The 124,132-nt window shown below is 44.1% G+C and overlaps 2 protein-coding genes across 2 annotated transcripts; both read right to left on the bottom strand.

Annotated features, from left to right (window-relative positions):
• Positions 1-31,744: 31,744 nt before the first annotated feature.
• LOC144505334 (cation channel sperm-associated protein 3-like) lies at positions 31,745-50,504 on the bottom strand. Its single transcript, XM_078231455.1, has 8 exons — positions 50,425-50,504; positions 50,191-50,341; positions 45,898-46,128; positions 45,536-45,718; positions 43,247-43,387; positions 43,045-43,164; positions 38,175-38,332; positions 31,745-31,859 (listed from the first exon to the last, which is right to left on the bottom strand). The coding sequence occupies exons 1-8, from the start codon at positions 50,502-50,504 to the stop codon at positions 31,745-31,747; spliced, it is 1,179 nt and encodes a 392-aa protein (XP_078087581.1).
• A 7,760-nt stretch (positions 50,505-58,264) lies between these two features.
• Positions 58,265-118,851, bottom strand: LOC144505085 (pterin-4-alpha-carbinolamine dehydratase 2). The gene is made up of 4 exons (XM_078230875.1): positions 118,519-118,851; positions 105,078-105,209; positions 64,248-64,328; positions 58,265-60,903 (listed from the first exon to the last, which is right to left on the bottom strand). Exons 1-4 carry the CDS (start codon positions 118,627-118,629, stop codon positions 60,805-60,807), a joined length of 423 nt encoding a protein of 140 aa, XP_078087001.1. The 5' UTR covers positions 118,630-118,851; the 3' UTR covers positions 58,265-60,804.
• Between the last annotated feature and the right edge of the window lie 5,281 nt (positions 118,852-124,132).

Genomic DNA, 124,132 nt, shown 5'->3' with positions numbered 1-124,132 from the left:
CACAACCTCAAGTGTTGATGCAAAGACGGGGTTATTTGTACATTATTTAAAACCTTGACGCTGTGTAGGACTTGTATTACACTGTTTTACGGTGCATTGTCTAATGCCGAGGCAGGTCTACAGGCTACAATGTTCCTAATCCACAACCCAGTTCGGGAGAACGGGAAGGTGCTCTCCGTTATTTGCTACGACTTTCTGCAGAGCGCCTGTGAATCCCTGAACAAGGAACATGGGAAGCAGGTAAAGTAACATGGGGATTATTACCAGTAGGTTCAAACCTGAAAGTGACCACAGTTTAAATAAAAAAGGTGGTGGCGGGGAGGGGGATGGGAACAGTGTGACATAAAACCCGAGCGCCCCGCGGCCAGACACCTGATTCTTTTTTCTGAAGAGATTGAATTTCAGTTTGTAGGATTAAAAGGAAAGCGTTTAAGAAATGAAGGCTGTGGGCGGGGGTGCAGGGGGGCGGGGGGGGGGGGGGGAAGTGGCGTGGACGGTTGGTGGTGGGAGACTCCAAAGCAGCTGCGAAGGATTACTGACAGTCGGCGCCAGTTCGAATAGTTCTGTTAAAATTGTGTTCGAGCGATGCTGGTCTTCAGAAGAGGAAACTAAAAGGACCTTTACCTCAACTTGCACATCGGGGGTGAGTTGAACCTCTTTACATTGCACCTCCCCCCCCCCCCCCGGCCCCCATTCATATATATATATGTGCAGTTGATCACGCTGAGGTTTACAGTAAACTGTCTTGTGCATTTGCACGCGCCCTTTATATAAAAGTTGCCCACTTATTCTCCGATTGTTCGAAAGCAATCCTTCCATTTATTTTCACGTCGTCACATTGCAAAGCGGCAGGATCCGCGTTTACAGTTTCCTGTCGCTTTCGTGGACTTTTTAACCAGAATATGACTTCCTTGTAAAGTCAGTTTGGTGTAGAGAATCATTAAATCTCGATTGCAGAGGGTAAATAAGGGAGGGGTGGGGGGAGATGTTTTAAAGGGTTAAATGGCCCGCAGTGAAGGCTGCCGCGTCCAGAGTTATCTCCGTTCAATGAGGTTTGAAGGAAGGTTATTGAGGGCGGAAGAGAAAGCTTTGTAAATATCGAATAAGCATCCTGCGTTTCTGGCAGTTCAGCAGAATTCTTCGAACTGTTAACAAAACGACAGGTTGACCCAAGGACAGAGCAGGCAGCCTCTCAAAGCGCGCCCGGATCACTTTTATGTTGACAGGATCGAGTGGTTCCTCCAAGTGCCCTGTAAATTATGAATTTCCAAAGTTTGATCTTTTTTGATTGAGAGTGTGATTGTGAAAGTCAGCCTTGGTAGTTTCAGGAAGTTCTTGTGGCGGAATTCCAAACAAAGGCCCCTGCCTTTTATTTATTTACTTTGCTCCTTTTGGAGAGTCACTTAGAAACAGATTTATTTCACTGCTGTTCTTAAGTATACGCTTTGAACAAAGTATTCAGGTGAGGTGTACCTTTTTTTTAAAAGGAGACTAGCTCCAGTGCCAATTAACTGTTTTGCATTGAGTTCGTAATAGTGAATAAATCCTACCCATTAAATGATATAATGTCGATTCAAGGCCTGTTACATTTACAGGCCTCTTGGGAGATTGTATTGACTTTTTGGCCCAGAAGATGGCAAAATGGGAAATTAAATGGTATTCTTTCATTCAGCAAAATTGCTGCTTCTCACCTTTACTGCTGTCCACGGAACATTTTTTTTCCTGAAGTAATTGTGACTAATATTCAAATGATGCATTAGTATAGACGGGAAAAGATGCATGTTAGAGAATCTGAACAAAAGTGTGGATAACCTGTACAAACCTTCGCCCCTCTCGTATTTCCAACCATAACATCTTGCCTGTTCTATTAGGTTAGATTCAAGGTCCTCAGTGAACCAATTGCTGGGAATTATTTGGAAATTATTTATTGAAAATAATTTGCAGATCCTTGTGCTGGAGAGATCTGTCTTCCGCCGGGTTCCAGGTTTTGGCTGCAAGCCTGGGGCAGGATGGGCCTGTCAGATTTTGTTATGTTGTCAAAAAGAGGGCGCACCTTCTGCATTGCACTGAGGCACCCTGAACCGTGACCGGGAGCACAGGAGAAAAAAGCAAAGTTCAGGAGGGTGTGGGGGGCGGGGGGGGGAGGTCGAAGGGGTGAATTAAAGAGTACAAGTGAATTTAAAACGATCGAAATCGAAGTAGCCTCTGGGGAATATCTGTTTGTTTTCAAATTAAGGATCCTCATTTCCTTCTCTTTCGCAAACCTGTAAATATGTTCCATTTCTGACTCACCCGTGCTTAAATATCCCAGATACACTGTTGGAAATAGTCTGCCTAATCAGCTGGAGTTTGTTTTGGAAGAAAGTTTATTTATAGTAGCGAGACCCGCAGCTGGGACATTTACTGGATATTTCCAACCTTTCCAGCGAGTTCTCTTCCAATCCGTTAACTGGCAGGAGCGGAGTTTAATTTTGCTTTTGCTTCACGGGGTTGGACCGCATTGCACAAAGCTTCCCGATTAAAGATTTAATCGGATTAACCGATAAACTGGCATATTAAGGGGCGGGGGGGGGGGGGGGGGCGGAGGAATGAATTAAGACCTGGGAGCTGCCGCCGGCTCTCCCACGCTGGTTGGTATTCTGGAGAAACCCCGCCTGAAAAGGTCCGAAGAATATGATTTTTTTACAGTCACCAATAAATTCAGATGAACTTCGACATCATTCGCTTGTCTGAAAATGGTATTCCGAATTGTTTAACTCAGAGCACTCCATTCATTGTATCTGGCTGCGCTGTAATATTACCAATAAAGGATTTGATTCATTGCTAATGTCTGCGCACATTTTATACATATTTCCTCAGGTGTGCTGAAATATTTGCTTAAACGTTTATCTTTTTCTCCCCCAATGTCGTCTGCTTTAGCTATCGTGACCAAAGTCACTGCGGAAGGATTTCCATCGCAGCCGCCCACTAGTCAGATATTTTTATTCGGATTATTACGGCGCAAAATGTTGTAAAATACGCGATCAATGAGATAACATTTCACACCCTGATTTTTTTATATTAATTGTGTATATAATCACTTATTGTGCTGTCGAGATGAGTTGCACCCTCTGTATTGAATGCACCTGCAAAAATCGGTCGTATTTATTTTATTTATTAAACCTGCTGCAAAAAAACCCTTCCAGAACATCTTGTGTCTAACTAAAGTGCATTAAATGAGTGACTACACGTTTCGTTTGCTACATTTCACTTCAATTATTTCTTACATTGCCCTTTTTCGAAATTCGGGGAGGCCCCTCTCTTCATCAAAGCAAATTGTTTCGAAGCTAACACATCTATTGCAGTTGTTTTAAAGAACTCGGCGTGGATCCTATGCCCCAATACCTGAGCTTTTGTGTTATTTCGTGTTTGTATTATTGCAGCATCTCGAGATTACTGACAAAAACCAGCCACGCCTCTCATTATTTGCAAATACACTCTGTCCGTTATGTTAATTTGAACTGCTCAGTACCCAAATTCACGAATCCCAATTGAAAACATTTCTACTATCGATATAAATACTGGATAAAAGACTCACATGTATTTTTTTTTGCAAGCGGCTTTCGTTATGTGAAGCCGTGACCGCTGCATCATTACACTCCTTCGAAAAACCCAAACACCACAATTTGATTTGATTTATTATTGTCACATGTATTGGTATACAGAGAAAAGTATTGTTTCTTGTGCGCTATACAGGCAAAGCATACCGTTCATAGAGAAGGAAAGGAAAGGGTGCAGAATGTGGTGTTATCGTCACAGCTAGGATGTAGAGAAAGATCAATTTAATATAAGGTATGTCCATTCAAAAGGCATGGTGTGGAGATGCCGACGTTGGACTGGGGTGAACACAGTAAGAAGTCTCACAACACCAGGTTAAAGTCCAACAGGTTTATTTGGTAGCAAATACCATAAGCTTTCGGAGCACTGCTCCTTCGTCATTTCGTCATTGACGAAGGAGCAGTGCTCCGAAAGCTTATGGTATTTGCTACCAAATAGACCTGTTGGACTTTAACCTGGTGTTGTGAGACTTTTTACTGTATTCAAAAGGTAGCAGGGAAGGAGCTGTTCTTGAGTCTGTTGGTACTGGATCTCAGACTTTGGTGCCGTGCAGTTAACACAGCGAGATGTCCCAGGGCGCTTCAACAGAACATAATCAGGCAACATAACTAGAAAGAACCACAACCGATAGGTGATACCGGAGAAACAGAGACCAAAAGACTTCATTTTGCCAAAAGAATACCCTCGCTGAAGCCAGATCATGAAGTGTTTGTCCTTCACGAGGTCGATTGCAGTTACTCATTGCTCGCACTTGCATTTAGAATTACTATTTAATTTGAAAAGACGAGTCTATCACAGCCATACCTTCGCCCGCCAAAAAAAAAACAACAGGAACCTACTGTTTGTTCGCTGGTTAACATTATTATTTGTTGCATTGAAATATTTACGATCCTCCGCAAGAACTCCGCAAGTGAGCACCATACAAGTAATGACAAAATTGCACTTGTGCCTCCGTAATTTATACACGATTGGTGCATAATGAGTGGTCTTTGGTTAATTATTTTGTATTAATGAATGCATCTTTGAAAATCGCTGCAGTGGTATTTAAAAAGAATGGAATAATAACGGCTGGGTCATAAAAGGGGAAAAATAATTATCGCTGATACAGCTACACAATTAACTGAGACGCAGGAAGAAGGATAATGCAGCAATAAAGATGAAAGCCAACGATGCTGCGATTGATTGAACTAAATCAATTACCGGTGTATCTGGAGCACAAGCTGTAAACACATCAGAACGAGTGCTCATTCTATTGCACATATATATTGTTTGATACATACACTGACCATTGACAGAGTGTTAACGGAACATATGCGCACGTAACTAAATGCAAAAATGCTCTGGCATTTTCAAACATAATGTTCTATATATCCTCCCCTTCCCCAAATAGCCGGAGCCCCATCCTCGCTAAAACGTCCGTCTAAGATAATTCAGAACCAACCACGACCCACTTTTAAGAAAAAAGTATGGACTTTCTGCAGAGTAATAAATTGAATTATGGAAATGGGAAATAATTTGGGATGTTGCATTCTCAAGTCTACCGTTATTATGCACGCACTTCCCGGACACATGGGCAGGAGAACGGCTGGATAACCCGGGAGTCTGCTCCCGGTCTGAATCCCAAGTGCTCTGAAGGCAGCTGGTGTGAGATCATGTTTTGTGGATAGTCTCTGGCGCTCGAAGGACGTGGAATGATTTCAGCCAATGTCCCCGCACGCTCTCTGATGCATCTTCTGGGAGCTTCTTATATTTAGCATGGAATCTGTTTCGCTCTTTGTTAGACTGCAACTGGTTTGAGTTCATGATGTGATCGGTGTAAGATTCCATTCCTCCAGGGACACCAGACTATATTGGCGCCCACATTCTGGTCAGTGTCCATGCACCTTCTCGTCATATATATAGATATATATATTATAAAACAGTGCGCATTTCGCGTCCCCATGCTGTTGAGAGAACAATGGTCCATGGACTGAGATATGAGATTTTTTAATCTCAATGCCAAGTGTAACTCGCGGTATAACGGTCGGAGATAAAAGGCTGAGGAGACTACCTGAAATATAATAACGGTGCACATTATAAAAGTTAAATCAAGGGAATAAAATCCACAGTTAGTAAATTTGTACGCAATTCCATTCTGTATATAACGAGAATATATTAAAAGTTTACACACCGCAATCGTCAGCTTATCTTTTTAAAAAATATATCTTCATGCGTCTTCAAAGGTTTTGTGGCGACCTCACAGAGAGTGTGTGAGGATGAATTGTCTGTAATACTCCGACAGTGCTAGTGCATGAACCATGGCTGCTAACCCCCAGGATGACAGCACACATATCAGGGTGCCACCGTTTTGGTGCTGAAAGTGTTTATTGATAGTCTTCTTTTGGAAGGCTAACATCCGCGTCCTTAACTTTTCAACGACAAAGAAGATAGATGGGTGGACGCCACGTGCAAGGGCTGAAGGATGTCAGGCCCGCCGGATTTTGAAAACGCATGAACTCATTTTCTTTGGCTTCTCGGAATTCTAGTTATGGTGAACCGACAGCTGCTTGGGATGGGAAAGGAGGAGGAGAAAGTGGATCCGATCACAAGGCTATTCAGTGGCTTATGGCAGAATATTAAAAATATCTACGGGAGAGGATTAAAGAGGGAACAAGTGTTGCACAGTGACGCGTAAAATAATACGCTCGGGAGAGAATGAAATCGTGCTCCTGCGTGCACAATGCTCTTGTTATTTACTTTATTCACAACCGCGATCTGAACTTCTCCCTTCCAATTCTCCAGTATTATCCCCCCCCCCCCCCCCGCCGCTTCAAGTGTGTTGTACGTGTTTCTATTTCAATTCTGTGAAGCATTAGGCTTTTAATTCTCCAGAAGCTGCTTGAACATGGTCACCACACTGCAAAATAGAATGTGGAACACATTGATTTGATTTATTATTGTCATATGTATTTGTATACAGTGAAACGTATTGTTTCTTGCCCTTAATCACGCAAAGCATATCGTTCACAGAGAAGGAAAGGAGAGGGTGCAGAATGTAGTGTTACAGTCACAGCTAGGGTGTAGAGAAAGATCAGCTTCCGAGAATTGTCGGCACGAGTCAAATGTTTTTTGAAAATCGCATTGATTTTCCATCCTTCTTTTTATGTCGTTTGTCTTTATAATTATGACAATCGTCTCCATGGTTACATTGATTTGAGGTGTTATGATTCTAATCCATTCCATTACATCCATCTCTGATGAACTGATTCCTTACCATTGGAGGTCTGATGGTTTCATATGTGCAAGACAAAACAAAAAATAACTTGCTTGCACTCAAGAAATTCAATAAACCATGACTGGATCCACAAAGCAAAGGGATACAAGCAGATACGGTGCCGAGGATATGAAGCTTTACCTGGTACCTGTACTGATTGGCAGGCCTTGCTGCTCACAATGTACTCTGTGTGGTCTGCCTCATGTCTGTGCCTTGGAGCAAAGCTTACTCGGGGAGGTTAGCAAAGTGAAATGGAAGATTCAAAAGATACATGGAACGTAAATGTTCTGGTTGAGTAAATCCCCCCCGGGGATGGCTTCGGGATATTGACTATTTATCGATCTGACTAACGTACACTCGAAGGTATGAAATTCAAAGAGATGGATTTAACCTTAAAAATACACCTCTCGCCCGACGATTGTACATAAAAATCTCAACAAGCGGTTTTGCTTTATCTTAATGAGGTCAGGTAATCCACCTTTTACTTACAGATCACAGCACAACATTGCAGTACTGAATTTTAATGTAACTGTGGCCAGTGTTGCAAACGCCTTAACCACAATCTGCTGCGAGCATATTAGATAAATACAGACATTGCACAACGTTGTCTCTATGCACAACTGCCTGTTGTCAGTTTACTTTCCCTTACCTCTGGCTGATGACTCGTGCAGAATACCATTCCACACACGCTAGTACTCCCTTCAGTGCCACCCCAATTGGCCATTCCTAATGCGCGAAGTCGAACAGGGAAGGTCGCGGAATTTTTCAACCATTCAGTTGGGATATTTCTACAGCCAAATCCGAAGTTTTTTTTCTTAGGGTACAAATAAATCAATTTCCAGCAGTTCTTGCTGGATACAGTGCAGGACGACGGGCCGTAAGTAATTTAGATTTCCGAACTTATTGCCCTGTCAGGGTAAGCAAAGAAAGGGCACTCTTTTTTTTATTGATTTATGGGATGTGGGCATTGCTGGCAGGCCCACATTTGTTCTCTATTTCTAATTACCCTGGAGAAAGTGGGGGAGTGAGCTGTCTTTTGGAATAGAACTGAATGCCATTTCAGAGGACAGTTAAGGGTCAACCACATTGCTGTGGGTATGGAGTCCCATATAGATGAGACAGAGAAAGGATGGTAGATATTCTGGCATGTAGGACATGAGAAAACCCATCAGTGAACTACAACCACCCAGTAGTTTCGAGGTCGCCATTCCTGACACTCGCTTTTTATTCCAGATTTATTGAATTGTAACATTTAAATTACCCAGCCGCTGTGGTGTGATTTGAATTCACTTTCTTCAGATCATTCATCAAGCTCCCTGGATTACTAATCTAGGAACATAGTAACATAACCTCTATGATGATATGTCCCTAGGGCAGGCAGATTTGCCAATTGTTATAAGCTTGTTTCCAAACAGCTGAGACAACTACATGCCGAAATAAATCATAGAAACCTTACAGTGCAGGAGGAGGCCATTCAGCCCATTGAACCTGCACCAACAACAATCCCCCCCGGGCCCTATCCCCGCAACCCCAGGTATTTAATCCCTCTGCCACTAAGGGGCAACTTAGCATGGCCAATCCATCTAACCCGCACATCTTTGGAGTGTGGGAGGAAACTGGAGCACCCGCAGGAAACCCATGCAGACACGGGGAAAATGTGCAAACCACACAGACAGTCACCTGAGGCTGGAATCAAACCCAGGTCTCTGGCGCCGTGAGGCAGCAGTGCTAACCACTGTGCCACCGTGCCACCTGTAATACAGAGAAATAAAGTTGTTTGAGTAGAATCTTAGTTCATCCATCTCTCTTTACCCTTTTTTTGTTTATGATAATTAACTCAAAAATCTTACCTTATTTTCAAATTATTCAATACAGATCATCTTCACATCCAATTTTCCCTCTTCCTTCTCACTCCATTAAAATGTCAGCTGCTTCAATATAAAATAACCTGGTTTTGGAGCCATTCTGAAAAATCTGTCTGACTAATCCAGTTTCATATCAAATGAGCACATACCTTCCCCAAACTACTATCAAAAGATTTATCTGGTCATTTAATTATGCAGTTATCCCACTATCCAAAGGCTTATTAAGACTTCAGTCCAAATCCAGAGCAGACTGTCCAATGAAAATTTTCCCTCGTTTGGGGAGCTGCAATGATCCTAACTGATATAAATTTGGAGTAGTTTAAACCCAGCTTCTAGTGGAAGTTGCATTGCTTTTGATGCCAGCTGCAGTTCATGAGTTGCACTCTTGCTCTGAGTCAGAATGTAGCAGGTTCAAGCCCCAAGCCATAGAGATGAGCACACAATCCAGGCTGACACTTCAAGGCTGCATTGTGGGAATGCTTCACTTTCAGAGGTGCTGTCTTTCAGGTGAGATATTGGCTGGAATTCACCGACCTCGCCCTTGGCTGGGATTCTCTGGTCCATTACTGTGAATAGAGATTTGGCTCAGCGCCAAATTATCTATTCTCATTGGCAGCATGCAAGACCTAAGAATTATGGCCATTATAACCAAGCCCTTTTTTCCCCGGTCTGCCCTCTCAGATGGACACAGAAGATCTCCTAGCATTGTCTGAAAAAGAACAAGGAGTCTATCACTAAGGCCACCTATTCACATTCCTGACTATATACAGAGTCATAGAATCCTTGTAGCTTAGGAGAAGGCCATTTGGCCCATCAGGTCTGTGCCAGCACCCTATAACAGCAATGGAGATAGTTCCACTCTCCTGTCCTTTCTTGACAGGTGTTTATCTAAGTCTCTTTTGAAAGCCACAATTGAATCTGTCTTCACCATGCTCTCCGACAATAGGCTCCAGATCATAGAATCATAGAATCATACAATGCAGAAGAGGCCCTCTAGACCATCAAGTCTGCATCGACACATGAGAAACACCTGACCTCCCACCTAATCCTATTTACTAGCACTTGGCCCATAGCCTTGAATGTTTTGATGTGCCAAGTGTTCATCCAGGTACTTTTTAAAGGATGTAGGAAGAGTGAGGAGGCCCTAAAGAGTGAGTACAAAGAGCTTGGAAGGAAGTTAAAAAGCAGGACCCCAAGAGTAGTAATCTCAGGATTGCTACTTGTACCAACGTGCCAGTGAGGGTAGGAGTAGGATGCTTGGGCGGATGAACACGTGGCTGAGGAACTGGTGTAGGGGGCAGGGTTTCCAATTCTTGGATCATTGGGACCTCTTCTGGGGCAGGTGGGACCTGTACAAGAGAGACGGGTTACACCTAAACTACAAGGGGACCAATATACTTGCAGGGAGATTTGCGACTGTTGTTGGGGAGCGTTCAAACTAGATTTGCAGGGGGCTGGGAGAAATCCGGGAAATTATAGGCCACTAAGTTTGACGTCGGTGGTGGGCAAGTTATTGGAAGGTGTGATAAGGGATAGGATCTACAAATATTTGGATAGACAGGGACTTATTAGGGAGAGTCAACATGGCTTTGTGCGTGGTAGGTCATGTTTGACCAATCTATTAGAGTTTTTCGAGGAGGTTACCAGGAAAGTGGATGAAGGGAAGGTGGTGGATGTTGTCTACCTGGATTTCAGCAAAGCCTTTGACAAGGTCCCTCATGGGAGGTTAGTTAGGAAGGTTCAGTCACTGGGTATACATGGGGAGGTAGTAAATTGGATTAGACACTGGCTCAATGGAAGAAGCCAGAGAGTGGTTGTGGAGGATTGCTTCTCTGAGTGGAGGCCTGTGACTAGTGGTGTGCCGCAGGGATCGGTGTTGGGTCCATTGTTGTTTGTCATCTATATCAATGATCTGGATGATAATGTGGTAAATTGGATCAGCAAATTTGCTGATGATACAAAGATTGAAGGTGTAGTGGACAGTGAGGAAGGTTTTCAAAGCTTGCAGAGGGATTTGGACCAACTAGAGAAATGGGCTGAAAAATGGCAAATGGAATTTAATGATCTGGAGATGCCGGCGTTGGACTGGGGTAAACACAGTAAGAAGTCTCACAACACCAGGTTAAAGTCCAACAGGTTTATTTGGTAGCAAATACCATAAACCTTTGGAGCACTGCTCCTTCGTCAGATGGAGTGGAAATGTGCTCTCAAACAGGGCACAGACACAGAAATCAAGTTACAGAATACTAATTAGAATGCGAATCTCTACAGCCAGCCAGGTCTTAAAGATACAGACAATGTGGGAGGAGGGAGCATTCAACACAGGTTAAAGAGATGTGTATTGTCTCCAGACAGAACAGCTAGTGAGATTCTGCAAGACCAGGGGGAAAGTTGTGGGGGTTACTGATAATGTGACATAAACCCAACATCCCGGTTTAGGCCGTCCTCATGTGTGCGGAACTTGGCTATCAGTTTCTGCTCAGCGACTCTGCGCTGTCGTGTGTCGTGAAGGCCGCCTTGGAGAACGCATACCTGAAGATCCAAGGCTGAATGCCCGTGACTGCTGAAGTGCTCCCCCACAGGAAGAGAACAGTCTTGCCTGGTGATTGTCAAGCGGTGTTCATTCATCCGTTTTCGTAGCGTCTGGTTTTGGGGAAACCATGCAGACGCTACGACAACGGATGAATGAACACCGCTTGACAATCACCTAAAAGAATTCCCTAAAAGTGACGTCACAGGTGGATAGGGTCGTAAAGAGTGCCTTTGGTACATTGGCCTTCATAAATTGGAGTATCGAGTATAAAAGTTGGAGTGTTATGGTAATATATAAGGCATTGGTGAGGCCGAATTTAGAGTGTTGTGTACAGTTTTGGTCACCTAGTTACAGGAAGGATGTAAATAAGGTTGAAAGAGTGCAGAGAAGGTTCACAAGGATGTTGCCGGGACTTGAGAAGCTGAGTTACAGAGAGAGATTGAATAGGTTGGGACTTTATTCCCTAGAGCATAGAAGAATGAGGGGAGATTTGATAGAGGTGTATAAAATTTTGATGGGTATAGATAGAGTGAATGCAAGCAGGCTTTTTCCACTGAGGCGAGGGGAGAAAAAAAACCAGAGGGCATCGGTTAAGGGTGAAAGGAGAAAAGTTTAAAGGGAATATTAGGAGGGGCTTCTTCATGCAGAGAGTGGCAGGAGTGTGGAATGAGCTGCCGGATAAAGTGGTAAATGTTTAGCATTTATGCATTTCGCATTTTAGCATTTTAGCATTTAAGAAAAACTTGGACGGGTTCATGGATGAGAGGGGTGTGGAGGGATATGGTCCAAGTGCAGGTCAGTGGGACTAGGCAAAAAATGGTTCGGCGCAGACAAGAAGGGCCAAAAGGCCTGTTTCTGAGCTGTAATTTTCTATTGTTCTATGGTTCTATGTGAGGCAACTCACCTCTACCACCCTCTCAACCAATGCATTCAAGACTATCACCCGCCCTCTGGGTAAAAAGGCTTTTCTCACATCCCCCCTAAACCTCCTGCCCCTCATCTTGATCCTGAGTTCTGAACAACTTGCTGGGCTTTTTCTTCCGTCACCTTTGGTTCTTTTGTGAATCAGCTTAAGTCTCGCCCCGCGCCCCCAGCCAATGGGAACAATTTCAATCCATAAATTCTGTCACGATCTGTCATCATTTTGATTACCTCAATTCTCTTCTCTAAGGAGAACAACCAAAAATTCTCAATCTGTTCTTGTCACCGAAGATTCTGGAACCGTGCTTGTAAATTGTTTCTGCACCGTTAGTAAAGCCTTCACATCCTTTGTTTAAAATGCAGTGCATCAAATTGGCATTTATCTACTAGTTGCAAGGTCACAGCAATGACACAGAATTATTTATATCAGCACTGAGTATGGATGTAGCTAAACAATGATAAATCAATACAATTAGGTATAATAATCTAAGCTGAAACTAATTTGACAGTTAGCTCCTAGTTTGCACAGCTTCATTGTTATCTTCTTGTGGGTTACCACTGACCAAAAATTGAACTGGACGAGCTGTATAAATACTGTGGCTACAAGTGAAGGTCAGAGGCTGGGAATTCTGCAGAGTAACTCACCTCCAGAGTCCCCAAAGCCTGTCCACCATGTACAAGACTCAAGTCAGGAGTGTAATGGAATACTTGCCTGGATCGGTGCAGCTCCAACAACACTCAAGAAGCCGGATACCACACAGCTAATTTTATTGACACCCGTAATCCACCTTAACGATTCACTCCCTCCACCTCCGATCTACATTGGCAGTAGTGGGTACCAACTACAAGATGCACTGCAGCAACTCAAGACTCCTTCCACAGCACCTTCCAAACTCACAACTTCTACCACCTCAGACAAGGGCAGCAGATGCATGGGAAAATCACTGCCTGCAAGTTCCCCTCCAATCTGCACACAATCCTGCCTTGGCACTATATTGTGGTTCCTCAATGCCACTGGGTCAAACTCCTGGAACTCCCTCCCTAACAGCAGTGCTTGTACTTACACCACATGGGCTCTAGCATTTTAAGAAGGCAGCCCACCACCACCTTCTCAAGGTAATTGAAGTGGGCAATGTATACTGCCCTCCATGTTCTATGAAAGAATTTTAAAAATACACAAACATTTTCTTAACTTGGTACTAATTGGAGCCCAGTAAGAAGTCTCACAACACCAGGTTAAAGTCCAACAGGTTTATTTGGTAGCAAATACCATAAGCTTTCGGAGCACTGCTCCTTCATCAGATGGAGTGGAAATGTGCTCTCAAACAGGGCACAGACACAAAATCAAGTTGCAGAATACTGATTAGAATGCGAATCCCTAAAGCCAGCCAGGTCTTAAAGGTACAGACAATGTGGGTGGAGGGAGCATTAAACACAGGTTAAAGAGATGTGTATTGTCTCCAGACAGAACAGCTAGTGAGATTCTGCAAGCACAGGAGGCAAGCTGTGGGGGTTACTGATAATGTGACATAAATCCAACACCCCGGTTTAGGCCGTCCTCATGTGTGCGGAACTTGGCTATCAGTTTCTGCTCAGCGACTCTGCGCTGTCGTGTGTCGTGAAGGCCGCCTTGGAGACCGCTTACCTGAAGATCCAAGGCTGAATGCCCGTGACTGCTGAAGTGCTCCCCCACAGGAAGAGAACAGTCTTGCCTGGTGATTGTTGAGCGGTGTTCATTCATCCATTGTCGGAGCGTCTGCATGGTTTCCCCAATGTACCATGCCTCGGGACATCCTTTCCTGCAGCGTATCAGGTTGACAATGTTGGCCGAGTTGCAAGAGTATGTACCGTGTACCTGGTAGATGGTGTTCTCACGTGAGATGACAGCATCTGTGTCGATGATCCGGCACGTCTTGCAGAGGTTGCTGTGGCAGGGTTGTGTGGTGTCATGGTCACTGTTATCCTGAAGGCTGGATAGTTTGCTGCAGACAATGATCTGTTTGAGGTTGCGTGGTTGTTTGAAGGCAAGAAGTGGGGGTGTGGGGATGGCCTTGGCGAGATGTTCGTCTTCATCAATGACATGTTGAAGGCTCCGGAGGAGATGCCGTAGCTTCTCCGCTCCGGGGAAGTACTGGACGACGAAGGGTATTCTGTACACCGTGTCCCGTGTTTGTCTTCTGAGGAGGTCGGTGCGGTTTTTCGCTGTGGCGCGTCGGAACTGTTGATCGATGAGTCGAGTGTCATGTCCTGTTCTTATGAGGGCATCTTTCAGTGTCTGGAGGTGTCTGTTGCGATCCTCCTCATCCGAGCAGATCCTGTGTATTCGAAGGGCTTGTCCGTAGGGGATGGCTTCTTTAACGATGGACCTTCAACAGATGCTATACACTAGATACATCGATGATATTTTCTTCCTTTGGAGTCATGGTGAGCAATCACTGAAACAACTATATGATGACATCAACAAGTTCCATCCCACCATCAGACTCACCATGGACTACTCTCCAGAATCGGTTGCATTCTTGGACACACGCATCTCCAGTAAGGACGGTCACCTCAGCACCTCACTGTACCGCAAGCCCACGGATAACCTCACGATGCTCCACTTCTCTAGCTTCCACCCTAAACACGTTAAAGAAGCCATCCCCTACGGACAAGCCCTCCGTATACACAGGATCTGCTCGGATGAGGAGGATCGCAACAGACACCTCCAGACGCTGAAAGATGCCCTCATAAGAACAGGATATGGCGCTCGACTCATCGATCAACAGTTCTGACGCGCCACAGCGAAAAACCGCACCGGCCTCCTCAGAAGACAAACATGGGACACGGTGGACAGAGTACCCTTCGTTGTCCAGTACTTCCTTGGAGCGGAGAAGCTACGGCATCTCCTCTGGAGCCTTCAACATGTCATTGATGAAGACGAACATCTCGCCAAGGCCATCCCCACACCCCCACTTCTTGCCTTCAAACAACCACGCAACCTCAAACAGATCATTGTCTGCAGCAAACTACCCAGCCTTCAGGAGAACAGTGACCACGACACCACACAACCCTGCCACAGCAACCTCTGCAAGACGTGCCGGATCATCGACACGGATGCCGTCATGTCACGTGAGAACACCATCTACCAGGTACACGGTACCTACTCTTGCAACTCGGCCAACATTGTCTACCTGATACGCTGCAGGAAAGGATGTCCCGAGGCATGGTACATTGGGGAAACCATGCAGACGCTACGACAACGGATGAATGAACACCGCTCAACAATCACCAGGCAAGACTGTTCTCTTCCTGTGGGGGAGCACTTCAGCAGTCACGGGCATTCAGCCTTGGATTTTCAGGTAAGCGTTCTCCAAGGTGGCCTTCATGACACACGACAGCGCAGAGTCGCTGAGCAGAAACTGATAGCCAAGTTCCGCACACATGAGGACGGCCTAAACCAGGATGTTGGATTTATGTCACATTATCAGTAACCCCCACAGCTTGCCTCATGAGCTTGCAGAATCTCACTAGCTGTTCTGTCTGGAGACAATACACATCTCTTTAACCTGTGTTTAATGCTCCCTCCACCCATATTGTCTGTACCTTTAAGACCTGGCTGGCTTTAGGGATTCACATTCTAATCAGTATTCTGTAACTTGATTTTGTGTCTGTGCCCTGTTTGAGAGCACATTTCCACTCCATCTGACGAAGGAGCAGCGCTCTGAAAGCTTATGGTATTTGCTACCAAATAAACCTGTTGGACTTTAACCTGGTGTTGTGAGACTTCTTACTGCGTTCACCCCAGTCCAACGCCGGCATCTCCACATCATGACTGCCATCGACACCGCAAACCGCCGGCTCCAAGTGGAGAGGATCTCCAAGAAGATCGCGCATATCGACATAGACATCCAGTTTCTACAAACATGCAAGAAAGCAGACAAGATACCGAAAGGACTACGGATCACGAACCCCTCAGGTCAACCTATAACACAGACTACGCTGAGAGACTTTGCCGTCGCACCTCTCTCACACTCCTCAAACACCTCATACACCAGCTCTACAGCAAACTCCGCAGCCTGGAAAACAAGATCGAATCCATATTCTCAACTTGCGCTCAGGACGCAGACCAGCTGCGAAACTCTACCGAGCAGACAAGACAAAGGAACTACACCATCTACATGCACACCAAGAACAGGAAACTTGAGAAACTCGGCATCACCACCAGCAGCAACCAAGCCTCCCCCGGTACCACAGTAGAAAACAGTACCACTGCAGGAAAGTCCATTGTCAACTTATCGGACTACACACTTCAGCCAGATGAAATCGAAGTTCTCAGCCGAGGGCTCAACTTTTGCCCCACTACCAAAATAGACCCCATCAGCGGACACAGAGGAATTCATCAGGCGAATGAGGCTGCAGGAGTTCTTCCACAAACCCCAAGAGGCCAACAGCGAACACAATGAGACAGCCAATGAGCCAGAACAGCAGACAGAGAGATCCGCAGTGCAACCAAAGAGGAAAGAGTCGAATTGGACTCCTCAGGAAGGCCGTTGCCCTCAACTTGACATGTATGCCCAAGCCATCAGGAGGTGCGTCAACACCAAATTCATCAGCCGCACTCACAAGACAGCACCGAACATCACCCAATCACAACGCAATGCCATCCATGCTCTCAAGACCAACCGCAACATTGTCATCAAACCAGCAGACAAAGGAGGGGCCATCGTCATACTGAACAGAACGGATTACTGCAAAGATGTGTACCGACAACTGAACAACGAGGAACACTACAGACAGTTACCCACAGATCCGACCAAAGAACACACCTGTCAACTCAACACTCTGATCAAAACCTTTGATCCGGACCTTCAAAACACCCTCTGTGCTCTCATCCCACGTACTCCACGTATTGGAGATCTCTACTGCCTCCCAAAGATACACAAGGCAAACACACCCGGCCGTCCCATCGTTTCAGGCAATGGAACCCTGTGCGAGAACCTCCCCGGCTATGTCGAGGGCATCTTGAAACCCATTGTACAAAGAACCCCCAGCTTTTGTCGCGACACTACAGACTTCCTACAGAAACTCGGCGCACATGGAGCAGTTGAACCAGGAGCACTCCTCGTCATAATGGATGTCTCAGCACTCTACACCAGCATCCCCCACGATGATGGCATTGCTGCAACGGCCTCAGTACTCAATGCCATCAACTGCCAGTTTCCAGATGCAATTTTACAACTCATCCGCTTCATCCTGGACCACAATGTCTTCACCTTCAACAACCAGTTCTTCATCCAGACACACGGAACAGCCATGGGGACCAAATTCACACCGACAGAGTACCCTTCGTCGTCCAGTACTTCCCTGGAGCGGAGAAGCTACGGCATCTCCTCCGAAGCCTTCAACATGTCATTGATGAAGACGAACATCTCGCCAAGGCCATCCCCACACCCCCACTTCTTGCCTTCAAACAACCACGCAACCTCAAACAGACCATTGTCTGCAGCAAACTACCCAGCCTTCAGATTAACAGTGACCACAATACCACACAACCCTGCCACAGCAACCTCTGCAAGACGTGCCGGATCATCGACACAGATGCCGTCATCTCACGTGAGAACACCATCTACCAGGTACACGGTACCTACTCTTGCAACTCGGCCAACATTGTCTACCTGATAAGCTGCAGGAAAGGATGTCCCGAGGCATGGTACATTAGGGAAACCATGCAGACGCTCTGACAACGGATGAATGAACACCGCTCAACAATCACCAGGCGAGACTGTTCTCTTCCTGTGGGGGAGCACTTCAGCAGTCACGGGCATTCAGCCTTGGATTTTCAGGTAAGCGTTCTCCAAGGCGGCCTTCACGACACACGACAGCGCAGAGTCGCTGAGCAGAAACTGATAGCCAAGTTCCGCACACATGAGGACGGCCTAAACCGGGGTGTTGGATTTATGTCACATTATCAGTAACCCCCACAGCTTGCCTCCTGTGCTTGCAGAATCTCACTAGCTGTTCTGTCTGGAGACAATACACATCTCTTTAACCTGTGTTTAATGCTCCCTCCACCCACATTGTCTGTACCTTTAAGACCTGGCTGGCTTTAGGGATTCGCATTCTAATCAGTATTCTGCAACTTGATTTTGTGTCTGTGCCCTGTTTGAGAGCACATTTCCACTCCATCTGACGAAGGAGCAGTGCTCCGAAAGCTTATGGTATTTGCTACCAAATAAAACTGTTGGACTTTAACCTGGTGTTGTGAGACTTCTTACTGTGTTCACCCCAGTCCAACGCCGGCATGTCCACATCATGACTAATTGGAGCAACAGGGCTTAGAAAGGCTGTCCATGGGATTTCACAATGTCAAAGCAGGCACTTTGACATTTTATGAACAAAGAAGTAGGATCTGAGTAATTGCCATATTGAAACAGCAATCGAATCTGGTAATGCAACACTGCATCTTTTCAGATCATCCATTCTAAAGCACAACAGTACTTGGTCAATACATTTGGCTGGTGCTTAGGAGGTCACTATTGTTTTGAAAAATATATATTTTTTAAAACGGTTCAACTTTATGAAAATGCAAACTTCGCATATTAACTTCAGCCACACTACCACTGGCTTGGTTTTTGGTTACAAGTGTGAGCAATGACCTCATTAGAACTGAAAACAAAAAAGCAAAATCAAAACTTAAGTCGTCTACTGAAATAGCTTTACAGTTTTACACATGCAGATTAACAAAATGCTTAGTTGTTTATGAAGGTGTACAATTGTGTTACAGCTTCAGATATTATCCAGAATAAATTTATAATGTGCACAAATTAGTCGCATACTTGTGTCTTTTTTCAATAATACAAAATATCTTTGTAACGACTGTATTGTGTGTGTGTTTTTCTTTCGGTCTCTGTTCTTCCCCAACAATGTTCTGTCTGTCCCTTTATTTTATTTCGCTTTACTCTTCACTTCCTCTTTTGTTGTATTTTTCATTTTTTTCTTTCTGACCTATCTAGCTATTGAATGCTGGTTGATTATGGACCTCAAGTGCTTTTTTGGAATAGCACAGAATGCATCAACACAGAGATCTTGGGTTCTGAAGCCAACCTCCATTTTGCACTCTCGTATTGTTTCCTTCACAGCATTACATTGCTCTCTCTTTCAGTCTTTGACTTTTTACCATCTTTAACACGGGCAGCACGATGGCACAGGAGAGCACAACGGCACAGTGGTTAGCACTGCTGCCTCACAGCACCAGGAACTCAGGTTTAATTCTGGCCCCAGATCACCAACTGTGTGGAGTTTGCACATTCTACCCATGTCTGCGTGGGTTTCCTCCGGATGCTCCAGTTTCCTCCCATAGTCCAAAGATGTAAAGGTTAGGTTGATTGTCCGTGGTAAATTGCCCCTTAGTGTCAGAGGGATTGGCAGCATAAATAAGTGGGTTACAGGGATAGGGCCTGGGTGGGACTGTTGTCGGTGCAGGCTTGATAGGCCAAATGGCCTCCTTCTGCACTGTAGGGATTCCATGTTGAAGTATAAGAGATTTATCTTGAAGTGGCGAGTGCAGAATGGGTGAGGATTGCTTTGCTATGCGTGAAAGCCTCTTATGATGTTGATCAGTGGGAAAATGAGATTCTGTATCAAACAAATATTCAGCTGCAAATAAACCACCAAACAGCAGACACCAGGGGAACAGATGAATGAGTGAATCAGCTGCACTTTCGCGGTCTGTCAAACTCTTTAAATAGGTGTTTCTCAATATTTTAGTGAGTTTTGTCTTCTTAATGTGATTGCAGTAGCAATGAAACCTTCAGTAAAATGTGTTCATTGGTTCATTGCCCTGTAATTGATTGATACAAAGTGACAGAAAGTCACAAACATGATAAATTTGCTTCTTATTTGGCAGAAATTCAATATTAATGTGTATTTTCCCTTGCCAATTTTCTCCCCTCCCCTCCTTGAAGGCTATTACTTTTATTCAGGTGTAAGTCTTGACAGTGACTGGAGGCAAGCTATTTACCCACTGCTGAGCCCAACCTTATTTTTGCTCAAAGTCCAGACATGTGCACTTGAAGCAGGCATTATTGGATTGCAATCAGAAGAGGAAACCAGAGTCAATTTTCTCCTCTTTACCTCAGCAGTGCTGAGGCCAGTTGTGCTGCAACTTCTTCCCCAGTTGAGAGCAAACAATTGAGTACGGATTCCACTGTGAAACCTCCTGCTCCTTGTGACACTAGATTCAATCTTTGAACCATCAGGGAGATTTTAAAATTGAGGATTTTAAATGTCCGAGATTGCATATTTGAAAAGTGTGTTGCCTCATTACAATAATTGCTCGCTTTTGCAGAGTTCCTTTCCCTCCCCAATCACTCCCTTTGCAGAGTTCCTTTCCCTCTCTTTCCAGATTGTTCCCTTTGCAGAATTCCCTTCCCTCCCTAAATGCTCCCTTTGCAGAGTTCCTCCCATCCCTCCCCCCCCCCCCCCCAACTGCAGAGCTCCCCCAGCTCCACCTGCCATCTCCCCACCCACCTTCGGCCCCATCCCCCTCAGGCCTTGCCCCCTCAGGCCCCAACCTACTGCCAGGGTGCCCAGTGGGCAGTGTCAGGGTGCACAATGGGCAGTGCCAGGCTGACACTGCTCTATGGGCACTGCCCAGCCCTGCCCCAACCACCCGGGGGCTGCAATGGCCTCCCGTCCCACCAGTGATGCTATCACATCTGGTCCCCGTTGGTGGGGACCATACATGATTCACCCCGGTGAGGACCTCGATCGGTGAGCAGGTAAGGTCAAGTGAGCCCAGATAATAGCATCCGGGATTCACTAATGACATTTAACTAATGTCATTAATATCAAAATCAGCTTTGCACCCTTTCTGGGTATGACCAGTGTGGCAAACCAGTAAGATCACACTTGGAGAAATAATTTCCAATGGCTGAAAGGTTGATAGAGGGAATAAATTTAAGGTGATTGGCATAAGAACCAGAGGTGACATGTGGTTAAATTTTGATTTAAATTTTGAAATGCACTGCCTCAGAGGGTGGTAAATAGAAGCTTTTGAAAGGGAATCAGAAAAGTATTTGAAAGAAAAAAAGGTTGCAAGAACATGGGGCAAGAGTTGGCTTTCAGCTGAGGAAGGGTCATCCTGACTCAAAATGTTGGCTCTGTTCTCTCCTCACAGATGCTGTCAGATTTGCTGAGAATTTCCAGCATTTTCTGTTTTTGTTTTGGACTTCAGCATCTGCAGTATTTTGCCTTTGGCTTTGGGACTAATTGAATTGCTCTTTGAAAGAGCCAGCACATTTAATGGACGGAATTACCCTCTTCTGTGCAATTCTATTCCAATATTCTTTGATTAAATGGTCTCGGACTTCAAACAAAGTTACATTTTCTCCTTTAGAAAGCAACTGGGAAGATTACTATTACAGAGAAATCTTCAATGTTGTTGGTGTGTAATAGCTACGATTGGCTACAACACTGACTGAGCACATCATGCAGAGGATAGAGATGTCTCCTCAAAGTCTTTAGGGGTGCTTTTTGAAGGGATTCTTCCAGGTTCGGTGAACTGTTCTGGTACACAATTTTACCGACCTCCTTCTGACGGTTCTTACATGCAGAAAGATGTCTCAAAATGCTCTCAAACAAAGGACACGAAGCAGAATAGGGAAATGGAGAATTGAAGATCTTTGGCTGAAGAGACCAAACGTCCATTCAAAGGGAAAGGTTTTGAAGAGATCTTTAAAATCAGGGGGCAAAAGATGCAGAGGAAACTGGGCAGGGAGTTTTTGGGTGCTAAAAAAAGTGGCCATCTAACATGGAGCAATGGGCAAGGAGGAGAGTGTTAGAGGAAAAGATGGAATGTAAAACAGGATGAGGACTGAAAGGAAGGTGGGACGATCCACTTAATAGTGGCTTTTGTGAACTCTGAGGTCAATTCATAGGGAAACATCATGCAATCAGGGTTTGAGCTGTGCCAATTTTGGATGAGTTTGAACTTATGGATGGTTATGGTGGGTGCAGGCAAAACATTGAAGAAGCCAAGCTTGAAGGGAAGGAAGGCATGAATTAATGGGTGAGGAAAGTGAAGAGGGAAGAAGACAGAGAATTTTGCACAAGTGGACAAAAGCAGACCGAGTTACGAAGCACTACTGAGGGATGAAACTGAGTGCAGAGTTAAGCTGTAAAGCTCTACAGTTCTGGCTTGATATGACAGTCAAGGAGATTGTGGCATTTTCTATACAAAGCTATCCTGCATCATGCCATCATTTCATTTATTTATTTATTGGTGTCACAAGTGGATTTATATTAACACCGCAATAAAGTTACTGTGAAAATACCCTAGATGCCACACTCCAGCACCTGTTCGGGTACACTGAGGGAGAATTTAGCATGGCATAGCACCTAACCAGCATGTCATTTTGACCGTGGGAAAACCAGAGTGCTTGGAGCAAACCCACGCAGACACAGGGAGAACGTACAGTCTCCACGCAGACAGTGACCTAAGCCGGGAATCAAACCCAGGTGCCTGGTGATGTGATGCAACAGTGCTAACCACTGTGCCGCATTACACATGGAAAGTGCAATAGCCTCCTCTTATCTGCGCATTCTACTGCAATAAGTCTCACCTTTCTGCTATAATGCAACAAACCTCCCTTTTCTATGTGCAATGCCCCGACAAAAAGTCCCACTAATCTATGGCTAATCTGTCACAACCTTTCTTGTTATATACTGTCTTGCCACAATACCTAGCCATGCCTGTGCCAGCTTGTCATACATGTGTCATTGGGCGTATAGTAAAAGACAGAAACAAAGAGCATCCATGTGACAGTTTCCAAACTAAAGTATTGTGCAAATACTCACACCTACCAAAACTCCAAATGCAGCAAGAATAGATGTACAAACACACATTCACAGAGATAAAATCCACCTTGCACTTACAATTGGGCTGGCTGGTTGCCGGGGTCTTTGAAATCAACTGCCAAATTTTGCCTACAGTTAAAATCTACACAGCCTCCATAAAAGATATATTATTTATACTAATGAGCTTCTCTTTTTAATTTAACATGTAAAGCATAACAGATGCAGCAACCAATCGTTATGGGCCTGTTCCTCTGGAATAACAAAAACATTGTTGAGATTTCCTGTACTTTTGCCTTTACTGCCAGTCTGTGGACACCATTTTAAAAATGTTATATTGAAATGGGAAAATAAAATTACTGCCTGTTGTTGATGTTGCTCTACTTGTTGCTGACGTTGTATTGCACGTTGGTGATGTTTCACCGCTTGTTGTTGATGTTACATCACTTGTTGGTGATGTTGTTGATGTTGTACAACTTGTTGTAATGATACTGTGTGTCTTGTAAGGGGTATTTTTAAAAGTCAGCTCTGTTTCATACGGTTTCAATTTGTCTGGGCAGCAAGGAGTTCAAATGTTAAGGATGTAGGATAATGATTGATTTTAGCTAGGGATGTGTTTGTTTAAACAGAGTTAATGCATTTTTGTTTACTTAGGTTTCCTTTGGGGTTTCAAAATAGGATTTTGATTATGTTGAAGGACAGAGGTATGCGATTAATCGGAGGAGCTATGCTTGCAGGAAAGATAATGGCTGGAATTTTACCACCTCACCCACCTCAGAATTGGGGCGGGTGAGGCTCTCAGAACAGAATTCTCCGTTGGCCTCGGGCGGGATTTTATGTGCCTCACCCGAGTTAGGTCCTCTTAAATATCTCTTAAAAGAGTAAGTATAAGACAACTCTTGGCCGAGTTGTCTTATATATTCTTCTATTCAACAGCCTTGCAGACAATTTCATGTCAGCCTTGAGAGATGCAGGTCGGAGTGACAATAAGGTCAGGTTTGGATCTTCCTTTGTCTCTCAGCATTTCATGAGGGTTCTCTTGACAATCTGGAAATGTCTTTCTATAAATTCACGTGCCATTGGGTAATATGGTGATGATGTTGAACCTGTACTGCTCAGTGAGTTCTTGAAATGCTCTGCAGATTAATTGATTTCCATTATCATATGTCATTCAGGAATCCCCTGCTCAATGAGCAGAAATCATACTGCTGAGATTATCATGTATCTCTCAAATCTTTCAGCTTTCAGTTAAAAGAGAACTTTGATTAATCACCCGCAACAATGAGATACAATACTTGGAAGTGTGAATGGTACTGAACATGTGTAATGAACATTGTCACTTCTGACCTTATATTGGAGGGATGGTTATTGATGAACCAATTGAACATGGTTGGGGTTAGGACCTGAGGAGCTCCTGCAACTGGTGCCAAGATGGTTTGCCAGGACAGTATTTGACCAACCAACTAGAGAATGGTTATTTTAGATCTCGTGCAATGAAAAAGGACTAATTAATAATCTAATTGTAAATGAATCCTTAGGGAAGAGTGACCATTATATAATAGAATTTTACATGAAGTTTGAAAGTGACCAGTCCAAATTAACTTGTCTGATCAATTCCAGCACATGCTCCATCCAAAATACACCTCCATTTTAAGAGATGGAAGCTGGCTATTAGTGGCACATCTAGTTTGAATGTGTCTGAGCCTTTCATTGATTTGCACCCCTGAGGCATGCAATCATATAAGTGAGTATGCAGTATACAGTTTGTGCGCTTTCTGCTTTAGAATAAAGATATATGTGACAATCACATGCTGCAATCCCCATGTTCTTTTCGGATCTTATCCAATCTTTTCCCCTCTAAAATACAATCTGAGCAAGAAAAAGCAAAGACAAATTTGCATACTATAATAGCAGTGGGTCTTTGGAGGGGCAGGTCTTTTACCTACCTCTTGACTGTGTGCCTCACCAGGACCTACTTCCTGGGATCAGGACTAAATTATTCTGGATACAAATCAGGGCATTTAAAGCACTCATTGACTACCTAAGTCATTGCAAGGCATTACCACATCACTGTCCTGGCCCTAACAGGTCTAGATTTAAATGGAACCATGCTGGTGTCCCAAAGCAACAAGGCAATTGGTGTCTGAATGTTTAGAGACCTATACTATTAATTTAATAGGGAATACTACAGTTGTGGTCTTAAAATGTCTAATTCCTACCAGTTTCCAATATTGATTAGTTTGCAAGTGGTTCATTAAGACAATGGTCTAGTAATGGGAAGATGTAAAGAGACTAAAATAAGGAAAGGTACGAATTAGATGGTGGAAAGCGAGCAGAATGAGAACGCAACAATGGGAATGGTGAGAGAAGGGGATGAATGAAGTCGGGGATGGGGGTGCAGGTGGGGAAGGAAGGTGTGAGAGGGAGGGACTGCAGGAAACAGCAGGTATGATTGGGCAGAACTAGAGAAGTTAGTTGTGGATATGAACCTGAATACGGAAAGTATTAGATTGAAAAAGTGTACACAAAAGCAGTGAAGCTGCATCACGGATGTAGGGCCACATATCCTAGAAGCTGCCATAAGCCAATCATTCCACAGTCCCTGGCTTTGTTACCAAGATATGTGGATCATGGGCCACCAGTAATATTCTCGGAACTCTAGCCAACCACACTAGAGTGAAATCCCAGAACTATAACTTAAAAGGCACTTCTGCACCAAGAGCTGCATTGAATGTATTGTTTGACTGCTCTTCGATTCCACTTTCTGGATTAATCCTAGGGCTGCTGCTGCTAGGGTTCTAATATTCTTCTAGTACTTTGTATTCTGCACAACCTTTTTGTCAGGAGAAGAAATGCAGAATAGAACTAGAGCAGGAGGAGGGTCAGGGATTGACTAAAGTAAACAAAGACAATAAAGGTTCAACCTCATTGTTCTAATATATAGTTCCAGGAAATTTCTGCTCATCCATTGCTAAATGTCAGACAAACAGTGGATAGGTTGAGAGAGACAATCTTCAACAATTCATGGAGAACAAATTCTTCAAAGATTTGAGAGATCCCAGGTCACGCATTCCTGTGTAAAGTTCCTTGTAACATATCATATCAAAATGATAAGGTGCGAATGCCTATCGATGTTGGGAACTCTTGCATTTTACCCAGAACATTAACAAAAAATGAAGAAAAGTCAAGATGATTATCCACTTGGGCAGAGGAGAGAATCAGAAGGGCAGAAAATACTTACTCATCTTATACTGGCCAGATATGTAGTAGCAGGGCATAAACCTTATAGAGTGCCATGCAGTCTGGGCTGCACTACCTGGTAAAGACAGACATGAATTGAGGAAGTGAGGTCAGCTGAAGGGGATTCTGGGAGGTTGAGTCTTAGTATAAAAGGCAGTTACCTGGGGGGTTCGGTCTCTTTGTTTAACTGGAGTCAGACTGGGGGAGAGAGTCTTAGCAGGAGTGCTGAGAGTAAGCTAAGAAGTGATTTAATTATTCATTTATTCATTTAAGGGTATTCCTAGTATATTTCGCGGGCTTTTTTCAGGGTTTTGAATTGAGGAAGTGAGGTCAGCTGAAGGGGATTCTGGGAGGTTGAGTCTTAGTATAAAAGGCAGTTACTTGGGGGGTTCGCCGGGAGTATAAAAAGCCGTCTGCACTATACAGCGGGCAGCGTCGGGAGTGGGCAGTGGAGTGAGTGGGTAGCAGAGTGTGCACTATAAGGGCTTTGGCTCACAGGGCTTGAGTGAGTGGGTAGCAGAGTGTGCACTATAAGGGCTTTGGCTCACAGGGCTTGAGTGAGTGGGTAGCAGAGTGTGCACTATAAGGGCTTTGGCTCACAGGGCTTAGGCTGAAAGGGCGAGGCAAGGCTAGTTATTTTTTACCCAACCCTATAAAGGATAAGGGCAGGTATGAGTGATCGGCCAGTTCAGTGCTTCCGATGTGGGATGTGGGAGTTCCTGCAAACACCTAGCTTCCCAGAGGTTCACATATGTGCCAGGTGCGTGGAACTGCAGCTCTTGAGGGACCGTGTTAGGGAACTGGAGCTGCAGATCGCTGACCTTAGCCTAGTCAGGGAAAATGGGAGAAAAATTGACAGCAGTTATAGGCAACTAGTTACACCTGGGCATCGGGAGAATGACACGTGGGTCACAGTTAGGAGGAGTAAAGGGCAGAAGGGTAAAGTACAAGGGAGGACTCCAGTGGTGGTCTCTCAAAATAGGAAGGGCTTGGTGACAGGTGTGAGAGGGGAGGGGAGTGGACAGTTAGAAGAGGGGTCACCTGTGGTTGCCCCACTCCAAAACAGGTACATTGTTTTAGATAGTGTGGAGGAGTGTGCCTCTCCAGGGGTAAGACACAGTGACCAGGTCACTGGCACACAGTCAGGCTCTGTGGCCCGGAAAGGGAAGAGAGGGGTTAGGAGAGCGATAGTGGTGGGGGATGCATCAGTTAGAGGCACAGACAGGTGATTTTGTGGGGGCGAACGGGACTCCAGGATGGTAGTCTGCCTACCTGGTGCTGGGGTCACGGATGTCTCCGAGCGGATAGGGGGCATATTAAAAGGGGAAGATAAAGAAACGGATGTCATTATACACATTGGTGGAAATGACGTAGATAGGAAGAGCAGGGGGGTCCTAAGAGAGCAATTTAGGGAGTTGGGAAATAGGTTAAAAAGTAGGGTCACTAGGGTGGCCATCTCTGGGCTGCTCCCAATGCCTCGTGCCAGTGAGGCTAAGAATAGGGAGTTGGTTCAAATGAATGCCTGGCTAAAGGACTGGTCCAGGAGGGAGGGCTTTATTTTCATAGACCAATGGGAGGTTTTCAGGAGAGGATGGCACCTGTACAAGAGGGAGGGGTCACAACTAAGTTGGAAGGGCACAAATATCCTGGCTGGGAGCTTTGCTAGTACAGTTCGGGGGGGTTTAAACTAGTATGGCAGGGGGGTGGGGATCAAACTATTAGGTCTATAAGTGTGGTGGCTGGGGACGAGCTTGGGGCTGGGACAAGGCTGGCAAAGAAGAAGAGCACTCTGGGGGAGGACGACCTCACTGAGCCTGGGGGTCTGGAGTGCTTATACTTCAATGCAAAGAGCGTAGCAGGTAAAACAGACGAACTTGGGGCCTTAATGCGCACGAGGAATTTGGATGTGGTTGCGGTGACAGAGACTTGGTTGAAAGAGGGGCAGGACTGGCAGCTGAATATTCCAGGGTACAAGTGTTTTAGGCGAAACAGAGGAGGGGCCAAAAGAGGTGGGGGAGTAGCGGTATTGGTTGGAGAGCATATTACAGCGGTGCAGAGGGAGGACAATTCGGAGGAGTCGTGTAGCGAGTCACTCTGGGTGGAGCTTAGAAACAGGAAAGGCGCAGTCACTATGTTGGGGGTGTACTACAGGCCCCCCAACAGCCCAAGGGAAGTGGAAGAATGGATATGTCAGGAGATACTGGATAGGTGCAGGAAATATAGGGTTGTTGTAGTGGGAGACTTCAATTTCCCTTGTATAGACTGGAAATCGCTGAGGGCAGGGACTCTGGATGGGGAGGAATTTGTAAAATGTGTACAGGAGGGTTCGTTGGAACAATATGTGGACAGCCCAACTAGAGAGGGGGCTATACTGGACCTGGTACTGGGGAATGAGCCCGGTCAGGTCTTCAAAGTTTTGGTTGGGGAACATGTGGCAAATAGTGACCACAATTCTGTTAGCTTTAGGATAGTGATGGAAAAGGATGAGTGGTGTCCCAAGGGTAAGGTGTTGGATTGGGGGAAGGCTAACTTTATTGGGATCAGGCAGAAATTGGCAGCTCTTGATTGGGAGAGGTTGTTTGAGGGTAAATCCACATCTGGTATGTGGCAGTCTTTTAAGGAACGGTTGTTAGGGCTACAGGACAAGCATGTGCCTGTAAAAAAGAAGGATAGGAAGGGTAGGATTAGAGAACCGTGGATAACCAGGGAAATTGAGGGACTGGTCAAAAGGAAAAGAGAGGCGTATGTTAGGTCCAAGCAGCTAAAAACGGAGGGAGCTCTGGAGGAGTACAATGAAAGTAGGAAAATACTCAAACGGGGAATTAGAAGAGCAAAAAGGGGTCACGAAATGTTCTTGGCAGACAGGATTAAGGAGAATCCCAAGGCATTTTATTCATACGTTAGGAACAAAAGGGTTGTTAGGGAAAAAATTGGACCTCTCAGGGACAAAAGTGGGGACTTATGCTTGGAGCCCAAAGAAGTAGGGGAGATCCTAAATGAATACTTTGCGTCGGTATTCACAAAGGAGAGGGATGTGTTGACTGGGAGTGTCTCGGAGGGGAGTGTTGAACCGTTGGAGAAAATCCCCATTACAAAGGAGGAAGTGTTAGGTTTGTTAGAGAATATAAAGACTGACAAATCCCCAGGGCCTGATGGAATCTATCCAAGGCTGCTCAGGGAGACGAGAGGTGAAATCGTTGGGCCTCTGACGCAAATCTTTGTCTCGTCACTGGACGCAGGTGAGGTCCCAGAGGATTGGAGGATAGCCAATGTGGTCCCGTTATTTAAGAAGGGTAGGAAGGATAACCCGGGTAATTATAGGCCAGTGAGCTTGACGTCCGTGGTGGGGAAGTTGTTGGAGAAGGTTCTTAGAGATAGGATGTATGCGCATTTAGAAAGGAATAAACTCATTAACGATAGTCAGCATGGTTTTGTGAGAGGGAGGTCATGCCTCACTAACCTGGTGGTGTTTTTTGAAGAAGTGACCAAAATGGTTGACGAAGGAAGGGCCATGGATGTTGTCTATATGGACTTTAGTAAAGCGTTTGACAAAGTCCCTCATGGTAGGCTAGTGAAAAAGGTTGGATCCCATGGGATAAAGGGGGAGGTGGCTAGATGGGTGGAGAACTGGCTTGGTCATAGAAGACAGAGGGTGGTAGTGGAAGGGTCTTTTTCCGGCTGGAGGCCTGTGACTAGTGGTGTACCGCAGGGCTCTGTATTGGGACCTCTGCTGTTTGTGATTTATATAAATGGTCTGGAAGAAGGAGTAACTGGGGTGATCAGTAAGTTTGCGGACGACACAAAACTGGCAGGACTTGCAGATAGTGAGGAACATTGTCAGAGGCTACAGAAGGATATAGATAGGCTGGAAATTTGGGCAAGGAAATGGCAGATGGAGTTCAATCCTGATAAATGCGAAGTGATGCATTTTGGTGGGAATAATGTAGGGAGGAGCTACACGATAAATGGAAGAACCATAAAGGGTGTAGAGACGCAGAGGGACCTGGGTGTGCAAGTCCACAGATCTTTGAAGGTGACGTCACAGGTGGAGAAGGTGGTGAAGAAGGCATATGGCATGCTTGCCTTTATAGGACGGGGCATAGAGTATAAGAGTTGGGGTCTGATGTTGCAGATGTATAGAACGTTGGTTCGGCCGCATTTGGAATACTGCGTCCAGTTCTGGTCGCCACACTACCAGAAGGACGTGGAGGCTTTGGAGAGAGTACAGAGGAGGTTTACCAGGATGTTGCCTGGTATGGAGGGGCTTGGTTATGAGGAGAGATTGGGGAAACTGGGGTTGTTCTCCTTGGAAAGACGGAGGATGAGGGGAGACTTAATAGAGGTGTATAAAATTATGAAAGGCATAGATAGGGTGAACGGTGGGAAGCTTTTCCCTGGGTCGGTGGTGATGTTCACGAGGGGTCATAGGTTCAAGGTGAAGGGGGGGAGGTTTAACACAGATATCAGAAGGACATATTTCACACAGAGGGTCGTGGGGGCCTGGAATGTGTTGCCGGGCAAGGTGGTGGAGGTGGACACACTGGGAACGTTTAAGACTTATCTAGACAGCTATATGAACGGAGTGGGAATGGAGGGATACAAAAGAGTGGTCTAGTCTGGACCAGGGAGCGGCGCGGGCTAATTGTTCCTTGTTTCTCGTTTCAAGGCTTCATTCTATGATCATCTTGCTGGTGCCAGTACAGAGCGAGACTGCGGATAGTTGGGAACCTGTCTCGGGGGCAGGGAATTCATATGGTGTTCATGGAAGTGGAAATGACTAGGGTTGGGAAGCATTTCCCGATCAGGGCCATTGTGATCTCCTGGACTCGTTTCGATCGCCTCAGGGGGTCGGAGAGGAATTTCCCAGATTTTTTTTCCCCATATTGGCCCTGGGGTTTTTCACTCTGGGTTTTCGCCTCTCCCTGGAGATCACATGGTCTGGAATGGGGGGGTGGGGGTGAGTTAATAGGTTGTAATGAACAAAGCATCGTAGCTGTGAGGGACAGCTCGGTGGATAGGATATTTGTATGTAGATAGGCTGGAAAATTGGGCGGGGATCCTGGATTCAGGATTCAATCCTGGACCGGGGAGCGGCGGGGGCTTGGAGGGCCGAAGGGCCTGTTCCTGTGCTGTATTGTTCTTTGTTCTTGTTCTTTATGGGATTGGCGAAGGCAAGAAAATCTATAAATGCAACAAAATGCTGTAACTGCAATCATTTGTTGCACCAGTTAGGAATGCTCCAGAATTTGTTGCAAAGTATAATTTTGCTGCCAAAATAATCTAGACGAGCTGTATCATGTAGAAGGCTGAAAAGGAAGTAAATGAAGACAGAGCACAGCACTAACTAAAGGTAATTCCCAAAATATCCATCAATAGGCACTTAGAGAAACTTTCAAAGAATTGTCATGTTTGTCCTTTCATCAGCATTGTCTCTTGATTAATTAAACACTGCAAAATGAATAAAATAATACTTTAAAAATGTATAATTTTTCCATTTATTTATTTAGCTTTGGCACTCCCATCTTGGTCCTTCTTCTCAGCGCGCTCTTGGTGACGATCAACTTCCAACAGGTTACCCAGAACGTATGATGTTTCAAAGTAAAGTTGTTGTAACCTAGAATGTAGAGAGCAAAAAGAAAATATACTCAATCTTTGAAAGTCAATTCTGATTTTTTGTTTTACCCTTCAAAAAGGGCACACTATCCTTTTCGCCCAATGTTGTCCCATTAAAGACCCTCTGGTGTCACTTGTGTGTAATGCTCCTCTCTAAAAGCATCTTAGTGAGGATGTATATTCCGATGGTCTGTTACCCATGAGGGGAGATCTTTGCTTCTGGCTTAGTCTAGCTCAGATCAGGAATTCAACAAAGTTATTGCCATCTGTAGTTTCTTTACCCTTTGAATATCTTTAAAATAAATGTCCCACATCTCTCTATATTATAGAACCCCTACAGTGCAGAAAGAGGCCATTTGGCCCATCGAATCTGCAACAACTGTCCCAAAGAGCATCTCACACGGGTCCTCCCCTTAGTCTATCTCCCCAATCCTGTGCATTTACCATGGCTAATCTACATATCTTTGAGTTTGTGATCCATGTACGAATATGCTTCCTCCTCATCAATTAAGTGTTTAAATATTTATTTTCTGCTTTCCCAATTAATTCTTTTATACTTGCATTTCACATAGAAATTAGCAAATGAAATCAGACCATTCATCCCAACCAGTCCATGTTGTTTTCTATCATTTATCTGAGTTGTATTCATAATCCATGCATCCACCCTGATTGCATAACTTCTTTTTCTTCAACTATCTAATACATAGTTAAATGTTAACATGGTCTCTCTTTTAATCATTTTAACTCTTAGTCATTTGGTAATACACAGCTCAAGTCTCATTGAAAAAACTCACATATCAAAGCTTTTTGTCTTGCAATGATTCGCACAATTCACAAGAATACAAAATGTAAAGGAAACAATCCTTAACAAATCCTCACAGCTCACTGCATCCGTATATGTGCTGCCCAAGACACGGAAAAGTGGTGTCCCTTTATAGAAACATAGAAACATAGAAAACTACAGCACAAAAACAGGCCCTTCGGCCCCACAAGTTGTGCCGAACATATCCCTACCTTTTAGGCCTACCTATAAACCTCCATCCTATTAAGTCCCATGTACTCATCCAGGAGTCTCTTAAAAGACCCTATTGAGTTTGCCTCCACCACTACTGGCGGCAGCCGATTCCACTCGCCCACCACCCTCTGTGCGAAAAACTTCTCCCTAACATTTCCCCTGTACCTACACCCCAGCACCTTAAACCTGTGTCCTCTCGTAGCAGCCATTTCCACCCTGGGAAAAAGCCTCTGAGAGTCCACCCGATCTATGCCTCTCAACATCTTATATATCTCTATTAGGTCTCCTCTCATCCTACGTCTCTCCAAGGAGAAAAGACCGAGCTCCCTCAGCCTATCCTCATAAGACATGCCACACAATCCAGGCAACATCCTTGTAAATCTCCTCTGCACCCTTTCAATCTTTTCCACATCCTTCCTGGAATGAGGCGACCAGAACTGAGCACAGTACTCCAAGTGGGGTCTGACGAGGGTCTTATATAGCTGCATCATTATCCCCGGACTCCTAAACTCAATCCCTCGATTGATAAAGGCCAGCACACCATACGCCTTCTTAACCACCTCTTCCACCTGCGGGGCCGATTTTAGAGTCCTGTGGAACCGGACCCCAAGGTCCTTCTGAACCTCTACTGTACTAAGAGTCTTTCCCTTTATATTGTACTTCTTCATCCCATTCGACCTGCCAAAATGGACCACTACACATTTATCTGGGTTGAAGTCCATCTGCCACTTCTCTGCCCAGTCTTGCATCCTATCTATGTCCCTCTGTAACTTCTGACATCCCTCCAGACTATTCACAACCCCACCAACCTTCGTGTCGTCGGCAAACTTACCAACCCATCCCTCCACTTCCTCATCCAGGTCATTTATGAAAATGATAAACAGCAAGGGTCCCAGAACAGATCCTTGGGGCACACCGCTGGTGACCGACCTCCAATTAGAAAAAGACCCATCTATACACACTCTCTGCCTCCTTTGGGCAAGCCAGTTCTGGGTCCACAGGGCAGCAGCCCCTTGGATCCCATGCCCTACCACTTTTTCTAGAAGCCTTGCATGGGGGACCTTATCGAACGCCTTGCTAAAATCCATATAAACCACATCTACCGCTTTCCCTTCGTCAATGTGTTTAGTCACATTTTCGAAGAACTCCACCAGGCCCGTAAGGCACGATCTTCCTTTGACAAAGCCATGCTGAGTATTCTTGAGCATACTAAACCTCTCTAACTGCTCATAAATCTTGTCCCTCAGGATCATCAGCTTACCAACCACTGAGGTTAGACTCACCGGTCAGTAATTTCCTGGGCTATCCCTATTCCCCTTCTTGAAAATAGGAACCACATCCGCAATCCTCCAATCCTCCGGTACCTCTCCCGTCTCCATCGACGACGCAAAGATCATCGCCAGAGGCTCTGCAATCTCTTCCCTCGCCTCCCACAGTAACCTGGGGTACATCCCATCCGGACCCGGCGACTTATCTATCTTGATGCCATTCAAAGATTCCAGCACAACCTCTTTGTTAAAATCCACATACTCAATCTTTTCAGTCCACCGCAAGCCCAAAGTACATCCACCCATGTCCTTCTCCTCTGTGAAAACCGAGGCAAAATACTCATTAAGCACCTCTGCCATTTCTACTGGTTCCGTACTGATTTTCCCGCCTTCACCTTTTATAGGCCCTATTCCTTCACGTCTCATCCTTTTACTCTTCACATATTTATAGAACGCCTTAGGGTTTTCCTTAATTCTACTTGCCAAGGCCTTCTCGTGACCCCTTCTGGCTCTCCTAATTTCCTTCTTTAGTCCCTTCCTACAAGCCGTATACTCATCTAGATCCCTATCTTCGCCAAGCTCTCTGAACCTTTTGTACGCTTTCCTTTTCTTCTCGACTAGGCCCCGCATAGCTTTCATGCACCACGGTTCCTTTAACCTACCAACTCCTCCCTGTCTGCTCGGAACATTGTCTTGTAGAACCCTAGACAGACATTCCTTGAAAAACTGCCACCTCTCTTCAGTAGATTTCCCCGAGAATACCTCCTTCCAATTTACTCCTCTAATTTGCTGCCTTATGTCTTCATATTTCCCCTTACTCCATATAAACGCTTTCCTAGCTTGCCTGATCCTCTCTTTTTCCAATGCAAGCATAAAGGAGATAGAGTTATGATCGCTATCCCCAAGATGCTCTTCCACTGAGAGATCGGACACCTGTCCAAGCTCATTGGTCAGTATCAGATCACGTACAGCCTCTCCTCTTGTAGGCTTGTCCACATGCTGTGTCAGGAAACCCTCCTGAACACACCTAACGAACTCCTCCCCATCCAATCCCCTTACCCTAGGGATATTCCAATCTATGTCCGATCTTATCTGTTACCGGTTCTGCACAACATGAATTGGTCAAATGATTGGGTGAGTCGTTACAACCACATTCTTTTCCCCACATACATGGTGAAGGATTCCTTCACATTTGCGCTGGTCATACGGGAATACATATTGATAGCAATTCTGTGCCCATACGCTTATTTGACGCTGCTGTCCTATTCACCAATGTTCCACCCAAGGAAGACATAGATACTTGTGTTGCAGCACTATGTCAGGGTGATTGAAACTCGCTGCCATTGTGTGAATCAGTATTCATGGTACTTATTAATTCAGCAAGTTGAGCTCCCTCTTCCTTTGTGCGTTCCACCCCCCCCACTCCATCCCCCCCACCCTCCCCCCCCACCCCCCCACCCCCCACCCCACCCTCCCCCCCCACCCCCCACCCCCCCACCCCCCACCCCCCCACCCCCACCCTCCCCCCCCACCCTCCCTCCCCCCCACCCCCCCTCCCCCCCCACCCCCCCCACCCCCCCCCACCCCCCCCCACCCCCCCCACCCCCCCCACCCCCCCCCACCCCCCCCACCCCCCCCACCCTCCCCCCCCCCACCCCCCCACCCTCCCCCCCCCCCCACCCTCCCCCCCCCCACCCTCCTCCCCCCCCACCCTCCCCCCCCCACCCTCCCCCCCCCACCCCCCCCACCCCCCCCACACCCCCCCCACACCCCCCCCACACCCCCCCCACACCCCCCCCACACCCCCCACACCCCCCCCACACCCCCCCCACACCCCCCCCACCCCCCCCCCACCCCCCCCCCACCCCCCCCCCCCCCCCCCCCCCACCCCCCCCCCCACCCCCCCCCCACCCCCCCCCACACCCCCCCCACACCCCCCCCCCACCCCCCCCCACACCCCCCCCCACCCCCCCCACACCCCCCCCCACCCCCCCCACCCCCCCCCAACTCTTCCCATTGTAAGGAATGGCAATCTTAACAGAATATTGTGGAAATAACTCTCTTTCTTTCTCTCTTATTAAGAAAGATTCCATAGCAATCTGCCAGACTGACACAGACCCAGACAGAGGACAACAGAAGCCCGTTATCTTTGCCAAAGACATGATTCTATCATTGTCCCTGGTACCACACATTCCTGATAAGGTGAGATTACATATCTGAACAAATTTCCTGATTAGGTTTAACAAGATATCCTTTCAAAAAATAAGGCTCAAGCTGACTTCATGGGCTGGGGAATGGAAATAGATGGGATTAACCTTGGGTACGTGTTCTTGGTAATTGAGTGAATGTTTGGCACGGGATGCCCAATAGCCTTCTAGAATAAGCTGTATAAATGGCACATTGGATGAAAAGAGAGCTTTCTAATGTGGCTTCAGGCTAATATCCTGATTAGCATGAGAGAATCAAGAGCAGAAGAGACTGCTACACAAATCGGCCTCATTCCATTTTATCTGATCCAGGACTGTAAACCATTCTCACTTGTTACAGGTTGTATGTTCTTTCTGTCTATTTAGATCATGTATCTTATCCAAACTACTATTTCTTACTAAACTGCTTCAAAACCACCTATGACCTCAACTCCCTGTTTGGAGCAACCTGTGACTCCTGGGTGAAATCTTTACACCCACTCTCTCTCTCATGTGACTATACCATGCTTGTCTGAATGTGAATTAGTGCTAAATTAGAAAGAGTTTAGTGTTATAGAATGAAGATGTGGATTGAGTCCACCTCAACCCATCTGATCCCTACAGCTTTCACAAGGGGCTGAATTTGAGTCTAAACGCCAGAGATGAAAGGCCACTGTCAGATTGACTGTTATGATGTGGAGATGCCAGCGTTGGACTGGGGTGAACACAGTAAGAGTTTTAACAACACCAGGTTAAAGTCCAACAGGTTTATTTGGTAGCAAATACCATTAGCTTTCAGAGTGCTGCTCCTTCGTCAGATGGAGTGGAAATGTGCTCTCAAACAGGGCACAAAGACACAAAATCAAGTGACAGAATACTGATTAGAATGCGAATCCCTACACTTGCGGGCTATCCTGTCTGGAGACAATACACATCTCTTTAACCTGTGCTTAATGCTCCCTCCACCCACATTGTCCATATCTTTAAGATCTGGTTGGTTGTAGGGATTCGCACTCTAATCAGTATTCTGTAACTTGATTTTGTGTCTCTGTGCCCTGTTTGGGAGCACATTTCCACTCCATCTGACGAAGGAGCAGCACTCCGAAAGCTAATGGTATTTGCTACCAAATAAACCTGTTGGACTTTAACCTGGTGTTGTTAAAACTCTTACTAGATTGACTGTTCCCCAGATATTTTCATTTCAATTGGTGAGCATATTCACAACACTCTGTCATGATCAGATCAGTACCTAAATATTGCATCAAATTGCATTTCACGCAATGTAGCAACTACTGTTGAGAACTCTTACTACCGACTCCATTGCAAAGAAGCAACAGAAATAGTCACCACATCAATATTCACAGTCTCCAGCTGATACTATTTCATTATTGCCTTTTTCCCTTTGCCTTTCTTCTTTCCATAATCCACTTCTTTCGCAAATTTCCAGTTCCTTTCAAACATTTAATTTACTCACTAGAAAGCATTCATTCAATTCCCCACTGAATTTATTCATACCCTCGTCAGCAGTTCAGTGGAGCAATGAGCAAAATGTGTCAACAACAGCATGCATCTCCAAAGCATCATTAACATAATATAGTATCCAAAGGCACCCCAGAGACAGAGAAAACAAATGTGTCAAGCGACCAGTTGCAGGTGATTCTCTTGTACCTCAAGTGTAGTCTGGGCAAAACCCCAAGGATAGGCCACTGGGCATCATGGATTGAGAACATGAATGCCACATGAACCTGCATCCTCTTTCATACACTGAGAATATGACCCTCCACAATTTTATATAATGTGTGGTGGGTAAGCCTGTATTTTCTTATATGGAATCTCTTCTTACTCACTTGTATAAAGTATTGTCCTGTTCATCGAGACTCGTGAGGTAAATGTCTATGAATGACAGACTTGAACATAAATCATCCAACAAAACGTAATCATCATGTCGCAGGGTCTGTTTGAACTTCTCTACCATTTCACTGAAGCTTGCAAATTGGCTGGTTTTCTGGAATGTAGGGCAAAAGAAAAACAGTGAATCCATTATTTTTCGCTGTTTTGAGTAATTTCTTTCTCTTTTTTTCCCGGAGCTCCACAGCCAGGATTTACTGCAAGTGAGTGAGATATTAACCGCTGTCACTCTTGATCAAACTACAAGGGCATGTGTTATGGTTCAGGTCAGAAATTCCAAAGTGTTTTATGGAGCCCGCCTGGATCATATGTTTTGCATCTTGAATTTGGCCAGGATAAGCATGAAAGGTTTCACTTCAGGTGTGATTCAAATGACCAACTAGGGAGCTTTTATCAAACAAATTTTATTTAAGAATATAATTAACATGTATAGGAAGAATTTTAGCAATAACCTTTATCAATTACAAACAACACAAAACAACCACGATAATGTATAACCCTTAATGAATATAGGAGCTGTCCCAATCAAATCAAACCCCTGCCATAGACAAAACTCTTTAAACAAGTTCGACACAGCATAGACTAATGTTCACGTGATATTGGAATTGAGTCCTTTGGATGAAGTCTGCAGATCTTCTGTTTGAAGTCAGAATAGCTTCCCAAAACACCAGGGACTCTAGGCAAGCCACCAACAGCAGACTCCACCCTTCAGAAAGGCAAGACCTCATTTTCAGGTGAATTTCCAAAACCAGGGAGAGAGAGAGAGAGAAAGGCTTCTTTTCAGCTTGCTGTCCCTTCTAAAACTAAAACCTGCAGCTCCAAACTGAAAATGAAAGCACTCCTATTGCCTTATCTGCCAATCAGTTTTTCTCCTAACAGTGCAGAGTCATAAACATCCCAGTAAAAATAAACAAACCCCCATTTGAGCAGCAATAAAAGGATATCTATAGACAAGCCAGCAACAAATGACATCAGCTGAGGCTATGAGCTAAGAAAACGCTGAAGCCATGAGAACTGCAGAGATCATGATTCTAAACAAAAACCTTTCTTAAAGGTACAGTAACATCACGGATGTGCAAGTGAAAGTCAGAGTGACTTACCTGACAATGTTCCCTTTTGTTCTTTAGGGAAGTCTTCAGTTTTCATTTAGGAGAATCCATTGACATTAACTACTTGACTTTATAGAAGGGTCAAATAGTCTTGGCTCCTCTGCCTGGTGCTGGGTCTGCCCAAGACAGGAATGCCTAAATTTCCAGACCCAGCCTAGTAATATGGCCTAAAATCCACTGTTTAAGTTAGAATCAATGTTTCGAGTCAGGACGATCCCTCGCCAGAGCTGAAGACAAGGAAAATCAGACAAGATTTATACTGTGAGGGTGAGAGGGGTCGAGGTGTAATTGATAGGAATGGCATAGACAAAAAAGACTAAGGGAATATAGGTGATGATAAAGGTTGGGAATAGTTCTAAGAGCATCCATTAGGAGATTGGAATGTGTGAATGGCAGAACAAAGTTGCATAGTCAATACTTTAAAAAACTCAACACAAAACAAGTTAAGATGTCTGCTGCAAATCACATGCATTTTGGCACTTGGACTGCAGACAGTATCAAACTTCCAGCAAATACCAAATTAATTATGGACATAGGTGAGGATGTCTCATTGCCATTTGTGGAATTCACACATCTCACCATTTAAGGATGGGCCAAATTCTCCAGACTATGGATTTTCCAGACTACTTGTCTCCATGCTTCATACTGTACAAAAGTGAAGACCAAAACTCAACGGCCACTATCAATTGTATCATTGTATCATGATGGCCTCTTGCATTCAAACTAGAATGGTTGACCCTCAGAAGTATTAGCCTGGCAGTCATATTATCAAAACTGGTGTCAGGGACTACATTTTTATTACTTCAGGACCCAGCAGATCCTTCAGAATTATCAGTCGGTAACCAGTCCGAGAACCACAGTATGAAATTAGCAAGTCATCAAGCAGCCAAAGTTCTTAACCTGGTCTAGTTTCAAATTTCACCTGAGAACCAACCTCCTAGATATTCAACTGCAAGAAATCTCACAAGCTGCTGAGACCCCATTACAAGACAACTCATTTCAACTTTAAAATCATCAAATCAATTCAAGAATCCACAGGCCTGCTACACGGGTGACTGGAAATCATAAATTAGAGAATGAATTAACTGTAATGTATAAAAGTTCATGATCTTTAATAGTATCCAATGTGTGTGTGTGTGTGTGTGCATGCGTGCGTGCGTGCATGCACGTGCGTGTGCGTGTGTGTATGTGTGGTGTGTGGTATGTGTGTAAGTGTGACTTTGTGTTAATTCAGGATAAATGAGCGAAAATAAATACCCTATTTCACTTAAAGCTCAGGAAAGCTTGCTGCTGAATTACTTAATTGGCATACACGCTCCAAAGGTGAAAAACAGCACACCCATTCCATACAAAACATCCTGATTACTGGCAGCAACAGAGCAGGTACGTTTTGTCGGTGACAGTCCCCACATAACTTGTGGCTTGAGTGAAGGTCGCTGTACAGGTGCAATCAAGTTTCATAGGCATGACCTTTTGCAGGTGCAACCCCTACTCTATCCTCCTAAAGGCGGCTCTGGAATTAACAGCGCAACAAAAATTGGCGAAGTATAAGGATCACCATCCCTATTTCCCTGCTCTTTTTACTAATAGAATGGGTGTTCCTGAGGGCCATGAATGCTATAATGTTTTTAGGGTCACAAACATCAAGTTGTTGTATAGAAAGGAAGAGAAGCAAATAGTAAGATAAAAGGAACAAAGGAACAGATGACAAAGTTTATTTATTAGCCATTTACAAGCCATGTTAGGAGAGTTAGGAATGGTCCCTATGTCCCACAAAGGGCACCCAGCAGAGAGTGCCACCCATGCTTGCTTCCTTTATTCTTTCATGGAATGTGAGCATCACTGGCAATGCCAGCATTTGTCGCCCAGCCATGTCCATAGAACTAAGTGGCTCGCTAGGCCATTACAGAGGGCAGTTAAGAGCCAGCCTCAGTGCTGTGGGTCTGGAGTCAAATGCAGGTCAAACTTGGTAAGGTTGGCAACTTTCCTTCCCTAAAAGATATTACTGAACCAGATTTTTTTTTTAAAACAACAAACAATAGTTTCATGGTCACAGATACTGAGACTACCTTTATATTCCAGTTTTATTAATTGATGTTAAATTCCACCCACTACCATGGTGGGATTTGAAACCTTGTTCTCAGAGGATTACACAGTAAGAAGTTTAACAACACCAGGTTAAAGTCCAACGGGTTTATTTGGTAGCAAAAGCCACACAAGCTTTCGGAGCTGCAAGCCCCTTCTTCAGGTGAGTGGAAATTCTGTTCACAAACAGAGCATATAAAGACACAAACTCAATTTACATGAATAATGGTTGGAATACGAATACTTACAACTAATCAAGTCTTTAAGAAACAAAACAACATGAGGTCATAGACACCTCAGAGGATTAGCCAGGATCTCAGGATTACTAGACCAGTGACCTAACCACTATGCCACCATCTCCCCCTCTCATCAATTGGCGCCACACCACTGCACCTCACCAAAGCCTCATCGACTTACCTGAACTCATAGTCCCAATTGTTAGTCAGGTTCAATCCTGGTAGGGGCAATTGCTGCTGGTGGTGTTGCTGGGACACACATATTGCTGGCCCTCTGACTGGCTGGCATCCCTTGGAGGTGGGACACTGTGCTTCAGGGGTTCAGGAGTGTGGAAAGCACACTTTCAGACCACTATTTGCCTGAACCACGTAAAGTTGCAGCATTGCTTCCCAGGCCAGCAAGGGTTTTCCAGCCACTGGGCAGGGCCAACAACTCCCTGTTAAATCCCTGTCATTGTGTTGTCAAGTTCATGGTGACAGTGGCACCATTTACAGCACCAACCCAAATGGAGCAGTTCTATTTATTAGGATGGAAATGGGGTTAACGATCATCCAAGGTTCCCAATATTTTTCACGACTGGAAAAATATCCTTTTCAGAAGTCATTTGTGAAAATGAGTAAATACAGGGAGCTCAAGTTTGGTTATACTAGCATTAAGTAAAGGACAAGCACATCTGATCATCTGTGAAACCTGCCCAATATTTCCAAATATTAGAAATGTTACAAAATATTGATTCATTGAGAAAATACATCAGATGGGTTACTGAGCAATTTAAACCCAAGTGGCCCAAGCTGATGCTGGTTCTAGTTTTAGTCCTAGCTCACTAATCTCAGCCAGAATGGTAGCAGGAGTGAAAGCACGATAATAGGCCTCCATGCCCTCAGGTGAGGAAAAAGTCAAACATAATGCAGGGTTCCCGCTCTTCAGTGCTTACGAATGACACAAACAGCAAAGGTTGTGTAGATATATGCGAGGGTAGGATTAACTAACATTCTGCACGCACGTTAAACAAAATAGTCATTTGTCTGTGGAACGGCATCACCATATTCACCATTCACCAAAGGAGAAAAGAAGGAACTTAAGAGCAGAAAATTGGCATTATATAAAATAACAAACAAGCAAACCTCAAATACCCAGTGCAACCACCATACTTATCCTCCTCATGTGGCCAAAGTCGAATTTCCTACAATACATAGCATTGTGATAACATAATCTTCCATTACTTTCTTACATGAATGTTAAACCATATAGGCAGAATTCATTTCAAACATTCATTCCAAAAAATATTCGGAAGTAATGAATCCAGATTTGGGAATTGGCAGTCACACCTGTCTTATAAGATCGAGCGTCTCAGGTTGAATCTGAATGAATTCAATACCTGTTTCTCCATTAGGTCTGTGATGTGGGATTGCTGTCTCTGTAATATAGCTTGTTTCTTTTGGATCAACATGGTTTCTCGTTCAGCTTGGACCCCTTTATTAAATTCTTTGGTCGTTTCCTAGAAATAACATTATAATTTATTTTAGTGGTTTTATCGAACATATACTTTGCGGCATATGATAAAAGGTGTGTCAACATACCCGTATATTTATAATGACAACTCCAATGAAGAGGTTGAAGAAGAGAAAGCATCCCAGCAAAATGAAACCAATTATGAAAATGCGGCTTGATGTGAAGCCAAGTCTGCCTGTTTCAGCCTGAAGATCTGTCCAGCCGTCCAGCTGTAAGATAGCAGGAGTCATTCAAACCATCCTCTATCAATGAAATAACTTTTCAACAAAATTATCATTTTCTCCACACACAAAATCTTTATCTTTTGCAAACTAAACCATCTTGCTTTGTGATCCAAGCTACCTAAAATCCTAGGTTTGAACAGAGAAAGGAAAGACTTGGTTAGCGCACACGGATTCAAAGTAACACACAACAGGTTTTATTTAAGAGCTGTTCTTTGCTCTGCACACAACACAAAACTGAAAGCAAAACAGCAGCTGGCGCACACACCCTAATGACATCACTATCAAGTCATGTGATTAGCTCTTAAAGCAACCTGCAACCATTTTAAATACATAACAGAGAGTATCAAACAAATAAGAAATGGCAGAATGACCTTCACGGACCTGTGCAAAGTAACACAAACTGGCAATCTGAAAATGAAACCCTCTAAAGTAAAGTTGAGGCTATATGATGGGATGATACTTATACTGAGAGGCCAGATTAGTCTGAGGGCAAATGCAATGGCAAGAAGGAAGATCTAGATTTCCAGATTATAGATGGGACACAATGGACCCTCATGTCAGCTGAAGCCAGTCTAATACATGGACGAGTAATCCTAAATATGCCAACAAAGGTTGACAATGTGGCACAGCACACAAGTGACGGCAGAACAGATCCTAGAGGTGTACAAAGATGTGTTCGTCAACCTGGAGAATATCATCTAGAAGTAGATGAGAGTGAGCAGCCAATTCAGCATCTGCTGAGAAGAGTTCCAGCTGCCCTCAGGTCAAGCCTAAAGGTCAAAATAGAAGAGCTGGAAAAGAGAGGAGAAATTTAAAAGTAACAACTCTGACAGACTGGATTATCAGTATGATAGCGGTTAAACAACCTAGAAAGTATGCTTAGTCCCAAGAGATCTAAATAAAACACAAAAGGAATCTCACTACCCATCAAATGAATTTTTCTGCAACATGCCAAGACAAAGATCTTTACTACTCTCAAAGATGGTTACTGGCAAGTAAAGCTGGATAAAAGCAATAACTTTCTAACTACATGCTGGATGCCGTTCAGCAGATACAGATGGTTGTGCGTGCCTTTTATTTTTTCCACAGCTCCAGAAGGGTATCGACACAAACTATAGAATTTCTAGTCTATGGATGCAGAGACATGATTTAATATGATTGTTGAAGACAGCACACCAGATGAATCCAAGGCTGAACAAAATCAAAATTGCAACTGAAAATGCCTGAAATCAGGTACATGGGTGACGTACGTGAGTACAAGTCTTCACCTGGATCCTGACAAGGTGACAACTGTATTAGCGATGCAATGATCAATGGACATGAAAGCAGATTTGTTGGATTTTGTTCTTGTTTCGGATTTTCAGCAGGCGCGCTATTTTGATTCTGCATATCTATTTAACTGATGTTGGTTTGAGTGATAATGTTCATCATGACTTCAGAAAGATTTTGCTCCTCTTCCAACATGCAGGGAATCTTTTACATCCGCCAGGGAGAGAGCAGATGCTGCCTCGGTTTAATGTGTCATCCAAACAACAGTACCTCCAACAGTGCGGCTCTCCCTTACTCAACCGAGATTATGAGCGGGACTTTCCAGCTGCCCTTGCGCCAGAAAATCCCACCCGAGGTCAACGGACCTTTGCATGGTCAGCACCGCCACCCCCCCTTCCCCCCTACCCACCACAATTCCCGTGACAGGCGGGGTGGAAAAATTCCACCCTACGTGTTCACAATCTGGAGTAGGACTTAAACCCACAATCCTCTAGCTCGCAAGACATCAGTGATACCTCAGTGATACCAACTGAGCAAGGCTAACATCTTAAATTCAAAGTCATAAAATACACCTTCGATCCTAAAGAATAAAGCTGACTTTTGTAAATTTTTAATTATTAGCTTTGAGAGAAGTAATCAGTATTCTGTTTCTTTGATCATATATAGAGTGATGGTAATTGCTGAAAAAAAAAGACATGTTGTTGAAGCTTTTCGTCTCGCATTCATCAGGGCAGGTGCCCAAGAATTGGTAATCTTGAGAGCTATTCTGATGAGTGCAAGATGAAAAGTTTTGACAGTGTGTCTCTTTTTTTCAACACTACTCAAGTTATATACTAGCGAAAGAGTAATGAAGTTGATGCTTACCGTTACTAAACTGAAGAGTGTGAAGAACGCAGATCTGAGGTTGCCCCAGTTTTTGAAATCACCTGCATCTTGCCTTCCATAGAAATAATATCCGATCAGGGCAAAGACAGTCATCAGCAAGAAGAGGAGGAACAGGACAAATAAAACATTCTTCAGCGTACTCACCAAGGCAGCAGACAGGACCTTTGGATCAGAAAAAAAAGAGAAACCATTCCAAAAGGACATGGGAATAATTTTAAGGAATAAGCATGTCATTAATTATGATTTACATCAAAATAATGCCACATTTTATCTTTCATTTATCGGCTCAAACAATCCAAATGCTAATTCATGTTCTTCACAATACGCCCAACAGAATTTACCTGCAAGCCACGTATGAACGAAATGGTCCTGAGTGTTCTGAGGGGCCGGACTATCTGAAACCAGTCCATAGAGCGCTTGTATTTCGGAGGGAAGAAGCGGTGAATAAAGGATAGGCTGAGCACGATGAAATCAAACACATTGAAACCAATCTTCCAATATTTGATTGGGTCAACATAAATTTTTGCTAAGAACTCCACTGTGTAAACTGCCAGGAAAAATTGTTCAGCCACCTATCCAAATGAAAAAGAAATTAGATGATATCTGGCCATTCTCACACCCAAAGTTTATTTATTGGTCACAAGTAAGGCTTACATTAACATTGCAATGAAGCTACTGTGGAATTCCCCCGGTCGCCACAGTCCGGCGCCTGTTCGGGTCAATGCACCTAACCAACATGTCTTTCAAAATGTGGGAGTAAACTGGAGCACCTGGAGGAAACCCACACAGACACGGGGAGAACATGCAAACTCCACACAGACAGTGAACCAAGGCAAGAATTGAACCCGGGTCCCTGGCGCTGTGAAGCAACAATGCTACCCTGTCCCACCCACCCTGCCCCTCCATCCCCACTACCGCCCAGTGCCACCACATAACATTTCTTAATTCAGTGTATAAATTTCCCTTCTTTTATTACGTGAATCAATTATCATGAAACCCTTCCCTGTCGTGCTTAAGTATATAGGATGAGAATAACACTTCTTGCCATTTCTTAGGGATTCAAAAGAAAAGTAGCTTAATGTTGAAATGTGCTAATTCTGAATATGGGCCAAGCAAAATCAAAACGGCCAGACTGGTGATATTTTAAAAATGTCAATTTCTACAGTAACGCTATATTTAATATGCTCAAATACAGAAAAGAAATATATAAGTTGATCAGTCAAAAAAAATTAGATAGGATAGGATTACATTGGATGTACTGCACAGAAACAGGTCATTTGGCACAATTAGTCCATGCTGGTGTGTGTGCTCCATTCAAGCCTCCTCTCATCTTTCCTCATCTAAAGTGACCATCATAATCTTTTATCCTCATGTATTTGGGGCCCACCAGTAGGGAGACAGAAGAGAAGGTTGAGGACAGCACACAAGTTAAAGAGGGCACATTAAATAGTGTCAGTAATCCTAGTACGAAACAAGTCAGGCAAAAGCAGGGCAGAGAGCAAGGGAAGTCCAGATTAAACTGGATTTATTTCAATGCAAGAGGCCTGAAGGGCAAGGCAGATGAACTCAGGGCATGGATGGGCACATGGGACTGGGATATTATAGCTATTACTAAGTAATAGCTAAGGGACGGACAGGATTGGCAGCTCAATGCTCCAGGATGCAGAAGCTATAGGAAAGATAGAACAGGAGATAAGAGAGGAGGGGAAGTTGCACTTTTGATTAAGGAAAACATCACAGCAGTACTGAGAGGGGATATATCTGAGGATTCGGCGACTGAGTCTATAGGGTAGAACTGAGAAATAAGAAGGGGGAAATCACTTTGATAGGGTTGCACTACAGTCCCCCAAATAGTCAGCGGCAAATATGTAAGGAGATTACAGATAGTTCCAAGAAAAATAGGGTGGTAATAGTAGGGAACTTTAACTTTCCCAACACTGACAAGGACAGTCATAGTATTAGGGGCTTGGATGGAGAGAAATTTGTTGAGTGTATTAAGGAGGAATTTTTCATTCAGTATGTGGATGGCCCAACTGGAGAGAAGGCAAAGCTTGACCTCCCCTTAGGAAATAAGGAAGGGCAGGTGACAGAAGTGTTAGTGAGGGATCACGTTGGGACCAGTGACCATAATTCCATTAGTTTTAAGATAGCTATGGAGAAAAATATGTCTGGCCCAAAACTTAAAATTCTAAGTTGGGGCAAGGACAATTTTGATGGTATTAGACAGGAACTTTCAAAAGTTGATTGTCGGCGGGCAAGCTTGTAAGTGGGAGGCTTTCAAAAGTGTGTTAACCAGGGTTCAGGGTAAGCACATTCCTCTTAGAGTGAAGGTCGAGGCTGGTAGAAGTAGGGAATCCTGGGTGACTCAGGATATTGAGGCCCTGGTCAAAAAGAAGAAGGAGGCATAGGCAGCTGAGATCAAGTGGATTCCTTGAAGAGAATAGACGGTGTTGGAGTAGAGTTAAGAGAGAAATCAGGAGGGCAAAAAGGTGACATGAGATTGCTTTGGCAGATAAGGCAAAGGAGAATCCAAAGAGCTTCTATAAATACAGAAAGGGCAAAGGAGTAACTGGGAAGAGAGTAGGGCCCTTAAGGATCAAAACGATCATCTATGTGTGGATCCACAAGAGATGAGCGAGCTCCTAAATAAACAGTATTTACTGTTGAGAAAGGCATGGATATTAGGGAACTTGGGGAAATAAATAGTGATGATTTGAGGAGTGTATATATTACAGTGAAGGAGGTGCTGGGAGTCTTAAAGCGCATCAAGGTAGATAAATCCCCAGGACCTGATTAAGTGTATCCCAGGATGTTGTGGGAGGCCAGGGAGGAAATTGCAGGTCCTCCAGCAAAGATATTTGAATCATCGATAGCCACAGGTGAGGTGCCTAAAGATTGGAGGGTGGCAAATGTTGTGTCTTTGTTTCAGAAGAGTTGTAGGGAAATGCCTGGCAACAACAGTCTGGTGAGCCTAACATCTGTAGTGGGTAATTGTTAGAAGGTATTCTGAGAGACAGGATCTACAGGCATTTAGAGAGGCAAGGATTGATTCAGGACAGTCAGCATGGCTTTGTGAGTGGAAAATCATGTCTCATGAATTTGATTGAGGTTTTTGAAGGGGTAACCAAGAAGGTAGATGAGGGCAGAGCAGTTGATGTTGTCTACGTGGACTTTAGCAAGGCCTTTGACAAGGTACCGCATGGTAGGTTGTTGCACAAGGTTAAATCTCATGGGATCCAGGGTGCAGTAGCCAACTGGATGCAAAATTGGATTGATGATAGAAGACAGAGGGTAGTTGTAGAGGGTTGTTTTTCAAACTGGAAGCCTGTGACCAGTAGTGTGCCTCAGGGATCGGTGCTGATATTTATTATTTATATTAATGATTTGGATGAGAATATAGGAGGCATCGTTAGTAAGTTTGCAGATGACATCAAGATTGGTGGCACAGTGGATAGTGAAGAAGTTTACCTAGGATTGCAACAGGATCTTGATCAATTGAGCCATTGGGCTGATGAATGGCAGATGGAGTTTAAGTTAGATAAATGTGAGGTGATGCATTTTGGTAGATCAAACCAGGGCAGGACTTACTCAGTTAATGGTAAGGCACTGGGGAGAGTCATAGAACAAAGAGGTCTAGGGAAGAAAATGGAAGAAAGATTTTTCAGAAATTTGAAATAGAAAATTGACTTCAGGTAAATTGAATGAATGAATTTGCAATATAAAAGAATTGAAATCAAGGCCCAATCAAAACAGTAAAAAAAATGTAATTTTCAAGAAAGTGATATACCCTCAGATATCACAGAAGACAAATCTTATGCTTTCCTCTTCTGTGTTCCCTTCATGTTTTCATGAGTTTCCACTTGCTTTTTTTTGTATCTATTCACTTAACAAGTGAAGGGCCACTAGTGGAGGTGTATGTGGCATAACCTATCACCCTGCGCTTCCAGTGCTATGACTTGTTTTGACATACCGTGGTTATATATTCAGGTCTATTTGAGGCTGTTGGGCAGTCTATGTGTTTGCTAGGTTGTCAGTGGTACTGATGTGAATTCTAATCCTGTCGGGAGGACTGAGACGAAGGCGGTCATCTAAAGCTTTTTTTAAAGTTTTAAAGTTTCTTTAAAGTGTCACAAGTAGGCTAACATTAACACTGCAATGAAGTTACTGTGAAAATTCCCTAGTGGCCACACTGGGCTCCTGTTTGGGTATACTGAAGGAGAATTTAGCATGGCCAATGAACCTAACCAGCACGTCTCTTTCGGACTGTGGGAGGAAACTGGAGCACCCAGAGGAAACCCATGCAGACATGGGGAGAATGTGCAAACTCCATACAGTCAGTGACCCAGGGCTGGAATTGAACCTGGATCCTTGGCGCTGTGAGGCAGCAGTGCTAACCACTGTGCCACCGTGTTGCCCATTTGCACTCGAGGAAAGGGCCTATGGTAGTCCAATTATCAGCATAGAACTTCAACACGCCTGCTTGTGATTGACACAGAGTGGTTTTAGCAACTTGCTTAGAAGTTGGTGTTGCAAACCATAGGATTTGTGTGGCACACACGCTCAAATCAACAGATAAAGAAAAATACTATTAAGTCCAACAGTGTAAATATATTGTTATAAAGTGCTTCTCTCACATCAAAGAATACGTATAATTTGATCGCCAGTTTGTAGTCTGTCTCAAGCGCCATGAAAAGGGAATTTGCCAAAATCGTAGTGAAGATGCATCCTTTGAAAAGCCAGCTCTTCGTTAGCCTTTTAACATAGTTATAAAACACAGCATCTCTCCTAGCAAAAGAAATTCAGACAAAGTTTAAGTATCGCTTCCTTCCACACAGCTAGTAAAAGATCTAAGCCTTGGATTCACTTACCGCCTTTTTCGAAAGTCAAAGATTGCTTGATCAGTACCAACTTTCTTCATAAAGGTGTGGGTTTGCCTCACTCCAGCCATGACCAAGATATTATTTTGTTACTGCTCAAGAAAAACACTATTACTTTTAATTCATTCCTGCCCTATACTGTCAGAAATTTATTTGATTCAGAAATGTTTTCTACAGTCTATGATTTGTAAATTAATCAGCAACAAAAAGTCACACAGCATGAGGAGAACAAATTGATTACATGCAACTTTTTTTATAAACAGTTCTGGAATGGAATAATTGCACAGCAACAGATCAAACGTCACAACAAAGTGATTGTGATGTACTGGCATTCCAAAATATAACCAACACAGAGAAGGATGAGAAAAAAACTATCACATAACAAGCTATGGAACATTAAATTTCCTCCATCCAATATTTTTTCTCAATTTTGTCTCTTCCTTTCTTGAATATGATAATTGATGCCAAAATGACTGTATAGGCTCAAGCACTGTACTTGCCATGGTGTCCTTTGATTTGATTTATTATTGTCACATGTATCGGGGTACAATGAAAAGTATAGCACTATACAGAAAAACATACCACTTAGAGTACATAGGGGAGAAGGAAAGGAGAGGGTGCAGAATGTAGTGTTAAGGGTGGCACGGTAGCACAGTGGTGGGTGGCACGGTAGCACAGTGGTTAGCACTGCTGCTTCACAGCTCCAGGGTCCCGGGTTCGATTCCCGGCTCAGGTCACTGTCTGTGTGGAGTTTGCACATTCTCCTCGTGTCTGCGTGGGTTTCCTCCGGGTGCTCCGGTTTCCTCCCACAGTCCAAAGATGTGTGGGTTAGGTTGATTGGCCAGGCTAAAATTGCCCCTTAGTGTCCTGGGATGCGTAGATTAGAGGGATTAGCAGGTAAATATGGAGGGATATGGGGGTAGGGCCTGGGTGGGATTGTGGTCGGTGCAGACTCGATGGGCCGAATGGCCTCTTTCTGTACTGTAGGGTTTCTATGATTTCTTTCTATGATTTCTAAAGTGAATATCTAGTGTTATAGTGTCTAGTCTTCAGGATGAATTTTACCATTCCACCCGCCACTGGAATTGTTGCGGCCAGGACACGAACCATGCGAAGGTCCGGTGATCTCCGGCAGGATTTTCCAACCTTGGGGTGAGCACGGCCAGAAAAGATCCGCCCTTCATATCTGAACTAATGCACTGACTGATGACAGCCTATTTTACTATAGGCTTCACAGCCATGGCCATTCCTGCTTACATCTGGCATTGCATTTTATCCATTTCCCATTGAATAGTTGATTTCTTTCTCTTCCCGAACTCAATAATACTGAATTCCCAACACTGCCTGAGCAGTGAGATCAATTAACACAGCAGAAACATAGGAATGAATATGGATCTTTACTGGCCTATATAACTCAGTAACATATCAGAGCAAGCATTCACTCTCTGAGCCATCAGAGGGCCATTCAAAGATACAATGATTTACCTTGCAACTGAGTGGCTTCCAAAAACGTAGCCTATAATTGAATACCAATTTTCAACTGAAGAAACATCTACAGTACAGTACCCCGACATGTGCGCCCACTTTAAAAAAGGAATGAAGGGAGAATTTTAAAATCTTAAGGGCGGCACAGTGGCTAGCACTGCTGCCTCACAGCATCAGTGACCCAGGTTCAATTCCCAGCTTGGGTCACAGTCTGCGTGGAGTTTGCACATTCTCCCCATGTCTGTGTGGGTTTCCTCTGGGTGCTCCGGTTTCCACCCACAGTCCTAAAATGTGCGGGTTAGGTGGAATGGCTATGCTAAACTCTCCCTTAGTGTCAGGGGGACTAGCTAAGGTAAATGCATGGAGTTATGGGGATAGGGCCTGAGTGGGATTGTGGTCGGTGCAGACTCGATGGGCTGAATGATTTCCTTCTGCAGTGTAGAATTCTATGATTCTCTGAAATGGGGTCAATTTTCATCTAAGGCAAATCAAATGAATTGTGGGTGGATCATCCCTCCACCACTGACGCTCAGTAGCAGCAGTCTGTACAATCTACAAGATGCAGTGCAGCAATTCACCAAAGAGCCTTAGACAGCACCTTCCAAATCCACGACCACTTCCATCCAGAAGGACAAGGGCAGCAGATACTTGGGAACACCATCACCTGCAAGTTCCGCTCCAAGCCACTCACCATCCTGACTTGGAAATATCTCGCCATTCCTTAGCAATCGCTGGGTCAAAATCCTGGAATTCCCTCCCTAACGGCATTGTGGGTCAACCCCACAGCACGTGGACTGCAGCGATTCAAGAAGGCAGCTCACCACCACCTTCTCAAGGGCAACGAGGAATGGGCAATAAATGCTGGCCAGCCAGCAACACCCATGTCCTATTAATGAATTTAAAAATTGGCATTATGTTGCATTCCTTCAATGAAATTGGATGGAAATAATTATAAACAGCAGGCAATTTATTGTGTCTGAGGGAGAATAAAAAGAAAACACACATAGAAAAGAAATACATTTAATGAGGTTCATTTTTGTTATTGCCACTTTATTTGCATGATCACTATTTCTTGCATCATATTCCTGTGCTCTGAACAAAGCCTGGTAACTGGATCTAATAATATGACACATTGTAAAGGAGGAAAATTGCTCTGGAAGGAAACCATCGGACCTCAGTATTCAACAAGTGTCACTTCCACAATTCCACCAATGAACTGAAAATTTCTGCTCGACAACTTCACGCCACATTTACATGGGGGAAGTTCACGTGCTACCTGCTGGCTCACACGCGCTGATATGTCCCGGTTTTATCAACTACAATGGAAATTCAAAAAGCTCACGACATGGGTCGGATCAAGGAAAACCCCAAGGCTTTTTACTCTTATGTGAGGAATAAAAGAATGACCAGGGTGAGGTTAGGGCCGGTCAAGGACAGTAGTGGGAACTTGTGTATGGAGTCAGTAGAGATAGGCGAGGTGATGAATGAATACTTTTCTTCAGTGTTCACCAAGGAGAGGGGCCATGTTTTTAAGGAAGAGAAGGTGTTACAGGCTAATAGGCTGGAGGAAGTAGATGTTCAGAGGGAGGATGTCCTGGCAGTTTTGAATAAACTGAAGGTCGATAAGTCCCCTGGGCCTGATGAAATATATCCTAGGATTCTTTGGGAGACAAGGGATGAGATTGCAGAGCCTTTGGCTTTGATCTTTGGGTCCTCACTGTCCACGGGGATGGTGCCAGAGGACTGGAGAGTGGCGAATGTTGTTCCTCTGTTTAAGAAAGGGAATAGAAATGACCCTGGTAATTATAGACCGGTTAGTCTTACTTCGGTGGTTGGTAAATTGATGGAAAAGGTCCTTAGGGATGGGATTTACGACCATTTAGAAAGATGCGGATTAATCCGGGATAGTCAGCATGGATTCGTGAAGGGCAAGTTGTGCCTCACAAATTTGATTGAATTTTTTGAGGAGGTAACTAAGTGTGTTGATGAAGGTAGGGCAGTTGATGTCATATACATGGATTTTAGTAAGGCATTTGATAAAGTCCCCCATGGTCGGCTTATGATGAAAGTAAGGAGGTGTGGGATAGAGGGAAAGTTGGCCGATTGGATAGGTAACTGGCTATCTGATCGAAGACAGAGGATGGTGGTGGATGGAAAATTTTCGGACTGGAGGCAGGTTGCTAGCGGAGTGCCACAGGGATCAGTGCTTGGTCCTCTGCTCTTTGTGATTTTTATTAATGACAGAGATTGGTGGAGTAGTGGATGAGGTGGAGGGCTGTTGTAGGCTGCAAAGAGGCATAGATAGGATGCAAAGCTGGGCTGAAAAATGGCAAATGGAGTTTAACCTTGATAAATGTGAGGTGATTCATTTTGGTAGGACTAATTTAAATGTGGATTACAGGGTCAAAGGTAGGGTTCTGAAGACTGTGGAGAAACAGAGAGATCTTGGGGTCCATATCCACAGATCTCTAAAGGTTGCCACTCAAGTGGATAGAGCTGTGAAGAAGGCCTATAGTGTGTTAGCTTTTATTAACAGGGGGTTGGAGTTTAAGAGCCGTGGGGTTATGTTGGTGAGACCACATTTGGAATATTGTGTGCAGTTCTGGTCACCTCACTATAAGAAGGATGTGGAAGCGCTGGAAAGAGTGCAGAGGAGATTTACCAGGATGCTGCCTGGTTTGGAGGGTAGGTCTTATGAGGAAAGATTGAGGGAGCTAGGGCTGTTCTCTCTGGAGCGGAGGAGGCTGAGGGGAGACTTAATAGAGGTTTATAAAATGATGAAGGGGATAGATAGAGTGAACGTTCAAAGGCTATTTCCTCGGGTGGATGGAGCTATTACAAGGGGGCATAACTATAGGGTTCGTGGTGGGAGATATAGGAAGGATATCAGAGGTAGGTTCTTTACGCAGAGAGTGGTTGGGGTGTGGAATGGACTGCCTGCAGTGATAGTGGAGTCAGACACTTTAGGAACATTTAAGCGGTTATTGGATAGGCACATGGAGCACACCAGGATGATAGGGAGTGGGATAGCTTGATCTTGGTTTCAGATAAAGCTCGGCACAACATCGTGGGCCGAAGGGCCTGTTCTGTGCTGTACTGTTCTATGTACAATTTTCCCATGCTGGCTGCTGCGGGAATCAGAGAGAGCAGGGCGGTGGGGCGGACCATGCAAAGGGCCATTGGCCTCGGGCGGGATTTCCCGGTTTTGGAGCGAGCGCAGCCGGAAAATCCCATCCAGTGTTACTGAAACCGCCAGAGCCCGTTTAAACACAGCATGAAAATACTTAAAAGCCAAGATTTACAGTTCATGTAAGAATAACGAGTCCGAGAAAAAAGGTTCCTGCAGTGTGGGACAGTAGGTGCCTGTGGAGAGGTGCCTGTGGAGAAAGCAGACAAGATACCGAAAGGACTACAGATCACGAACTTAAACTTCTTACTGTGTTTACCCCAGTCCAACGCCGGCATCTCCACATCATGAGAGGCAGTAGGGCAGGGTTAATAAATATTTTTCAGTTTCGATTAATATTGAAGACCTTTCTCTGAATATATGGAGTAAAAGTCCGTGAGCAGTCTGGTGCATTTACAATTTGCGGACATTTAACTATTCCACATTTTCCTATCTCAAAATACAAAAATTAATTAAATTGAAAATTATTATGCTTTTGGCAAGTATTATATAATTTGCATAATGCACTAGATTATTTCAGTCTACACACCCACAACAGGAAAAACAAGACTGCCATATTTCAAGGCTGCTTTACTTGTGCAGGCAGTTAAGTCATATTGTTTTAGATACTCCGAAAACCTAAAAATATCAGAGCAAACTACATAGAGCGTATCATACCAGTCTTGGGTTAACTCGGTGGACAAAGTAGAAAGCTAAACTCCAGGTGCATCATTCCCCTCTAACAACATTCAGTAACAATCTCTCCCTTCTTATGCTTTGCATGTTTTTAGAGAGCTGACATGTTCCTTTCGTTGTAGTTGCGTCAAACTCTACCTTGACATTTCTTCCTTCTTCTCATTTTTTTATGATACAATTCTCCTAATAGCTAACTTGTTCAACAGTTGTGTTCTCTCTTTGGGTTTGTCCATTGTTAAGTCCTCCTCAGCACCCTCTAGAATAAGGGGCCGCAGTACCAGGCGATGATTTCTTGAGGCACTTGTTTGTGAACCCTTGGAATTCTCTATCCCAGGAGGTTTGTTGATGTTCAATCATTGAATCTATTCAAGATTGAGATGGAGTAATGTATGGTGTCTAAGCAAAAGCAAGGGGATATAGGGAGCAGCTAGAAATGGAGTTAAGACAGAAGATCCAAACATGAATGCTTTGAATGGCAGAGTAGTCTTCTCATGATGATCTCATGTGATCTAATCCCAATTTATTTTATATGATTTTAGCTTTCCAGCATTTCCTCTTTACTTTCACCATATTGCGTGTAGCAGAGAGCATTAGCAGAAAACAGCTCCAGCTGCAGTAATATAAATATGTAATTGTTCAAAACATTTGGGGGACAACTGGGAACGAACACAGAAAATGCAAACAGGAATGTTCTAAAATGAGAGCTAAAACTGCGAAACATAAACAATTGATTTTAACTTTTTAAAGTGTTTTAATCAATTTTATTTTCCCAGTGACTAATCTCAGATCGTTAAACATGGAAACGCACTAAGAGTTTAAATTTCAAAATGTTATTACAGCAATCTGGTTAGTCTACCAAAGTCACATTCCACTGACATTTGCTGAAACATTTCTCATTGGGCACAATACACTTTGCAAGAGCACATTCCTTAAACCACTACCAGTTCAAAGAAGGGTGTTTTACTCGAGATGATTTAGTCCCAGACCACAGCAATGCCTGTTTATTGTGGTATCAATAACTCCTGCATTGCAGTTCCAGTGTTAACACGCAAACTGCACTTAGAAGTCCGGATGAACAAGCACCACCCAATGCACAGCAGCTACTATGTCAATATCACAATGCAGTAGAATACATAATGGTGGCAGAAATTCCTGCCATTCAACAACAAAATGAAAAATAATTACCAGTCCTTTTGAGGATCTCATTAGTAATGAACACTTTCTTTTGCATCAACTAAACAGAAAAGAAATCACAGCAAACGCAAAGAAATACAAATTGAAAATCCAAAACTAAATGAGAAAATGATATTTGAAAACAATAATAGAAGTGGATTCAGATCAATCCATTGGACAGTCATTTATGAATCTGGAGCCTCATAGATTAATCATAGAATCCCTACAGTACAGTGGCACAGTGGTTAGCACTGCTGCCTCACAGCGCCAGGGACCCGGGTTCAATTCCGGCCTCGGGTGAGTGTGTGTGGGGAATTTGCATGTTCTCCCCGTGTCTACGTGGGTTTCCTCCGGGTTCTCAGGTCTCCTCCCACAGTCGAAAGATGTGCAGGGTTAGGTGGATTGACCACACTAAAGTGCCACTTAGCGGCCCAGGATGTGTAGGTTAGATGGATTAGCCATGATAAATGTGTGTGGCCAAACAGGGATAGGACAGGGAAGAGGGGCTGGGTAAAAAGAATACTGGGTCAGACAGTCAGTGCAGACTTGATGGGCCGATGGCCTCTTCAGCACTGTAGGGATTCCATAAAGAATGAGGCAATTTAGCCCATTGAGACTGCACCGACAATAATCCTACCCAGGCCCTATCCCCATAACCTCACATATTTACCCTGCTAAAAACCCTGACACTAAGGAGCAATTTAGCATGGCCAAATCTACCTAACCCACACATCCTTGGACTGTGTGAGGAAACCAGAGCACACAGAGGAAACCCACGCAGACACAGGGAGAACGTGCAGACTCCACACAGACAGTCACCCAAGGCAGGAATTGAGCCTGGGGCCCTGGCCCTGTGAGGCAGCAATGATAACAACTGTGCCACCGTGCCACCCATCTGATTCATGACATCATCTGAACTCCTCAATTTGGTGTTCGCCTGTAACCACTGGAGGGTATTTGACAATTTTTATATATAAACCACTAGCTTGCAGCCACAGCCAGCCATTCATTATTCTCCCTTTATCAACTTGCTCCTGCTTCTACTTTGACTTTCCTTGTTTGTACTTTTTTTTCGCCACGAAGTCACCAACATTTCGGGAAGCAAAATGAAAATATCTGCTGAAGTTTTCATTTTCTACAGCAGCAGTTGTCAAACATTTGCATTCATGGACCACTTGGGCGGATAAAGATCCCACGGACCACCCACTGGTTCTACCCCCTCCACTTTCACTTACCACCTCCAAAAACGCAGAATTAATGGGAACATGTGGATACTATAAAGATTTTGCTATTAAAATATCAGAAATTTATGTGCATTCATTTTATTAAATATCACAAGTAAACTCATCCATGCCAGAAACAAGTGTAGACATTTTCATATTAAAAATTTTAATATAAAAGTTTAATTTGAAACATTTTAATATGTGCATCGCAAGTGATATTTTCTCTTACATCCATATGAATCAAACAAAATCCACAACAACATGAATCTTGCATATAAAATTACATTGTTGTTGCTTGCGTTCATGACAATTCGTGCCATGCAGGCAGGAACCGATCTGGTTGTGTGACATCATGTGGCAGTGACATGTTGTTTTGTATGGCCTTGGCAGTGGCGTTGCACATCAGTGACTAGCATTTTGGACTAGCCCACAGCCCACATTTTTGAGAACCACCGTTTTACAGTGTTTTGGACATGTTTTGATTAACATAGAAACATAGAAAAACTACAGCACAATACAGGCCCTTCAGCCCACAAAGTTGTGCCGAACATGTCCCTACCTTAACGATTACTAGGCTTACCCTCTATCTTACTAAGTTACATGTACTTATCTAAAAGTCTCTTAAAAGACTCTATCGAAACCGCCTCCACCACCGTTGCTGGCAGCCCATTCCACACACCCACCACCCTCTGAGTGAAAAACTTACCCCTGACATCTCCTCTGTACCTACTCCCCAGCACCTTAAACCTGTGTCCTCTTGTGGCAACCATTTCAGCCCTAGGAAAAAGCCTCTGACTGTCCACTCTCAACATCTTATACACCTCTATCAGGTCACCCCTCATCCTTTGTATTAACATAATGTGTCTTCTGGTTAAAACAAAGTAAAGACAATTTAAACACTAATATATCCACCAATGCTTTCTTCAGTTTAAGCATTTGGCAATATTTGAAAATGGTTAATGGTAAATCACATAACTCCTCCCTACAACAACGTGGCTACAATTGGGAGTTTTTGAAAATTCATTTGTGGAAGATGGGTGTTACTGGCTGGCCAGCATTTATTGCCCATTCCTAGTTGCCTCTGAACTGAGTGGCTTGCTAGGTAATTTCAGAAGGCAGTTGAGAATCAACCACGTTGCTGTGGCTCTGGAGTCACATGTAGGCCAGACCAGACAAGGACGCTAGGTTTCCCTCCCTAAAGGACATTAATGAAACAGATGGTTTTTTTCCTGACAATCGACGATGGTTTCATGGTGATCAATAGATTCTTAATTCCAGATTTTTTTTAAATTGAATTAAAATTCCATCATCTACTGTGGCGGGATTCGTATCCAGGTCCCCAAAACATTAGCTGAGTTTCTGGATTAATGGTCCAGTGATAATACCACTAGGCCATTGCCTCCCCAAATTGAATGAAATGATGTGGTAACTTACTTTCCACTCCCTGCTCTGCTTTACCCCTAAGTTGTCCTAATTCACCACAATCAACAGTAATGAATTTACGATTCATCTTCCACAGCATTTTACTTATAGAATCAAGAGTTGACTTCAGGTGACACAGAACATTGAGCCAATTGGGCGAGAGCACACAGATGTAATTCACTTCCCATTTAGAACGCATACACTTAGTTTTTATTTTAGGTAATACGTTGCTTTTATATAATTTATAAATAATCAGAAAAATTGATCATTTAGAAAGCATAAAAGCTTCTCTGTGGTACAAACTAAAGATACAATGCAAAACAGAAGTGCCAAAAAACACCCAGCACAAGAGTGAATAACAAAGTGTAGACAACTTCCATTATATTATCAACACAGAAACTTTATAATATAAAAATGCATGGCAAAACTGTGAGGAAAGGAAGTAAGGTATTATATCCAGAGACCCAATTTTAACTGCGCAAGAGGGGATCTTTTAAGGAGAGTTAAAATCTCTTCCAAGGTGTTTAATATATATTATATTTAGTTAGGGAAGTTCATCTTACAGTAGTAGATATTCCATTGTCTTTGTTAGTCCTGGCAACCAAACCCAACAAATGCAACATAATGTTAAATGAACCATGCACCAGCTCTCAGGAACAAGGACAGGTCTGATAGCGCTGCATTGCTAGATTCAAATTTCGTTACCTGTGATGTCACAGTGGTCAGGAAATTGGGGAGAGCTGAGGTCAAAAATAACTTCCTGCTGCATCTCTGATCTTAATCTTTGAGGGAATATTTCTTTAAATTTAGGATTGCCTATTGTATTATTACTTCCACACAGCGCCAGGGACCTATGTTCGATTCCCGGCTTGGGTCACTGTCTGTGCAGAGTCTGCACATTCTCCCCGTGTCTGCGTGGATTTCCTCCGGGTGCTCTGGTTTCCTCCCACAGTCCGAAAGACATGTTGGTTAGGTGCATTGGCCATGCTAAATTCTCCCTGAATGTACCCGAACAGGCGCCTATGGGATTTTCACAGTAACTTCATTGCAGTGTTAATATAAGCCTACTTGTGACACTAAGAAAATAAGCTTAAATTTCTAATCTGAATGCCTCTCACCTGCATAAAGTGTTCAGCATGACTTCAGAACACATCACATTTCATTCTGAACCTTTTTTCTTTCATTTACTAACTTACTAAGTAATAACTAATTTACTGAAGAAGCCGCCTGTTCGATGAACTTTGCCAGTTTGACATCTTTCTTGGAGAGACCACCGCAGTCATGTGTCGAAAGAGTTATCTGCACCTGGGGAGGCATGAAACATATGGTGTTAATATGTTGGGCAGATTCACCATTCCACCTTCATTTTACAGTGGGCGGAGAGAGTCTCAGAATCTCTCTTCTGTTTGTCTATTACTTTCACTGGAGCTATTGCTTTGTACAGTCTTGTGTGTGGCATCTGCGGTTTTCAAAAGACCGGCAAAATAAAACAGTATAGATGATGAAAAGTTGCTGACGGTTTTTATTTCAAGCAGAGACAGGAAGATTCTCAAGGAAAAGACCAGAGAAATTTCTAGAGTAAAGAAACAAGCTCAGCATAAAAAAAATCTAATTTTCCCTTTATTTTTCTTCTATGTTGGGAGAGTCAGTAACCAGTACCTTGCGAGTGAATGCCACCCCCTACAATCCAATAATTCCCAAGAAACAATTCAACTGATCTGAAGCAGGACAGAGAGGAAGTGGGGTGGGGACTGTGAAAGGAAGAAAACACTGACAACATGAGTAGTTCGACACAGCAAACGCACGCTTTCTTTTGGAGGAATATATTGTTTTCCTGTCAATTTTATTACAGACATGAGCAGGTAATTTCAGTCCAAGGTAGAGGGCATCTTTTTTTTTACAACCAGAGGTTCAAGTGTGCAATCAATCAGTGTTTATAATAAAAAAAAGGTGAATTTAGTTTATTCCAAATGTTACAATTTGTGATTATGGGCCAATGATTTGGCCCAATTTGTATCCAAGAAGTACCTGATAGCCAAAGCTAAATTTGTGGCTTCAAGTTCTAATCCAAAACTTAAAATCATAGAATCCCTACAGGCAGATGAGGCAATTCGGTCATGCTTCTTTCCTTTTCCCCAAGCCAAACCTCCTCCTGAACTTCCCCATTGTTCAGCTCTGAACCAATGTCTTTGTCTAGTTTCTCTTGTCTCCTTAGGTACTATCAGAGCTCATTTTGTGCGCGAGAACCCCCAACTGCTGCTCCACTTGCCTTGCTACCGACCACCCAATCGCCTTTTTCTGACCCACATTTAAGCTGGCATTGTGAAAGATGCTTTTAAAAGTTTTATGAACACACAGATATAACAACTTTATTTTTTCCAGCCTAAAATTTGGTTTTGAGATTGTTTCTTGTATTGTATTGCATGCCCATTGAATAGCCAGCAAAAATTCTGCTTTAAAGCTGCTACTAATGTCAGTCTCGAGCTTTAGATTCAGAGGCATACATAGATCAGGTGCTCCTGATCTCAATGGCAGACAGCTTTCTCACGATCCTGTCCCCCCAAAAGCCTGGCTAAGATCAGGAACTAGTCATGTGCGAACAAAATAATTGGTGCAAGCTCACATCCGACCACAGCATATGTGGCTAGACGCACAGATGAAAATCAAAATGATCTTCACTTTCACTGCTAGTTAAATGGGATGTATTTTCTTTTGACTTATCCTGTAATTCCAAATGTCAGGACATAGCCACTCCGTTACTAATGGTTCTACAGTTCATGGGCGGCACGGTAGCACAGTGGTTAGCACTGCTGCTTCACAGCTCCAGGGTCCCGGGTTCGATTCCCGGCTCGGGTCACTGTCTGTGTGGAGTTTGCACATTCTCCTCGTGTCTGCATGGGTTTTCTCCGGGTGCTCCGGTTTCCTCCCACAGTCCAAAGATGTGCGGGTTAGGTTGATTGGCCAGGTTAAAAATTGCCCCTTAGAGTCCTGGGATGCGTAGGTTAGAGGGATTAGCGGGTAAATGTGTGGGGGTAGGGCCTGGGTGGGATTGTGGTCGGTGCAGGCTCGATGGGCCGAATGGCCTCCTTCTGCACTGTAGGGTTTCTATGATTTCTATGATTTCTATGATGATGTTTCACACTTCACATTGCTTGCAAGAGGCCTAAAAAGCATACATGTTGTTCTGAACTCTTCCTCTCGTGAGATATGACATCCCATTTCCGTGACCTGCAAGCAGCATTGCTTCCAATTTATGTGTGACAAGTGTCACGAGGGACAAGTTTTACACAAGTATTTGTCCCAAAATATAACAGAGGACAAAGTCCAGGCTGACATTTCAGGGTAATATCGAGGGAATGCTGCACTGCTGGAGACGCAGTCATTTAGGGGAGATGCTAAACCAAAGCCTCTCGTACCCCTTCAAGCAGACGTAAAAGATCCATGGTGTTAGTTTGGAGTAGTAAAGGGGAGCGGCGCAGAGGAGCAGTGCAGGCGAGCGGTGCAGAGGAGCTCTTCTCAGTTTCCTGGTCAACATTTATCTCTCTGCTAACACCATCACACTGACAATTGGGAATATGTGTAAATTGGCTGTGTGCTTTCTTATAGACTACACCTTCAAAAGCACTTCAGGACGTTCTGTAGCCATGAAAGGAGCTATACTTTTGCTTTATGTCTTTTATTTCTCTCATCTTTTGCCATTATCACTCCTATCATTTCTACACCGAATCTTTTCAAAGCTTACTCTCTTTCTTTATCTGCGCACGTTCCCCACTTTCCTTGCTCTGTTCCTCTTTTATGCTTTTCACCTCAATCTACCGGTGCGGAGGAAGGACTATGTCTGGAACATTCAGATTTTTTTTCTTTCATGTGAGCTTTTGCCAAACTTTTGAGTGTTGAGGATTTCATGTTTTTGCTTTCAGATTTCCACCTCATGCAAAATGTATTTAGTTATTTATTTATATTAAATCTACTCTGGAGGTTAACAGGACTGATCTCAAAATAAAATACAGGAAACAATAGTCAGAAGACAATCTGCATAAACTAGAAAGGGACTGCCCAGAAGTATCAAGTATAAAAGCATAACAAAATGAGTTGGCTTGGTGAGGACAACCTGGTGTGTGGGGGGGGGGCTTGTTTGGCGGCGGGGAAGATGGGTAGCACAATGTAAAAAGCATTTCAACGATAGCACTTACTCTGATCTCCGTTTAAATTGGTGAATGTCTGGATGGACTAAAAGCAGCATTAACTGCACACATAATGTTGTTAGCTACAGTGCTACTAATGGCCAAGGCCCTTTGATCCTCCTGTGCAGATCTCTATAACAAACATCAAAGGAAAGATTCAGAGCCAACCAGCGGTAGCACATTAGCCAAGATAGCACTGCTTCTGAGAGCACAGCAATGCATTCGAGAGCATACTAGTAAAGGCTGGTAGCATCTTATAAGTTTTATACCCAGCTATGTGCCTTTTGCAAATAAAAAAAAGACCGCATTGCTTTGGAGTGTGGGAGATGTATGGTGTGCCTGTACACACATTGCTAGTGATGCAAAACTGGATTCAAAAGGGTTACATGTTGCTGCAGACTGAATGATTTATACATATAAAACGTGCTACCTTTATGCTGTGAAACTCACCAGCATTCACATTACCTTGTGGTACACATTGAACCATTCAGGGTGATGATTTAGTTTCTCTGCCTGTAAAGCCACACGTGTCATAAACCCAAAGGCCTGGAAAAGATTTTATTTAAACAAAACATTAACAACTTCAAACGACTATCGACAAAGGGCAGGTTGAATATATAACTCAGGTTTTGATAACCTTCTGGTGACTAACAGGGCACTTTTGTTTACCTTCCAAAATAAACTGCCAGTTGTTACGATGGACCAGATTTCCTATCTCAATAATGGCAAACGCCATGATACTCACTGCTGGTGAGTATCTGTTTCTGTATCTGTGAGTATCTGTTCATTTCTGTTCAGGATGTGTCATAATGTATAATGTGGTGTGGGGTTTTTGGCTGTGTTAAGAAGTTCCTGGGAAATACTTTTTCTGTAGTTTAGTGCATTAGTTGTGTACTAAGCAATGTTTAGTCAATGTTGATTTTAGTTTGTTACAGTAAATGTCTTAAAATGTGTCATATGATTCATTCTGCTGGTTACTATTCCTTTTCCAAAGCAATTTGTCTGTCTCTACGTGGGGTCATAACATTGGGCTGGGGTTCATCAATGATGGAAGACTTTAATATTTCTCCAGCCCCTTGACATTCAGTGGTGTTACCATCACTGAATCCCCCATTGTCAACATCCTTGGGGTTACCAATGACCAGAAACTCAACTGGACTCACCACATAAACACAGTGGCTCCAAAAGCAGGTCAGAGGCTAGAAAAACTGCCATGAGTAACTCACCTCCTGACTCCCCAGAGCCTATTCACCATCTACAAGGCGCAAGTCAGGAGTGTGACCCCACTTGCCTGTATGGGTGCAGCTCCAACATCACTCAAGAAGCTTGACACCATCCAGAACAAAGCAGCCCGCTTGATTGGCACGACATCTAAAAACATCCACTCTCTCCACCACCGACACTCAGTAACAGCAGTGTGTAATACCTACAAGATATCCTGCAGCAATTCACCAAAGATCCTTAGGCAACACTTTCCAACCCCACGACCACTTCCATCTAGAAGGACAAGGGCAGCAGATACATGGGAACACCAACAGCTGCAGGTTCACCTCTAAGCCACTCACCATCCTGACTTGGAAATATATCGTCGTTCCTTCGCAGTTGCTGGGTCAAAATCCTGGAATTCCCTCCCTAACAGCATTGTGGGTCAACCCACAGCACATGGACTGCAGCGATTCAAGGCGGCAGCTCACCACCACCTTCTCATGGGCAACTAGGGATGGGCAATAAATGCTGGCCAGCCAGTGACGCCCATGTCCCACGAATGAATAAAAAAGAACTAGGCGCTAATAATGCACTAAACTAGAGAAAGTTCTCATTAAAGCTAACAAAACAGGCAACCACAAAACTAGTGCCATTTAAGATTGTTGGGTCATGAATGTGGAGTACTTCATTAATTATGTTTTTTGCTTCAAGTACAAGATTTAAAACTTTTCCAGGCCTTGTTTGTTCCTATTTTGGAGGATTCAATGATTTTGATGCTGAGAGTTTCTCAAACTAATAGTTCGCAGTTCAGTTAAGTGAGTGGGCAAAAATCAGACTGATCCACATTTCGTTGTCAGTGATGCAGCAATGGTATTTGCCGCTGACCATGGGGAAAGTTGCCAATGAAAATCTAGCCAACTCTGCAGTGTGGGATTTCCCCTATTTCAATGTGAGTTTCAATCTGCCAGCATCTCAAAGAATCTCCAGGCTTCCAGCAACAGTGATGTTATCAAACTGCAAGCAGCCAAAAACACTGAAGCATTCTGAGGCAGCACATCAGAAAGTAAAATGCAACAATTAAAACAACATTAGAGTGAAAGTGAGTGTGAAATGAGTGAATGGGCCATAAATAAAGAATTAAAGCAAAGCCAAAATTTCAAAACTAAACTTTAAAAGTGAGGATTTTCTTTTCTAAGTCATCATGTAAACATTTGATGTGTTTCTGCCAGTGTGTTTCTGGCAGTAATTATGTACTTAGTATAATCATAGAACATAGAATCTTACAACACAGAAGGCGGCCATGCGGCCCATCGAGAATGCACTGACCACAATCCCACCCAGGCCCTATCCCCATAACCCCATGCATTTACCCTAGCCAGTCCCCCTGACACTAAGGGGCAATTTAGCATGGCCAATCCACCTAACCCACACATTTTGGAATGTGGAAGGAAACCGGAGCACCTGGAGGAAACCCATGCAGACACGGGGAGAATGTGCAAACTCCACACAGACAGTGACCCAAGCCGGGAGCGAACCGGGGTCCCTGGCGCTGTGAGGCAGCAGCAATGCTAACCACTGTGCCTCCCAAGTACTTGGCCAATAATCCAGATTCACCTTATTCAACAAATTATAACTTGTTCAAACTTTCTGTTTCCCTCACAGCTAGATTAAGAGCATAAAATAGCAGGTTCTCATCAATATAGTGATTTCTAGTGGATTGTAATCTACAAGGACTTCAACAGCACACCCTATGGAGAAGTGCATATCTGACAGCAACCAATGCTCCCTCTAAATTTGGCTTTCTGTCCACGGACGACTTGTTGCATTGTGCAGTCCCTTTAAGATTGACACACAACCGTGCATGCACACGGAACATTGCTATGTGCAGTCTGTTTGTTCCCAGCGTGGCAGATTGCCGACTGCTACATGCCACGCACCTTGTAGCTTAGGAGGGAAACTAACAGAGGAACGGTTGAGGACTCTGGGTCTGTACTCATTGGAGTTTAGAAGGATGAGGGGGGATCTTATTGAAACGTGCAGGACACTGCGAGGCTTGGATAGAGTGGACATGGAGAAGATGTTTCCACTAGTAGGAAAAACTAGAACCAGAGGGCACAACCTCAGGCTGAAGGGACGATCCTTTAGAACAGGGATGAGGTGGAATTTCTTCAGCCAGAGAGTGGTGAATCTGTGGAACTCTTTGCCACAGAAGGCTGTGGAGACCAGGTCATTGAGTGTCTTTAAGAAAGAGGATAGGTTCTTGATTAATAAGAGGGTCGGGGGTTATGGGGAAAAGGCAGGAGAATGGGGATGAGAAAAATATCAGCCATGATTGAGTGGTGGAGCAGACTCGATGGGCCGAGTGGCCTAATTCTGCTCCCATGTCTTATGGTCTAACAGTAACTTCGGGATTTCCATATTCAGCCGCTTATGTACAGTCTCAAGAGCTGGCTGCCGGGTTCAGCAATCACAGATAGTTTCAACATCATTACTACTGCAAAGTCCGGGCCAATTTTCCCTGGCCACTTCATGAGAGTAAGTCCACTAAATATGCAATTCCAGCCCAAGGGGCTGTTTAGCGGCATTAAAATATTTGAGACGAAATCCCAGGATATTGACCAGTTCTGGTATGCTGACATCTGATAAATCCAGGAAAACTAATGACTATTTGCTACTAAAAGAATCAGTTGGTTGTTCACAGTTTCTATAATTTGTCAACAGCATGTAAACATAACTGGAATAGAGTTTCTGCTCAGTTGTTCTGTTTTTAATTAGTGCATTTGCCCAAAGATTGGTGTACCCCATGCAAAGTATCATGGAATTTTAAATGCAAATCTACCTTCCATGATCTCCTGTGCTAGTTTAAACGGCACCATGCTACAAGCTGGCCGCGTCTGCAAACCTGGCCCCAGGTCAGGTTAATCACCAGGGTAGGTTTCTGCCAATTGTCTGATGTGTTTTTAAAATTAGTCCCCTTCTTTTAGGCATGAGGACTTCAATAAGCAAATACGTTTGAGCAGTAGGTTGAGAAAAAAAACATATTTCTCAAAATACTCTGGACTTGCTAGGCAAGGCTTCCATCAATTTAGTGCTCACTCCCTCCAACACTGACACAGTGGGCCCTATTTTACCATTGCCTCGCGCCCGTTTTTGGGCGCGAAAATGTGGTAAAGTCGGGTGTGAGGCCATTATCGCAATCCGTGTCCGCGCAGATTAGCACTTTACCGAAACCCGGAAATGGCGGCGATTCGATTCGCGCCCAAAATGGGCGCAACGACGATTTAAATGCATTTGCATGCATTTAAATTGAATTAATGATCTGCCCGCCCAACTTTATCAGCATTTCCCCCTTTACCGCCGCGTTCGCCGATCCGGAACCGCGCAGCAACGAACCTGCTAAATAAAAGTCTGAGTCGGGTGCTCCAGCTTCTGAAGAGCGCGTTCAGTGTTTCCAACGGCTCTCTGACTCAGATCAGTGGTGGTGGGGGGGGGGGGGGGGGTCAGATCATTCTCTGGTTGGAGGGGGGAGAAGGGGAGTGAGGTCAGGTTGTTGTCTGGTCGGGGGGGGGGGGGGGGAGGAGGTGGGTCAGATGTATCTCTGGTGGGGGGGGTGCAATCATTGTCTGGTGGTGGGGGGAGGGCTGATCGTTGTCTGGTGGTGGGGGGGGGGGGGGTCAGATGTTCCTCTGGAGGGGAGAGGGAGTGAGGCCAGACCATTCTCTGGGGGGGGGGGGTGAGCTAGATCGTTGTCTGGGGGGTGGGGGGGAAGTGAGCCAGATCGTTGTCTTCGGGGGGGGGGGGAAGGAGGGAGGTGGGTAAGATGTATCTCGTGGGGGGGGGCAGGTGGATCTCTGGTGGGGGGGGCAGATGGATCTCTGGTGGGGGGGGGCAGGTGGATCCCTGGTGGGGGGGGGGGCAGATGGATCTCTGGTGGGGAGGGCAGATGGATCTCTGGTGGGGGGGTAGATGGATCTCTGGTGGGGGGCAGATGGATCTCTGGTGGGGGGGGCAGGGGCAGGGGAGTCCACTGCCACTCTGCGGGTGATCGGTGGGGGGAGGGGGAAGAGCGGCAGGGGTGGCGATCGGTCTGGGTAGTGGGGGGTGGATAAGGACGACAGTGATGTGCGTGTGTCCCCATTATCCACCCACTATCCACACTCATCACTGTCCCCCTTCTCCACCCCCCCCCCACTACCCACACACATCACGGTCCTCTTTATCCATCCCCCCACTACCCAGACCGATCACCACCCCTGCCCCCCTCCCCCGATCACCCGTAGAGTGGCAGCGGACCCCCCTGTCCCCCCACCAGAGATCCATCTGCCCCCCCCCCCCACCAGAGATCCATCTGCGCTCCCCACCCCCCCGAGATATACCATCACTCCTGCTTGTCGCTCCTGGGCCGCTTTCTCCGGCCCGGGAGCGATCTGACACAGGCGCACTGTTTCCAATTTTTTTCTAACTGCGCATGCGCAGTTCAGAGCTCCGATCGTTTCAGCCGCGCTAAGCCCCGCCCACAGTGCAAATGGGACTGGAGATGGCTGAGAGCGTATGGGGGCGCCTGAAAGCAGATTTCTAAATCGGATCTGCATTACGCCCAGATTCAGCACTTCAAACGAAAATGGTAAAATCAGGCCCTGTGTGGACTGACAATGTTAGAAATGCAGGTCCCTTTAAGAGTAAACCAGGTGTTGCTTCAGAGTGAGTTGAGAGCAGGTGATGTTCATTGAAGTCTGTACTTTTCCTCACTTGGGGAGATCTCCGGATAGGGAGAGGATCCAGGAGGGAAGAGGAGGATCCAGGAGGGAAGAGCAGAAACCAGTGTTTGGACTAAACTCTAGTATCACAATCAAAGAGTTATGAATCATCAAAATGTCTTCTGCCGCCTAATTCAGTAAATGGCTATTCATCAGTATAGCATGCGCTACCTACAAGATGCATTGCAGCAGCTCACCAATGTTCCTTCGATAGTACCTTCCAAACCCAAAACTCTACCACCTAGCAGAATGAGTGCAGCAGACACATGGGAACGCCACAACCTGCAAGTTCCTCTCCAAGCCACACACCATCCTGACTTGGAGCCAAAACGTCATTCCTTCAATGTCGCTGGGTCACAATCCTGGAACTCCCTTCTTAACAGTAGTGTGGATGTTGCTGCACCACGTGGACTGCAGCGGTTCATAAAGGTGGCTCAATATCATCTTCTCAAGGGCAATTAGGGATGGACAAAAAATGTTGGGCTTGCCAATGGCTGCAACATCCCATAAAGTAATTTTGGAAAATTAGCCACCTGTGCGCTGAAATCAATGATTAAAACCAAAGCAGAAAATCAACATTAATCTTCCCTTTTTGTCTACAAAATAGGGAGTTTAATTAATTCTGTCCTGGCAATTAAATTGAACCATCAGGTTAACTAGAAGAATAACTTGCTCAGAGCACCAACAAGAAATTTGGTAAATATTTTGACGACTTCATAGAATGATACACAACAGGAAAAGGCCGTTTAGCCCTGTAGATTTCACCTATTCAAGCACCTTCCAGGCAGTGCATTCGAGACCATAACACAATTCCGTGCACAATCTACAGCTTCCTCATGCTGCCTCTGTTTTTTTATCAATTCCCATAAATCAGTGTGCTGTGGTTACCAATGAATCGGCCACTGGAAACAGTTTCTCCTTATTTATTCAATCAAAACCATTGATGATTATAAATACCTCTCACCAAATTTCCTCTTCATCTTCACAGCGTTTCTCTGTGTAACTCATTTTCTATGTCCAGCAACATTCTAGCACATCTCATCCGCACCCTCTCCAAGGCTTGGGCATCCTTTCTAAAGAACTGACCCCAATATGGGCGGCACGGTGGCACAGTGGTTAGCACGGCTGCTTCACAGCTCCAGGGACCTGGGTTCGATTCCCGGCTTGGGTCACTGTCTGTGTGGAGTTTGCACATTCTCCTCGTGTCTGCGTGGGTTTTCTCCGGGTGCTCCAGTTTCCTCCCACTGTCCAAAAGATGTGCAGGTTAGGTTGATTGGCCATGCTAAAATTGCCCCTTAGTGTCCTGAGATGTATAGGTTAGAGGGATTAGTGGGTAAATATGTAGGGATATGGGGGTAGGGCCTGGGTGGGATTGTGGTCGGTGCAGACTCGATGGGCCGAATGGCCTTTTTCTGCACTGTAGGGTTTCTATGGTTATTCCAGCTGGGCCTAACCCGTGTTTATAAAAGGTTCAGTGGAAATTCTTTATTTTTGGACTCATTTTATTTTAAAGTCAAGGACCCTGGAGGTTCTGTGGCAGGCGGGAGGGTGAGGACGACTCACTATGCGCCATTGTGATAATGCCCTGGTGCAAACTAGTCTGACTCCCACCTGAGCTCCGCGTGCAACGTTGGCACCTGGGCCCACGTCTGGGTGGTGGGTAAGGGAACCCATGTAGGGCCCTGGGGCGGGTGAGGTGAGGGGCGGGGGGAATCTCTCGTGGGTTCTGGAGATGCCATGGCAGATGCTGTAAGCTGCTGCCAATGCATGCCACCCGCTGTAGCCAGTGAGTTATTTGAGCACCTTCATTTTATCAGCAGCAGTGTGTTGAGGTGCCTCCCCCACTGACAACGTACAGTGTCCCTCCGGCGATCACTGGAGTAAGTACATCCCTGTTATAGGCTAATTAGAGACAAGCTAGTCACAGGTGTGGGGTGAAATATCATTTATTGTTGCGAATAATAGTGCTTTCAAAATGTGTGAGAATATAAAAACATGTGAACGTGAGACTTTAAAGTGCCTAAATATTCTAACTAGTGTTGCCCTTCACCCGTGTCCTTTTAGTAGCACTACAACTTCTTAACCTTATGTGGCCATCCACTAAGTCTCAGTGTCTTCCCAAGATGTACATCGGAGGTGGAGGGGGTCAGCTTCCTCATCCCGTTGTGTGTGATGCGCTTGGCAAGCGTCTTCTGGAGGGCCTGGACCTTGAGGGCCCTGTCCAGCTTCTAGGTGTCTGGGATGTATCCTCGACACCCTCTTCATCCTGCAGCCCCTGAGATGCCCGGTGTCAGGGAGGGGGGAGTCAGAAGGTGTAGCCACAGCCGCAGTCTCCTGGGTGGAAGACCCTGACATGGGCTTGAGCCCTCCCTCCTGTGGGCCCCTGGGTCAGTCCATGGGATGGCAGTGCTTCTGCAGTGAGCTCCAGAAGCTCCAGCATCACCTGACCCTGCCAGTCCTGGAGGACCACTTGCATTCTTGCCATGGTGCTCAAGCCCTCTGCTTTGGCCCTCGAGTCAGGGGCCACCTGTCAGTGGCAGCAGCAAGTGCCCTCTGAGATTGAGCCATGCCTTTGCAGCCCCTCAGCCATTACCCTCTGTGACTGGGTCACATTCTCAAGGGCTGCTGCCGTAGTCCGCTGTGTCTCGGCACTGTCCCGCTGGGTCTCCTGCAAGCTCTCGAGCCTCTCAGCCATGACCCTCTGTGAGTGGGCCACGTTCTCAAAGGCTGCAGCCATAGCCCGCTGTGTCTCAGCATTGTCCCGCTGGGTCTCTGACAAGCTGTCAAGCCTTCACCCGTGGGCTGCAGAATCTCTGCAGATAAGCCTGTTGAGGCCCTCAGCTGTGGCCTGCTGTGACTCGGCCATCGCTTGGAGCCTGCCACTCATGGTGAGGATCTCCTGCCCCAGGCTTTCCACCCACGGATGCCACCCTTGCAGCTTTGGCCTGGGAACCATGCAAGACAGGCAATAGCTGGTCCGCCTGAAAGCTTTGGGACTGCTCCCAACAGCCTCGCAGTCGGTCCAGTGTGGCTGTCAGCCCCTCCTGCATTCCCTGGGTCTGTTGCTGCATCTCCAGCAGCTGAGGGAGAAATGATCGCAGAGGCCCAGCATGTAGCCTGGGGCCAGCTGAGTCCTCGCCTCCAGCAGGCCCTTGTGTGCCAGAGGCCTCGGACGCTCCATCCTCCACCCGACGTAAATCAGCAGATGTGTCATGTGTACCAGAGAATGACCCAGATCCTCGCCATTAACTGGACCCACTGATGTGAGAGTCTCTGGGATGTTGCAAGGTGGAAGCTGACACAAAACTGGTGCCGGCCTTGGTAGTCCCTTCATCTGCTTCCTCCGAGGAGTCTTCTGAGCTGTCAGGGGCAGGATGGGTGGGAGCAGCAGTGGAAGCCACGATGCCAGATGGCCCAGTGTCAGGGTCCCTTCCTGCAACACAGGACACAAGGTTAAGTGCAAGGGAGGGAGAGGAATCTGGACTGCATGCAACTTAAGATTTTTCCAACAAGTAGAGGATCGGCAGATGTTCACTTCTATGCTCCAGCCCGACCATGCTGTCGCTAATGGTCTGCATACCCTCCTCTCCCGCAAGCTCCAATGCCCGTTCTTCAAATGGGGTGAGGACCCAGATCTCGGGCACACCTGTCTTCACCCCCTCCTGGCGGTTATGGGTATTCTTCTTCTGTGGAGACAGAGGGAGCCATATCAAATTTGATAGCACGAGTCCTGCAGGATTTCAGGGGGTGACCCTCAGAGGACAGGGGTTGTGATACTCTTGGGTGGAAAAAGGAAGGTGCTTGGGGGTCAAGGGCTGAAACATGCATGGTGCTGGGGTCACTTAGGGGGAAGATGCTAGATGAGGTAAAACACTCACCCTTGCTGTCCGGATTAGGTCATTCAGTTTCTTGTGGCACTGCTTCCCGGTTCTCCTGGCCAGTGCCCTGGCACTAACGCATGTTGGCACCACCTCCCAGGCTGCATTTCCATTCTTCCTCTGGGACGGCGTCCTGCTGGGGGGGAAGAGGGTGTCCCGCCTTGCCTCCACTGACCTTCGTAAGAAGTCTCATAACACCAGGTTAAAGTCCAACAGATTTATTTGGTAGCAAACGCCACTAGCTTTCAGAGCACTGCCCCTTCATCAGGTAAGTGGGAGTTCTGTTCACAAACAGGGCATATAAAGACACAAACTCAATTTACTACCTGTAAAGACTCGCATTCCAACCGTTATTTTGTAAATTGACTTTGTGGCTTTATATGCCCTGTTTGTGACAGAACCCCCACTTACCTGATGAAGGGGCAGCGCTCCGAAAGCTAGTGGCTTGTGCTCCCAAATAAACCTGTTGGACTTTAACCTGGTGTTGTGAGACTTCTTACTGTGTTTACCCCAGTCCAACGCCGGCATCTCCACATCCAGTAACCTTGCCAGATCTCCAACCAAAAATCGGGGAGCTGTCTTCCTGGAGGCCATTCCTTCCTGCACTGCTTGCCTATCTGTCCATCCTTGAAGTTTTTATGGAGCTGTCCCTTGTTAGGGCAGATCAGCTGCAGGCAGTTGGGGTGAATCATGTGCCCGTTACAGCATTCCAGCGAGTTGAATGCAGTTTGCCTTGTTACCATGGAGGGGAAGTCAAGTCAGCACTTACAGATGTGCTAATGGGAGGAGGGGGGGGAGGGGCACTTGTGCCTCTGTGATGATCGGGGGGCAGGGAAGAGAGAGGGTCATGTCAGTTAGCCATTGGAGCCAGGGGGCGGGGAGGGGGATGATGGGGGGAGGCTATATCTGGGTTCTGTCAGCAGAGCAGTTTTTTCCCCTTGGTTTTCCTGCGCATGTGTAGTTTGTGGCTCCGATCCGAGCTGCTGGTTGTCTGGCAAATTAGGCCCCGCCCACTACCTCTAGCAACTAGAAATGGTCTAGCCCATATTTTCAAAGACTAAGTGCATAAAACTCGCCCGAAAAACTGCTCAGCAACTCTCCCGCTTTCACACTAGCTGGACACTTAGAAAAAATCTCGTAAAATTCTGCCCCATCTCTCCGAACAGCTATATTCAAGTCAAAATTAGCTCAACAAAATTAGTTAGTTTTGGTTCCCTACGACAATTCCCCCATTAAATACCATACTCATAACAGCGTTTAAAGAGTAAAATAAACAAGACACTGAGGAAAAGCAAGCAAAATAAAATGGCCAATTCAACAAAATTGAAACTGTGGTTAAAGGGTATTTACAGCCATTTTAATTTTATTCTCAGACCACCTGCATGGCTTCAAATGATTAGAATTATATTATTTTGACCACCACAGTTTAGATTGAAGATGGGTTTGAAAGTCAGGCATATATCAGGGGTTGGATTCTCCGATCTCGTTCGTTCCCAACCCACTGCAAGCGAAAATGGAGAATTTGGCGCTCAGCCAAAGCTCCATTCACTGCAGTGGCACCGGAGAATCCCGGCCATGGACAAGATCGGAAGTTTCCGGCGTACGTGTCAACAATGTAAGAAAACGTATCTGTGATTTTTCTACTAATGCACTTCTGGACATCAAAAAATAGGCAACACTCCCAAGTTCCTTTCTCACAAAACAAATGACACATTTCTAAAAAAGAAAACAATCAAAAATAATGAATGCATTTTGTTTTAAAAATTAAGATTAGTTAAGCCAGGTTCTCCGACCAAAACTTTGGTCACAAGTTTAGGTTTTAGGGAGCATCTTACAAGGATAGAAGAGAGGGAAATACACACAGAGTGGCTTAAGGAGGGAATTCTAGAGCTTAGGGTCATGTCATTTGACGCTACAGCTGCCAATAGTGGAGTGATTAAAACCGAGGATGCTTAAGAGGCCAGAGAACTGTAAAGTTAAAAGAGATGACAGAGATAGGGAGGGAGAAGGCTACTGAGGGTTTTGAAAACAAGAATTACAAAATTGAGGCACTGCTTAACTGAGAGCCAGTGTAGGTCAGTGAGTACAGGGGTGAAGGGTATTACAACTAAATTTTAATATTGATTGTACTCATGTTTTAGATTACTACACCAGTGATTTTTACTTATAGAACTACAGCGTTTAATTATTACACACCACCATTAAGGACTTATTCAGTCACTTCCATGTAACTGGAGTTATCAAGATTGAAAAAGATGTATCTAGGCCAGAAAAAGTACCTCCAACCAAATAATCTCTCTTAGTTATTTTAATAACAGAAACACTATCTAGTAATAGAAGCTTTTCTGTCTTTATCCCGTCCCCTCAAATGTGGCTGCTGACTGGCTTTCCAGTGATTGCGCTGTAATTACTGACTACAGAACTTTCTGGCAATTACATTTGGATATGCAAGTATACTTTCAGGAAGCTTCAAATGTCCATGGATTCGATTACAATGTTATAGCACAAACTATTCTTTGTTTCCAAAATAGAGAATTTTTTCTTTATAGGATATTTGGATCAAATTTCTATTCACCGTCAATGGACAGAAAATCAAGTTCATTACTTATTTCTATTCGTGCTAAATAAGCCATTCTGAGGTGGCGGAAATGGTTACATCACAACCTGCTTTAATCGCCATTTGAATTACCAACCATTTGTTTTCCCATATTTCACTATTATGGTTATTACAAATTTAAGGACTCTCTTAGGTATTCTCTCAGGTACAATAGCGCCAATCTCTCACTTTCCCAAATTGTCTGAGCATCTTGCTTCCAATATCTAACAACACAATAGCTTCACTTAGCAGTGCAACATTAGGGCCCTCTTGTGATGTGAACTGACTTATAGCTTTTACATGTTACCTTGCACACATAATATTTGGACCTGTATATCTGCTTCACAAGTTTCTATTTTAAGTGAATTTACCTGCATTATTTCCATTTCCTTCTAAAATTAGTGCACGTGGCTAAAATGGTGTCAACAATTAGCATTGGTCAAGATTGCTCTAAAGTCTGAACAATTTCTAACTGCATGACTGAACCTCCTGCATTTTAGCTTCTAGTTCTGGTCCAAAAGCTGTGCGCTAGATCTTTGTTCAACAGTTAACAGCACCCTGTCACCACCCACAAAGCAACACTTGCTACCTTCTTTTCCATTAATTCTGGCACCAGGAATCAAGAGAATCTCTGACACCTCAATATGCAGAGAATTGCCAGCATGCCTGTCAATCAGGCCATCTCGCCACTCTTACAGTCATATATCATCTGCAAACATCTTGCCATACTCACATGAATAGAATTACCCTCATGACCGTTTACATGCTTTTGGCCATCCTCTCAACACAATTATAAATTATTTTACAATTTCATATCCCTAGTCACCCACGGTAATGAGCTTGGGAGGAGATGAGGCGCTTATGGCATCACTTCAAAAAAGACAAGAGTTGTGCTAGTCCTCGATTGGTTTGTCTGGCTTCAGTACACATTCTTCAATACCTGCAACCTGTGGCCTTTGTTTAAAACCTGAGCAAATTTACTCTGTTTATGTGTCCTACATCACACTTCAACAGATTTCACTAGCTATAGAACACTGTGGAACGTTGTGAGATTGTCAAAGACACTATATAAATACAAATGTTTTTAACTCAACCCCAAAATACTTTCCATGAAAAACAAACAGTTCAAAAGTCTTTGCAATTTTGACTTTTTTTGTTTAAAATGTTTTCATAAGCAGTAGTACCAACATAAATTAGCTAGTAAGCATCATGGCAACTGTAGGACACATTTCAAATTAGCGCTCTCTAAAGCTATGGGATTCCAGTAATGAAAAATGAGATTCACAGTACAAATGTAAAATATATTCACATGTTTTCATGCTAAAAGAAAGTGAAAATCCTTCCTTCATGCTACGCAATGCATTTGATTTCTGTTGCAAATGTTGGGTGAGCTGCATAGTGTGAGAATGGGTAGTTTTTGTTGGCTTTCTAGGTTAGCTAATAACTATACTGTCCTTGTACACAGTTACACTGAATTGGTGCTTGGTGCTGTATAAACGTACCATCGGTATTCTGCACCAAAATCCATCATATGGTGTGGGGCATTTTTGTTATAGCATACGGCAAGTAGAAGCTGATGTATTGATAAGGAAAGTACGATGAGCACAGCTGCAAAATAGTCATCCCTAAACCATGGGTACGGAATGGTGCAATTCAGTAGATTTGATGTATCTTTTCTCTTAAATCTTCAGCTGTCAGTTCTCGAACCCAGCCAAATCTTGTCCGAAACAACATATCATGGTGCTTAGTACCAGTGCCTGGGAAGCGAGGACAAGGTTGGAGAGGAATGCATGACCACAGATCGTCTGCCCCACACTATAAACAAGGCAGAGTAAGACAGTGAGGTTGCCTTCCTACAGTTCCACATATTTTAAACCAGTTACAGATATTTTCCTATGAGCTTGGGAGGAGATGAGGTGTTTGTGGCAAACCAATGTAGGACCAACTCCTCCCAAGATATTTTAAGCCAGTTACAGATATTTTCCTGCCAAATAACCGAAAAGTACTCAACAGATTCACAGAGTAATGTCACAATCAATGGGTCGGACTGTCATTTGGTATTCACAATCATGGATGTTGCTGACGCACAAAGAAAAGCAAACTCAGGCATTCTTTATAGTATTAACCTGAGCAAGCAGCAAACCATTAGCCCAAAAAAGAAAGTGTGCTTGACACTCACATTTCAAAAATTAGCGAATGGTAAAAGGAAAAATATTTATAAATCTCCAATGTTTGATAGGCAGAGCTGCCTGAAGGTCATATGTGGCATATTCCCTCAAAATGTTCCAAACACTCATTTATTAAAAGGGAAAGGATACGGGAGAATATGTATCTTCCCACCCACCCAGTCCCCATGTCATGATCAAGCTTCCTGTCCTTTTAAAGTCTGAACTGAATTTCCAAGTCCAGGAGCAAACGATCACGCTAACTATGCATCACCCAGCCTCGCTAATTTTGGATTTACTTCATTTCTGCCCAATGTTTCAATCCGCGAGATGAACAGCCTTTCACAAAAATAACTCCCACCAAGAAAATGAGCACCAGCAATTTAGAGACTAATTTCCCAAAGCAATTCGCATGGCAGTCTTAATTAATTCATGTTTAATATGTCTCAAGAAGGTACCTTTTGGCCAATGGATCCCTAGATGAATTCCTACACTAATCAGGTAAATTAGAAGTCTATTATTTAAGTGGTGTCTTATTATCCTTTAAATATTTGCAGTGTACCTACATACTAACCTCATTGAGTGTAGCTGGCAATAAAGAGTAAAGAACATTCAGATATAGTCCTGTACTTGCGTTTCATACTTAATGATGTTTGACATTTTTCACATCTTGTCATGTGATCTATCATTAAGTGTAATTACTTTGCATGGTATCTGTCTTGAGACCCAATTAAAATAATTGTAGGATTCCGGCAACTAGACCTTCCTTAATTTGGCCACAGCCTGTACTTCTTCAACTTTGATTAAATAAAAATTTAAGAAGCTATAAATTATTATTAAATGCTCAGTCACGGTGCATCAGTACTCATCTGAGGTACACCAAAGGATCACATTTCTAACCATAAAGAGCTAAAATTTGGCTACCGGTCACTTGAAGATTTGTGATCAAAACACCAGCCACGCAGCAAGACTGCTGATGTGGCCTTTTACATATAATTGAATCTTCAGGATATAATTGAAGTAATTTGGGCAAGTTAATCAGACACAATAACTCAATGTTACAGAAAGAGAGTTGTAATCAAAAAATTGGAACAGGGTGGGGGAGAATTACTGCAAGCCAGATGTATGTTACCTCAGCTCGGTATGACATTATCTGGAGCTTTTTATGATGGAGACACATAAGCTATGATGACATTTGCATGGCACACCCCAAAACATGTCAAGATATTGGTGTCAAATCTATGGTTATTCGCCGAATGTACAAAGCCTCAGCTGTGCTGGCAGTGTGACACCAGGGAGATACCAGAGGAGGTGGGTGAGACAGAGAGATTGGAAGGAGTGTTGCTCCAGGTCATTTTTTCCTAAAATGTCCACTGACAACCAGTTCCAGAAAAGCACTGAGCAAAAGCCAGTTTCTTTCTACTGCCTGGAATTTATAGGAGAAAGGAATGGGAGCAAAATTGCAAAGCAAAAATAGTAATTTGGTGTACAACAAACAACAGTTATATCATCACAAACAACGCCAGTTAAAAAGAAATCTGACTGACTGGCTACAACTGACGTAACCAAGTAAACATTTCCAGGTTTCTGCAGTTAGCACATGAGAAAACAAAAGGGCGGAAACATCGGCTGAGATTTTGTACCCCTGTCCGCCTGGGGAGCAAACAGCAACCCCACAAGAGGCCAAAAGATATTCTCGTTGGTGAGATTTCTCTGTTCCCCCCCTCCCCCACCATTGACGTAACAAGCTCCAGCCCAGGAAGGCCATTTAAATATATTTCTATCTCATTAGCAAGTTTCCCTGCTGTATCATCCCACAACTTTGGCATTTTCCCCCTTGCCAACTCTAATGATGACCATGAGACCACTGGAAGTAGGACCATTTCCTGATGTTGCGGATCCTCCTGCTGTCCACCCAGACTATTTTCACCATGGGATGGTGGAAAAAGGGTGGGGTGGCCGCTGCTTGTGGTGACAAAGTCCCGTCTTCACATTGAGGATACCCTCCATCCCATTGTGTGGCACTATCACTGTGCTAAATAGGATAGACTTCGAACAGACTGACTCTACCATTACCACCAAGCTAATCAACCCTCGCTCAATGACAAGTGCAGGAGGGCATACTAGGAACAGCACTGGCATATCTAAAAATGAGGTGTCAACGTGGTGAAGCTACAATATAGGACTACTTGCCAAACAGTTTAAGCAGCAAGTGAGAGACAGAGCTAAACGATTCCTCAAACAATGAATCTAAGCTCTGCAGTCCTGCCACATCCAGCCGTGAATGGTGGCGGACAATTAAACAACTCATTCAAGCAGGAGGTTCCACAAACACCCCCCATTCTCAATACTGGAGGAGCCCAGCACACCTGTGCAGAAGACAAGGCTGAAACATTTGCTACAAGTTTCAATCATAAGTGGCCTCCCCAAGAGGTCGACAGCATCACAGATATCAATCTTCAGCCAATTCAATTCACTCCACGTGATATCAAGAAATAGGTGAAGGTAGTGCACACTATAAAGGGAATGGGCTCTGACAATATTCCAGCAACAGCACTGAAGATTTGTGCTCCAGAATAGGAAAGAAGGACGTTGATGAAGCAGCTGAAGCCTAGGACACTGCCCTCACGGGAAGAGTTCCTCTGGGTACTGTCCTAGGTGTGGAGATGCCGGCGTTGGACTGGGGTGAACACAGTAAGAAGTTTAACAACACCAGGTTAAAGTCCAACAGGTTTATTTGGTAGCAAAAGCCACACAAGCTTTCGAAGCTCTAAGCCCCTTCTTCAGGCGAGTGGGAATTCTGTTCACAAACAGAGTTTATAAAGACACAGACTCAATTTACATGAATAATGGTTGGAATGCGAATACTTACAACTAATCAAGTCTTTAAGAAACAAAACAATGGGAGTGGAGAGAGCATCAAGACAGGCTAAAAAGATGTGTATTGTCTCCAGACAAGACAGCCAGTGAAACCCTGCAGGTCCACGCAACTGTGGGCGTTACAAATAGTGTGACATGAACCCAATATCCCGGTTGAGGCCGTCCGCGTGTGTGCGGAACTTGGCTATCAGTTTCTGCTCAGCGACTCTGCGCTGTCGTGTGTCGCGAAGGCCGCCTTGGAGAACGCTTACCCGAATATCAGAGGCCGAATGCCCGTGACCGCTGAAGTGCTCCCCAACAGGAAGAGAACAGTCTTGCCTGGTGATTGTCGAGCGGTGTTCATTCATCCGTTGTCGTAGCGTCTGCATAGTTTCCCCAATGTACCATGCCTCGGGACATCCTTTCTTGCAGCGTATCAGGTAGACAACGTTGGCCGAGTTGCAAGAGTATGTACCGTGTACCTGGTGGATGGTGTTCTCACGTGAGATGATGGCATCTGTGTTGATGATCCGGCACGTCTTGCAGAGGTTGCTGTGGCAGGGTTGTGTGGTGTCTTGGTCACTGTTCTCCTGAAGGCTGGGTAGTTTGCTGCGGACAATGGTCTGTTTGAGGTTGTGCGGTTGTTTGAAGGCAAGAAGTGGGGGTGTGGGGATGGCCTTGGCGAGATGTTCGTCTTCATCAATGACATGTTGAAGGCTCTGGAGGAGATGCCGTAGCTTCTCCGCTCCGGGGAAGTACTGGACAACGAAGGGTACTCTGTCCACTGTGTCAGTGGACCGCACCGACCTCCTCAGAAGACAAACACGGGACACAGTGGACAGAGTACCCTTCGTTGTCCAGTACTTCCCCGGAGCGGAGAAGCTACGGCATCTCCTCCGGAGCCTTCAACATGTCATTGATGAAGACGAACATCTCGCCAAGGCCATCCCCACACCCCCACTTCTTGCCTTCAAACAACCGCACAACCTCAAACAGACCATTGTCCGCAGCAAACTACCCAGCCTTCAGGAGAACAGTGACCAAGACACCACACAACCCTGCCACAGCAACCTCTGCAAGACGTGCCGGATCATCAACACAGATGCCATCATCTCACGTGAGAACACCATCCACCAGGTACACGGTACATACTCTTGCAACTCGGCCAACGTTGTCTACCTGATACGCTGCAAGAAAGGATGTCCCGAGGCATGGTACATTGGGGAAACCATGCAGACGCTCCGACAATGGATGAATGAACACCGCTCGACAATCACCAGGCAAGACTGTTCTCTTCCTGTTGGGGAGCACTTCAGCGGTCACGGGCATTCGGCCTCTGATATTCGGGTAAGCGTTCTCCAAGGCGGCCTTCGCGGCACACGACAGCGCAGAGTCGCTGAGCAGAAACTGATAGCCAAGTTCCGCACACACGCGGATGGCCTCAACCGGGATATTGGGTTCATGTCACACTATTTGTAACGCCCACAGTTTCACTGGCTGTCTTGTCTGGAGACAATACACATCTTTTTAGCCTGTCTTGATGCTCTCTCCACTCCCATTGTTTTGTTTCTTAAAGACTTGATTAGTTGTAAGTATTCGCATTCCAACCATTATTCATGTAAATTGAGTCTGTGTCTTTATAAACTCTGTTTGTGAACAGAATTCCCACTCACCTGAAGAAGGGGCTTAGAGCTTCGAAAGCTTGTGTGGCTTTTGCTACCAAATAAACCTGTTGGACTTTAACCTGGTGTTGTTAAACTTCTTACTGTCCTAGGCCCAACCATCTTCAGCTGTTTCATCAATGACCTTCCTTCCATCATAAGGTCAGTCGTGGGGCTGAGACTGCACAATGTTCAGCACCATTCACATCTCCCCAGATACTGAAGCAGTCCATGTCAAATGCAGCAAGACTTAGACAATGACCAGGTTTGGGCTGATAAGTAGCAAGTAACATTCATGCCACACAAGTGCCAGACAATGACCATCTCCAACAAGAGAGGATCTAACCATCACCCTTGATAGTCAATGGCATAACCATTGCTGAATCCCTCACTATCAACATTACCATTGACCAGAAACTGAAGTGAACTAGCCATATAAACATTTTGGTTACAAGAACAGGTCTGAGGCTAGGAAGTAACTCACCCCCTGACTCCCCAAAGCCTGTCCACCATCTACAGGAGTTTGACTAAATACTCTCCGATTGCCTGGATGAGTGCAGCTTGAACAACACTCACAAGCTTGACACCATCCAAGACAAAGCAGCCGGCATGATTGGCACTCCTTCCACAAACATTCACTCCCTCCACCACCAACAAACAGTAGCAGCCATGTACCATCTACAGGATACACTACCAAAACTCACAAAGACTCCTTAGGCATCTTCCAAAGCCACAATTCCTACCATCTAGAAGAAAGTCAGAGATACATGGGAACACCATCACCTGGAAGTTCCCTTCCAAACCCCTCACCATTCTGACTTGGAAATATATCGCCATTCCTTCACTGTCACTGGGTCAAAAGAGAAGGTTAAGATAAACTCTCAGTCCCCTTGACAACTGTGTCAACAACTTCTGTTGAGTTGAGTCCATTGATGGAGCTTGGAGCTCAGCCAAGCATTCATACTAGGACTCCAGTGCACAGGTCCCTAAACAAAGCCTCCAGAGCAGAATACATTAATATTTTGAAGTCATCAGTCATTCAATTCAAAGGTTAAATCACCGGGCACCATTAACGCAGTCAAATCTGAATATTAATACTGTTCAATACAGAAGAGTACGTTACCCATTGGATAAAGTACTCTGAAAGCATCAGATCACTTACCACTTCCACAATCCTGGTCAATGTAATAGTCACTTCCTTTTTATGACCAAAATTTGATTATTAATCATTGTATTAAAAACATATTTAACTTATCATACAGTGTTACATTATGATATGTGAGGTTGTCAACACCTTTTGAGCTTTCCTGTTAGAAAATTCAGAACTACATAGAGTAGAATCCCAGTGGAGCAGAGTCGCATTCCATGTCCTTTGTGCTGCCACTTTCCAGTCAGTGGAATGTGGGTTAATCCTCTGCCCCCTCCAGATGTGTGACTTCGAGGGGAGCTTGCTGGTAGAGATGTTTCCATGCATCTGCTGCCCTTGTCCTTCCAAGTGATAAAAGTCATGGGTTTGGAAGTTATTGTTGAAGGAGCCTTGGTGAGTTGCTGCAGTGCTTCTGGATGATACACACCTTAGCCAGTGTGTGTCAGTAGTGAAGGGAGCAAACATTTAAGGTGTTGGATTGGTTGCTAATCAGATGGTGTCAAGCTTGTGTTGTTGGAGCTGCACTCATCCGCTCAGTACAGAGAATTTCATCTCACTCCTGACTTGTGCCATGTAGATGGTGGACAGACTTTGAGGAGTCAGGGGGTGAGTTCCTCACCAGGGGATTCCCAGCATTCGACCAGCTCTTGCAGCCACAGTATTTGTTTGGCTTTATTTTCATGCTGGGGGTTTCAGTGATGGTAATGCTGTCGAATGTCACGGGGAGATAGTTAGATTCTCTCTTTTTGGAGATGATTCTAGCATAGCACTTGTATGGCACAAATGTTACTTGCCATTTATCAATCGAAGCCTGAGTGTTGTCCAAGTCATACTGCATGCAGGCTTCGACTGCTTCAATAACTCAGGGGCAAAGAATGGTACTATTCACTTCTTGCCGGTGGTCCCCCTAAATTGACACCCATTAGGCTTGGTAAGTTTTCAGATGATTGAGAAGCCCAATTCTGGCCCCATAAGTTCTTCCACAACGAGGGCATGTTATTGCATGGGGAAGTGGATTTCGCAGCCTCAGGTTGGCCTCCCTTTCCTTCCTTCGCCATTCTGCCTCACTGTCAAGTCACTGAGCCTCAAAGCAGCTTGTGCCTTGATGTGGACTGGGTGCAGCCATGCCAAGCGGTTCACAGCCTTCTCCTCCCAGTCAGTGGTATTAATGCCTCTTTGCTGCAGGGAGGCCTTGAGCGCATCTTTATACTTTGGCCGTCCTTACAGCGTTGAACAATGGAGAGCTGGGAGAAGAGAACCTGCTGAGGGAGGCAGTTTCCAGGCATCTGGATGCAATGGCCCATCCTTCGGAGTTGGTTCTGCAGGAGCAGGGCTACCCATTTCTGACGTCTTCGAAGGAAGATGTTTGATGAAACAGCCGAAAATGGTTGAGCCAAGGACACCAGAAGAATGCCTGCATTGATATCCTTAAAGGGCTGCTAGGGCGCACAGTGGTTAGCACTGCTGCCTCACAGCACCAGGGATCCAGGTTCAATTCCAGCCCTGGCTGACTGTCTATGTGGAGTTTGCACATTCTCCCCGTGTCTGTGTGGGTTTTCTCCAAATGCTCCGGTTTCCTCCCACAATCCAAAGATATGCAGGTTAGGTAGATTTGCCATATTAAATTGCCCTTTAGTGTTCAAAGATGTGAAGGTTAGGGGATTAGTGGGGTCAATTCGTGGTGTTCCAGGGATAGAGCAAGGGTGGTGGGCCTGGATAAGAGCTCTGTTGAAGCGTCACTGCATACTTGATGAGCCAAATGGCCTCCTTCTGCACTGCAGCGATTCTATGATTCTTTGAGAATGGAGAAATGGTTTCCTAGAATAGTCATGGTGTCTTTAAGACCTGATTAGCTGTAGAGATTCACATTCTAATCAGTATTCTGTAACTTGATTTTGCGTCTCTGTGCCCTGTTTGACAGCAGATATCCACTCCATCTGACGAAGGAGCAGCGCTCCGAAAGCTAATGGCATTTGCTACCAAATAAACCTGTTGGACTTTAACCTGGTGTTGTTAAAACTCTTACTGTGCCTAGAATAGTGCCAGGAAAGAGGGGCTTCAGTTACATACAGCAATGGGAGAGCTGGGGTTGTTGTCCTTATGGATGCCTGAGAGGAGATTTGATACAAGTGTTCAATATCAGGAGGGCTCTAGACTCAGAAGGTAGACAGAATCTGCTTCAGTTGGCAGAGGGTTGAGAACCCGAGGATACAGGGTTAAGGAGCTGACAAAATAACAAAGGTGACATGAGTCATAGAGATATAGAGCATGGAAACAGACTCTTTGGCCCAACCCGCCCATGCCGATCAGGTTTCCTAAATTGAACTAGTCCCACTTTCCTGTGTTTGGCCCATATCCCTCTTACCCTTTCCAAATAACGTACCTGTCTAATTGTATTTTAGAAGTTGTAATTCTACCTGCCTCAACCACTTCCCACGGCAGCTCATTCCATATATTCACCACCCTCTGTATGAAACATTTGTCCCTCAAATCCCTTTTAAATCTTTCCCTTCTCACCTTAAACTTATGTCCTCTAGAAATGGACTCCCAACCTTGGGGATAAGACTTTGGCTATTCACCTTATCTTTGCCCCTCATGATTTTATAAACCTCTATAAGGTCACCCCTCATCCTCCTGTGCTGCAGGAGGAAAGTCTCAGCCTATGGAGGGCATTAGCTATGAGGAGAGGTTGGAGAAACTTGGTTTGTTCTCACTGGAACGACAGAGGTTGAGGGGCGACCTGATAGAAGTCTACAAGATTATGAGAGGCATGGACAGAGTGGATAGTCCAAAGATGTGCGGGCTAGGTTGATTGGCCATTCTAAATTGCCCCTTAGTGTCCCGAGATGCATAGATTAGAGGGATTACTGGGTAAATATGTAGGGATATGGGGATAGGGCCTGGGTGGGATTGTGGTTGGTGCAGATTCGATGGGCCGAATGGCCTCTTTCTGCACTGTAGGATTCTATGATTCTATAGTCAGAAGCTTTTTCCCAGGGTAGAAGAGTCAATTATTAGGGGGCACAGGTTTAAGGTGCGAGGGGCAAGGTTTAAAGGAGATGTACGAGGCAGAGATTTTACACAGAGGGTGGTGGGTGCCTGGAACTCGCTGCCAGGGGAGGTAATGGAAGCGGATACGGTAGTGGCTTTTAAAGGGCATCTTGACAAATACATGAATAAGATGGGAATGGAGGGATATGGTCCCCGGAAGAGGAGGAGGTTTTAGTTAAGTCGGGCAGCATGGTCGGTGCAGGCTTGGAGGGCTGAAGGGCCTGTTTCTGTGCTGTAGTTTTCTTTGTTCTTTATCCAGCCTCTCCTTATAATTCAAACCTTCTAGACCAGAAGGAAAATGATTTTCACAGAGTGAGTGGTTATGATAAGCACTGCTTGAAAGACTAGCAGATTAAATTCAATCGGAGCTTTCCAAAGAAATTAGATAAGTATTCAAATAGAAAATAAAATGTAAGATTATGGAGAAGGAGCAAGGGAGTGAGATTAGCTGAGTTACTCTTGCAACAGCTGGCATGGGCTCAATGGACCAAATGGCCTCATTCTGTGCTGTAACCATTCTATAATTTGATTAATGGGAATCCTAGCTAGAGTTACTGACATTTCCATTTTGTGGAGAAAAAGTCAGAAATAACCTAATACAGAAATTGGAGGAAAGTTTGTTTATGGGTTTGTACCTCAGAAAAAAAATGTTATGGTAAACTCTGTGGAGATTTATAATTTATAATAAAATATACTGTTAAAATGTTATTCACCACCCATAAAACAATTCAATAACAAAAGAGGTCATTAGTTTTACAAACTGCTTTAACAGATAAAACAACATTTGATATCATTCCATGTCAAGAACAGCTGTAACTTAATTCAACACAGTACGATACCAAGGAGTCCATGTGGAAAATGCATCATAAAGTGCATATGGTGCAAACGGACAAGTGATGTTGTCTCAAGTTACCCCTGGAATGCATTTAATAATCTATTACCATAGTTGGAAATAGGTTTCAGCTAAACCATTCCTTATTGTATTGGTAAAATAACAAATTTCTCTCTGACTTGAGAAGGCATTTAAATTTAATGAAATGCTAGTTTCAAAGTTTTTTTTAAAAAAACAATCAAGTCAGTCAAATATCTTAAAATAAAAACATGCAGGGTCCAATTGTAATCTGTCTTTATGAAACCATTGGGTACGGCACGACATGTCTGCATCGTACTTTCATTTTTGCCACTTCCAGTTAACACAACACCTGGCAGTAATCGCAGGCTGAAATACAGCAACATATCAGCATCATGTGCTCCATTTTAAACCAAATGAATCAGCAAGCTACATCTAATGGTGGAAACTACTGCAAACTCAATCAAGCTAAATTAACTTGTAGAAATTGAGACAATGTTTAGATTTTTTTTTTAAAAAGACATGTTTGGATATTGACTACTTTTTTAAAAATAGGTTCAGTCAGTTTGATTAAAACCAGCTGGACTAGTTCCAATCTAAAGCAGCCTGTCTGTGCAGGTTTAATCTACTTCCCACCATATTCTTACACATGATCTCACTTTTTAAATGGCTTCTTCCAAGCGTGTCCCAGTCACTGTTCTATCTTTCATTCCCAGCATACCTGAGTTTTACTATCTTGGCCTGATTTCAATATTGCCAACTCTAGCCCTATTCCATCCCCTGGCTTCCGTCCCAGTAATTCACAGTCTGTGAATAAGGTTCACCCATACAGATGGCGCTGTAATGTCAGAAGGGCTGCTTCAGCTGCAAGAGCAGGCCACTGTGACACTATAACCGACTTTAGTTTGCCAAGCTGGAGAAATCAAAGGGTATAAAAGAATAGGAGGGTCGGTTCTAGCTCTTGATTGCATAGCGGGCTCTTGAAAGAAAAAAATGCACGCACGAACAGCAAAGCACAGATTAAGCTCAACTCTGCCGTCAGATCTGAGCAAAAATATTCAACCCCTAATCAGCACCTTCATAAAGAAATAACTTGGGAAATGTACTGAATAGATTAGAGCATCTACAGTGCAGTACCCCAACATGTGTGTCCACTTTCAAAGAGGAGGAATGAAGGGAGGATTTTAAAATCATGTGAAATAAGGGCGGCACGGTGGCACAGTGGGTTAGCACTACTGCCTCACAGCGCCAGGGACCTGGGTTCGATTCCCAGCTTGGATCACTGTCTGTGCTGAATCTGCACGTTCTCTCTGTGTCTATGTGGGTTTCCTCCGGGTGCTCCAGTTTTCTCCCACAGTCTGAAAGACATGCTGGTTAGGTGCATTGGTTATGCTAAATTCTCCCTCAATGTACCCGAACAGGCGCCGGAGTGTGGCAACCAGGGGATTTTCACACTAACGTCATTGCAGTTAAAGTATTGCATTAAAGTAAGCCTACTTGTGACACTAATAAATAAACTTAAACTAATTTAGAAATGGCTGAGATTTGGCAAAATCAATGCTAAAATGTCATTTCACAATTGAAAACTTTAAAGACAGATCTTTAAGATTGGAGTTTGTATCACAGGCCAAATAATGCAGTTGAAGATACATTATACTACAGTCCAAAAGGTCATCTCACCCAGTGCCCAGAATGGTGCTTACAAAAGTGTCTGCTACAGGCCCCAACTCTAAAATGATCATATGTTAAAATTTATTCCACTTTCAAAGAAAAAAAAAACCGTCCTGTGGACATTCGCTAAGAAGTAGCCCTATGCTGGGCCGTCAGGTACACAATATAAATTGAGGGAGAACAGTTCATCAAAACTAAAGACTGCAAGTTAGAGGACATTATTGTAAAAATGCAAGAGAACAAAAGGTGAGAAGAGAAAGGAGAGAGAGAGTGCCGGGTAACCTATTCCCTCTCTGTGATTGGTGCAAGTAACCAGCAAGTTGTTTAACAGAAAACAGCTGATATAAGAAGAAACTCTATAAAATGTGTAGTTGAGACACGTAAATAACAACAAATGTGTACGAACAACGGTGGGTGAAGTAATATTTTGGATATGCACGGAAGAAGAAAAAAGATGGGAAAGAAAGGCAAAAAGGAAATACCCACAAGCGGATATGAAATTCAAAAGCAGAAAATGCAAATGAAACACTGTAGATCCACCAGTCAGAAGAACAGATCTACATCACATGCTACAGACTCCATCAGTGCTATGATTTGATAAAGGATCTCCAGCCCACATGTACCCTCCCCTCGCTGTACAATGTGCTGGAGCATGGAGTAACAGGACACAGTTTTTGTACCCAAAATTCCCTATCATGGTCGCAACAGGCAATTACCTACCATATATTCATTTTTTTTGTTGATTACTCTGCTTTGCTAGTGCAGGGTAAAGCACCAATAATGAAATTGTCAATCGTAGCAGTTCAAACAAGCTTTGACTTTAAGAACATAAGAAATAGGAGTAGGCCATCTAGCCCCTCGAGCCTGCCCCGCCATTCAACAAGATCGTGGCTGATCTGAAGCGAATCAGTTCCACTTACCCGCCTGCTCCCCATATCCCTTATTTAGGAAGGGGTATTGATCATAAACAAAGACAACTAACCCAAAACTTCAAAGGAGTGTGACTTTGCTTTTACCTAATTAAAATCGACAAGAAAAGTTGCAGTCCAGCAAAAAAAGTAAAGAACTCTTGGCTGCATGTCATAATTGGCCTTGCAAGCTTCTACAAGAACCAGCCAAGAACTGTCTCAACAGACACTGAGACATCATTGCACTCGCCCACGCAATGCACTTAAAATATCTGTGCAGGGAGAGTGGCAAAATGAAAGGTTAAAATGGGATTGGGACTTCAAAAAGAAGCCTGACTGTACACAAGAGTCTGCTGAAATTCAGAACACAGCTTGGAATAGTTCATCAGTAAGGTGATAAGTCTTTTTTTTAAGTCAAACCTTTTTAAAAGTCAAACCTTTTTAAGTAGAACTGAGAATCTGGAAAAACATCGAGTCCTACCTGTAAAGGCTTATCATATTTTTATTATTAGGCTGTATAATTTAATCATTGATTAAAATTAGTGAATTTATTTAGCTTACCACAAGGGGTCAAATACCATACATGTGGGTTACACCTGCAACCAATCATCACCCAGTCTTTGATAATTAGCAAAAGATTCACTTGCCAAGACCAAATTTGTCTAAAATGAGAGCCTCATGATTTGGTTTCCCTTCGCAATGTAGCCATGCTGATCCTTTTGGGCCATGAATGAGACACAAAATGAAAATCTTGTTAAGGTTGACAGAGTAATATTCCTTTTTCATTTACAATTCTGAGGTCAGGAATTCAAAAGGCACTAATAGTCTCTGGCAACTCATTTAGGCAGTTATTCAACTGAAGATGGATGGCAGATAATTCACTGATGTCCACAGAGATTAGACTGAATAACAATCAGGGTAAAACTCTGGATTAGGGAAAATCAAAGTCAACTGCAGTACCTCTCTGCGATCTCAACACAGATCAAGGACCAAACCTGGCCCTTTCAGCTCTGCATTGTTCAGCACCACACCACACTGGCATTCATTCCTTGCTCATTAAAGTAGATCCCTCTATTGATGGCTTTACCAGCCTGATCATTCCTGTGGTGTTCTGTTGGAAGAACAGATTAGAAGATGGAGCAGATAGGAAGCACCTATTTTCATTAACAGGCAGATTTAATGCAACTGGTAGAAGGATTAGAGGGAAGTTGAGGAGAAATGTTTTCATCCAGAGTATGGTTGGGGGGGGGGGGGGGGCGTTCCTGGAAATCACTATCTGATAGGGTACGAGAGGCAGAAATTCTCACTGCATTTCAAACACACTTGGATATGCACTTGAAGAATATGCACTCCAGGGCTACAGATCAAGAACTGAGTATTGGGATTGGGGTGGTTAGCTCTTTTTCAGCCAGCGCAGCCAACAGGCCAATCGCTTCCTCTTATTTTTTAAACATTCAACGTTTCTAACCTATTTAGCCAACCTCCTTATCGTTCTCCGCATTGGACATTTTCAAAGAGCTGTTTTGATCCTGAAAAATAACACATTTTGTAATTTTCCCACCACCACACACACTACCTTCATCTGGGGAGGAAGTGGGAACTCGACCACATCCCTCTCAACCTTCCCCATTCATTTCAGTCTTAAATCAATAAGCATGCTGAAGCAGCGTGTGCACACACAGTGCATTGCCTGTGATTCTCCAACAAATGCTGTTTATGGGATCTTGTCAATTGTGGCTGGAACGCACTGCCAGTGGAGGTGGTGGAAGCAGGCACTAACGTTCATCTTGATAGACACATGAAGGGGAGGCGATCAGAGGGATAGAAACCACCTATCGACGTAGGCTTGGTGGGCCAAACGGCCTGTTCCTGTGCTATATTGTTCCTTGTATACATTGTTTATCCACATAACAGTCACAACTGTTCAAAAGTAATTCACTGGTTGTGAACCATATAAGGATAATGAGGCAACCTATAAATGCATGTTCTTTCTTGCCACATGTGCAGGTGGAGACAAAACCAAGTTTTTCTGTTCTTTACACAGTACAAGATATCCAATGCATTCCACAGGTGTACGGCTTTGGCTTTTATTCACTGGCACCATGAACATATAGTAAGGGTTCTACTTCAGCGGATAAAATTATATTTATGGTATTCACAGCAGTTTCCTGCGAGCCTCAGATATTTATTTCCGATCACAAAAACCTGAAACAATTTGCCATGGGGAATAAAAATCCAAGAACACTAATCCTTTTGAAATTCCCATGCTTGCAAATGTCTGACTCCCCTCCAACTGATGGCTTAACCAGTGATAGTGATGTGATGTTCAATTGAAAGAACTAACAGGGCAAAAGCTTTTATCCGATCAAACTATCAGACGTGGCTCAGTTGGTAGCACTCGCGCCTCAGAGTCACAAGGGTCTGGGCCCAAGCACAAAATTCAAGGCTGACATTCCAGTCCGCTGACTATAGAGATCAGAAGTTTAACCGAGGGAGGCCCCATCTGTCTGCTTGGGTGGATGTAAATGATTTAAAGAAGAGCAAGGGAGTTGTGGCCAGTGTCCTGGCCAATATTTAGCCCTCAATGAACATCATAAAAGAAAAACAGATTATCTGGATATTATCACATTGCTGTTTATGGGAGTTTGCCGTGCACAAATTGGCTGCCACATTTCCTACATTACGACAGCGAATACGCTTCAAAAGTACTTCATTATCTGTAAAGACATCCAGTTATCATGAAAAGTATTGTACGAGTACAAGTTTTTTTTTTGCAAGCCACGTACAGCAGGCATTGTGACACTGAAAAAAAACTCCCCAAGAGATAATACAGGCTTACTGCTATTGGGAACTGACTGCGAGAAAATAAAGAAGCTCCAGCATATCCTGAACCAATTCAAAAATTGAAGAGGGGAGTGTGAAGTGGGACCTGGGTGTCCTTGTGCACCAGTCACTAAATGTAAGCATGCAGGTACAGCAGGCAGTAAAGAAGGCAAATGGTATGTTGGCCTTCATTGCGAGAGGTTTCGAATACAGGAGCAGGGATGTGTTGTTGTAATTATACAGGGCCTTGGTGAGGCCACACCTAGAATATTGTGTCCATTTTGGTCTCCTTTTCTGAGGAAGGATGTTCTTGTTCTCGAGGGAGTGCAGCGAAGGTTTACCAGGCTGATTCCAGGGATGGCGGGACTGATGTATGAGGAGAGATTGACTAGGTTAGGATTGTTTTCGCTGGAGTTCAGACGAATGAGGGGGGAATCTCATAAAGACTTTTAAAATTCTAACAGGACTAGACAGGGTAGATGCAGAGAGGATTCTCGATGGTGGGGGAGTCCAGAACCAAGGAGGATTCGGGGTCGGCCATTTAGGACAGAGATAAGGAGACATTTCTTCACCCAAAGTGGTGAGCCTGTGGAATTCATAACCACACGAAGTAGTTGATGCAAAAACATTGAATGTATTCAAGAGGCGGCTAGACATAGTGCTTGGGGCGAATGGGATCAAAGCTTCAGGGGAGAAAGCAGGATTAAGCTATTGAGTTGGGTGATCAGCCATGTTCGTGATGAATGGCGGAGCAGGCTCGAAGGACCAAATGGCCTCCTCCTGCTCCTATCTTCTAAGTTTCTAAAAAATGCAGCAGATTTTAGTGAATGCCTGATGGTAGGGTCCAAGATAGAAAACCAGGCATACCTACACAAAGACGAACAGTAGACTGTTGAAGTAATGTTATATTACTCATTCGTGAAAGCATGTTAGCCCATTGAAATTTTGAGTGGCAGAGTAGGCGTTGATGCAATTTGCAGACCTATATATCTTTTAAAAATATATCATCACACAATAACATTTCAAATTTTATGACTTTTACTGTAGTAACTAAACTAAAAACAATGACTAAACACTTTCTGTAGGCAACTTAAATTCTACACTACAGATAAATCTCCCTTTTAAAATTACTAAAAATCTCCCTCCAGGGTTATACTTTAATGGCACAGTGGTTAGCACTGCTGTCTCAGACTCGATGGGCCAAATGGCCTCTTCTGCGCTGCAGGGATTCTATGATTTACTCTGTCTATTAAGTGGACAATTCATTCTCCAGGAACCCATCCAAAGTTATTCTTAGCTCCTGATGATTTGCTTCCTTTTCCCTTTCCAGCTGGATAATTTCTAATCCCCGAACTGACTTTGACAGTGAGGGTTACCTTGCCAATTCCTCCCCTTCCCCAAACCTAGGTGAATTTTTCAGCCCCATTTAAATCCTCGCGAACTTGGTCTCTTCAATCAGAGTGCAAGTTCCCACCCTCATTCTATGTGATGAACAACAGAGGCTGGGCTGCCTCTATTCTCTGCTCTCTCCCTCTCAGATTCTTGCAGACTTACCTATTCCTTTCAGGCTCCATGATATATCTCACATAACCCTATAAAACATTACTACAAAAGCTTGCCATGGACTCTTTCCTGCTCAAATCCCAAGTCCATGGCAAGGGAAATCATGTGCGTCTAGCATCCAGAAAGAAATGTTAATTAGCTATCCTTTAGTCCCTAGGCTCCATCTACGTTGAAATTAAATAGACAGTTTAAAGTATGACCGTTGAGAAAACTTGACATTCCTAAAACCTGTCTCGGAGATTTAGAGGCCAAGGGCGAATTTTTCCATTCTGCCTGCCGCGGGAATCGGAGCGGGCGAGGGGCGGATCATGGAAAGGTCCGTTGACCTCGGGCGGGATTTTCTGGTTTCGGGACGAGCGAGGCCTAGAAATCCTGACCTAACGGTCTACCCTCACTCAGCACAGATATTCCTGACATTGTCCAGAGGTGTGAACATCTTGCATCTTCCATCCAGTAAAACAACCTGCCCTCCACCCCCCTTTAATCGGGCAGGATTCAGAGTAAGTCCCTCAATTAAAGAGGAAGCACAACCACCCTCTATACTTTGTATGTGTAACAGCACAAAAATCAGGATCTTTTAAGTCAGAGCGTTATTACAATTAGGGGTCCCAGGTAGCCATAAAATTTCACTGGATCCAAGAAATGGAGGAGAGGGGTAGTAAAAGCGGTATAAAATTTACAAATCCTGTCAACTCTTTTATGAGGAACAAAGAGACAGTCAGAGAGAAAGCGGAAGTGTGCGAGAGCAGTTGATGGAATTAGTGTACTGGAACGTGTACATTGGTGCCAATTCAATTCACCTGAATCAGCGAATCAATTTCAGCAAATTTAAAACCTCATTCAAAATGGAAAGATTATGGCACAGAAGGAGGCCATTTGAACCATATCTTTGGCAGCTGCGAAAGCTATTCACACTGATCTCATTTTCCAGTTCTTGGTCGATAGCCCAGGGCCAGGGAGAGAAATCACGGGCCTGATGCTTCTCCTGTTTCAGAGCCCCTAATTCCCCCAGCCCACCTTTAACCCTCTCCCTCACATCCTTTAGGTTCCCAGCATTGGGGACCATAATCACAGTGGGGTCGAACTGTTTTATATAGATTCAGTAAAACGTCTTGGCTATTGAACTCCAAACCTCCATTTAGAAAGCCCATTGAAAGCTCAGATTTCAGTAGGTTACACTTTACAATCGCGGTTTTGTAAAGCAACTACACACAACTTGGTCATTCATATTATGCAACCTGCCCCTCTCCTTTGAATCAAAGCCGATGCAATAACCAGAAAGCAACATCCAAAAGACTTGAACCTCACAAGCACCATAAACACAATCCTACGTACAAATGATATTATCTTGAACTAACAGTGACAGATTCCATTGGCCCATAACTCTTGATTTTACTTCCATGCGTAAAAATGGCAAAAACCTTCCAGCAAATTAGAACCAACGTTAACAGAAAAATTACATTTTACATTGAGTGATAAATATTTTCTCATTTGAAATTGAACCTAACCGCACAGCATGCAGCATATAATAGGAGAGCAAAGTACAGCAGATGCTGGAAATCTGAAATATAAACAGAAAATGCTGGAAATACTCAGCAGGCTAAGCAGCATCTGTGGAGGCAGAAACAGAGCGAATGCTTCAGGACAAAGACATGCACCATTCATAGAATCCCTACAGTGCAAATGGAGGCCATTTGGACCATCGGGTCTGCACCAACTCTCCAACAGAGCATCCCACCCAGGCCCTAGCCCTGCAACCCCACCTATTAACCCATCTTTGGACACTAAGGGGCAATTTATCACGACCAATCAACCTAACCTGCACATCTTTGGACTGTGGGATGAAACCAGGAATCCCGGAGGAAACCCTTGCAATCACGGGAAGAATGTGCAAACTCCACACAATCACCCAAGGTCGGAATTGAACCCGCTGTGAGGTGCTGTGAGGCAGCAGTGCTAACCACTGTGCCACCGTGCCACTAGTTCTGACAAAGGGGCACTGAGCTGTTTCTCTCTACGTAGATGCCGCCTGACACACTGATCATTTGCAACACTTCCCGTTTCCACTAGAATAAAAATAACCACTTTTGCCAGTCTCCTTGTGAGCCTTACATTCCCCTTCAGTAAGAAACCCAACAGCAGCTGCCTGAGATCTGGCTTGGCACAACATTAAACGTGAATTTCAAAGAAAAAAGTTACAGAATCCAGAAAACATACACGTCTTGCTGAGCCAAAAATAAAATCAATTTCAACGCAATAAGAATCATAGTATCTTTACAGTACAGAAGGAGGCCATTTGGCCCATCAAATCTGCACTGCTCTCTGAAAGAGCATTCCAATTAGTCCCACTCCTCTGCCTTATTCCCACAAGCTTGCACTTTCTCTCTTTTCATATAGCAATCCAATTCCCTGTTGAATAAGAACAAAGTACTGCAGGTGCTGGAACTCTGAAATAAAAATAGAAAATGCTGGAAAAACCCCATCAGCAGGCCTGGAGAGAAAGAAACAAGAGTTAACATTTCGAGTCTGTATGACTCTTTTCCCTTCTGAATGCCTTGAGTGAAGATGTCTCCATCACCCTCTCAGGAAGTTTGTTCCAGACTCCAACCACCCTCGAATGAAAAATTATTTCCTCACATCACTTTTACGACTTTTGCCAATTATTCTGAATCTGTGCCCTCTCGTTCTTGATATTTCTTGAGGGAACAGTTTCTTACTATTTACCCTGTCCATATCCCTCAGGAACTTAAATACCTGTATCAAATCTTCTCTCAACCTTCTTTTCTCAAAGGAAAGCAATTCCAATCTCTCCAATCTATCCTCACATTTAGTTTTTTATCCCTGGCATCATTCTTCTGCAATTCCTCTGTATGGTCTCCAAAGTTTTCACATCTTTCTTCAAGTATGGTGCCCAGTTAAACACCTAACTAGTGTCTTATACAAGTTCAAAGTCATCTCCTTACTTTTGCACTCAATGCCCCTATTAAAAATATGCTTTATTCACCTCTCTCAACTGCCTTGCCACCTTCAATGACTTACATACATATACAGCAAGGTTCCTCTATTCCTACACCTCCTTTAGAGTTTCTCCCTTTACTTTATACTCTCTCTCCACTTTCTGCCTTCCAAAATGAATCCAGGTCAGAAGCTAAGAATACTGCGGCGAGTAACTCACCTCCTGACTCCCCAAAGCCTATCCACCATCTACAAGGCACAAGTCAGGAGTATGATGGAATACTCCCCACTTGCCTGGATGGGTGCAGCTCCAACAACACTCAAGAAGCTTGACACCATCCAGGACAAAGCAGCCCACTTGATTGGCACCACATCTACAAACATTCAATCCCTCCACCACCGATGTTCAGTAGCAGCAGTGTGTACTATCTACAAGATGCACTGCAGCAATTCACCAAAGATCCTTAGACCTTCCAAACTCATGACCACTTCCATCTAAAAAGGACAAGGGTGCAGCAGATAAATGGGAACACCACCACCTGCAAGTTCCACTCCAAGCCACTCACCATCCTGACTTGGAAATATATCGCCATTCCTTCGCAGTGGCTGGGTCAAAATTCTGGAATTCTTTCCCTACCTGCATTGTGGGTCAATCTACAGAACATGGACTGCAGCGATTCAAGGCGACAGCTCACCACCACCTTCTCAAGGGCAACTAGGGATGGGCAATAAATGCCAGCCAGATAGCGACGCCCATGTCCCACGAATGAATAAAATAAAAATCACTTCGCACTTCTATCAAGGAGTAAGAAGGGCTAAAAGGGGTCATGAAAAAGCATTGGCCAGCAGGATTAAGGAAAATCCCAAGGCTTTTTATACATATATAAAGAGCAAGAGGGTATCCAGGGAGAGGGTTGGCCCACTCAAGGACAAGGGAGGGAATCTATGCGTGGAGCCAGAGGAAATGGGCAAGGTATTAAATGCGAACTTTGCGTCAGTATTCACCAAAGAGAAGGACTTGGTGGATGATGAGTCTGGGAAAGGATGTGTAGATAGTTTGTGTTATGTTGAGATCAAAAAGGAGGTGGTATTGGGGTTCTTGAGAAACATTAAGGTAGACAAGTCCCCTGGGCCTGATGGGATATACCCCAGAATACTGAGAGAGGCAAGGGAGGAAATTGCTGGGGCCTTGAGAGAAATCTTTGTATCCTCACTGGCTACAGGGGAGGTCCCAGAGGATTGGAGAATAGCCTTTGTTTAAGAAGGGTAGCAAGAATAATCCAGGTAATTACAGGCCGGTGAGCCTTACATCAGTGGTAGGGAAATTATTGGAGAGGATTCTTTGAAACAGGCTTGATTCCCACTTGGAAATAAGTGGACGTATTAGTGAGAGGCAACATGGCTTTGTGAAGGGGAGGTCGTGTCTCACAAACTTGATCGAGTTTTTCGAGGAAGTGACAAAGATGATTGATGAGGGTAGGGCAGTGGATATTGTCTACATGGACTTCAGTAAGGCCTTTGACAAGGTCCCTCATGGCAGACTGGTGCAGAAGGTTAAGTCGCATGTGATCAGAGGTGAGCTGGCAAGCTGGATACAAAATTGGCTCGGTCAAAGAAGACAGAGGGTAGCAGTGGAAGGGTGCGTTTCTGAATGGAGGGCTGTGACAAGTGGCGTTCCTCAGGGATCCATGCTGGGACCTTTGCTGTTTGTAATATATATAAATGATTGGGAGAAAAATGTAACTGGATTGATTAGCAAGTTTGCGGACGACACAAAGTTCGGTGGATTTGCGGATAGCAATGAGGACCATCAGAGGATACAGCAGGATGTAGATCAGTTGGAGGCTTGGGCGGAGAGATGGCAAATGGAGTTTAATCCGGACAAATGTGAGGTAATGCATTTTGGAAAGTCTAATACAGATAGAAAATATACAGTAAATGCCAAAACCCCTTAAGAGTATTGATAGGCAAAGGGATCTGGGTGTACAGGTACACAAGTCAGTGAAAGTGGCAATGCAGGTAGTCAAGAAGGCATATGGCATGCTTGCCTTCATCGGCCGGGGTACTGAGATTAAAAATTGGCAAGTCATGTTGCAGCTTTATAGAACCTTAGTTAGGCCGCACTTGGAATATAGTGTTCAATTCTAGTCGCCACAATACCAGAAGGATGTGGAGGCTTTGGAGAGGGTACAGAAAAGATTTACCAGGATGTTGCCAGGTATGGAGGGCATTAGCTATGAGGAGAGGTTGGAGAAACTTGGTTTGTTCTCACTGGAGCGACAGAGGTTGAGGGGAGACCTGATGGAAGTCTACAAGATTATGAGAGGCATGGACAGAGTGGATAGTCAGAAGCTTTTTCCCAAGATAGAAGAGTCAATTACTCGGGGGCATAGATTTAAGGTGCGAGGGGCAAGGTTTAAAGGAGATGTACGAGGCAGATTTTTTTACACAGAGAGTAGTCGGTGCCTGGAACTCGCTGCCGGGAGAGGTAGTGGAAGCGGATACGGTAGTGACTTTTATAAGTACATGAATAAGATGAGAATAGAGGGATATGGTCCCCGGAAGCGTAGGGGGTTTTAGTTAAGTCGGGCAGCATGGTCGGTGCAGGCTTGGAGGGCCGAAGGACATGTTCCTGTGCTGTAATTTTCTTTGTTCTCTGTATTGAACCTCATCTGTCACTTGTCTGCCCAATCCACCAACATGTCCCTGTCCTTTTGAAGTTCAAGACTATCCTCATCACAGTTGACAATGTTCCCAATTTTATCATCTGCAAATTTTGACCTAGACTTGGTGCTCAGGGCATAAATTGATAGTGTGAAAAGTTAATTAATAAAATTGATCATGAAAAAGTGCCAGGTGTCAGAGATAAATAATAAAATCTTTTTTTTCCCTTTCACTTAAGGAGAGCTAGAAAGACTACGCCCCAAGACTTGGTCACCAGAGGTGGGGAGGGAATTGGGGACCAAGCGTAATTCTCCCAAAGTGTTGCCCTGGTGGGAAAAGCAGTGCGATTCCTACCAGATCAGCACAATCCAGATCACAATCAACCCGCACTTGGACATTTGTTTTGAGCTTGGGGTGATTCCACCAGGAAAGAGACATGCAGGATCTAAAGATGCCAGCAAGGCCAGCTTCTCAGAGAAGGGTGCCCCAATCTCCAGACAACCCTACAGACTTGGCCAATGAGCCTGTGCCCCTTGGAAGCACGGGCCTCAGTGATTAGGACCATCTGCATCCCTCTCTCCCGGGCCCTGCCATAGCCCTCGAGTTCCAGCACTTCCAAGTATATATCCAAGTCTTTTTTAATGTAATGAGTGTTTCTGCCTCTACCACCTTTTCAAGCAGAGAGTGCGAGACCACCGCCATTACTCTCCAGTTAAAACAAATTCTCAACTCCCCTCATAATCCCGCTGTCAATGATTTTAACTTTGTAACCCCAGATTATTAACCGCTCTGCCAAGAAAGGTAGGTCCCTCCTGTATTCAGACTCCTCAATTTTGACCACCAGTAGATCTTCCTTCAACTTCCCGTGTTCCAAAGAAAACAACCTTAGCCTATCCAAATCCTTGCTCATGGCTATAGTGTTCCATTCCTGGCAACATCCTCGTAAATCTCCTCTGTACCCTCTCTAACATGATAACATTCTTCTTGTATTGTAGTAACCAGAATTGTACACAGCGCGCTACCTCCAGCCATCTCTATTGGGGTGCTGCTGACTTTCTTTTCTCTCCCCCGTGTCTGGATTCATGCAATTTGGGCCCTGGTTTATTGTGCTGGATGCAAAGTCACATCAGCTTTTCTTTCATGCTGTGTTATCGTAACAGCTGCCCGAAGCTCTTGTGTTTACAGAATATATCAGTATCAATCTTTAGATACATGAAATTTACAGAGTTAAGTTCTGCTTACAAAGCATTACTGCAAAGTAATTTGAGACAAACTTTAAAATAACTCCCGTTAATCTCATCATGCTTCTTGCTGTACTCCAGTTTATTTAAACTTGCTGTATATCAGTTAAAAAAGTTATTTACTTGGCAAAACACGTGAAATACAAGTATATATTTAATTAAACAGCCTTTTTCCTTCATATTAATAGAGCAATCGGAGTTTCTAAAATATGAATGTCTGTCAATGTGATTGTCAAACTCGTGGCATGCTTTTTGGTTTGGTTGTGAGGAAACATGAAATATGTTACATGGCAAGTGACTACAACCTTCTCCAATGCTCCCACCACCCTTCACTTTCCAACTGGAGACTTTAATGGTTTACCGTTAGACTGTATATTAGTTACAGAATGCTGAGGGAAGGCTGGATCAGCACCTTTGTTCCTGGTACAAAACATGGAGATCTGTCTTCAGTGCAAAAAGCATTTCTGTAGTATCAGAAATGTTCAGTTCTTCAGAACCAACATCCCAGGTAAGTCTTTCGACAATGCTGGAGAGGGTACACGCTGCCATGGAACAGTCCAGCTTCATTCAGTCTCCAGCTACTTTGGACTGCACAGAGTCCAAGAACAAATTAGTGCCAAATTAGAGACATCATCACAAATGCCACATGAAAACTGAATTACGACTTCCCCAAACATAATACACTAATTAAACTCACAACCAGCAGAAAGAAGGATTTTTTTGTAAAATGCAGATTTGTTTGCAGAGTTACAGTCCACTGACTAACAATCTTCTGATGTCTTGCCCATTCTTCACACAATAACCTCAAAAAATAGCTCACTTAAATCACTGTGGTGTAATTTGAGTCATAGAGGCTTACAGCATAGAAACAGGCCCTTTGGCCCAACTTGTCCATGCCGTCCTTTTTTTGAAACCGTTAAGTTAGTCCCAATTGCCCGCATTTGGCCCTTATCCCTCGATACCCATCTTACCCATGTAACCATCTAAATGCATTTTAAAAGACAAAATTGTACCCGCCTCTACTACTACCTCTGGCAGCTTGTTCCAGACACTCACCACCCTCTGTGTGAAAAAATTGTCCCTCTGGACACTTTTGTATCTCTCCCCTCTCACCTTAAACCTATGCCCTCTAGTTTTAGACACCCCTACCTTTGGGAAAATATATTGTCTATCTAGCTGATCTATGCCCCTCACTATTTTATAGACCTCTATAAGATCATCCCTCAGCCTTCTACGCTCCAGAGAAAAAAGTCCCAGTCTATCCAGCCTCTCCTTATAACTCAAACCATCAAGTCCCGGTAGCATCCTAGTAAATCTTTTCTGTATTCTTTCTAGTTTAATAATATCCTTTCTATAACAGGGTGACCAGAACTGTATACAGTATTCCAAGTGTGGCCTTACCAATGTCTTGTACAACTTCAACAAGGCGTCCCAACTCCTGTATTCAATGTTCTGACCAATGAAACCAAGTTGAATGCCTTCTTCACCACTCTGTCCACCTGTGATTCCACTTTCAAGGAGCTATGAACATGTACCCCTAGATCTCTTTGTTCTGTAACTCTCCCCAACATGCTACCATTAACTGAGTAAATCCAGACCTGGTTCAATCTACCAAAATGCATCACCTCGCATTTATCTAAATTAAATTCCATCTGCCATTCGTCAGCCCACTGGCCCAATTGATTAAAATCCCGTTGCAATCCGAGGTAACTTTCTTCAATGTCCATTATGCCACCAATCTTGGTGTCATCTGCAAACTTACTAACCATGCCTCCTATATTCTTACCCAAATCATTAATATAAATGACAAATAACAGTGCACCCAGCACCGATCCCTGAGGCACACTACTGGTCACAGGCCTCCAGTTTGAAAAACAACCCTCTACAATCACCCTCTGGCTTCTGTCATCAAGCCAATTTTGTATCCATTTAGATACCTCACCCTGGATCCCGTGAGATTTACCTTATGCAACAATCTACCATGCAGTACATGGCCTTGCTATAAACTCCATGTAGACAACATCAACTGCACTGCCCTCATCTACCTTCTTGGTTACCCCTTCAAAAAACTCAATTAAATTTGTGAGACATGATTTTCCACTCACGCCGAGTGGAAAAGCCATGCTGACTGTCCCTAATCAGTCCTCTCAAAATACCTTCCAACAACATACCCACACAGATATGAGGCTCACTGGTAGTTCCCAGGCTTTTCCTGCAGCCCTTTTTAAACAAAGGCACAACATTTGCAACCCTCCAATCTTCAGGCACCTCACTTGTGACTATCGATGATATCGGTGACTTTCGTGCTGGGCTCAATCTTCTTTTCGCCAAAGATTGGCATACCATATTCCAATAGAAACTAAGAGTAACCATCGAGATGCATTTGTCCCCTCCCATCACTGGAACACTGATGCAGACTGCAGCACCAGATAAGATTAGGTAACTCTGAACAGGTCAAGAATCAAACGGCATTACGAGGGCGGCATGGTGGCACAGTGGTTAGCACTGCTGCCTCATAGTGCCAGGGAGCCAGGTTCAATTTCGGCCTTGGGTCACTGTCTGCGTGGAGGTTGCACATTCTCCCCGTTTCTGGGTGGGTTTCCCCCGGGTGCTCCGGTTTCCTCCCACCATCCAAAGATGTGCGGGATAGGTTGATTGGCCATGCTAAATTGACCCTAGTGTCAGGGAATTAGCAGGGTAAATATGCGGGATTGCGGGAATAGGGTCTGGGTGAGATGGTGGTCGGTGCAGATTCGATGGGTCAAATGGCCTCCTTCTGCATTGTAGAGATTCTATGATAGTCCATTACTAGCTCATAAACCAATGATTGGAGATTTTCATCCCATTGGTCTGCACTAATTTTAGACCCAGATGCTGGAGGTTGGAAAGCAGGGCTCTAATGCACCAATTCCTCCTATCAATTTTGCCACAAGTAAAAATGCCTGTTTTCAGACTGACAGAAATTATTAGGAGGATTTTCAGCCCTACATCATCTCAATACAAGCTTCAATTCATTTCATTCTAGTTATTATTGAACAATTCACTGATGAAGGTTTTCAGATACTTGTAGATACTGATCAAACCAGATAAATCACAAACTTCTGGGTCAGGATTTTCCAGCCCCACCCACCATCCTGCAGGCTGCTGATTCTCCCGCGGCACGTACTGCCTCGACAGGACAGGATAATCCCAGTCCTCATTTCTGACATGAGTTTTACACGGAGAAAAAGAATGCACGTGTTTCTGAGTAGATTATTGCCAAGTCATAGTAATTATTTTTAAGATTACAAAATACTGCACCTGGTTAAAATTCTTGAATAAAAATTCCTTAAAAAGTGCGTCTCTGTCTTCAACCTCCTCCCACCCGGCTGCTTTTAATTCTGGTAGAAGCTGTTCCCTTTCCTCTGGGGATAACCACTGGGTCTGTGACATCTAAAAGAACATCAAACACAGGTCATTAACGAACCCCACCTAATTACAAGAAGTTCAGCAAGATCTCCATTTATAAATATGGACATAATAATAAATAAACACACGTTCAGTAATGTAAACCATTAAGGACAATTAAAGAGGAACTGACATAAAATGGCATTTCACCGGAACGTTAATATCTTCTTCTATATGACAAGGCATGCATGACATGGAAACACATGGAAAAGGAACTAGAACTCACACTACACAATGACTAAGTATCCACAGGTAAAGTTAACATAAGGGATGTAAGGTAGGGTAGGGCAGGGCAGCTCGACTGAATGGAAAGTGTAGCCTATAATATGTGGCAACTTGTGGATGCTACTGGTGTCCTAGATGTTTGGGAAGTGCTGCCAGCTACAGAAACTCGAGCTCTGGGTTTCAGAGCTTGATGTGGAGATGCCAGCTTTGGACTGGGGTAAGCACAGTAAGAGGTCTCACAACACCAGGTTAAAGGCCAACAGGTTTATTTGGTAGCACAAGCCACAAGCTTTCGGAGCACTGCCCCTTCATCAGGTGAGTGGGAGTTCTGTTCACAAACAGGGCATATAAAGACACAAACTCAATTTACAAAATAATGGTTGAGATGCGAGTCTTTACAGGTAATCAAGTCTTAAAGGTACAGACAATGTAAGTGGAGAGAGGGTTAAGCACAGGTTAAAGAGGTGTGTATTGTCTCCAGCCAGGACAGTTAGTGAGATTTTGCAAGCCCAGGCAAGTCGTGGGGGTTACAGATAGTGTGAGGCTGGGACAGGGCAGCTCAACTGAATGGAAAGTGTAGCCTATAATATGTGGCAACTTGTGGATGCTACTGGTGTCCGAGATGTTTGGGAAGTGCTGCCAGCTGCAGAAACTCGAGCTCTGGGTTTCAGAGCTTGATGTGGAGATGCCGGCTTTGGACTGGGGTAAGCACAGTAAGAGGTCTCACAACACCAGTGTTTTCTTCCTGTTGGGGAACACTTCAGCAGTCACGGGCATTCAGCCTCTGATCTTCGGGTAAGCGTTCTCCAAAGCGGCCTTCACGACACAGAGTCGCTGAGCAGAGACTGATGGCCAAGTTCTGCACACATGAGGACAGCCTCAACCGAGATCTTGGGATCATGTCACACTATCTGTAGCCCCCACGACTTGCCTGGGCTTGCAAAATCTCACTAACTGTCCTGGCTGGAGACAATACACATCTCTTTAATCTGTGCTTAATGCTCTCTCCACTCACATTGTCTATACCTTTAAGACTTGATTACCTGTAAAGACTCGCATTCCAACCATTATTTTGTAAACTTAGTTTGTGTCTTTATATGCCCTGTTTGTGAACAGAACTCCCACTCACCTGATGATGGGGCAGCGCTCCGAAAGCTTGTGGCTTGTGCTACCAAATAAACCTGTTGGACTTTAACCTGGTGTTGTGAGACTTCTTTCAGACCTTGAACAGTGGCTGGAATCACAGTGGCGCAACCGTGAGGCTGAGAGCTATGCGGATAGAATGTTCAAAGAGATGGTCACACTGCAGCTGAGGAGTCTGGAAGCAGAAAGGGAATGGGTGACTGGCAGGCAATCCAACTGAACCAGGCAGGTAGTTCAGGAGACCCCAGGAATCCCGCTCAGAAATCGGTTTTCCATTTTGGAAGCTGATGAGGACGGAATGCAGTCAGAGCCAGGTTTCTGGCACCACGAGTGGCTCAACTGCACAGGAGGGGAGCAAGAAGAAAGAGCAATAGGGATAGGAGAGTCATTAGTTAGAGGAACAGTCAGGTGTTTCAGTGGCCATAGACATGACTCCAGGATGGTATATTGTCTCCCTAGTGCCAGGGTCAAGGATGTCACAGAGCAGCTGCAGGAGGATTATCATTTTAAACTGGAGGCATGGGAGAATTAGGAGAAAATGCAGATCAGCACAGTCTGGCATGATGACTGAAGATCATTTGGTTTGCATTAAGACACAGGCAGCAGGATTCTGGATGAATGGGTGTTTATAAGGATGGAGGCCTAGCCTGGAGATCATCAGAATAGTCGATCTTGAGGTTGGTAAAGGTATGGATGAAGTTTTAGCTGTAGGTGGGTTAAAGCAGTGGTTGAGGAAGGTAAACACATGAAGGTGAAAGTCGACTATCGATATGATGCGAAGGCTGTGGGATTGGAGCTCAGCTTAGACTTGATTGGGATGCTGCGTGTGCAAGCAATCTGATTTAGTGTGAGCTAACTCGGAAGGGAAGTAGCTGGTGTATAGATTTCTAGCACAGGATAGGAGCGATGGCTCCATTTCCCCATGATTAGTAGAGCATGTTTAGGTCCTAAAAATCTGGAAGTCAGACAAGCAATCTGACAGCAGACATGTTGGAGGAACAAAAGTAGGGGTGAAGGATTGAAAATAGCGATGGAGTGGTGTTGCGCAGTGCCCCAGGGATCTGTTCTGGGACCCTTGCTGTTTGTCATTTTCATAAATGACCTGGATGAGGAAGTGGAGGGATGGGTTGGTAAGTTTGCTGACGACACCAAGGTAGGTGGTGTTGTGGATAGTTTGGAGGGATGTCAGAAGTTGCAGCGAGACATAGATAGAATGCAAGACTGGGCGGAGAAGTGGCAGATGGACTTCAACCCGGATAAGTGTGTGGTGATCCATTTTGGCAGATCCAATGGGATGAAGCAGCAGTATAATATGAAGGGTACCATTCTTAGCAGTGTAGAGGATCAGAAGGACCTTGGGGTCCGGGTCCATAGGACTCTTAAATCGGCCTCGCAGGTGGAGGATGCGGTCAAGAAGGCGTACGGCGTACTGGCCTTCATTAATCGAGGGATTGAGTTTAGGAGTCGGGAGATAATGCTGCAGCTTTATAGGACCCTGGTTAGACCCCACTTGGAGTACTGCGCGCAGCTCTGGTCACCTCATTACAGGAAAGATGTTGAAGCCATTGAAAGGGTGCAGAGGAGATTTACAAGGATGTTGCCTGGATTGGGGGGCATGCCTTATGAGGATAGGTTGAGGGAGCTTGGTCTCTTCTCCCTGGAGAGACGAAGGATGAGAGGTGACCTGATAGAGGTTTACAAGATGTTGAGAGGTCTGGATAGGGTAGACTCTCAGAGGCTATTTCCAAGGGCTGAAATGGTTGCTACGAGAGGACACAGGTTTAAGGTGCTGGGGGGTAGGTACAGAGGAGATGTCAGGGGTAAGTTTTTCACTCAGAGGGTGGTGGGTGAGTGGAATCGGCTGACGTCGGTGGTGGTGGAGGCAAACTCGTTGGGGTCTTTTAAGAGACTTCTGGATGAGTACATGGGATTTAATGGGATGGAGGGCTATAGATAGGCCTAGAGGTGGGGATGTGATCGGCGCAACTTGTGGGCCGAAGGGCCTGTTTGTGCTGTGGCTTTCTATGTTCTATGTTCTATATGTGAGGAAACTGGCTTCATGTCTTTGGACAATGCTGCTAAGGGCAAAGATGTAGATGAGGAATAAGAGCGATCAAAAGGATACATCCTTGGCTGGACACGCCAGAAGTGGTGATGTAAGTACTGAGAAAATGGAAATCACTGGAAATACTCTGGTTATGACTGGATAGGTAAGAGTGGAACCAAGCATAGTTAGTCTCAGTCCGGCAATGGAGAAGGGGCTTTGGTAGGGGATTGAGGGATCAACTGTTTCAAAAACTAAAGAAAGGTCAAGAGGGTTGAGGAAGTTCACACAATTCCAGTTACATGGGATGTCAATGAGGTCTTTGATTGCTGGCATTTCAGTGATATTTAAGCAAGGATTTTCCGGAAAGAGGGGCACGAGTCTGTGAAGTGACAACTTGTTCAACAGCTTTAGAGAGGAGAAGGTTGGCAATAGAGTAATAATTTGTAAAGATAGCAGGGTCAACATTTGCTATTTTTAAAATGGAGGAAGGTAACAAAAGTATCCAGTGCCTTAGGAGAAGAAATGGTTTCCAAAAATAACATACATTCAGCTGTTTTGCATTCTACCAAAGCTATGTGAATTCATGTACTAATAGTGAATAAAGTAAGGATTTTTTTGTATATGTTTTACAGAGGGTGTAAAATGCCTCAGCAGCAAGTCTTTAATCTGATGCAGTAATTTAAAATCACCACAAGATGGCAAATCATTTCAACTAGAAGCAACTAATAAAACTTCTAAACTTGCAACTGCCTTTAAGTAGCAACTATTGAAATTGTCAAATGAACTCAAAATCTGAGATCTTTTTTAAAAAAAAGCATTGCAACACAGAAATCTAATACAGTGCCGGTTATTGAAGTGAACACCTGAAACTTAACACAGACAAGTCTAAAGTGTTCAACTCTCCGAGTCCAGTTGTTCTGCCCCACTACAATTCTAAATGCATGTAGTTAACATGAAGCTGATCTTGCACTGTCCATCTGAGATAGTTAGGACCTGGCTGAAACCATGGCAGCACGGTGGCACAGTGGTTAGTACTGCTGCCTCACAGCGCCAGGGACCATGGTTCAATTCTGGCCTCAGGTGTGGAGTTTGCTCATTCTCCCCGTGTCTGTGTGGGTTTGCTCTGGGTGCTCGGGTTTCCTCCCAGTCCAAAGATGTGCCGGTTAGGTTAGTTGGCAAATGCTAAATTGCCCCTTAGTGTCAGGGGGATTGTCAGGGTAAATAAATGTGTGGGGTTGCAAGGTTAAAGCCTGGGTGGGATTGTTTTCGGTGCAGACTCAATGGGGCAAATGGCCTCTTTCTGCACTGTGGGGATTCTATGAACCACCCGTTCCCCCCCGCAAAAAAAAACACCCACTCCACTCTACTTTGTGCATGAGACGCAAAAACCCAGTCTGCAGGTGCAACAGGTGATCAAGAAGGCAAATGGGATGTTGGCCTATATCGTAAGGGGGATAGAATATAAAAGCAGAGATGTCTTGCTGCATCTGTACAGGGCATTGGTGAGGCCGCAGCTGGAATACTGTGTGCAGTATTGGTCCCCTTATTTGCAGAAGGATATATTGGCCTTGGAGGGAGTGCAGAGAAGGTTCACCAGGTTGATACCAGAGATGAGGGGTGTTGATTATGAGGAGAGTCTGAGCAGATTGGGTTTGTATTCGTTGGAATTTAGAAGGCTGAGACCTATAAGATAATGAAGGGGCTGGATAGGGTAGAGGTGGAGAGATTCTGTCCACTTAGAAAGGAAACTAGAACTAGAGGGCACAGCCTCAAAATAAAGGGGGGCCGGTTTAGGACAGAGTTGAGGAGGAACTTCTTCTCTCAGAGGGTGGTGAATCTCTGGAATTCTCTGCCCACTGAAGTGGTGGAGGCTACCTCATTGAATATGTTTAAATCACGGATAGATGGATTCCTGATCGGTAAGGGAATTAGGGGTTATAGGGATCACGGGTAAGTGGAACTGATCCACTTCAGATCAGCCATGATCTTATTGAATGGTGGGGCAGGCTCGAGGGGCTAGACGGCCTACTCCTGCTCCTATTTCTTATGTTTTTATACCTTAACAACAATTAGAAAATAAAACCAATACTAACCAGTCAGGAATGAGAAGGATAATATTTTACTGAATTGTGTGGGAGCTGAAGCATTGTTCCAGTCTTAGAGTAAACAAATTTAGATCAGGTTTACGCTCTTCGAAATTAACAGAAAAACTCTGCAAATGTAGAGAGTACACTGTTCTTATTGCGCTAAAGTTTTGTTGGTGTATCACTTCTTTTGTCTATAGGTCACTCAGCTGCAACTTCCTTTACACAGTAGTGTAATTAACTACTTGCTCTAATAATACAGCAGCTACTTTCCTGCCAATGGTCAATTTTCTATGCTTAATATTTAATTTCAGAGTAACAAGCTCTAGTCACCAAAACTGTCCTGACAATAAAAGCTGTCAAGTTAAAAGAAAACAATGTTACTTTTTATCCAAGATTTCTCATTTGGAAATAAATTGAAAAGCACAAGTTTCACTTCACAATTTTAAGCTAACGTGTTTCTTTATTCGGCCAGACTACCTAAATGTAGGTTTAAGGAGTGTCTTAGGGCGGTACAGTGGTTAACACTACTGCCTCACAGCGCCCGAGTTCGATTCCCAGCTTGCGTCACTGTTTGTGTGGAGTTTGCACATTCTCCCGTGCCTGCGGGGGTTTCCTCAGGGTGGTCCAGTTACTTCCCACAATCTGAAAGACGAGCTGGTTAGATGTGTTGGCCATGCTAAATTCTCCCTCAGTGTACCCGAACAGGCACCGGAACGTGGCAACTATGGGATTCTCACAGCAGCTTCATTGCAGTGTTAATGTAAGCCTACTTGAGACACTAATAAATAAACTTTTCAATGAAGAAAGTGAGGTAGGGAGACAGAGAGCTATAGGGAGGGCATTCCAGAGCTGGGGGCATTGGTGAGTGAAGGGAGCGGTCACCAATGGTGGAGCGACTAAAATCAGGGAAGTACAATAGCCCAGAATTAGAACAGTGCAGGTATCTCGGAGAGTAATGGAGCTGGGGGAGGATAAACAGAGAGGCTGGAGTGAGGCCATGGAGAAATTTTAAAATGAGGATGAAAACTTTAAAATCAAGACGTTGCGTGACCAATGTGGGTCAGAGAGCACAGCAGTGATACAGGGACAGGGGGAGAGTCAAGAAACAGGCAGCAAGAGTTTCAGATGACCTCAAGTTTATGGAGAGTAGATTACACAAGACCAGCCAGAACTGAGTTGGAATAGTCAAGAGGGACACAAGGATTGAATGAGGACTTCAGCAGCAGATGAGTTGAGACAAGGAAGAAGTTGAACAATGTTAGAAATGGAAACAGATGGTCTTAGCAACGGCACAAATTTGAGTCAGAAGGTGACCTGGGTGTGAAACATAACACAAAGGTTACAGACAGACTCAGGTGGTTGCCAGGGTAGAGTTGGCAGCTAGGAAATAGCATTTGGAGCCAGGGAAAAAACAATGGCTTCAGTCTCCCAAGAATTTAATTACGAAGAAATTTTCTGCTCATCCAATATCTAACACTTACGAGTTCTTAACTGCCTCACAATACAGCCTCAGGCCAAAATAATTTTCTAAAAGATAATTCGCTCTCCAACTCCAAATCCATTCAGAAGCCAACTCGTGTTTTTAAACGAAGTTAGGAATGGAGTGTGCTGTGAATCAGCAAAGGAAAGCGGAAAAAACCTTCAATAAGTGATTCCAACAATATACTCAGTTAGCCAGTTAACCTTAGCCTCACTATAAATATTGTTTCTGTTTCATTGATGAAAAGGTCGATTATATCAAAGGTGTGTTATATTTAGTAGGTTAGCTGAACTTCAAATTTGGTTTATGTATTTTCTAATTGATTACACTTGTGATTAACACAAAAAAGGTAAAATTTATCCCAACTCAAAGCCTATTCTAAAATGTACTTAAACATTTGTGGTGGCATTTCTTATTTAAAAATATAGAAAATTGTGCATCATAATACAAACATTAGCTTGTTAGCTTAGTCACAATAACTGCTGCACAAAATATCCAGCTATTTAGAGGCTATAGGTATACTCCTGTGAGGTATACATTAGCAACTCTCCCTACAAATTCTTGGCTACTGTCAGGCCACTTTTCTAGGGTACCACAAGTGATATAATTTAGTGAGTGAAACAGAGAATGACAAATATATAGCATATTTCAACCCACAGTCATCCTCCTGCAACACTTTAGTTATCCTCTTTTTTGTCAATTAACCCTTCCCACTTAAAGTTAACTACTTCCTGAAAACAGTTCAACAGGTGTTTAGCCACCCCAAAGCCCATTCTTCACGTGAACATAAATAATGAGGACTGGCCAGCTATTTTGTTGTACGGGAGAGCACCTGTAAGTCTAACCCAATATCAATACACATGCTCCCATGCACTTCCAGCAGACGACATTAACCAATAGAAAGAAGTCTAGCCAAAGTTTTCTATATCCTAGGCCAGAGTTGCAGTCGTCAATAATTTATTACAGGCTGGCAATTAAACTTGGGTTCATTCAGGTATTTGCTGTTCATCACCTTTGATCAGCTGAGCCACTGAAACAGCCCCTTTTCTAGCCATTTTGTCCCATTGTTACAAATACAAAATGCAACAAAAATAAAGCATTTTGTCTACGGATGACTTATTGGATTCTTTGTTCCTCGGAGACGACACAAGGTTAAAAGTGGACAGAAGAGTCCGAATTAATCCCCACCAGTAAATAGAATAAAGCACTCTTTTAGTATACAATTAACACAATTGTGGCCAATGTAACATGTTATTGCTATCATGACCCTGGTACAGGGACTCGTCTTGGTTAATCAAAGTGCTTGGGACTGATTGAAATGCCAAGCCATTCCATTACAAACATCCAAGATACCCAAACATGGATTTATCACCTGTACATGTATGCCCAAACCGAATTTTGAATCTTACGTATGTTTGAATGTCTAAATTAATTTATGAGAAACACTGTTTCAATGTTCTGGACTTTTTTATTTGAGGGATACTACACAAAAAAAACACTGTCTGCAGCCATCAGGGTACTCAGCAACATCCATAGATTCTGTGGCAGTGGATGCCATTTAAGAAAGAATAACTGTCAAGAGTCCATTTCATATTGCAGGTTAGTCAAAGAAAAATATTTTAATTGTTTGACCAATGTACAGTTATGTACAGAGTGCTATACTTGTAGCATTTACCTGTTTAGTAAATGTGTCTAGTGGGTTTACAGTAAGCACCACAAAGTGCATATTCTGCTATCTCTATTTACCTAATATCTAGGTAAATAGTAAAGAGTCAATGTGATTTGAAGGAATTGCAAGGTCCACTTACAGGAGTGGCCAACTGAACTGAACCAAAGGAAACATTCAGCATTATAAATCCCAAAACATTACCCAAGATTATTTAATAGATCCAAAATTCTTCTTTCTCACTGAAAATTCAAAACTGATTTCAAAATCCAAAATAGCACATTATCTCATGCTAACATTTTGATATATGACAAACCTAATCATATGGTAACTACAATCTTTAACTCATTTTGTGAAACACAGCTATCTGCTGCATTCAGACATTATAGTGGTTAAAGTATTAAACTCCCACATTGAAGTCTCCATCATTTTCCAGCAATAGCAGCATTCAGACTTACTCCAATGTATGAATTAAGAATTCCGGATAAGAAGGGGAAACCTGGCTGGGGACGCAAAAGGATGGAAGGCAGTGGAGTCAAACAGCCCTTCTGCCCTATCCAATTTCATTTTCTGCTAAGATAAACACTCAAATCAGCCATAACTATGTGCTTGGATTCCATGTTGCTGCACTGCTAATCAAGAAGAGTGGTGTACAAGACAAGGCATAGAATTTAGACTACAAAAATGTATTTATAGTACAAAGATCTAAAAAATTACAAAGCAAATAGAAATTCAACCAGTATTTTAATTTTTAATCAAAATAAATGTGGCTACAATGCTACGATGTGATTATTGTATAATTCATTTACAGTGAAAATACAATATTGTAGAGAAATTCTACAAATTGAAACACGTTAAAGAACTTTACAATTGATCATTCTAATATGGGTGGCATGGTGACACAGTGGTTAGCACTGCTGCCTCACAGTGCCAGGGACCCGGGTTCAATTCCGGCCTCGGGTGACTGTGTGGAGTTTGCACGTTCTCCCTAAGCCTGCGTGGGTTTCCTCCGGGTGCTCCAGTTTCTTCCCACACTCCAAAGATGTGCTGGTTAAATGAATTGACCATGCCTAATTGCCCCTTACTGTCAGGGGGACTTGCAAGGTAAATGTGTGGGGTTCTGGGGGATAGGGCCTGGGTGGGATTGTTGTTAGTGCAGGCTCGATGGGCCGATTGGCCTCTTTCTGCACTGTAGGGATTCTATGATTAATAACTAAAACCATAATACATTGTGAAGAATGATCAAGCTTCCAGAACATTATTATTTTTGGTGAGGTTTGCCCACCCCAAACTGCAAATGAGGAAATGTTTGCTGGAGCACAGTTAACCAAACAGCTGCAGCCCTCCACTGCACCATTGTCAATGACAACTTACATTTATATCTCAATTTTCTTCCCAGCACTGCCCTAAAGCACGAAACAGAAACCTCATCAATAGATATGGAGCCCACATAGGAAATATTAGCAATAACTAAAAATTTGATCAAAGATGTGGATTTTACAGATCATCGTAACAAAAGGCAGATGCGGTATGGGAATCTCGGAGCATGGGATCCAGTCAGCTGTTAGCACACCTACCATCAGTGAATCATAGAATCCCTACAGTGCAGAAGGCATATTGAGTTTGCACCAATTACAATTCCACCCAGGCCCTATTCCCGCAACCCCACACATTCACCCTGCTAATCCCCCTGACACTAGGTTCAATTTAGCATGGCCAATCAACCTAACGCACATATCTTTGGACAGTAGGAGGAATGCAGAGCACCCGGAGGAAACCCACACAGTCACAGGGAGAACGTGCAAACTCCACACAGACAGTGACCCTAGGCCAGAATTGAACCCGGGTCCCTGGCGCTGTGAGGCAGCAGTGCTAACCACTGTGCCACCATGCTGCCCAAAGCCACGGTGAAGCAAAGAGAGAAGGAAAATGAACAAGAGGTCAGAGTTTAGGGTAGAGGGAGGGCTATACGGTATTAGAGACAGAGAGGGGGTGAGAATTCTAATTGAAATGTGTCAGGGAACCCCGAACCAGGTCAACAAAAATGGGGTGATGGGGGAGCAGGATTCGGTGCAGGACAGAAGCAGAGTAGCAGAATTCCAGATGAATTGGAATGTGAAGGGGGGGGGACAGGGTGAGAGGAATGGGATAAAAGCATGGCTGAGGGTTTCAGCAGCAGGTCAACTGAAGCAAGATGCAGGCAGATGTAGTTATAGGAGAGAAAGTTGGCAGTAATGTCGAGAAGATGATCTCAGAAATTCAGCATGGGATCAAATAAACAGTAAATTGCAAACATATTCCCAAGAGTTATGCACAAGACATAAGACATAGGAGCAGAATTAGGCCACTCAGCCCATCGAGTCTGCTCCACCATTCAATCATGGCTGATTTTTTTCTCATCTCCATTCTCCTGCCCTTTCCCCATAACCCCTGATCCCCTTATTATTCAAGAACCTATCTATCTCTGTCTTAAAGACATTCAATGACCTGGCCTTCACAGCCTTCTGCAGCAAAGAGTTCCACAGATTCACCACACTCTGGCTGAAGACTCTCTGTTTTAAAGGATCGTCCCTTTAGTCTGAGGTTTTGCCCTCTGGTTCTAGTTTTTCCTACTAGTGGAAACATCCTTTCCACGTCCACTCTATCCAGGTTTCGCAGTATCCTGTAAGTTTCAATAAGATCCCCCCTCGTCCTTTTAAACTCTGAGTACAGACCCAGAGCCCTCAACTGTTTCTCATACGACAAGCTCTTCATCCCAGAGACCATTCTTGTGAGCCTCCTCTGGAACCTTTCCAAGGCCACACATCTTTCCTTAGATACGTGGCCCAAAACTGCTCACAATACTCAAAATGGGGTCTGACCAGAGCCTTATGCAACCTCAGAAGTACATCCCTGCTCTTGTATTCTAGCCTTCTCGACATGAATACTAACATTGCATTTGCCTTCCTAACTGCTGACTTAACCTGCATGTTAACCTTAAGAGAATCTTGAACAAGGACTCCCAAGTCCCCTTTTGTTTCTGATTTCCTAAGCATTTCCCCATTTAGAAGATAGTCTATGCCTCCATTCCTCCTTCCAAAGTGCACAACCTCATACTTTTTCACATTGTATTTCATTGCCCACTCTCCCAATCTGTCCAAATCCTTCTGCAGCCCCCCTGCTTCCTCAATACTACCTGTCCCTCTACATATCTTTGTATCATCTGCAAACTTAGCAACAGTGCCTTCAGTTCCTTCTTCCAAATCGTTCATATATATTGTGAAAAGTTGAGGTCCCAGCACTGATCCCTGAGGCATACCACTAGCCACCTTGCTGAGAAGTGGTATGGAGTCAATAGCAAGGCCACAAAGTTTGGGGCAGAGGGTGAAGATAACAACTTTAATCTTTCCAATGTTCAGATGCAGGAAATTGGAGCTCACACAGGCCTGGATATCAGGGAAGCAGTCTGATAACGCAGTAATGGTGGACAGATTAGGACAGGAAGTGGATGTGTAGAGTTAAGCATTATCGAGATCAGCCAAGGGAACATGTTTACAGATGATGGCGCCAAGCATATTAGATGAGGAAGAAAGGATCAAGGATGTATCTTTGGTGGACACTGCAGGTCGGGCTGTGGAAGCAGGAAAAGAAACATTTAATGAAAATGTCTTGGTGGCCATTAGGTGGGCAAGAGTGGAACAAGTTGGGCGACACGGTGGCATAGTGGTTAGCACTGCTGCCTCACAGCTCCAGGGATCTGGGTTCAATTTCCAGCTTGGGTCACTGTGTGTGGAGTTTGCACATTCTCCCTGTGGCTGCGGGGGTTTCCTCCCACAGTCCAAAGACGTGCAGGTTAGGTGCATTGACCATGCTAAATTGCCCCTTAGTGTCCCGGGATGCGTAGGTTAGAGAGATTGGCAGGATAAATATGCAGGGTTGTTGGGAGGGGGCCCGGGTGGGATTGTTGTCCGTGCGGACTCGATGGGCCGAATGGCCTCCTTCTGCACTGTAGGGATTCTAAGTGTGCAGCAGAAGAGGTGCTTGAGAAGAATGATGCAACTGACACTGTCCAAGGCTGGAGGGAAGTTGAGGAGGGTCAAAGTCATGGACAAATAGCCTTTGTGTTGCAGTCTTCATGAAGAATATTTAGAGGCCATGTAATTTCAGAACATCACACCCTGGCGGCATAACATCTGCTGCAGTGTTCAGCAGGCGTTCCATACAAGCATGAAGAGCGGGGTCGAGTTGTCCCTTTTGACTCAAGGTTCTGAAACTAATTGTAGGATTCACTGGTGCTAATTTGGTCCCAAACAGCGAACTCGGCAAGAGACTGGATTGCAAAACGTTAACGTGTGATCACGAAGGCAGTGCCCCTTTAACGCCTGTTAAAGCCGACAGCTGAATGCAAATCTCTCTGCTGCCCACATTTTAAAAAGTTAGAGAAAAGCCAAGAGTGCAAAGAAAAGACTTATTAACAGATAAAAACAAATCTACTGCATTTCCTCTTGAACCCGGTGCATTCTCTTCCAAAGATTATCCACCCACCCCCCACAGTGTGTGTGTGTGTCAGAGAGGCCCTTGTTTGCTCAGAATGCGCTGACTGGCTACCGGGAAGCGTTGCGCTCTCTCCGCGTCTTTGCAACACTCAATGTCAGTCCCGCACTTACCATTGCTGCAGCCAGTCTAAAGGGAGCGACGCTGCAGCGCCCAGAGAGCAGAGAGAACAGCGCTCTGGGCCCCGCCGCACGGCTGTACATTAACCAGCTCATCATCCTCATAACCCACACCGTCCTCTCCCAGTCACTCCTGCCGCTTACTGCCTTCACCGATCAAAGTCCTGCAACTCCAGTGGGGGGGGCGGACGTTCAGTGGCCCTTTCGAAAGCACAAAATAAAAACAGCCGTCAGTTACCAATTGCATATCATCATCGGATTCATTTGAAAACATAAATCGGACTTGGTTTTAAAGAGTATACCGTATCCCCCGTCCCTCTAGAGGGAGTAGTTTGTACATTTATGTCCCTGAATAATTACCATAGGATTCCACCTCTCAATAGCAGACTGGATAGAGCAGGATTTGCTAAACCTTACGCGCCTTTTGACCTTCCAAGAGAACTGAAGGAACCCCAAAGAAACATTTGTATTGTGTTGGAGAGCCAAACCACAAAAATAGATTGTTTTGTGTATTGGTTACAAACATATTTTCTAATTATATGTATTAACTATTTTAAAATTCTCTTATTAAAAAACATACTTGGATCTTACTGTTGTCATTTTTAATGGGGGAATGTTGCTGCTCATTTGGTTCAAGAGTGTTACTCGAATCTCATTTTGGACACACACTCGCCATTCTCCAAAGCCTGACTGTTCCAGGCCTGGGGCCTGACTGTTCTCCCCACCCCCTCGACTGTTTTTCCCCACCCCTGACTTCTTCCCACCCCCCGACTGTTCTTCCCATCGGCAACTGCTCTTCCCCAATCCCCGACTGTTCTTCCCCATGTTCATCCACATCCACAGCCTGACTGTTCTTCCCATCTCCGACGGTTCTTCCTCATCCCCCCCCCCCCCCGACTGTTCTTTCCCATCCCCAACTGATCTTCCCCATCCCCGATTGTTCTTCCCCATCTCCCACTGTTCTTCTCCATCCATGGGCCTGACTGTTCTTCCCTATCCCCAACTGTTCTGCCCCATCCCCGACTGATCTTCCCCATCTCCGACTGTTCTTCTCCATCCATGGGTCCAATTGCTCTTCCCCATCCCCGGGCCCGGCTGTTCTTACTCCACTGGAATCAACATTAGGACTGTTGTTTCATTTGCATCACTGATATATACTTAAACACAATGCAAAATAGTCACATTTGCAGTTAATAGCAAGTCAAGAGAATTAATGGAAGTAAAAGAGACATCTCAAAAATTATATAAAAAGTTGGACTGTAAACTATTTTTTCTTGGCAGCCTTCGGTCTGAGGAGATGATGGTTTGTGCCATGGTGATCAAATCTGTGTTAAACATCGCCAGGTATAGTTCAGGTGCCCCATTCTGGCATGGCAGCTTGCTGAAAAGGAAGAGTGGAATTAAGAAAGGTGCTATTTTCTGTGCCTACGTACACAATAGAGCCATCACATTAAAAGCCACAAGACAGAATGTAGTGGCAAAGGTCTGAGTTATTGAAGAATGACATGAGGAACTTGAACTTTTCACCCTTAGAAGGAGTATTGAGAAGTGATCTTGCAGTCTACAGAAGACAGTTAATATGTTTTAAAAATCTAGACAATTACTTCCAATTGTGAAAGTAGAATAAGACTATTTTAGAATTGATGACAGAAAGTTCTTCACCCCAAAAGTGATTAATACATAGACTGGACTTCCAGATTGAGTAGTGCAGATGAAATGCTGAAATAAAGAAACAATCAGATGTTGCAATAGGAGAACATCAGGATTATTCTTCTAAACTAAAGTGGATCATTTATCATTAATTCCTGAGATGATACAGCACAAAAGACCATTCGGAAGGAACTAATTAAGTTCGTTTCCCATCCCTAATCTTTCCCCATAACCCAGTATTTGTTTTTCCCTTTCCCACAGTGTGGTGTCCAGAAATAGCCACAATATTCCAGCTGAGGCCTAGCCAATAATTTCTAAAGGTTTGGCATAACTTCTTTGCTCTTGTACTGTAGGCCTCTATTCATAAAACCACAAATCTGTACGACTTTTAAACAACTTCTGAACTTGTCCTACCACAGTCAAAGATGTGCACCACTGGATCTCTGGGGTCCGGTACCTCTTTTAAAATTAAAATTAATTTATATTGCCTCTCATCATTCCTTCGAGCAAAACAAATCCCTTTGCATTACATTTCAATCACCAAGTGTCATCCCATTCCATCAGTCCTTGTCTTTCTGAAGCCTGTTACTGTCCTCACTGTTTACTACATCGCATTTCTGAGTTCTGCATCATTTGCAAACTTTAAAATTATATGGCTGTATAGCCAAGACCAGGCCTTAAACATATTTTAATAAAACAGTGAACCCAACAACAATCCCTGGGGACACCACGGCACATGTTCCTCCAGTTTGAAAACCAACCCTTTGCCATTGCTCTAATATAAAAGTAAAATGCTGCGGATGCTGGAATCTGAAACAAACAAAAACAGAAAATGCTGGAAAATCTCAGCAGCTCTGACAGCATCTGCGGGGAGAGAATAGAGCCAACGTTTCAAGGCTAGATGACCCTTTGTCAGAGCTGTAACGAAACTGTGATGATTCAGCTCTGACAAAGGGTCATCTAGACTCAAAACATTGGCTCTATTCTCTCCCCACAGTTGCTGTTGGATCTGCTGAGATTTTCCAGCATTTTCTGTTTTTCTTTGCCATTACGCTCTGCTTTCAGTCTTTTGGCCAATTTTGGAATCATGCTGCCACTGCCCCTTTAATTCTATAGGCTTCAATTTTTCAGACAAACCTATTATGTGATAATTTACCAAATGCCTTTTGAAAGTCCTTGTGCACATCAATCACAGTACCCTCATCCACCTCTGTTACATTATCAAAGAGATGACTTGTGATCTTGTGTTTGTGTTTATGTTGTAATATGAAATGGTTATCTTATTTGGATTAACTACCATTACTTAAGTTTGGAAAGACCAACACTTTTCACACCCTATCAATGGGTACACAATACATTTTTAAATGGGTAGCCTACCTTTACCTGAATCTTCATTTGTTTCTGCAATATCTTCAAATATCTACTTTGAATAACAGCTTCTTCATCACCCAGAAACTTTAATTAACTGCATCAAAGCCACAGAGATATCTTCCAAAATGTAAATTGGTTCATACGATTTATTTTCATGTCCATTTATAGTTGTTCTGTTTAAATCAAATATGAGAAAGTGACTCTCATAAAATGGTCACAGCGCAGGAGGAGGCTATTTGGCCCATCATGTTTTTGCAGGCTCTCTGCAAGAGCAATCCCACCAGTCCCACTCCACTGTAGATCCGCAATTGTTTTCTCTTCAAGTGTTTATCCGACTCCCTTGATATCCCTAATTGTTTCTACCTCCACCATATATTCAGGCAGTGCATTCCATATCCTGACCACTTGCTACTTAAAAAAAATTCTCACATCATTGTTGGTTCTTTTGACAATCACCTTAAATCAGTGTTCTCTGGTTCTCAACCTTCTGCCAATAGGATATTTCTCTGTATCTACTCAACTGTCCTCTCAACTTTCTCTCTAAGGAGAACAACCTTGTTTTCTCCAAACTACCCACATCATTGAACTCCCTCATTCCTGAAACCATTCTCATAAATCTTTTCTACATGCTCTCTATAGCCTTCATATGCTTCCTAAGGTGCAGTGCCCAAATTGGATACAATGCTCTAGTTGCGGCCGAACAGAGTTTTATAGAGGTTCCTCATACATTGAAAATGATGTACCATAATAATAAGGTAGTAATAAAATTTGGCATTCATATTGCCGACTGACAGTACAAGGATAATCATGTCCTATTGGCACCTATTTGTTTAAATTGGTTTAGTGCCATAACATCCATGATTGAACAATCACGTGAGGAATGATCACTTGTAGATGGTAGCTAGAGGACAGTTGATAATTAAACCATTCTCTTGTATTCAAACAACACACTTATTATCAAGTACACAACCATGTTCCCAACACTACTGCCACACTTGGTCAGGTTTGAAATTGTGTTCTACAAAATCAAGTCTAGGTGATTAACAGAACCTGGAGAACCCCACACAAAAAAACCTTCCTCCAGTCCAAAAATCAACCATTTAGCTCTACACTGTTTACTGTCACTCAGCCAACTTAATTTCCATGTTGGCATTCCCGATTTAATCTGTGGGCTCCAATTTTGCTGGCATGTTTATTACGTGGCACTTTAGCAAACACTTTTTGGAAGTCCATGTACAACACATCAACTGGATAACCCCAATCAACAATTAAGTTCAAGCTTGTATGGACTTTCCCCTGACAGAAAGAACATTCATGTCATGTTTGCAAAGTTTCACAACTGTGTATTCACATGTTTGCAGCATTCTCAGCATGTTCTACAGTGCAAACACTATGAATTGGCAGAATTACATTTAAAGTGATTAATCATTTTCACTTCTGTGACGTTCATACTCTAATCCAATAGCAAGGGTCACTGCAGCAGAAGGTAATGAACACAGCTGAAGAGGTTTCACTCAAAGTAATTCCAAAATTCTTTAGTAGGAAAATCTATTTGAAGGAATTTCTGACTATGCGGGACAGATTTTGGAGTAGAATTGAACATTTATTCTAATGAAATGTGCAGAATATTTGAGATAATCAAGCTTAATTTGAAAATCTGTTGAGGTCCTTCAACAGAGATCATGGTAAAGTCTACATTTTGTGGTGGTTTTGACACAAAGCAAAATATTGTCAAATCTAATTTTTAAAAAAAAAATTATCCTCAAGAAATCTTTGCTAAAAGTAAGTTAGTATCTTAGGGAGCATTTATTTAAGGCCATCGCCAAGAGAACAAAGGGAAAGGATAAAAATTGTTCTCTTATTTTAAACTGAGAGTTCTATAAACAGAATGGCTCCCAGCAACATGTGTGGAAAAAAAAATTTCAAGGCGAGTGGATAAGTGTTTAAAACTTTTAAAGAATTAAAAAGGCATGGATGAAAAGAAGAAGGGGCCGGGACCAAGTGTGAAGGACAGACATGACGAGCTGAATGGCCTTCTTTTGCAGCCTATCAATTTTTGTTTTCAGAATAATGTAATCAGAATGTAATGATTTGCAATATTGTAGGTTGGGAAATTATATTCAGTTGAGGCAGTGATAACCAATGCATGGCTCACAGTACAAATAGATTTGACACCTACCAAAGTTATTAATAAAACATTACTTCTTTTCCTCTCATATTTCTCCTATTGAATGACAACAGAGAGACTTGCATTTACATAGCATTTTTCACAAGCACCAGACTTTACTGCCAAAGTACTTTTTGAGGAGTAGTCACAATTCTGGTGTAAGGAAAGCAGCAGCTAATTTGCACACAACAGCAATGTGATAATGACCAGAGTTTGTTTTTAAACTTAATGTTGTTTAAAGGATAACTTTTGACCAAAACACCAGGATATCTTCCCTGTGCCTCTTTGAAATAGTGTTATGAGAACTTTGACATCCACCCAGGCAGGAAGAATGCTTTCCATTGCTTTTGAAAGGTGGCATCTCCAACCCTCATTCCTGCACTGGAGTGCAGCTTAATTTTTGTGCTCAAGCTCTGGAGT

The sequence above is a fragment of the Mustelus asterias genome, chromosome 16 (assembly GCF_964213995.1).
Source record: "Mustelus asterias chromosome 16, sMusAst1.hap1.1, whole genome shotgun sequence".
Lineage (NCBI taxonomy): Eukaryota > Metazoa > Chordata > Chondrichthyes > Carcharhiniformes > Triakidae > Mustelus > Mustelus asterias.
This window is presented reverse-complemented; position numbering and strand designations above follow the sequence as displayed.

Coding starts and splice junctions, on each gene's coding strand:
- LOC144505334 (XM_078231455.1), bottom strand. CDS start 50,504: ATGGCTGGAGTGAGGCAAACCCACACCTTTATGAAGAAAGTTGGTACT. Junction 45,719..45,897: donor CGTTCATACGTGGCTTGCAG/GTAAATTCTGTT, acceptor TCTGATCCAAAG/GTCCTGTCTGCTGCCTTGGT. Junction 31,860..38,174: donor CAGGACAATACTTTATACAA/GTGAGTAAGAAG, acceptor TCTACATTCTAG/GTTACAACAACTTTACTTTG.
- LOC144505085 (XM_078230875.1), bottom strand. CDS start 118,629: ATGAGGATGATGAGCTGGTTAATGTACAGCCGTGCGGCGGGGCCCAGA. Junction 105,210..118,518: donor TTAGACTGGCTGCAGCAATG/GTAAGTGCGGGA, acceptor ATGTTCTTTTAG/ATGTCACAGACCCAGTGGTT. Junction 64,329..105,077: donor TATTCAAGAATTTTAACCAG/GTGCAGTATTTT, acceptor AATCTTTTCCAG/GCCTTTGGGTTTATGACACG.